Raw genomic sequence first — 144,179 nt, 5'->3', positions numbered from 1 at the left:
CCACTTAACTCCAAATCCATTGTTCTCTAAACTTTAACATCCCATACATTATTTCCACTTTGACTCCAAAGCAATAAAAAAAAATAATTTACAGATAGAAATATTTCCCTACATCAATTCCACTTAACTCCAAAAGAGTTTTTGTAGAGTCATCGTCGTGGTTTGTGAAAAATTACTAGGACGTTTGGTATATACCAAACGTCCTAGTAATTTTTCACAAACCAGTAATTTTGATTTAAGTTATTATAATAAGGTTAGTCAGTTCATCGTCCTCAAAAACGAACACCGTAGGATCAAAAGTGCTATCCTGGTGAAAAGATTGAAAGTCAAGGACGGGATTAAGCTGTTATATTAGAATAAAGTTCTAAATAAAAATTAAATTTCTTACTTAGCTAAGTTAACATAAAATAAATAGTGCAGGTTTTAATGTATAAGATATAAGTTTTTTAACATAATATACCTATATTCTTATATTCAAAGTCAAAGTCAAAGTCAAATATTCTTTATTTCATAAACGAACTGCTCCCTCTGCATCCATGTCATCCGTATGGCTAAATATTTTAAGCTGCTGACTCTACTTCTGCTGATTTCTTGGAGTTAAAGTGGAATGAATTATATTTAAATAAAATATTTATTAAAACTGTTTTGGAGTTAAAGTGGAACGTTTTTTTGGAGTTAAGTGGAATAACCCGTCAGAAGCTTGAAAGTCTGACAACCAGTCTTACCGAAGGGTATCGTGTTATCCCAGGTAACTGGGTTGCGGAGGTCAGATATGCATCGCTGCACGTAAAACACTGGTATGCAGCTGTATCCGGTGAGACTGGAAGCCGACTCCAATATAGCTTGGAAGAAAGGCTAAGCTAATATATTATTATAGTAGCTCCGAGTTTGGTAACGTGCCTGGTAAATGGCTTTAGCCTCGCCTCCCTTTCTTAGGACTAAGATTTTTAATTGCCATATCTAGGTATAACTCATACACCTCTGCTTAAATCTTAATCGGATATAAAGAGCGTAATATTGTGTATCTATGTATACGCGTTTTTTAAGCTGATTCTATAATGTTATATCATTATCATTACTACCTAACAATAAGTATAAAAACATTATTCTCAGGGTTTGACGTAATAAAATTAATATAGTAATTGTGATTTTAATTATTCGTTATTGTCATAGATATTAAAGTTTGTAAAAACGAGATATAGCTTTGATTCGTTGGCCTGGTGATTTCTATTTAGGTAGTCTATTTTTATATAAAAATTGTTAATTCTCAGTACCTTTTCCTATCAACACTCGATTTTTATAGCTTACTATTATTTGCTATGAAAAACTTCAATACCATTTAGGTTATTTTCCATTACGTCAATGAAACATCAGTAGTGCCTCTATGATTGATCACACATGACTGCGTATCTGTTCGTGTATTAATGCTAGGTTGTTTTATTTAATTAATTTCATGGATGTGTCTGCTCTAGTCCTGTTAATAATGTATGAAGTACTACATAAACGTGTCATGTCGTGAGAATGATGGGAGTTATGCGGATATGTTTCAAGCAATGATTTAGTAATTAATGTAATTATATTCGCTTAGTCTTTGTTCCAAACTATGTTGGAGTCGGCTTCCAGTCTCACCGGATGCAGCTGGATACCAGTGTTTTACATGAAGCGACTGGATGTCAGACTTTCAAGCTTCTGACTACTGTTAACGACTGTCAAAGATCTTCGAAAATGACAGCCGGGACCCACAATTTAACGTGCCTTCCGAAACACGGAGGAACTCGATTATTTAAGATGGTCACCCATCCACGGAACAACCTCGGCAAGCGTAGCTTAACCTCAGAGATCGATCCGTGCGGCTGTTGTAAATTAAGCCACGAGCTCCTCCAGTAATTAATGTAATTATTACTGTTTTTATATTCTGATGTCTTTATTGTTTAGTTCCAATCACTCGTCATGAAGGCGCTAATGGTCATGTATGATTTTAGCTGACTCAGCCTTGCCTCACTAGGATGCCATGGCGGCGTCGCTGGCTACGTATCCAAGCATTTACTATTGAAATTTTACGTTGCCACACCGTCACCACGTGAGGTAGGTGACATTTCCACGTACGCTAATTTATTGTAAATTGTTCGGGCCTGTGTTTTACCGGATAACAATTTAGAAATATCAAGTACAATTTATGTAACAAAAATGTTTTCATAACGTTTTTGTATTTTATTATCAGGCCCTCTCAGGTAGAACTCACTTGAAAAGATAAAATAAACTGTTGTTTAAACAGATGTTAACAAAAGTATTACGCTAAACAAAAGATACCTCAGTATTTTTGTAACGTACCATTTCTAGTGGAAAAAGTAAATGATAAAAATGTGCCGAAAAAAACTTAAAATATCACTGAAATAAGCGAAACGTTCCAGACGCGGTAAAGACGTCATTCATTTCTACATTGAGAATATCTCGCAACGTTGCTTTTACAAATAAATTATGTTTACAGATATACACACAATATTAACTCGCGCCGCCGCAAACTCTCACCCTTCCGACAATAAACGACTTAGAGCCCTTCACAGTGGCTCCCTTTTAATTGTGACCATTACACGCTTGGTTTAATTAGCGCACCCGACCACTAATACCCACTAATTAAGAGGGTAACGAGAAATAAAACATTTCTCACTAAGAAAGACAAACAGTTTAAAGCGAGCAAAAGTTTCGCGCGACCACAACCTCCACTTACTACACCCTATATCTGTTCTGTCGCCGAATACGCTAAAATACTCGCCAAAAGGAAATGTAATAAGATAAACAATATTAAACGATACAGATAAGGAAGGAAGGAATAATAAAGGAAATGTCAACACAAGCGGAATTGTGACCCAAAGCTCAATTATATCTGGTAAAATATATTCGAGTATTCCAAAGCGACGACTAGCCAATTTTGTGTATTGGTCACGCTCTTCTTCCTGATAAAATAGGCTAAATCCCAAGAAACTTCAATTCCGTTTAGGTTAATGGCAAAAGGATACCCAACTGACCCCGTCCCCTTGACTTTTACAACTTGCGTGAGCAGTTTTCCATTAATTCTCCGTGACCACCAAAAGAGTTTAGTAGAGTTTATATACTGTAACTTTGCTTTTATTTTTATTTATTGATTCGGCAACGTTTGTCTTTGTGTGTCTTTGGAATACGGATGAAACTGCGAAGCAACGCCACGCTTAATAAATTATGAGGTCTGCAGTAATTCTTTTCCCTACACTACTATAAAACACGACTGATAAAACTACGTAAAAATCTTGCAGAGGATGGTGTTGACACACTTTTCCTTATAAAGCCATTGAGAGGCCAAAATTCTTAAAACATTCAAAATGAATTACAATGGCGGGCGGTTTTTCGTCCTAAATAATTTTCGCGGACAGTGATTAAGTTTTTATTAAAAGGGTAAAGTGGTTATCAAGTTAAAATTTAAGAAGCGTCGAGTGGTTAATTGAATGAAAAATGTTGAAGCTTTGGCTTTTAATTACGTTTTTACTTCCTTCTATGATTAATGTGCATTAGATTTGTCGGGAGAGTTATAATAAAGTAATTGAGGATGACGAATGAGCTACAAGACATTTTTGACTCATTCATAGATAAAGAAACGAGTGGCCGTGAGTTTCTTGCTAGCTCTTTCTCATAAGGCTCTATCCCTTTTCCGAGCTAGTGGTAGATTCAGTAATGAAACATATAAATAAATTATTTGATTTTTACTTTGAATCAATCATATTTCATGTTTTATAATATGAGTCAGAATTATGATTCGATTCGAGGGATTGGATATTTTCCCATTATGCCTGTAAATTTATTTGCTTTAAGCGATTTTTAAAACAAACAGAAATCAAATACTAGTCATTTGCGTGAGGCATGTACATTTATTTATGTAATATTATTATACAATTTATTTTATACGTCAAATAAACGGCTACATTTTCGTACATTCATGATTAATTTCGTGCGGCTTATTTGCTTTGAACACACACGTTACAAAGGCTACAGAGATATAAAAACGCAAATGTCGTATTATTTTTGTTCGTGTACAAATAAAATTATTTAAATGTTATCTGACTTTACAAGTGAAGACTAATTACTATTCGTCGTGATTGAATTGATAATAAATCTTATAAATCGAAATTTTTTGAGAAAAATGTAGCGCCATCTTTGAAAAATTTTGTAGTAACTATTTTTGTAGTATTTTTTAGTGACAAACTCTCTATTTCTCTCTCATTGTGTCGAGAATCACACTACTGCTTACTAAGTATAGATAAAAATAATCTATCAATCGTTTTATTGAAAAAAAGAGATTTAAACCAATAAAAGAAACGGAAATGCTCTCAAAAAACAAAGCAAATCTACCGTTCCGAAAAAAAAAATCTTAAAAGCAGAGGGGGCTTCTCGATAAGGGTTAAAATAAAGACATCCCTTGTTCAACCGAAGTCGATACTATTATTTTAACCTGAGTTTCCTCAAAAGTTTGACCTCAATATTACCATGCGCATCACGTCTTGAAAGGTTACAAAGAGATTTTGTCAATCGCTGGTATCGGGGTTCGACGTCGGCTTGTGTTTTTGATATCATTGATCTGCAGTACAGTATATGGGTCAATATGAACCTTCCTCATGGAATTTGCTTATCCTAGTATGCAAAGTTCAAAGGCGGTGAACGGTTGCGGCAGCTTTTTTTGGGGGCGACTCATATACACACCTTTCTATTTCTCAACAGAGTACGGTAAGTGTTTAGTTGTATTGAATAGATGTAGGTAGTTTTGTAAGTTATTCGTAGTAAAATTAAAATAATAAAGGTTAAAAACGAGAATGGAAAATCTCTTATTCTTCAAAAACATCTCCAGGTTCGACAAATGACAATTAAAATTTAATTTTGCTTCTAGTGAAACCCGCTTACATACTTTATTTTCTGATATTCAGAACAAAATAACATAATCAAATGTTCAGACGCTTTAGAACAAATACGAGACTATATTTTCGTCTAAATGTAGTGTAGCTACCTAAATACTGAATACCTATCCTAACACAGCTAATTGCGCCGCTAGATGGCCAGTTAATAGACTTGCAACAAGTCCATGCCTATTGTTAGCTCATTATCGCTTTAAAACGCCTGCGGAATTTCCTAGTTAACTTTAACTAACGATTTGCTTTTTGTTTTAGTGTTAGTTTATTAACTACTAGTCTATTTCGATTTAAATGTACGATTTAAGGATATTAACGACTAAAAGGTTAAAAACAACAAGTAGGGTTATAAAAAAACATTAGGATGGAGAACTTCCTTTTTGTGAAATTAGTTTAATAGTATCGTATAAGTAGTAATATATACTGATGTTAAAAAATATGTCTTTTAACCAATTTCTAATGCATTAATTGCCTTTAATTATAATATTTTACTTTGAACTACAATCCTAACTGTTGTACGTTGCTGTTACTACGACTATAGTCGTATATCTATCGTGAACCAAAGAAAACTCATTTTTCGGATGCTCACGAAAACCATATTACCTAATCTACTCGTGACACTTATATTTCGCCAGTGAGTACCCGGATTAAGCCGATCCTTTGAGTAGCTTGAACACTAATCACATGGAATGACGTAAGAAATTCACTACTACTTTTTCATGCCTATCCTACACGTTATCTAGGCTTGATTGGGGTTTTTCCTCTCGAAAATAATGAGACTCTTCGAAATTGATTTCAGGCAACTAAATTATTTGAAAGGTTTCTGTAAACTAATTATAAAATTAAGGAAACCTAATAAAATGAAGCGAAATAATATTAGTTCGTATCAGACATTATTAGGTTACCTAAATTAAATAGAAACCAATTAGTAGTGCTAAGATCCATTGTGGTGACAATACCTCAGTAATGATATAATATTATTAGGGGTTTAATCAATCTTGACATAGTTTAATAGTGTTTAGTCATAGTAATTGGGTTACTGAAGTGTGATATAGAGTAATTATACTGTAGACCAAATGAACCCCTTAAATTATACTAGTACAGACTTTCAGCTGACGAACTGAGGGACAGCGACGTAAACTGTGGCTATATAAATAGTTAACGGAAGATATACTGTTTGATGATTTTTTGAATAAAAATCCTTAACTATGGGCGATTGGGTTTCGCACATTTTTTTCTAATTTCCAGCATCGAGAACCTCACTTAAAAAAACTGAAAATTATAATTGTGTGCTTAGTTAAGTATGTAACCATCGAAGTTTGCAGTCAAAATATAATTTAAATGCCATTTTTGTTTAAAAAAAAATGTAAATTTTATATAGTGGTACGCAATATCGGTGAAATGTATGTCGTGTTCGTTACAGTCATAGGCTGAAAAATGTAGTTTAGACTAGTTTATGGCTAGCTGTTAGGTTAGTAGGCTACCGCTAGTTGGTTTGCGGAGGTCAGACCGCGTTTGCTTTGTGCAAATACTGGCTCAATGTACATTAGGTTGCACTCAAAGTCAACTGTAACATAATGCATACATAGTAAAGTAAATCTAATAAAATTTAAATATATTAAAATGTTTTGACAATAAGTATTGTGCTATAGAACGGTTAGATTCTGAGCGAAAACAGTACATGGTTTGATCTTGAATTTTAATAAATTGGTTGCATTTATCATAATATATTGACTTTGTTACCAAAATGAATTTGAATTCATTTGGGTAACAAAGCATTTTCAAAAGCGAGAAAGGAAATCATTGAATTATAAAATGTATGTTTCAAGAAGTAAACAAGCATTATAGACAGTATATGCGTAAAACAAACAAAAGTATAACAGCAAAGAAACCGACGTCATTTCAAGCCAATGTCCATAACAACCTTCCTTTTCAATAAAATGGAAAAACAAGTAACTTAAACATTGTACATTGTACGCATTCCGACCTTGCATTACAACAAAACAAAGCTACAAACTTCTGTTTCGTTCCAAGCCAAAGATACGGTTGTGTCGGAATAAACACAATACAACTGAAGTTAGTTTTAGTTAGGTCAGCTATTCTAAAGTTCACATTTTCTATTCCGCTACCTAGACGGGGACTGCCGCTTTGCAAATTGAAATAGATCGCAATGTGGAACAAAGTATTGGGGCGTCGGTTGATAGAATTATTTTTGTCACTGTGACCTACTTCGAACCAGTTAAAGATATTTTGCAGACAATCGACATTGGACTAAATAAGCTCAGAATTTTCCATTTCTGAAGTCGAGATTTAACTATTTTGAGTGGATCCCGACAATCCTATTGAAAGTTAGAAGATAATTATTGGAATTTAAGAGGCAATCTATTCTTGGAGAGATTTTATTAAACTGAAATTCCGTGGAACTGGTTTACTTCGATGAGTTTTCTTCATGGTTAAACTTCAGAAATGGTAAAAGTAGGGCAAATAATTACATAAATTTCCATTTCATGACAAGGTTATGAACAAGTAGGCTACGAGTGCTTACTATTGTGAAGAAGCTTATCCTTAAATTGTTATTGCTTATCAGACTAAATTATTACTGTCATATTTTAACATACTTTTACATATATTTGAGACCAACTGCGACAGATCTTTAGGTATTGTTCGAGAATAATTTACAGCACTGTCATAGAATTCCATTTTGATATAGTTTATTTATGGAAAATTACTACGCGCCTCCAGCGTCTAGTAAACTAATTTAGTACAAACTTCAAAATGTCAAATACTTCAAGTGTTTGGAATTTGAACAAAGCGAGTTTGATACTTTGTATCGAAACTTTGTGAGCGCGCTACAGGTAGTGAAGACATTAGGTGAGGGTAAGTCTATCAAAAGTATCAAAACTATCTGAAATTCTGATAAATTAGATTAATAATGGAAAATTGTTTCGTATTAAGCATTTTCGCTACACATAGACTAAAGTATGACGGCTAATGATCGGATTTAAGTCTTGGATTTAAATAATGACAAAATAAAGAACATGATTGAGCGTAACAGATGTATCTTATACACCAGGGGGGCTATAGCGTATCTTAATTGACAACGACTTGAAAGTAAATAAATATTATTATTATTGGGCAACTCACACACGGTCATTTGATTCCAAACTAAGCTGAGCTTGTACTATGGTAACCTAATCCATACTAATATTATAAATGCGAAAGTAACTCTGTCTGTCTGTCTGTCTGTCTGTCTGTCTGCTACTCAATCACGCCTAAACTACTGAACCAATTTGCGTGAAATTTGGTATGGAGATACTTTGATATCCGAGAAAGGACATAGGCTACTTTTTACTCCGGGAAAATATCTCATTCCCACGGAAAACAGCGACCATCGGAAGAAACCGCTCCACCGCTTTGCGGTTGCACAGGCGCTTTCACTAGATGGCGCTACGGGTAATATTAAATCGCACTTTCATTACGTTTTATGTCTTAGCTGGGTAAGCCTACGCTTTGGAAATTTTTAACCGAAATTTGATTATTATGCTACTTACGTTATTCTAATCAGTTGAGGTTATACTCTTTCGAATTGATATTAATTTGAAATAGTTTCCACTAAATATTTCGTGTTAGTTATAATAAATTTGTTTGTATATTCTTTTAAGTAGTTTTAATTACATTATTTTCGTATTTAATCTTAATAATAAACCCATTTAGTGGTATTTGGTAGAATTTCGTGTTAGTTTGATTGTATATTCTTTTAAGTAGTTATGAGTATTATATTATAGTATATGGTCATCCATCCACGGAACAACCTCGGCAAGCGTAGCTTAACCTTAGAGATGGATGGACGCGGTTGTTACTTAGCTACGAGGTTCTCTTACCTATACAAATATTATAAAGCTGAGTTTGTTTGAACGCGCTAATCTCAGGAACTACTGGCTCGAATTGAAAAAATATTTTTGTGTTGACCATTTACCGAGGAAGGCTATAAGCTATATAACATCACGCTTTGGCCAATAGGAGCGGATTAGCAACGAAAATTGTTAGAAAAACGGGGAAAACTATGACCCATTTTCTCTCATGTGACGCAAGCGAAGTTGCGCGGGTCAGCTAGTAACTGATAAATATACTTCTAAATACATACTTATATAGATACATTAACATCCAGGCTCAGAACAAATACTCCTGCTCATCACACAAAGATTTGTCACGGGTGGGATTCGAACCCACCACACGCGGCGCTACGGTTGTTGCGGCGAGGTGACCGCTTAAACCACTGCGCCAAACGTGCAGTATGCTGTACATTGTTTTCTCCCTTAGATTATAGTGATTAACACATTACGCCAAAGCAGCAATATACTGAACAGTGGCCATCAATTTGACGTACACTGTACGACGTTTGTGCCCTGATACGCCATCCGGGTATCATCAAAACGGAATTTAGGCGTCTAATTAGTGATAGATACACATACATTGACTATGGTAGCAAATTCCCTCAGTTAACCAAGTAAAGTAGATTTAAAAAAATACTATGTGACGACCAAACGGCCTTACCCAGCTCCGTGGGTTGCAAATTACAGTGTACTACTTTTAATTTAATTAAATAACTAGGTCAACTTATAATATAGAGATAACGAATGCCCAGTCTAAGTCGATAATCACTATATTTTATTACAATTTTAATTAATCCATTGACTGTTGACTGTACTCGCATACAAAGTTGCAATTTGTTTTGTTTGCATAACGATCAATTTATGAATGATTTATAATATGAATTCTTGAATAAAAATTGCTCAAGTAATTATTTGTAATTATTAGTTTGTGTGCGTTTGTGCAATATGAATACGTCAATTCGTGTGTTATAAATCTTATATGTGTGTATTTAGTATACGTTTGTATAAGTAACTCTACAATTTATGAATTTGTACTCAAAGTACGATTTATTGTTAAAACAAAAGTTCTTTATATTATGATGCGATGAAAATTAATGTATATTAAAAATTTTGAGCTACATTAATTAGTCCTTCTTTTAATTCTATTACATAAATTCGAATAAAATTAAAACTTTATTCTTACCATTGGATCTTTTTAAACAGAAAGTATAACGACGAATAAACCCTGTTAAGATAGGGACCAGTTTCTTAGTACATTTAGTGTCCACAGTGACATTTGAGTAAAATACTGTTGTTCAAAGAATAAGTGACTACGCCCACAATGTAAACAGTGATATTGCATACCTAGAATCTAGCTCCCGCTGAGGCCGACCGGCTGTGGTGAAATGTTCCCATTTAACTTATTGTCCTACTAACTCAATTAAAATGGTTTGAATAATTATAATACTAATGCGGGCATAAATTTAATTAAAGCTTGTCATTATATTATTGTACTGGAAGGATTTATTTGTAGAGTAAGAATTGCATGACGTATAAAATTAAAAAGCTGTGTTATCCATTCTTGTACGAAGTCTACAATCAATTAGAATTTGGTGAAATAGAATGTGAAATTTTTACTAGCTTGGATACATTAGATTTCACTTTACTGTCAAAAAAGACGTCGATAAATCTATTTTTTTCTCTATAGTTGCTACTAATCGTAAAAGGAAGATGCAGAAAATGTAGTCAGTAACAAGAGGAAACAGTTTGCGAGTAACACTTTGTATTTTATCATATTTGTTTATATTTAATTGAGTATTAGAAGCTTTCTTGTAACAAATAGGTATTAATCTTCATAGTGGTGATGATTTTTCGGTGGTTTAAGATAGTTGAAATCGATGCGGCGCGTGCGAGCAATGTTGGCATAACTTTTTGTAGACAGCTTCGGCGTTCGCGTTCTGTTTGGACTATTAAAATCTACGTGGTATAGTCCAAACTTAACCCTGAAAACGAGAGGTATGAAAAGTTAATGACATATAATATTGCTTATGCAGCTGACTGTGGTCGGTTATCTTTATTTTGGAAACACACAGAATTATTAATTATAGTTAACTTATGCACATAAAGGCTCTTTCTGCAGTTACCGTTGGTGCTCTGAAAGTTGATTGCGGGAAGAGACTCGTTCCCAGGCCTTGATCCGAGTTATGACCACTCTATTGCAATTCATTAGAAATTAATCTATTGTGATTCATACTTACAGATATCCGTCATTCCATTCGAAATCATCCATTAAACTCCAAGCAAAATACCCTTGGACGTTGCATCCGTCTTCATGTATAGCCAGTAAAACTTGATACAAGTATTCATTGAAGTAAGAAATTCGGTCGTAATCTTCGAGCTCACCGTTGTCTGCCAACCCGTTTTCGGTAATAAAGATTGGTTTCTTCCTACCGTAGTTTTTCGTAAAATACTTGATGATTTCACGAAGACCGGGAGGATGCACCTGAAGGTTAAGGAAATACAATTAAACAATAGCCGACTGAATTAAACTCTTTTTTCTTTTGCCTTTAATTTTTTAACTAAACAAAGAAACAGAGCTTGATATTTAAAATGTACTAAAAAATTAAATGCGGCCCTCTACCACTATCGAATGTCGAAAATCGGCTAGCTATCGAGAAATTTGGTATGAAGTGCTGATCAGCGCCTCTAGAAAGCGTCGTAGGAACTATTTTTGTAGTACATTTAACATATCAAGCTCTTGGTATCCATAGTACCGACTATGGATATCGACTTAGAGAATTACGCTCCTGGTCCAAATAATGGCAGTTTTACCACAGTCGATGTGGAAGACCAACATCCAGGTTTAATCCATATTAGAATTGTAAGCTTTACGTAAGAATCAGCTTAAACTAGCCAAAATATATCGGCAATTAATTACGTACAGTTAACCAAGGTACACCAGATTTCGGCCATGACGGATCTTTCTCCAGTTTCACTCCAGTGTCGTGGTCCAACGATGGTAACTGCCATCCTTCTTCCATCGATGACGCAGACGCCAAGAATGTGGTGTAATGATTCAAACCAACGAAATCAGCACTCCCTCTTAATGCTTCAACCTAAGAACACAAACAGTTTTTTTATTGTTTAAGTGTAATTAATTTTATTTTGTTAGAAGCGTCTTTTTGAAAGGCCGTTTAGGGACGCTGACCCCACCACTATATGGGACGAATAGCCAGGAAGAGAGAAAAAGAGTAAAGAGCATTTAAAAGCAATAATCGTATTCTTTTCAGAGAAAAATAAATTAAAACTGTTAAATTAAGATAAACAGTTTTTTACAAATTATAAAAACTTATTCTAAAAAAAAATACTTTAGTACCTATTGAAAGTGGGAACAATATTGGCAGTTTAAAGACCTGTTTAGACTAAATTTCTAAAAGCCATTACGGTGAACCCCACTTAGTTTAAGCAGTATATAATTGAAACTAATGTATGTTGGGTTGGTTTGATCCTGACCCGTTCTCTTTGGATTAGGCAGCGGTGAATCGGAATAAGATAAGGTTTTCAAATTTGAAATGAACAATATTACATTCGATATACAAATAACACTAGAAAAGCATAATATTTTGAAACCAGATGCATGGTAGTTTTGAGCTAAAGAGTACGGTGATTATTATTCGTATAAAGTTTCGTCCAAAATTTTGGTCTACGGTATAAAAAAAACACTACTTATTTACTTAAAAGCTGTTATTAAGTACTTCTACTCGTTAATATTCTACTGAGTAAAATCAGGTTGAAATATGTATCATAAAATTGTATTGTGCCTAAAAAGACTGACCTCTTCTTTAGTGAAATAGGGTAGCCGTGACCTCGAGAACCCTTGTTTACGACTCATATCATCAATGATACTTCTTACAATAGCAGGATAGTCACCAGTATCCGAAAATATGGGATGTGCAATCACACCGACCTGAAAATAAAATAACCGTTTGATAAGTCTTCCACAACAAAGTCACTAATAATATTCTTTAGTGGCTACTTCGCCGTTTTCTGACACTTTCAAAAGTTAGTTTTATGCTAAAACTCTTGGTAGTTTGTGCACAAATGGCACATTGAGAAAGTCCTCATTTTTCCATACACCGACTTTTCAATTTAATAATTTTATACATGGGTCGTGGATGTATGTTAAAAAGTTTCAAGGATAAAAAAACTGTATTAAGAATTGCTACAGCAAAGATAGCTAAGTGGCATAACATGACACCTCCCACGTAAGTGGTCGACGGTTCAAACCCGAGGCAACACACTAATGACTTTTCGTAGCTAGGTGAGTATTAGAAGTAATTGACGCTTGCTCTAACGTTAAAGGAAAACATCATGATAAATAAATAAATAATAAATAAATATTATTGGACAACTCACACACGGTCATTTGATTCCAAACTAAGCAGAGCTTGTACTATGGTAACCAAATAACTGATAAACATACTTATATACTTCTAAATGCATACTTATATAGATACATTGACATCCAGGCTCAGAACAAATACTCGTGCTCATCACACAAAGATTTGTCCCGGGTGGTATTTGAACCCACCACACGCGGCGCTACGGTTGTTGCGGCGAGGTGACCGCTTAAACCACTGCGCCAAACGTGCAGTCAAATGTATGAATGATGAAACCTTGCATGCCTAAAATTTGTTTTAATTCATTTATAAGGCCATGCAAATTTCCCAAACTGGTCTTAGCCAGCAATGTGGACTTAGGGCTCGATCCCTCTTTCGTTCTGGAGGAGACCCTGCCCAGCAGTGGGATAGTAACGAGTTAAAAAAGTAGATTATCTACATATGTATTTTTATTTACGTACGTGCATTTGACGATAGCGTTCAGCTGCTTCCTGATCTTCCCTTGACTTAGGATCTTTGGGTGCAAACCAGTTATTATCAAGAACAATGCCGACTTTGCCTGCAAATAAAAAAAAATGTTTGAAAGTACAAATAAATTTATAACTTAAACGTTAACTAGAATACCAGTTTACATAAATAAAGGCTAAGGTCAAAGTTGTTACCATATTAAGTTAATTGTCAACTTAGTTCCTTAATAATTTATCATGTCATAAGTGTTTATAATGATAATTACTGTGATATATTATAATGTTAGCTTGGGAAAATATATTGTAACAAAAATAAATACGAACTGAAGGTACTTTTCGCGTGTGAAAAAAAGAATGTTTTACTTGGCGAATTTAGTATGAAGTATAAACATTGAACAAAATATTTTTAGGTTACACAGAACCTTAAAACATTTTTTTTATTCTTAGATTGATAAAAGATCAAAGATTTCTATGATTTTTATTTATTCCATTCGAATTATTCTCTTTTCTATTTTCTTAGCCAAACATTCCTTTCCTAAATACTAGAAGCTTTACTAAAATGCGAAAAGAAAACCCAACCTCTTTGATACTGGCGAAAATGTTTCTCGTAGAGTCGGTAAGCCCGCGCGTGTGCCAACAGCATGTAATGAAAGCAGAGATACACGCCGAAGCCGCTCGACGACAATGCTGGCGCATAGAAATTGCTGTCGTAGCCCTGTATAATGCATTACATTTGTCCTTTAGCAAAAACAAGTTCAAGAATAAATGAATATGGATTTGATAGGTCAGGGTTAGCTTTAAAGATAGCGTTATGAGTTCTTTGTTATTGTTACTTCTTGATCCTATGTACTAGATTCCTATTTCTAGGTATGGGTAAACTGACAGCTACCTCCCTAAATATCTAATCGATGTAAAATCGTTATTACTAGGTACTTTTTACGCGACGTAACACACTATCAATCTGATAAGCCGTAAGGGAAGAACTGGCGGCACATAGATTATAATCATGAGGAAAAATCAAGTTATATTCCGCATAGAATGTGAGAGAACTGTTGAGATTGATAAAATACGTACACACATACAATCGCGCTTCTTTACCATAGGGGTAGGCAAGGACCATAGAACCCTTGCAAACTTTCTTTGCTTCATTCACATCCAAACATCTTGTCATACAGGACTGCCGGTTACGAGTACTACGCACGTAACCTTTTTGCCAGACATCACCGATATGATAATATATCTTTGATAAAATATTTTGTAATCAATTGTAAAGCGGTAATACATTAGATTATTGACTTACTCCAATACAATGTTGATGGATTTCATTCATAGTGATCCAGTTTTTGATCAAATCGCCAAACAGATGGAAAACCACGCGAGCATAGTCTTCGAAATAATCCACCAGTTTTGCGTTGCACCAGCCGCCGAGCTTCATTAACGCTGTAGGTATGTCCCAGTGGTATAAGGTGATGATTGGAATAATGTCAGCCTTTAGAAGTTCTTTGAAAAACCTCCGGTAGTACAAAACACCCTCCTTATTTATATTGGCATCAGTACCGTTTGGAAGAATCCTATTAAGAGAAAAAATGTTAGAAATAAGATTTTTTTAAAGTGATTTTTAGGTACAGTGTAAGCACCAAATCAAAAATCCTCATAAGGAACTGTTCAAAATTAAGTTAGCTAACTGTAATATGCGAAATTTAATTCAATTATTTTTCGAGTATAAGAATAACGGTACTCATAATATGTAAAGAAACATTCCTGTAGCTCGATTCTCTACTACTATCAACTACCGACAACCGGCCTGTCATCGAGAAATTATGTATGAAAATCTGATCAGTGCCTCTGACGGGCGTCGTAGGAAATATTTTAGCAGTACATTCTAAATTTCGATACTCGACAGTACCGACTGTATCACACACACACAGAATCGCACTACAGAATAGAAGCATCTAGTTAGTGTTTATATATTTGAAACAACATACCTTGACCAAGAAATAGAAGTGCGGTAATAACCGAGACCGAGGTTCTTGATCATGTCGATATCTTCCATGTACTTGTGATAAGAGTCAGCTGCCACATCGCCATTAGATCGATCATTCGTAAAGTTCACATTTTCATGGAGGAGGGTATCCCATATGCTTTCTCCTTTACCTTAAACCAAGTATTGATTCAATTATGTACAGATTCTGAAAACTTATTGAGTCTCAAGAACATACGTTCTTTAACGGTTGTAATATTCAAAAGTTTGAGCAGAGGGGGCTTAGCCATGTTGCATTTCTCTCCTGAAGAATGCGAGTGAAGATATATACATATATCAAAATGTATGGAAGTGTTATTTTTGAATTAGAAAAGTCTTGTGGAATTGGCATACTTTGACTTTACCCGAATAGCCATTAAGCAACACGATAAAATAACCTTTCTAAGTGATAAGAATAAATATGGTTTATTGAAAAATAATAAGCATTTACGTGTTGTCCTTTCGAGTGCGAGCTTCAAGAGCACAAATAACATTGATGAGTACGTCATTGTAGTAAAGCGACGCCTTCTTATTAAGGAAACACGTGAGAAAAATACCCATGAAAGGAAGGTGGAACACCATGGACTCAAATTACGGAGGATCTATGTCAAAGGAAAAGGTCTTATATAGAAGCCAACGGTAGGTAACCTACCTTTTTGGCAGGTCCGCCCATCACAAACAATGATCAAATCGCTCCAATTTTTTTATCCAACGCTAGTGCCCCTCCCTAGATTTGCGTTTAGCGTTTCTATATTCTATTGCAACTTGGCTAAACCCCCAGGCGTATGAAGTATATAAGTAACTAGCTGACAAGCGCAACTTCGCTTGCATCACATAAGAGAACTATAATTTTCCCCGTTTTTGTAACATTTTTCACTGGTACTCTGCTCCTATTGGTCGCAGCGTGATGATATATAGCCTATAGCCTTCTTTGGTAAATGGGCTATCTAACACTGAAAAATTTTCAAATCGGATCAGTAGTTCTTGAGATTAGCGCGTTCAAACAAACGATCAAACAAACAAACTCTTCAGCTTTATAATATTAGTATAGATTACACTGTATAACTACTAGCCCCTATATCGGGCACCATATCCGAGTCGCAAATTGAGAACGTTCTTAAAGAATAAGAAATACTCAAAAGCTCTTTCCCGACCTAGGATTCGAATCCAAGACCTAAATTTCAACAGTCGCATACACTAGCGTTCATTTTACCTAACGAGTTATCTCGACTCTATAAGCATGAAACGTGCGTTAAATGTTCCTAAAACGTGATAGATGTCTTGAGACGTGTTTGTAGATAGTTCACCCTTGTGCGTTCCGGTATTACTACGAAGGACAGAGATTTGTGGTTTGTCAAATTTGATAAGGATGTGGTGCGGTATATTTCCCGAGTGACAGTCAAAGCCCATTGAGGCTTTGTTTTGATACCTTCACACGCTTTGTGAACGATTCGGTACAAGATATACGATTTCGGACGAAAGGAGCAGATCGATGTGTCAAAAGTCAAATCTAGAACAGCATTTATATGCATTATAATCTAGAATTACTTGGTCACTAATATAAGTTTTGTATTATTCATGTCAAAAATATTTTTCATATCGCTCCTTGAATACAAAAGGGACACAAATCGAAAACTATAAATTTTACAGGAGAGCCAAAACAAATTTTTGAAACTGTTTTTTTATAATATTTTATATATTTATTAATTAAATATAAGATGTTAATATATCATTAGATGCGTATTTTTTAGCTCTATCTATCAACAATATAAACTTTGTAATAGCTGTTACCTATTAAGAAAAAAAAAGCATATAAGTCCGTTTTGCATTCAAAATTTGAACCAATATCATGAAAAATATGTCAAAAATTAAACACAGTTTTGCAAATAAAAATGGTTTATTGTACATTTTTTGGTAAAAAACCGTATCAAAAAGTTAAATCTTATAAGTAAATAAAACCATAAGTGAATAGACACCAGGAAAACATTGTAGTAAACAATCTAAATTAAAAAATCTTTACTTATTATTTAGTAAGTAATATAATAGAGATCAACTTTGTGCGTAACTTTCATTATTCAGTAAAATTTAACATCAATCAATGGGTAACGTGACGGGTAGACTGAGTGCAGCAGGAGTATTAAAGAAATAAGATAATAGAAAAGTTTTATGAGTTTAATAAACCTTTATATTTATCATTCGTGGATTATTCCAAAGCTTTTGGCAGCATCAGTCATCCCACCATAGAATCATCACTCCATAACTAAGACCTTCTTAAGGATACCATGTAGAATCGAAGCTCCATACATCAAACTCGTCAAAGCAATATACAACAATCTCTCTAAATCCAAAGAAGCGTGGAACAGGAAGATGCGCTATCTCCCAAATTACTTACCAGAACCCTCGAAAAAAATTTCAGGAGCCTGGCGGCAATCAAAAGGCATTGTTGTTAGTGGCAAACAGTTAACCAACCTTTGTTTTGCAGACGACATTGTCCTCTTCTCTTCCTTTGCATTGGAACTCGAATCAATGCTCAAAGATCTGAGCACGGCAAGCCTTCAGATTGGACTAAGTAAGAACCGTACAAAAACCCAGGTTATGACCAACAACACAAAACGTAGGGTCGAGGTAGGCGGGCACGTCATACACTATGTCGACGAGTACACTTACTTGAGCCAGATAACCTCTTTTAACAACCGACGGGACAAAGAGTTGGACAAACGTGTCACAAGTACCTGGAAGAGCTCCTGGTCCCTGAAAGAGCTAATGAAAGGTAACCTTCCACTGTCACTAAACCGAAAGCTCGTCGAAATGTTTATACTACCCGTCCTAACCTACGGTGCCCAAACATTGTTCCTTACGAAAAACCAAAAGTAGAAACCGAAGGTTTGCCAGAGAGCGATGGAGCGTAGTATATCAGATGTAAGAAGAACAGATCACGTCCAAAATTCTATACCGCGCTCCCAAACTCGCATAGCCGATTTAGGGAAGAAGACCGCCAGGTTGAAATGGAACTGAGCCGGCCACGTTAACCACATGCATTCGGAAAGGTGGGCCCGCATATCTACCAACTGGATGCCAGAGGATGGTCATAGCAGACGCGGGAGACTTAAATGGAGATGGCGGGATGACTTAGACGCATTTGAAAAGGACTAGTCGGATCTTGCCGCTAAAAGGGCGATTTGAAAGGGAAGGGTCCCCCCTTGCCTTTCCCTGCATCAAAATGTTAAATTTTATTTCGAAAATTTTAACGAAAACTAAAATTATTATCATGCCAAACGGCCATATTTATGGCCTTCCCATTCTAGCATGCTAAAAATAATTATTTATTCCACAATAATATAATGCAAAAGGGACGTATTTCAAAATATGCTACTGTTATATTACAAAATATAATAACAAATACTAGTGTTTGAATGCAAAACGGTCATTTTCAGAAATATGGCACTTTTGTATTCCAAAATATGGTAACAAATACTATAGTTAGAATGCAAAAAGGACGTTTCCCAAAATATGGCAGTTTTGTATTGTAAAATATAATCACATTTACTTGAAATTTTTGCACCCAACACAGACGTATTTTGGATTGTGGCACTTTTTCACGCAACTGACGAGCATTTGCGTTGAATCTCCGGGCGCAACTCACAAAGTGGCTGTTTTGCACTAACATTATCTGTCAAAGTGAGCTAATGCAAAAAGGGCAGTAAGTCAGTGCAGCCATAATATAAGCAAAAATGATGGGGTTTTTTTTTTACTATAAAATATAGTCGGTTCAGGTGTCATTTTTGCAATAAAACGATTTTCATTTTTTTTTGAGTTGTGGCCCTTTTGCATTGAAGGAGCGATATATCAATGGATGATTATTTAAAAATCTCCATGTTATGCAAATTCTTGGCCTTATAACTTCCAAATCTCTCTTTTGTAAGTAATTTCCAAGACGGATCCTCAATACCTAGGTCGCCGCAACCAGCGCTGTGGTCGGCCTTTGACAGAGATGTCTATCGTGGGGTATCTATCAATAGTGGTGAACCTATATATTGTGAGATATGACCCGTCTATTCCCACTTTGTGGTTTTAAGTCCTACAATTATTGGTTATGTGGTTAGAAAAAAACTTTAAACCATTTTCAAAAATGCACTATTATGTTGTGAAAGTTATTTAATTATTAGATTAGACATGCACTCTAATCTTTTAATTAGTTACACAAAAGTAATTAGGTTTCTGAGATTAGGACTAGACAAGCATGACAATTTTATTTGTCTGACCTAGTAATTGCATTTAACGCAAATCACTTTAAGCTGAAGCCTAATAATAATATCGTAAATATACTCATCTGATTTTACAACGAGTCAATTTAGTTGATTTAAAACAATGCTGAGATTAGTTTTATCTCATCTCGAGATTTACGTAAATAGTTTCTTTTGTAACTGATTACATCTTATACCATATTCTTCACGTAATTTTATTACTGCTGTGAGGTAAATCCAGATTTGTATTTATTTTTGAACTTCTGTATGATTCCGGTATTGCGTGGCTTGTGTTAATTTTATCAATCTTGTAGTTACTTATTCTATGGATTTTATATGACTGAATGACTAAATTATAACCAAAGATGGCCTATTTTTTTACGGCGATAGGTTATCGAAATGGTTTACACTGTTTTGCTATCTCAAAATGGATCATCAGCATCAACAAGAAACTCAGGATGGAGTAACATTCAACTAAGAAGATGAATGTTACGGTTAATCGTGAGAATTTTGAGATTCTAATATCATTTCAAGTTTAAAAAGCTTTTTTGCATTGTGTACTCAAAAGTAATATTGGATTGATAAAAATGGACATGGACCTCAAACTGGACACCTGCAATCCAAAATGGAATCAGACTGCCGGTATAGACAACAATGGAAAGTTATGGTGGAAGTCAGAGCCCAGCAATGAGAGGATCTTGTGATTTAACAAAATGTATCTGATATTTATTTAAAGTCCGTAGTACCGTATACGATCTCAAAAGTGACAGTCGCTCATAAAGGTGAAGTTTATCAGGAAATATATCAATTTTGTTTATTTTTCTACTGTTTGATATGTCAAGACGAGGTCAGAACTAAGCGATAGTTTTATAACTTTAAGTGGGTTCTGTGACCTTTAAAGATTAACGTTTCTTTGGTCCTAAAACCTTTTGTTCTTAAAGAATTGTAACTAGAAGATCAGAACTAGTTACAATTATTTAAGAACATTTTAACGGAAACGGAAGGTGTTTTTATTTCGGTTTCCCTTATTTTACTCTACCCTTAGGCTTATTAATAATTGCGTAATATTTTTGACCATTGTGTAATATCCGTTATTGAGGGACTGGCTGATAACTGCTGGATGGACAACGCGCAGCCGAAACTACTGAGCGTAAAAAAATCAAATTTGGTGAGAAAATTCCTTAAGAAATGAAGAGGAGCACTATAATGACTGACTAGGATTTCTGGAAACTCCTTTGCCAAGGTGGCCAAAAACTGTTTATAGTAAGACTAATTTGGCATTTAATGCGATTATACAGAGAAAATATGTTTCTCTATTATGTAGAATTCGAATATTTTCCTAACTGCAATTATGTCAGAGTAATTGTTAGAGTAAAAGACTTGCAGGATGAGCTCACTTTTTTAACAATCTATAAACTTACCTCCTTCATTCCAGGCTCCTTCGATTTGGAACGCAGCCGTCGACACTCCAAACACAAAGTTGTCAGGGAAACTGTAGTTTTTCCCTACATCACTTTCTCTTAAATATCTCCCACCAACTAGATTCAGCAAACTGAGAGTATCAAATAGAAAAAGATTTAAACTTTTTAGTACAAAAGCACTAAATTTGTAGAGCAACGCCTAATTTTCTTTTTGATTGTCTGCAGTAACGATTGGTTTTTCGTATAAAATTCCTTATTTACTATTTTACTCAGTACTATATAATACCCAAGCAAAAGCACATTTGTGTTTCTATCACCACATTAGATCACTTGTACACTGAACTTCTTACCTTAAATTAGCCAAAACAACTTGACCAATTGCGACTCGACTTGAAAAGAACATGCTGACAAATGATTCCTAGCAAGCTTTAATTTTACTAATATACACACGCACATTTTATAGAGGTAAAACGTTGACGTATAAAAGACAACATTTTCCCTATACTCTGGGAACAAAACTGCGATGATCTAATAGCTACATTGTTTGCCTCTAAAAGAATGAATAGTGACTACATATATTAGAATTCTTCTAGCTACGTAATTTCTCTCAAGTGTAAGGTTATTTATTCATATTGATATTAAAAAGCTAAAGAGTTTATTTGTTTGAACTCGCTAATCTCAGGAACTACTGGCCCTATTTGAAAAATTATTTCAGTGTCCCATGTATCGAGGATATATATATATATGTCATCACGCTACGATCGATAGGAGCAGAGCAGCAGTAAAAATGTTACAAAAACGGGGAAATTTTTGACCCATTCTCTCTTATGTGACGCAAGCGAAGTTGCGCGGGTCAGCTATGTGTAAAAACATATGACAGTTTCCTTTGGATTTATTTCCTGCAGTTTTGTAGAAGTGCTTCTATCGTATGTTTTAGAAATTCATACAAATAAAGTTAAACTATTTAAGGGACAACACTTATGTACTAAGCTTTTGTTAAGAGCCGTTTAGAGCTTAATGATAAATCATATTGAATTGTAGCATTTTTTTAAATTAATATCTAATTTATTATTACTTAGTATAAGCTTATGCTTATAATATTATGAACGCGTTACCAATATGCAGTTACCTGTCACAAGTTAGTTATGCTTGTAAACATTTCTATTAATAATATAAAGTTGATGAGTTTGTTTTTATACTTATATGTATATTTATACTTGATTTTTAACGCGCTAAGCTGAAGAACAGCTCGGAACGATTGTGTTAAATAGTCCATTTATTGAGGAAGACTATAATATAAAATCGCGGTAGAGTCGCGAAGTCGCGGGTGGCCGCTAGTATCATACATTTATGATCATGACTCATGATTATAACTTTATATCAAAATACATTCTCTTGCATTATGAACCTTAGAGGAGCTACTTAATTCGACCAGCATTTCCTTATATCTGTTTTAGTGTTTGAGTGTCAAAGTTTCTTTCATTCTTCTTCACGATTTAACAACAGTTTCGAGTAGTGAGCAGTTAAACTTGTGTCAGAGTAATTCGAACGCTCGTCGATACCGATTTGGCTTAACGACTGATCGCAAACGGAAACGATGTTATCCTTGTCTGTAGGTTTTACCAAACGTTTGACGTAAAAACCCAGTCTAGAATAGTACCTATATTTTAAAAAATGCTTCCTTAAAAGATTATAGCAAAATACCTACCGACCGTTGCATAATTATAAACATTTAAATAACTACTCTTTAGTTGGCTGTAAATAAACAAAGTTAGAAGACCATTACGTATGAATCTTGATTAAGTAATGACAACGCATTTAAGTCAGATTTTAAGTCTAAAACTCTAGAGCTATAGATATAATAGCTTAAGGCTTTGTTTCAAATCAAACTTGTAATAAAATCTCTTTGACTTCAAGAATCACAAATGAGTACACGGTTCATTAGGTTTCTTTTAATAAGCACGTGAGGTACCCAAATATCGAGCTTTTTTGTGTAGAGAAAAGATTTTATTACAAGTTCATACATACTATAATACGAAAAGACTTTTTCCCCGGCCTAATATAATTATTTCAGTAATTTTTTATTTAAATTCACACAACGTAATAATATCTAAAGGTCAGTCCTGGCCGTATGCATCACCGCACCTTCACGGCTTTTGCCGATCGCAGAAACAAGCGCAAAACAACGAGTCTCATTCCAGTTTTGAGGCGATTCCACCACACTTAACACTGTCTCGGGAGCACACTGTCCTTGCAATCCGCGTTACTCGAGCGACTATATACAGCTGCCGCCGGCAATGTGTGTAAACCTTTAAGATATTTGAATCTATTGTATGCTAATCAGTAGACTTTTGTAGTAAACAATGAAACAAGCGCTGTTAAATTTAATCATAAATTTAAATATTATGCACAAAATTAAACCACAAATAAATGTTAAAGATTGTATTCATAAATTAACCTAAATATAATTCTTATACATGGCCTTAGATTATAAACGATTAGACTGAAGTCTATTCAGTGGAGGTTTTATGTAGTTGAAGTCAATACGTCGCGTGCGCACGATGTTTCTGTAGTTCTTCGCTGATAGTTTCGGTGTACGAGGTCTGTTGGGATCTTCGAAATCCACTTGGTAAAGGCCAAATTTTGTCCTGAAAAGAAATAAAAAATATTTTTTTAGTATATTTGTATTTATATTTCGACGTTCGCCAATTGTTTGGCTCGCAAATAGGTATTAGTTTAAAAAACAAAACATAACTATACTATAAGATTTCCAATGCGATTGCTTTGTTCTTTTTCTTAAATTAGTCTTTTTCGTTAGAATGATAATAAAAAGTTTATATTCTGCCTCTAAATCCTATAAGACTATTTTTTATTTTGCGAATGGTCTACCAGCGCTCTTAGGATAATTATAGAGATATTACTGTAGTTAATGTTATTGGAATAATAAAATATTATAAATAGGTCTAGTCATGGTAATATAATCAATACATTATCTATCGTCAACACACGTGAGTGCTGAGCGCTAGAAGCATTTCTGCTGATTGGAAGTAACCTTTATTTAAAAACCAAAAGCATAAAGTTGAACCTTGCCCATCTTCTGTGAATTGATTGAAGTTGCTTATTATAACAACTCTCAATTAGAGACAAAACAAATAAAATAATGAGTCGATAATTTGCATTGTACAATACTGTCTGCGATTTTAATATTAATGTTTTAAGAACGATACTGTATCCAAATATGAATTATTTAACAATCTCTGTCTCGCGTATTTTAACTTGACTTTTATAGCGAAACGATCACGAATAATTTACTGAGTCTGCTATCGATTAACTACAATCAACTTTGGTCAAAAGCGATTCTCTACAGTCGGTACTATGAGTAACGAGGTTTCAAAAGTTGAAATGTACTACAAAAATAGTTCCTTCTGATTAGAAATTCATATTTCTCTTTCGATAGCTAGCTGGTTGTCAACAGCGGTAAAGAATCGGGCCACTGCTGTGTTCCAAAAAATGGAAGTGTCTGCTTATATTCTCCAGGTGTTAAACAAACAATTTTAATAGTATCTCTCGAATTTTGTAAACTATGTAATTTCACAACTTTTATTGACACGGATAACACTAATCTACTTAGGAACCCATTAGTTTTAAATGCTTGTACTGCAAAAATTCTTTAACCTGTTGAGATTTCTGTACCTTGCGGTTTTCTTTCACAATACATATAATAATGTTTACATTATAATCCTAAAACATCAGTTTATAGAGTGATATATACAGTTTATAGATTATTATGATAATATTAAAATTTGATGAATGAATTAAGTAAGTAATAAAAAATATTATGCAATCTGTCGCTAGACGAGTTTATTAATACGTAATACTATATTAAGTTATGTAATATTATTCTATTTTCAGATCAAGTTCAAGTTTATAATAAAAATATTTCTCATGCTTTACAATAAGCTATTGGCTTTTTGAATAAAGGATATAAAATGTTTTTTTTCCTGAATTAATTTATGTTTTTTATATCTAGAAAAGACAGTAAAAATCTATGGTTACTATTTTACTACTGGCATTTGTAAATATGTATTATAGGAATTTTGAATCAAAAACTGGTTATAAATGCTTGTTCGATAATTTTAAAACGTTTTTTTTTTCGTTAAAAAAAATAGACGTCATCAAAATCATTATAATGAAATTAAAACTTATGTATACTATTACGCCCACTCGTATTATAATGATTGTTATCTAAGATGTACATAATTATTACGCAATTATAATCTTACTTTCTCCATCATTTATGTATTGGGTTCATTATCACTTTATTTGTAAAACTGAGTCAAGGCTCTTCTAATAGACGGTCTGAATAGTAGTCTTATAACAAATTATTATCACAATGTACTAAATAAGTACCGGTTTTAACAACCGGCTTAAATTTACAAAGCTGCTTGCATATGTTTGTATAAGACTTGCCATAAAAGGAGATAGTTAGAAATTAAAGTAAACATAGAAGAACACATTCATTCATTTTATATTTATTCTAGCATCGTTATTGATTTAGATTTCAAAGGGCTGATATGTTTCGAATTAAGGATAAGAGCTAAAAGGTTGACAGAATTATTTAAACACTAGCTGACCCGCGCAACTTCGCTTGCGTCACATAAGATAGAATGGGTCAGAATTTTCCATGTTTTTGTAACACTTTTTACTGTTACCTACTCTGCTCCTATAGGTCGTAGCGTGATGATATAAAATATGCTTTTTTTCACCAAAAATATTCTCAAAATTATTTATAATAATATCTCTTAGTATAACGAAGTCGCGCTAAGACATATCCGCCGTTAAAACAGTTGCCATGGCAACGGAATTTTGTTAATTCAATGTCATTATAATATTGATTTTTCGCGACTTCGTTGAATTTTCTGAATTTTCCCGGGAAATGCGTCATTTTCCCGGGGTAAAAAGTAGCCTATGTCCTTTCTCGGGTATCAAAATATCTCCATACCGAATTTCATGCAAATTGGTTCAGTAGTTTAGACGTGATTGAGTAGCAGACAGACAGACAGACAGACAGACAGACAGAGTTACTTTCGCATTTATAATATTAAGTATGGATTCGTTCGAAGTATTTGGTCGAAAATACGAAGAATATATTCTATTCTATGCAGTCTGTACTATCAAGTATCGAAAGTTTAACATTAAAAAATAGTGCAAGAATAATTCTTATTATATATTCTTACAGCGCCTGCTAGAGGCGCTGATCAACATTTCATACAACATTTCTCAATATCTAGCAATTGTCGATAGTCAACAGTGGTCTCTACTCGCGCTACAGGAGACAAAATATCGTGTGTCTTTAATTATATTAGATCAGATAAAAAATAAGTAGGTAACAACGTAAAATCAAGAGCATTACTTGATCTAAATCACTTGTCGGGATTGAGATTATTTACGAGGAATTATTTATGCAGTCTCCTTATCTTTAAAGAGAAAGGAAAAAGCATTTGCAAAATGACATTAATTTACGAAATTTGTTCCAAACGTTAAAAACGTTATTCATAATACGCAAAAAAATAAAATTATTCTTAATTGGCTTTGTCAGTATTATGTTTTAAAGCACGGCTATCGAAAAATGTTGAATAAAAATGTGATCAGCGTCTCTAGCGGGTGCTTTCGTAACTATTTTTGGAAAACATTGTAACTGTCAAACTATCAATACTCGATACAACTGACTGTAGAGAATCGCGCTACATATGTCAGTCTTATTTTCTCCTTGCTTGACACAAAAGTGTTTGAACATTATTCTTATGTTCATTTGCATTAGAATTCAAACCAAACAAAATTGCAAAGTCCATTTACTTACACATATCCGTCAGACCATTCAAAGTCATCCATTAACGTCCAAGCAAAGTATCCTTGGACATTGCAGTTATCCTGATGTATGGCGAGAAGCACTTGGTAGAGATAATCGTTGAAGTAGGAGCAACGTTCGTAGTCTTCAATCTGACCTTTATCTCCCATGCCGTTTTCTGTCACTATTATAGGTATTTTCTTCACTATCCTGTAGTTTGTTTGAATATAGTTGAGGAGTTTTCTGAAGCCGGCCGGGTATACCTGATGACAGAAAATTTTAAGTAATATGGGGATGGTTTGACAGAATAATAGTTTACTAGAAAATTACTAGAAAGATAAATTTACTAGAAAGATTGCCTAGGATATATATATCCTGTGATCACAAATTATCTGTGAACCAAATCGCATCGCGTAAATAGTATAATATAATCTTTCCAAACGTTTTCATAAACGAGAAAATCAGGATACTCATTTCCAATACTTAACTTTGTAATTCACGACTGTTTCATAAAAATATATTCTTAAAGATTATGCGACATGTTTATAGTGACGTCTATGATAATTAAATTACAGATGACAATGTTATAGGATATCCGGTACCTCTAATTATTAAAATTCATCACTTAGATTACTTACGTCATTAAACTAATATTATATTCACAGAATTTGTCATTTTTATATGGAAATGAAGTGATTAATTTGAAATCACGGAATCAAGTATATTTATTTTCAATATTTGCTGGGATAAATAAACGTGTTAGATTAAGTGTAATTAAATCAATTAAAGGCAGTTGTAATTTAGGCGTGTCAGACTATTTTATAATTCAATAATTTATTCGTATTTATTTATTTACATTACAGCGTTTGCAGCGGTACGTGCACTAAGCTCAAAGCTTTTAATACAGAGGCCAGATATGGAATTGTGTTATCACTATTAGTAAACAATATGCGACTTCCACGAACGAATTTGAAGACACTATGCAATACAATGCTGATTTGACATAGCATGTTAATCAGTATGTTCTAAGGGAGGAAACAATGTAACAACAGTGAAAACAACGGCATAGTGGGTTTCGAATAGTTGTCAACTGAGATACCTCTCCCGGTTTAAATTATAAAATGTTCAAAAATCATCATCTTCGCAAAATTATTCCGCATTTATATCTAATTTCGGTTAAATTCCATTTTGGGAATTGCCTCTTCGATATCTTTGCTACAACAGCACATACATTGAATACATTGCCACGAATTAATCTATCAAGTTATTATAAATAATAAATAACATATATTATGCATTTCTCAAAATTATTCTAATATAAATGCCACTTGCCATAGGTTTGGCAAAGGCCTGGAAGTAACAAATGAAAGCCATATACAGTACGCAGCTTTCCTCGTACGGTTAAATTCAATTGATTTTCAGAAATTCCTCGACACCTTTCCATTGAAGGTTCCTTGTATCCGATAATACGACAACAGCTTCAGAGGCTTTGCAATGAAATCGATACAATTTGTATTGGTAGCCGTTTTCCGGAAAGTCATAATGACAGTGAACCGATACCTCATTGAAATTTATTTGTTTTCAGTTTTCTTCTTGAATTGTCGAGAAAAAATAATATAAAATATGGTATTTACACTTTTATCTAGAAAACTTTAGACACCACTGTTTGTTAGTCTGTTCCAATCCTATACTCTATAACATTGGTTTAATGGTAGGTACAGATGTACCACGGATACACATGTTACCCCTTGAAATAAATTTGAAATGTCTGTCTAGACCTTCGTAAGCTGCTAAGTATAGACTCTCTAAATAGTTCACTGACCGTTTCAGTTGTTTAGCACTTTAAAATGTTTACGATTTCGTATATTAACATTCGTTTTATATTGTTTCAGGGTTTGATTGTGCAATAGTTTAATTTTGAATTTAAGAAAATAATACTTCTCATCAAACTCCATTCTGTCAGCCTGCTTGTTCTTTGAATGTTCTAGGTTTGTAATGCACGAAAATGTGGTTTGTATCGATTTATAAGGGAGCAGTTTCTTAACTATGTACCTATATAATTTTATATATATTTTTCACTCAATACCAAAATGCATCCACTAACAAAACAAAGACAAAGCAAAACCTTCATCAAAGCAAAGCATTTTATTTTATCGCTGTATAAAGCTATCAACTGGTATTATAATAACGAAATAGGAAATACGAGAAATATGTATCACAGGAAAGATAAATGTAACGCAATTCCGGTTCTCCATACGTTGCCATCTGGCGCACTGAGCGTACAATGAATCATAGTTCGTGTAATTGGAACATGATAATATTTGTATTACCTAACTACAATGAGATGTGTGAATTAATCTCCGTGTTATTGTAATCATGATAATATTTAATGACAAGATCATGTTTCAATCGAGTTGTAAATCGTGGGTTTGTTTTAACTAATAATATTGTTTTTATTGAAGGCAACTGATTTTATTAGCATTAGTAATGCAACGTGATATGTTTTACTTATCGCAATGACAGATTAGATTGAGCCGCGATCTTCATTCAAGGGAGATATATCTAATTATTACATTATATTGTTTATGCTATATAAACAGCCATACTTACCGTTAACCATTCAGGTCCAGGCAAAGGCCAGGTTAAATTTTGTTCGACCTTAACACCCGCATCATGATCCAAAGACGGCACGAGCCATTCCTTCTCCATATTCGATTGAGACATCAAAAATGTAGTGTAGTGATTTAAACCAAAGAAATCTGAACTTCCACGTAACGAATCAATCTGAAAGCAAAATACGAGAACATATTTTATTCATGTTGTTTTTAACATTACAAATCAAATAATGACATCCCGTACGAATTCCCAGTATATTTTTCGTTACCGAAAAATATTGAGAGCAATTCCGGACGGCCGTAGTGAATAAATAAGAGTATCGTTGACGCGATGTCTAACAAATGTCAATTTATCGATAGTATATGTCTGATTATACCATTCGAAGAATACTGACCTCCTCAGCAGAAAAGTATGGCAGACGTGACCGTGAGAATCCTTGCTGTAGGCTCATATTGTTAACGCGTTCACGAACAAAGCTCGGATAGTCGCCAACATCCGAAAATATGGGGTGTGCATAAATATCCAACTGATGAAGAAAAAAAACAAATTGAAACGAATTTCGTCGATGTTTCCGATTCGAAACTGTAGAGTTCTGCCTGCATAAAGCATTATAAGTTTTGAAAAACCTATTATCTTGAATGAAAACGGACTGTTGCCAAAGAGGATTTCGGGATAAAACATGGGACGGGGCTGAGAGATTCGGTTAATATTATTCTGTAAAGAGCTTTTTGGCGGTGACGTGCTTAAGCCGTGTATTTTGTAATATTTCCATAAATTGTTTAATCTTTTTAAGTTTTCACTTCTTTGCAAATTAAATAGAAACACTTACATGCATTTGTAAATACCACTTGGCAGCGTCTACATCTTCTGGTTTGTCAGGATTTTTAGGTTCACTCCAAAATGCATCTAAGGTTATGCCTACTCTGCCTGTAAATACACAACATTGGAAATCAATCACAATGACTTTACATCGACAGTTAATCGATTAACTTTAAGTAATTGTTTAAAAATAGGAAGTAAACGTTACCTTTCTGATAAGCTCGGAATTCTTTCTCGTACATTCTATAAACTCGTGCGTGTGAAAGCAGGATGTAATGAGTACACAAGTACTCGCCGACTCCGTGCGACAGCAGTGCCGGAACGAAGAACGCATGGCCATAACCCTGCGGCAAAGAATAATAAGTAAACACTCATTCCAATCCATTACCTGTTCCGATTAAAACAAGGACAAGCTGTATTTTCTTGTTCACAAAATATAAGTAGTTATGGATAAGACTAGTAGTCGTAACGGATACTGATTTGATACCTGATAAGTAAATACTCATTACATCTCCAAATTACAATAAATTCTCGTAATTAAGTTCGTCCAAAGTTTAATTCCGTCTAGTGTAGATTTCGACTCAATTTTAAAAAATATGTAAAAATGTTACAGAATGGTTCATTCATTTTACCTAAATTGCCTATGTCTGCCAATATGTCTTTACTTACTATATTCTGTACTTTTTGTGACAAAAAATGCAAACATTGACCCTTATATGGCCATGAGTAGTATAAGGACTTTAAAATATTAGTTGTCTAACGCATTTAAATCAGATAATTAAGTTATTTTTGTCATAACATACAAAATGTTATGACAATCATGGTGACAAATGACTCAAGGCTTCAATCAGGTACTCACATGATGACAGATTATGTGACACCGATTTCAAAATGACTTTGATTTCGATACGCTTATTATGTAAATGTTACGCGTAATATTATTATTCTGTTATATCTGTTGAATACGGAAATCCTCAATAACTGTATAATTACACACGTGCGTTTATACAAATACCTACTAGACATATTTTTGCTATATAGAAGTAAACTTTGTTTGCTACAAATTTACGTTTTTTAAATTATTTCATAAATTGAAGCTCATACAAAATACAAGCAGGTATGTCAAAATATCAAATAATAAACATTCATTATGGATTATCTATGAGTTTTAAATATCTTTTTTATGAGATTTTGGTCCTATGTAGTTATTTCCTACAGTTGAAAAGTCCCGGAATGTCTTTCCAACAACTTAAGTTAGTACATATATTTTACTTACGTTATAACAATGTTGATGTGGTTCGTTGATCGTGGTCCAAGTTTTGATGACATCGCCATAGAGATTGAACGCGACCCGCGCGTAATCCTCAAAATAATCGACGATTTTTGGATTACTCCAACCGCCGAGGTCCATTAATGGTGTTGGCATGTCCCAGTGAAACAGCGTCACTATAGGAGTTATGTTGACCCTCAGAAGTTCTTCGAACAATGTCCGGTAGTACATTACACCCGCGTGGTTGATGTTATTGTCGGTCCCATTCGGCAGAATCCTGAGGAGTTCGTACACATTGTATGGTGAAATATGTAAACAGAATGTCGAAGTGAAAACTTCGGAATAACTGTATAATACCGATGTTGCTATTCGGAATAGGTACTGCAGTAGATTGATTCTATACTTCTTTTGACTACCAAAAACCGGCTAGCTGTCGAGCCTATATCCAGTATATGTGCCTCATATCCAGGGTTCCAAACTTAACTTTCAATGATATTTAAGATATAATAGCAACCGATATAAAAATATAACTGATATATTTATATCGGATATTATTATTTCTTAAATATCATTGAAAGTTAAAATTTAAAAAACCAAAACCAGCCAGATACAAATATTATAATCAAAGGGATTTTATTACAAGTTCATACCTACTATAATGCGAAAAGACTTTTTCCCCGACCTAATATACTTATCACAAACAGTCATTGGGTTATATCGGATATAATAATGATCATGATATATATCGTTCGAGCACTGCTTATATCCGTGATTTTATAACACAGTTTTACATACTAGGTATGCATTTATATCTGATATAATGTAAGTGCTGTTGACAACTAAGTGTTTTGTTTCTACATCCGTATGTACGCTTATAAAAACTTAGGCATGTTTTATTGTCCGCATAACTAATCAGAAAAACCCGTACCTAGATACACAGTTTCTTATACATTTTATAACAATAAAATATGAATGTCTAGCCGGCTAGCTTTATAGCGTACTAATTTATTTCGTTTTTTAAAGACAACTTGTTTTTTAAAGACAACTCCCGCACTAAGAATTGCTCTTGTGTCGCGGGGACTTTTACAAACATACAAACAACGGACACAAAGCACAACCAGACCCGAAACAATTATTTGTGGATCTCACAAATAATTGCTCCGTGTGGGAATCGAACCCACGACCTCCCGTTGCAGTGGTATCGACGTGGCGACCTAAACCACTGCGCCACGGAGGCAGTCAAAATTTTTATGAATAGATGTAATTGTTATGAAAAAATCACCAACACAGTTTTTTCCTTGAGTCTCTTGTAAACTTATCCGATGCCTTCTTAAGTAAGTTAAAATTCAAAACTACTGTCTAATAAAAACTGTGCATGTCTTCTTCCATGGGAGTTATCACATATTTCAGTTGACAACTTTTTGAAAGCAACTTGCCGCACATTGTTTTTACAATGTGTACAGTACACTTAACATTATAGCAGCAATGTTGCATTGCAAAGTGGCTATCAATAGCAATGCATAGTGGCTATCAATTGCATGGCATAGTGGCTATCAATTTGACGTATAGGTACTAATTGTCAACTGAAATGCATTATGAGCCCGCAGTTAAAGTTGGGATCAGCAGAAAATATCGAATCAAATAATTGGTTGGATTGACCTTGCGTTATATCCAGTTTTCAAAGATGGTAATTATATTAACTTCGCAATATTTTTTCCGGAAACAAAACTAATTATTAATTATGTTGATATTACACTCGTTTTGGATGATAATTATCATCAATTACGCGAATCGTGAGTCATCAAGGACGTACATGATTAAACGAAGAGTTTATACAACGTGTAAAGCTTGTTTCATAATATTACTATTAAGGTACTCACTTATTTGTACGAGAAGCACAAAAGTAAGTTCAACACTACCGATCGTGAAGAAAAGTTTGTCCATGCAAACGTCTACAAATATGACTATATTTTCTCAGCGCATACGGTTTAATACTTTCAAGTGTCGACAATTTGACATTTAAGATTAGTTTCAAAATAATAGGTAGTCCTTGCAGAATACACTAAGGGCCTTGGTCGGTGTTCCGTAGAAATTTCTCGATAGCTACTCGGTTTCTGACTATTAATAAATAGTATGAAATTGCTTCTAAGAAAACCTGTGCAGTACACGTATGATTTCTACTATATTAGTTGGATATTGTTAATTATTGTATCCCTGACTTTTTGCTATTTAGTAATTTACAATTCGCTAAGGCGTGTTCAATTACGAAGAAACGCATTAAACAACAGACAAACAAACATTTTATCTTATGATACATGAACAATGTATTACTGATTGCTAGTAATTTGTCGGCGCGATCATATAATTTAAGATTATTTTTTATTATTTCCTTGTATGTCAGTGGCGGTTTGTACACGAGGCATTTACTTAAACCACAACAATTAAGTAATACTCGTAATGTAATTCAAAGCTATGTTAAACAATACAACAATATAAGTTCTAGTTTTATGCAAATTTTATATTGTTCTTAAAGGTTCTATGATTTATGTTTATAAGTGTTTTGTTAACTCCAATCTTCTTCGGTTGAAATAAAAATTTATAATTATAATTAATTAACATTTTGCAAGAATATAAAAATGCTCTATGCAATCCAAATTATGAAACAAACTGCGACAATATTGAAATTGATTATAGGACTTTTTTACGACACTAATTCAACTAAATTGTGAGCTTATGTATATAAATCGCTATTAAAATTAATATGAAATCAATTATTAAGGTAACAATTTTGACTGTACATATTAATAAATAATTTATAGCCTAAAGTTAGATATAATTTATTGCACTACTTAGTAATTACCATAGGCCTTCATTAAGCCTAACCTTTACGATACTAAGCGTCCTTGTTGGGAACAAAATTTTGAAAAACCTACCTCGGCCAAGATATCGACATCCGGTAGTAATTAACTCCAAGGTTTTTGATCATGTCAATGTCTTCCATGTATTTGTGGTAGGAGTCTGCGGCAACATCACCGTTAGACCTGTCTGGAGTGTATTCTGGGTGTTTGTGGAGATACGTATCCCACATGCTTTCGCCTTTGCCTGTGGAAAACAAAAAACTTGTGAGTGGGTCATCTATCGTAGTTATATTTTAGTTAAGATTTTTTTTAATTTGTAAGATTTGTATGCTTGTTATGCAATCACGCCAAAAATAATCAATTTGTTGTTGAAATTTAGTAAACATAATATATGTACAGGCAATTCTTCTAACCCCTAGAAATTGTTTTAGACTGACGAAGTCGCAAACAGAAGCTTGTGATATAATAAAAATCAGTAACAGACAAAATGGGAAACATAACCGAGACGAGTGTTGAAAAGTCACGATGGATTTCGCTTACATTCTAAGATGGCATAGGATTTATGAGTTTCTAAATTAACATAAACGTACCTCATAGCGGCGGATATACTCAAAAGGTACGAGTAGCTATCAATCAAGTGACATTGCATTTGGTTTCAAGAACGAAATTTAAAGGGACGCCTAGCTAATGACAGTTTTATGCAAAATTGTCAAGGTTTCGAAGAGATGTCGACGGGTCGACAACCGACTTTAGAGGTCGCCACCTTGGTACATGGTCAAATTCGTTAACCATTGCAAACGTCTGAGTCACGCGTTTACTTCCCCTACAATTTGGTTATTCAACAATTAGAATTACGAGACTATAATTCAGTCTGGTAGTGGCGTACTGACCGAGGGCACTGTAAATCCAAAGGAGATCCTCTGCTCGGCATTGGGACAAAGAAACAGCCTAGGTAAAAAAAGGCGTACAAGTCCTGTAGACTTTGAGACTATATAATATCGAGCTTGTTTTACCCCGAAGATGCATGCAGAGGTAAATGAACTACAGTCACATTTCCCCATTAACAATGTTAGTCCGATGTTATAGGGGGCGACTCTTACTATATCGGGTACGTTACTAGGTTCCAAACTACTGAGAATATTCTTTCTTTTCGAAAGCCTAGTGCCTACAAACACTTAAAATACTACCAGAACTTTGGTTCTTGTAGTATTTTAAGCCCGATCACGAGAAAGACCTATTAGAGTTTGCTCCAATAGGACTTTTCATTATAGCTTCAATAATATATGTAGTATAATATTATGTAGGTACTATATATGTAGTATAATATTATGTAGGTACTAGGTGCATATGACATACTTATATCGTAATTTATGCTGATGCATATGCAAATATATTGACACATAGAGACGACAGCTATCTCCAAGAAACAATTATCTATATATTAAAACACTACTTCGTGGTTTTCCTTATTTTTCCGAGACATTATAATAAAGATTATTATGTTACCTTTATACGGAAAAGCATAAGATATACCAAAATCTATATAAACACGTAGTAACTTAAAAAATGTATTTATTTTTTCTTAAGTAATCAATCGAAACTCAGCAGTTTTACAAATTGTTTTTTCTGCTTATTATACGCCTATCACCATTAAAGTGTAATGCATTACCCCGCATGAATCAATCATGCACATTCAGGTTCTTCAACCAACCAGGCGCTTTTTTCACCACGGGACGCAAGGTCTGGCCTGGTGCGGCGTTCATAGTTTAGACAATACGCTGACAGTATATTACATTTACTCGTAAAAATATACTTCCAAGAGAAGCACTTAAATTAGTGTGACGTGACTTAGATTTTCGAGCAAGAGGACGAATGGAAAAAATAGAAACAATTCGACTAAAACTACCCATAAATAAGAAAAAAGAAATACTCACCATCTGCATTCCATCCTCCTTCAATTTGAAAAGCTGCTGTAGAAACCCCGAATATGAAATCGTCGGGAAAGGAGTAATTGCTCACCCCATCTTTAAATCCGTCTATGCTCCCAAATGCCAGATGGAGCAAGCTACAATGAATAAAAGGTATTTTAAATTTATATGAGACAATTTATTGTTTATTTCCTATCAAAGTTTGGTGCCCACATAGTAAAATATATTCGTACATGATATAGTTTTAAAAATAATTTTGAAAAATGCAGTCAATTAGTCCTGTCGAATACAATTTGCGATTTAAATATTTTTATTCTTTAATTTTGTAAATTATGGACCTACTTTGACATTTTCAAAGCACCATGTGCATGTGACAGTAGAAAATATATGACGTAAAATAAGTAAAACAAACGCAAAATGAACATTAATTACTGCAGTATTTTTGTTTACTCTTTCATAGATGTGAACTAGCTATAAATAATGTTTCGAAAAAACCGCAACACGAACGAAAATCAACAATTTATCATAAGCCTCAAAAGTTTATTATAATTACAAAGCTTTGGCTTATTCGCTCATTGATATTCAAAGATAAATACAAAATGCTTTCCCAATACTGGTAAACAGAATCAATAATTCGATAGGCAAATAACCGCTTTAATGAAATAGGCAAACCACTGTACCAGTGATTTACGTACAGCAAAACATGGTGAATAACTTAATTTGTAATTTTAGATGAAATAGCAATTAGTTACTTTAAAAATCTAATTATGCACGAAAATCCCAAACTTAAACCGGTTTGCTGAGACAATACCTAATTAATATTAATTGAAACTAAAACCAACAAATCAGACACTTAAGAAAAATATAAAATTCTGCAGTCTTAAAAACCATTCTACGAAATCGTATGAATTAAGCAATATCAAACTTCTTTTAATCTCACTTTAAAATTCACAAACACAAAAACAATCACAGCATAAAAACGCATTATATTATGACTAAACTTAATTATTTGTAATTCCAAGCGATGCGTAAAGAGAAGACGCTGTTTCCGAAAATCGATCTTTTTCTCACCTAAGAGCCACCAAAGGTGCTCCGACGGCGACTCTACTCAAGCTCCGCATTGTATCAACTAAAATATGGTACAAGTGCGTTTACCTATCTGTGCGACAGTCTTAATCACAACTCCAACTTATAACCTTCAGGGGTTTCCCTGCGAGGAACCAGTTACAATGCCATTCGGAATCGTCCTTTAAAAGTATCAAGATCAGTTCGCTTCCTAGATGTTTATTACGCCATACGTATAATGTCATTGAATTTAAAATAATGCATTTATGATTCCAATTTTTATCGACCAGCTTCGGTTCCGTCACGAATTGGAATTAATAATAATTTACTTTATTATTAAATGACATATTTTTATGTTAGCTTGATATTTTTATTGCATTGCGTTGAATAATATGAATACAATTACGTGTTTTATTGCATCCGTTTTGAGCTTCAATATTGGCTATATACAATTAGATATATTCGTAAATCTTTAATTATTTTCAAATTTTTGCTTAATAGGTGCTATTCAAGTTTTGTTACATTCGGTATTTTATTCAAGGACACCGGGATTGTTAATTTGCTACACGATCATGCAATCAGTTTTGGAAAAAAATATAGGCCGTCTTTAGTTTTCTAAATTTTGATAACAACATTTTTGACACTCTCGTATATACAAACATACATAAAATCACGCTTCTTATCATAGGGTTAGGCCGATATCAGGGTTTACTAATCCTCGTATTAATGTTATAATATTTCAAAGAATATCGAAACAAATCCAAATATTGCTCAACAAGTAATTTGAAAGCTCTTTAGTGGTCTTTTGGGGGTTACTATGCAAATAGCTTCGAACTACATGAGTAAGCAGCAAACAAATACTTCTCAAACAGCACAATAATATTAAAGTAAATAGCTTTATTACTCTTCGCGCTGTTCTAAATGCTTTCATGAAGTAAGTTCGCCATTAAAACTAGCAACTAGATAAACTTTACAAATCAGATTCAAGTGCTGCAGATTTAGTAAAGCGCTTCACACACGTTCCGTTTGAACGCTTTAACTTTTTTAATCTAGAGTACGACGACTGGGAATGTAATTGTACATGTTCTACATTGTATAGCGCTGGGGTGCGACTCGGAATACGCTATCGCTTGTGTACTTAGTGTACACCTGAGTTTGTATCAAAATATGTATACAATTATTTATGTGTAACGTAAACTTTATATAGTATATAGTAGTAGATTTACAGGCTACCATTTAATTCCGGATTTTTTGAATGACCAGGGAAAATAAGCGCATTCGCGATGTTGCTAATGATAGTTAATTATGAATTTCTAACTTTAAGGTACACACTTACGGTCTTACTAACTAACGTCCTGTATTCTTTAATTTATTTGACTTAAATTAATAATACTAATGTGATTAATTGTTTATTATAAAAATTATATAGTGTTTTATTTTTTTCACTTATAAAGTTTGAAAATTGATTGAAAGTGAGAAAACATGGTGTAACTTATCTTACCTTCCGCGAATAATAAGACAGAATATTTATTAAAGAACATGTAACAAAAGCAGTTTTTATTAAATATGTTTAAGAAAACTAACTCAGTACTTCGTTTGACCTCTAGGAATAAAACCTACATTTGGATATTCAAATCCGTATGTCTAGTTGGCATACGTTCCGTGAAATAAATTCAACGCGCATAGCTTAATAGAGTTTAAGGCTTATACTAAATTTCGGGACTAGTTATGATTTCTGAATACACCGTCCATCCGTACAAAAGTACGGGTAGAAGTATAGGTTTAGCTCTATGCTTAATGTGAATACGATTTGAAAGAACTTTAATCGTGATCTAAATTTCCTCATTTTGTTTTAAGAGAATTCATTTTGGTACTGGTTTTACTGGTACTAATTTTGGATAGATTTCAAGGCATTATTTTATATGAACTAGAATAATATTGATGATTTCTATATGTTTCATAGAATAGTAATAATACTAAAGACAAAATCATTTTTATATCACTTTCAATATTTTTTTTTTATTTGCTTTGCTCAAAATCTAGATACATGCATGCATAAAACTCATAAATCTAATATTTACTTTAAGCCTAGACCTTCAACTTAATTTCCGGACCTTTCGGTCTAGAACTAACATACAAATATTAAATACAAACTAAACTCAAAGTCAAATAAATTTTCTGTGTCAAGGTTATTCCAAGTAATACATTGGCATTGAAATAATTTAGCATTCCGGAACGTAATTGTCGAAACATTTGGAATAATTTCTATGTTTGTCTATACGTTATTGTCTCAAGTAGTTTAACTACTCCAAAGGTTAATCATAGAGCGAAAAAATGTCTTGGGTGTTATATAATTACTGAGATATTATTTAGATTTTCTATGTCTCTAGTTAGCGATACTCAACTTGGTAGACATAACATAGACATAAATACTAAAGTCCAACTCAATCCGATTTCCTTAATCGAGTTGCTGCTTTAATAAAATTGAATATATTATGTAATAATTGGTACATAAAACGAAACATTTTTTTAAATATTGTTATTTCTTGAAGTAAACGCAAAGTCCTAAGGTTGAAATAATTAGGCGCGGCTCTTCTAAGAAATGCTGCCTTAAACTGTTTTCTTACAGCATATTTTATCAGCCAAACATTTTATTCATAGCCAAGTACTAAAACACAAACTGAGGGCTAGTATTTCTTAAAACTAGGCATAAGCTCTCTCGGGAGGATTACCTAGGCTTTTTCAAGTACAAAGAATTCAAACTGCTGTTTAACTTTTGATCCCAAGTGTGTAGCGTTGAGTTCAAAGATGCTTGAAGTCATGTTTTTTATACAATATGTTTATTTTTATCTCAAACCCTTTTTGTAAAGAAGAGGTTTGATCGCGATTTTTACTCGTCTTACCTGCCTTCTAACAGGCGTGTGAAACAATCGGACAATGACTTTTAAATTTATTCATGTTAAGTTTTATCCTTGAAATCTTCTGAAAGTAAATATGACTGACTATGCAAACAGAATGACTAAAAATAATCATTCCTATGAAAAGAATATACGTTATTAAGATGACAAATAAAATAAGATGATGACTATTCTTTCTCCATCTGATACACGATATCAAAAATGATGAACATTTACGCGCATAACTTTTGAGCGACAACTGCAAAGTAGGTAATTTTAATTAATTTCTTTCCTTATGTGTTTAGACCTGGTTTGGGATATACGAAATAAACTTGTACTAAAAACTGAGCAAAGACCTTAAGTCCACTAAACTATAGAGGTGTGGGTTGGTAAAAAACTTAATTCCAGCAATAACTGTTTCAAACGACTTTTAGGCATGCAAGGTTTTCTCACGATGTTTCTTTCATCGTAAGAATAAGTGAAAAGTGATTGATGTGTTACTAAACTGATTAATTAATATTGTATAAAGAATTCCCACACAAAAATTATAAATAGAATAAATAACTGTAATATTAATACTAATCAATGTGAACCAAATTGATTTAGTTCATGTTAAAAGACTAATTATGTTATCTGATTTATGATCCATTGAGTATAACGAATATAACGATAGAAAACCTATATTATTTCACAAGACAAAAAATCTAACATTGCGCTAGGCGCCTACTATAATTAAATGAAAACGAAACTTCAAACAAAATTTCGCTAGTTTCCTTCCATGATTCCATACATTTTCAAGCTTTGTCTGAATGAAATTTGAACTTTCTAAACCTATTTTATACCGCGAAAGTCCGTAACCTAAAATCTATTCACACAAATAAAAATTGTTGAACATCGAAATTGTAACGAAACTCCGGATTCACGAGACATGGTATAGAGTACAATGTACAAGATATGTCATAGGTCAGCAAGTAGAATATAAATAAGAGATAACTTTTACTTTAAAATGGGATTTCCTGAAGGTACAAACTGTCACCAATATTAAAATGAAATATAAAGTCAACTCAAAAGCCTTCGGGTGCAATGAACTTTAACGCTGGGTCAATCATTAAAATAAATACGCGTGTGAATTAAAAAGGACCTCTGCCAAAAAAAGAATGTTTCGCGGCCAACGTGGTGATTGACCTAAAGTAACCCTGCAAATGATTGTTGTATTATAACTGCGGAGTTGGGTTATACAGGAAACGTGGACAGTCGTGAACTTTATATAATCGGCTAACCTTTAGGGACAGTTTTTTTTTTAAATTAAATGGTCGGAGTCCGATAATACTGATATGAAACCGGTTGTAGAGTCTTACTGTTAGAATCTATAAGTATCAGCTATTCTATCTGCTAAAGCTTCCTTTCTTTCTACGCTAAATCGCTCGCATTCGTCGGTCAAGTCCACCGTCGGTTTCGTATAATATAGAAAAGTCTCCCGTGCACGTCAAAGACAGTGTTCACCCTAAGACTTCGTATATGTAGGTATGTATAGACGTAAGCTCGACCAACGCCAGTGTAAAAAAAAAGGAAGATGAAATATTAGCACATAACGAATTTAAGTAATAATAATGGAGTTATAAGAAATTATTTCGATTGTTAAACATTGGATTATATTGGACAACATAGCTGTATTAAATGATCGTTTCGGTTTTTACCATTTAAGCTGTTGCTTTGAAAAAGGTATACGGTGCATACTTTTGCGCTAGATTCAGTACATCCCCTTTATTTTCATTTCCTTATGTAACACATATTTGAGAGTCAAGTTTTTTATACCCATGGAAAAGAAGGGACGCACGTTTTATCTCGAAAAATGTATGGTTCCCATGGGTTAAGTTACTGTGTAATTTCAGGTGAACAAAGTCGGGATGAAATAATGTGAAAGGTTTTATAGAACAATATTCGTTCTGACTAGGGAGTGATAAAAAAGACTAAGAGCCGACTTACTATACGGAACAATGCAATACGGCATTAAACTTAATACATTTTAATTATAGAATTTAATATCGCGATTGTCGGTTCTACGGAGTATCAAGAGTTCAATATTTAAAATATACCAACAAAAATGTTCTTAAGGCATCTTGTCTTTCTCTAAACGATTGACTATTATCGGTAGTAGCGGAAAATAGCCCCTCAGCTACTTGCAACCAATTTACTTATTCTACTGTAATGCCAAAGGTTTTTGAAATCATTAATCGTTTACCTACAGTCGAATGCGTGAATGTACATGAGTGCATTGAGCGCCACAAATTATTACGAATGTATTCAATAGCACAATAATCGGTTTCAATCCAACGATTTTACATCGTTTATAAGCCAAAAACATGATGTAATTGATGTCAATAGGCTAATTATGATATGTAAACAAACCACATAGTTGATGTTCGTGTTAAATGATAATCTACAAGTTGTGGAGTCATATAAAAGAGTAACTTATTTATTGTCAAGGCATTACGACCATGAGGAGTTTTGCCAGTAGATTTAAAAAGAGGTTTTTGAATTGCCATCAGTACCTCGATTCTCTACCACTATCGACTACCGACAACCGGCTAGCTATCGACATTTGACATTTAGAATGTACTGCCAAAATGTTTTCTATGACACCCGTCAGAGGCGCTGATCGGCTTTTCATACAAAATTTCTCGATGACAGTTCGGTTGTCGGTAGTCGATAGTAGTAGTGAATCGAGCTACTGGGAGGCGATTTCCCACTGAATCAGCGCCTCTAGCGGGTGCCATAGGAACTGTTTTCCAACTAAATTTACGTGCTAAACTCCCGATTCTGGATAGTTCCATCAGTAGTGAATCGCGCTACGGCACATACAGACAATATAAACCAGTTGTCAATACGATTACCTTGAAATATGTAATAATGTTAAACATTTCTGTGACAATAATTTTGAAACTTAAGCGTGGGAGGAAAATTGTTCTACGACTAGAGACCGTTTATAATTAAATTGTTCCAAGTAAATTATCACGTTACAAATGTGACGTAAAACCAAATACGAAAATAAACCAGCATTCGTACCAAAGCCAATAAATTTAAACACCATTAAAAAACGATGCCATCAAAAACATTCTGTAAAAACCTCAAGTCTCGCCGTAAAAAGTTGTAAGATCTATATAATACCAAGTCGATTAATCTATTTAGTCTCTACTTAAAGGACCTTCTGTCTTATTAAGTTATTACGTATGTTATTATCATGCCAATTTAAAAAAAATACCTTTAAAACAAATAGACCGACCTGGCCATCGCATGATTTGATTATTAGTATGTATCACACTACACAGCACGACGAGAAGTTAATGCTCCTGAAACGTTAATGGCAAATTTGTGTTTTCTTGCGATGACCAAGTCGATCTAATTGTTTTAAAGGTATTTTTTTTAAATGGGCATGATAATAACATACGTAATAACTTAATAAGACAGAAGGTCCTTTAAGTAGAGACTAAATAGATTAATCGACTTGGTATTATATAGATCTTACAACTTTTTACGGCGAGACTTGAGGTTTTTACAGAATGTTTTTGATGGCATCTCACTTCTTTTTGTAGAGCGAACATAAGTCCAATTTGTATGAAAAGACGTTTTTTGTCATAATTCAACATATTTTCCTTAAGGGAATGTTGTTCAGTTTCATGGGCTAAACACCCTTACCCACCCTATACCCCCTCCCGTTATGCCTCATATAGTAGGTATATATACCTATTTATTTTATTTTCTACAGTAATAATAATTCATTAACTGCAAATGTAACCTTGTAATCTTATACATTTATATGGGATTACAAAGTTATTGTTGCAGTTGGTGTATTTAGAAAACTGGACCGGAATTAGAAAATATTTGATTTTTCCCATGATTAAGACACTAAACCCTATTTGTATTCTAAATTTTAAGCTTCTAAGTCTGCTAGAAGTACCTTAGACTTTTGATGATCGGTGAGTCAGTGAGTCAGTGAGTCAGTGAATCAGTGAGTGACAAAATTCAAAATTTTAACAAGTTGTCATTCTTAAACTACTGGTTCAAATTGACTGAAATTTTAAATATACCGTCTTTATACAATGACTGATTAGTTGCTGAAAACCCAGGCTTCTTGTTTTATCCACAACGAAATTATAGGGGTGTCAAAAATAGCCCGAATTGCTTCGAGAAAAGGATGTTACGGCCGTGCCGCTTTTTTTTGCTCGACTTGCGGGGGCACTTCCGTGCCCCCAGATATAGGGCTGTTGTTATATTTGTGCAGGAAAATAAGGTTATAAATAACACGACGACGTGAAGGGCGGATGTGCCCGACGTCAGGTCACGCGGAACATAAATAAATCAGGGAAAGGCGTTGAGGTGATCGTTTATATTCAAGTTTTTCTACATGTGAAAGACAATACTTCATTATACCTGTCTTTTATGTGTAATAGGGTAGTTTGAACTACATTTAAAATGACAATACTGTTGGAAATAAAAATGTTATAATAGTTTACAATTGCGAGTGGGAACATGCATACATAAGGCTTGTATTTACACACATTCACGAAGTATCTGTATCGATAGGTATCAAGCGTGTGACATTAAAAACATCTGACTGTTAGGGTTGGCATCATAACTAACATTTTTTTTCCGTTTCGCATTAACAAACTATTCAAAAATAACATAGAGTACCTACTACTGCCGATCCGAAACCTTACGTGAGATATGCACCAACTAAAATCTAGAATTATTAGACTACATTTTGTACTTATCAACGCAATGCTGAGTTCACCCGGACACGCTTTGTGTACATAATTACCAAGACATGTTTGGAACAAATTTTATATTTTTGACTCTTTGCATGCGGAAAAAACCAATGGAGTATATTGGCTAATATTTAGTGCTACTAACTAGACAGCTTCTGTGATCTGATCAATGGTGAAAAAGTATGCTGATCACGAGATCCCGAATTCGATTCGCGGGTAAGAAAAATGCTACTGGTATTATCTAATATGTATTAGAGTGTTTCGCAATAATAACCCAAACGAGTTTAGTTACGAGCCCGATGGCTCACCTTATAATAGTATGGTACTACCATTATTAATGGCGAAAAATCGTTATATTTTACAGCTTCAATTGTACCAGGCTGTGGATGCTGATGACGTATGAATGTTTGTAGTATATAGACCGGTACGTAGGTTACCCGAGATAAATTGTTAATAACAAATTCATCGGAAAATCTCAAGACATGTCTGACATATTGTTTAAAATCTATCTATACTAATATTATAAAGCTGAAGAGTTTGTTTGTTTGTTTGTTTGTTTGTTTGTTTGAACGCGCTAATCTCGGGAACTACTGGTCCGATTTGAAAAATTCTTTCAGTGTTAGATAGCCCATTTATTGAGGAAGGTTATAGGCTATATATCATCACGCTACGACCAATAGGAGCAGAGTATCGGTGAAAAATGTTACAAAAACGGGGAAAATTATGATTCTCTTATGTGACGCAAGCGAAGTTGCGCGGGTCAGCTAGTTATGTATATAGATTGATCAAAATATCCTTTCAAGTCTTTTGCAAAATATTTCCTCCGCTTGAGAAAGGAGGTGTTTCAAAGCTTCCTTAGTAAGTTCAGAACTACTAAACTACACTATATTCAGCGTTTCAGTCTTGTTATTCACTTCAATTATTTATTTGTTTGTTATTTGGACCAAGAGAAAATAAATTCGAGATATTATTGTATTTACAAAGTAATGAAAAACTATGTTTATCGAAATCAATAAAAGCCTGTGCTAATTTAAAGCACTAAAGCCTGGAATTGTGGTGGATATTTTACTTTATTAATGGCAGTGCCAATTTTACTTCCAAATAATCACGAACTATCTAAAATTTATCTTGGACTAACTATACCCTAACTTAATATTAACTTTACAGGATTTCTGGCCGTTCAACAAAGATGAGGCCTAGATAAATATCACGGTTCAAAGCCCGCACAAGGTACGCCGGCCGGCAAAAATCAAAGCTACCAAAGGGTATTTCTACTCGAATAAAAGCCTTTCATGATCAAAATAGTCTCATAAGAGCCTCCGCTGTCAACTACTCCAATCGTCTTGGAAGTCATCCAAAACTATTTATGGCAAGTTTTCGGTGACTCGCTTCCAGACGTCTTGCGGCATTTGAAATAGTTCCGTGCATCTCTTGAGGGTTGAGTGAACCCAACTTTGGAAAAAATTTAAAAGCAAAGTTTAGAACAACGGTATCTCACGTAGCTGCATAGTTTGGAGACCTTCTTGAACTTGCCTTAATTTATTAGCGCTAAATGTAACTTATGCGACTAGACTAACTTCAAACAAAGTTACACGTTTTCGAAGTAATATTATGCGAAGTTTTCGTCCCTGCTTACAAGTTTTATAATAGAAGAGAAAAGCACAAACAAATAAATGAAAATGCAAATAAGTATAGCACCTAAACGTGCTAACAAATATTAAAATAGATATGAAATTGCAAAGTATGATTCAAATTGAAAGGGAAATAAATTTTCACAAATGTTTCCAAGATGAGAACATTTTAAATTCCAATCTTGCACTTTAGTCCGATGGTAGACATGCAGATGGGCCAGGAATTTTCAGCGATTTGCATCCGTTGCAAAACTAAGTTATGGTAATCTGGCTATAAGTTACAGGCTCGTGCTGGTAAGCTTTTCAATTTTATTGGGAGATTGGATATTTTGAGACTTAACTCCTTAGGGAAACGTAATCTCTCAAGCTTTTAGTGCAGCGAATGAATTAATTTGCATAGGATTTGTTGAGTTATACCCGTTGGTTTCGTACTGTCGGTTAAAAGGAATTATTCAACCGGCTACCTCTGGAATATTCTGCAGTATAAATCATCCATACCGCCAAACATTTCATTCTAAATAACTTTCATAATCGACGAGTCACGAAAATCTAGTACATATATTGTCCCCAACTAGAAAACGAATTTCCGATGCGATTACTCCTAAACAAGAACAAATCCCAGTGTGATTTGGAAAAGGTTCAATATAAATAGAGCAATAAAAACGCATAGTTGCAGATTTGTATCGGGACCAACACATCACTCTTCTAGCGGAAATAAACTTGCCAGGACAACACAGCTCTATGTTAGCGAAAACTCAGTCAAGATTTATTGGAGCTCGCTACCAACAATATTGATATTCGAAAGCTATGATAAATATACCATACATTTCATATTGGAATTTTCCAATTATATTTGTTCTGCACTACCTTCTTACTATAGAATTTATGGATATACATAAATATCTACCTAAAACCGTTATTGTTTAAAACATAGAAAAGGAATGTTTGTTAATTGTAAGGTCGAAATGGTTTCATAATCGCACTCGTGTTTCACGATGTCTAAACTATTCGAAAACACCGTATAGCACCAAATTTTTAAATTAATTTTGTCTTAAATAAAAAATTCGAAACTTTATCCAACATCTTTTTTTTGAGTCTTTTATGATTTATTGCACTTGCTTAACTTTCCGCGGAGACGGATACAGCGTTGTTACTTAAAAATTCTTGCATGCGCCGCGAAAATTTATTACCCTTGATTATTAATGATCACGGCGATACCTAACTAAATAATGTTGTGATAAAAAAAATACAATCTTCTAAACTTCCCAACAGAACAGAAAAATACTATTCTATAGAAAAATATAACAGGAACTTTTAACCGCTAAGCTTATATGAAATCAAAGAACATCGTTAGAGTAGATGTCTACGGGATAGCACAAGTTTGCATCTCTTAAATCGTTTAGCAGTTGGGTTTCATTATCAGACACTCCACGAGAGCTCGCTCATCAGGGTTAAAGGCATCTATGATTCGCATGCGTAAACCTTGCTACCGTATCAGAACATTCAGTGGCATCGAGACACCGGGGCGGGAACACGTCCCAGCCCTGGACCGCTCCGACGGTTATACATTACGCGATCTCGATGGAACTCGAACATGACGAAACTGTTTGTGACGAATTCGTAAATTTTGTGCTAGTGAATTTAAACAGAACAGTGATTTAAAAGTAAAGGATCCCGTGTATTTTTTAGGATGAAATTATAAATTCTAATAAGTTCATAGATTTTGAAATTAATCTTAATTTATTTATGTGAACGTATTTTAAAGGTAAAAGGTCACAAACTTATTTTTGTCAAAATAATTAAAATAAGGATTCATTGAACGGTTTCTAAGTTCGTTCATCATGGTGATGACGACGATGATAATGATGCATGTAAATATGTTTTCATTTTTATTTGCAAAAATGTGCCGGTAACGAAAAATAGCTTTGGTTTTTTTACGTAACATTATGGACCATCCATTGTATCTTAGGCCGTTGACTCACTATGATCCCTTCTTATCATTCTCTTCAGTCACTGTACTTTATCGTGCCCTCGCTCTATCTATTGTTATTTTATAGTAACAGACAACTTCTTTGAACTAGCTTTATACAAGAATACATTCCGAGACCTGACGTTAAATCCGACAAAATTCCCTCCCAAAGGAAATATAAGCAAGCCCTGTTTTCAGGGTTTACATATTTTTGCTTCGGAATAAAACCTTATTTCGACACACAGTATGATAGTTTATGTGCGAAAATGATCTCTAACTAAATGGTAAGAAGATTTGATTTCATTTTACGATAAATCTGACATACATTTTTTATTAAATTTGGGTGAAATGGTGAGTTATAAGAAAGTGCTTTACTAAATCTTTCTCACTCAATTTTATATTTCCATTCGGTTTTGGTTTTTAGGGTTTACCTAAGTGTGAAAGATCAGATAACTATGAATCACGGTTGAGGGTTCAGACATCAAAATTTCATTATGCAAATTTAAACAGCGCAGACAAATCGGGTTATCTTTATGATGCTCACAATTCACCGTTTTTGGGTGACTGAGCGCTCAGTGAAATACTGTTACGAGTTTTGACGTGCCGATTATAAACTTTACACAAACAGCTAACTCAGAACTTCGGTGCCCGTATTTGACTGACGCTCTAAATTGTAGAGAAATAATGTTTACTTACTCCCTTACTCCACTTCCCAGCATTTTCTCGGCCCGTTGCCAAAACTTGCTCGAGGTTTGGTTTTATCTTCGTTAGTTTTTGTGTTTATGTAATGTAATTGGTTTCCATGTGGTCAAGTCCCCATTTATAAAACTTTAAATGAATATTATATTTCCAAGATTATTACATGCTAACATTGCAGATTTAGAATCTATTATAAGTAACGGTGGTCGCGTGAAATCTTACGAGAAGTAACTTTACCTTTTTTTATTCAACCGGAACACAATAACGCTTTACCGAAAGGAATAAAACGAAAGCAGTAGAGGACAAATAAAAGGTCTTTTCCTTTTTCACAAAGAGCTAAATCCAGTCAACAATGCGACAATAATACAATGCGCTTGGCGATACTCCTGCTCGTTTAAGCCGTGTAAGTTCTTTTAAAAATAATGTTGAACCAATTGTTCGACCGTGTGTAGGTGCCGGCACGAAAAGGCGTGGCACGACTGGCACGTAAATTTAATATTTCACTCCTAATTCAACACAAATCCGCTCCGGGTGAGATACTCAGCCAGAGAATGAAGGATTATTTTCAACTGTAGTCTAACTGTAGAATTTTAATGGCTTATCTGAGCATTTGAGTGCTCGAAATATTAAATCTGAAATGGCTAAATAATGCTGTGAATTTAAATCCCAGAGTTAAAGAGCATATCATAATTGCATTGTATTATAGTTGACGTGATAAAAGTGTAAAATAACCGAATTGATATATTATTGACGTCCAAAAATCACCTTGTTTCTAGTCAGCTTTTAGTTTGTTTCAGTCAGAAACTTCAGAGCTTGAATATCGGAAAATGCTACAGGGCTTCAAAAAAAGGCTTTAAAGGTCAAATTAATTCATTGTCATAAAAGACGAGTGAATAAATTTGTCTCTCGTTTTATACAAAAACAAAAGTACCGGCTAAATCCTTATAACAATACGATTTGTTTCTAATTATTAGTAGGTTAGCGCAACTATTTCTATCGGGAACGAATACATTAACAGATCTTGACCCGATCTCAACAGCGACTGTTGGAAAAGTTTAGCTGCATGTATATTTGTGTAGAGTCCCAACTTCTAATGGAGTTGTGGAAACGATACAAGTTGCAGTCCACAGTGTGTGTTGGAAATTATTGTTACTGTTTTGTTAGACACAGATTAGATATAGAATTACATTTAGAATCACCGTCTTTATTGGTCTGCATTTGTAATCGTGAATTACTGAAGTGCCGATACTGGAATTATAGTCAAACCACTTATTAGAGAGTTTTGCGAAGGTACTTATACAACACTAGCGGACCCGCGCAACTTCGCTTGCGTCACATAAGAGAGAATGGTTCAAAATTTTCCCGTTTTTGTAACATTTTTTATTGCTACTCTGCTCCTATTGGTCGTAGCGTCATGATATATAGCCTATAGCCTTCCTCGATAAATAGACTATCATAACATTGAAAGAACTTTTCAAATCGGACCAGTAGTTCCTGAGATTAGCGCGTTCAAACAAACAAACAACTCTTTAGCTTTATAATATTAGTATAGATTCAGCATTTAAGATATCAGTGAGCTGTAAATGTATGTAGGTGACGGTGATCTTTTAGATACAGCTATTTTATTTTGGAAATATACACAATATCATTCATTATAATCCAAAAAAATCATGCACGCTAATTAACTACAGCTGCGCGGATCGATCTCTGAGTTTAAACTACGCTTGCCGAGGTTGGTCTGTGGATGGGCGACTATCTTAAACATATTGGGTTCCCCTGTGTAAAATATGTATTTACTCAATATCTTCATAAACGCAGGTGAAGCAAGTCAATACATCAACATTTTGAAGCTCCTATTCTAGGAAAACCTAATGACTTTATTACTATAACACACATAACAATGTGCTTATCCTTGCTTTCGTAGAAATAGCTCCATCAATTATAATGATATGCTATATTGATTGATCGTAAACTATCTCTATGGGCATATATTCCTGGAAATCTTGCATTTCGTTATTATGTATGCGTTAAGCTTATTGGTTAACGTGGTAGTAACCTATGTTGAATAATCGGGTTTATTTGTATAATCAAGTTTAGTTAGTCATTGTTTAGATTTTTTAATCTATCCATGTCGATGTAAACGGATGATATATAAAACGCTTACTTCTGCCCATGACCTTCTCAAAAAATACCCCATGTCTTATGTATTAATTCAGGTTATAAGCTTTGTGTAACAAATTTTATCAAAATCCGCTGAGTAGTTTTTGCGTGAATGAGTAACAAAACCAACATACTCACTTTCGAATTTATTATATTAGGACGTAAAGTTGTAAAACGAATACATATTGAAATCCTTTTTCTATTGATCCGATATTTTGTCCGCGCCAACGTTTAGTTATTAATAAATCAAACATGACTAACGCGTCATATAAACATAAAATAAAAGTTATTTTTTGTACATTCTGCTGTGTATTTTTTTCAAAGTATACAATATTTTTTTGTAAAACGATACTTCAAACAATCTAACATTGTTTGTGACATTGTATAACATACAAAATCCGAATTGATGGATAAATCGAATTACGCTGTGAAAGTTTAACACTAAAATTGTTGAGCGTTTTCGATAAAATGACTCTTTTACCGATTTGTCGCGTTGCTATGAAGCTTTATTTAGGATTAAAATGCCCCATTAAATTTGGTATTGTCAAAAATAGATTCAACAAGGCCATATTTTACTATATAAAGTGAGTTAACCACTCCAATTAATTCTAAATATGTTTGCATTATAAGAGGACTTACCGCAACTCAATAGTTCAATAGAGTACAGATTGGCCTCACGACCTTTTGATCGTTCTATTATTTGTTTTGCAGAGTAAATAGAGCCTTAAAACGATTTATCTCTGACCTCTAATGGTCAAACGTCAAAAATACATTACCGGGCTTTCGGCTAAGTCTTTTTCAGCAATCAATTTTCTGCGCAGTTAAGTTACCCTAGTAATCTGGGTATGTAATATAGATACGGCTAGTGTTTTTGCTTGTACGTGAATACATGTTGTAAGCGTGGTAATGGTTCTTGTGAGCCACAATCTGAGGCATAACTATCGTGTAGGACTAGTGTTTCTTTTACCTACATTTGTTGGAAGTCTTTGGCCTTTTTAAGATTTTCTCATTTAACAAAATTTTACGATCTCTGATGCGGCAACGGGAGTGATCCATCATCATAATTAGCCATAGATTAGCTTCGCCGTGGCCTGAGCTGCGGCCGAACATTAATGACGGATAATCACATTAATGATAATTTTCAACGGCGTTAACACAATTAGTCTCGACACCCATTAAAATAATTTAGTTACCTCCTGTATCAGCGGATATTTATTATAAAGTTCATACTTTTTGCTTATTTTATAGCGAGCAATATGTGAGGTACGAAATGAAACAAAGTTGTTCGTAAAATAACAATATTAGGTGGGAAATTTAAATTATGCATAATATTTCAAACGAGCTGCGCCACATGTGAAAAAGGACGGTGTTTAAAATTTTGTAATGTTACTTTTGTGTATCTTTCATATGATACAGTTTTGTTTTAATTTGCGTTCGCGATGTTTTTTGAAGGTAGGTACCTATATTTTTGTGTATTGTGTAAAAATGTTGAATATTATGATATATTATTTTTGTATCACATGTACGGTCGCTATGTACTCAGTCATTCCTTTTTAGATTGAGCTTTTACTTCCATATTATATTATTAAATATATTATTATTTCCTTTAAGCACAATACCTACTCATGTGATGAAACGTTAGCATAAAAGTAAAAATAATAAATGTTACCCATGTACCTAACGTTAGCATATTCTATAAAAAATACAAAAACATATTCTAAAAGCATAGACTTACTGCTACTAAATATGGACTTAAAACGAAGATAGGTCACGAATAAACTTAAGGAGAGAAAACAGAAGTAGTTTGTTAAATTAGTTTCAACAGAAATACGATAATAAATCTCAGGACTTTGTTATAAACTTTAGTTAATATTAAATTGTATTTTAAGAAAGTTATACAACATTTGTATGACGCATTGTTTTAAATTGTATTTTCTGTAGACAAAATATTAGAAAGAAAGTTATTTGCAACTAGTATGAAGCTAAATGAAGCTACTCTGTAGTTACTTCTATTTTTTTCTTTAAAATTACAAAACATATCCCATTACTTCTTATTAAAAATATAATCTTTATTACGTATTAGACACCTATTCTAGTAGCTTAGCTTACAACAATTCGAGTGCGTCAACGGACTTTTAAACTTGGTTTAATTAGTTGTAGTCAGATCAAGAATTTATTTTATAGCACGTGAGTGTAACGGCAATAAAAAAACCTGCGAAACTGCGCAGGTTCGAAATCCTTTTCAAAGGTAATGATGCTGTTTTAAAATATAAGCGAATACTACTATTTTTAACAAATAAATTGAAATACCAAACATTAATTCAACAAATACTGCTAACTTACACGAACGTTTAATCAAAAAGTTTTTAACAAATTCTAAGTTTTATTTCGTGTATTTTCTTATTCAATAAGATTTAATTAGCTGAAAACGGCCAAAGTAACAAGAAAAAGTCTGAAACAAAAACATTTGTAATAGTAATATATTGTAGAACAATTTGCAAACTTTTGTTTTTCTAGCTTTGTTACGCCGCAACGGCAAAAAACGCGATATCCCTACGTTTGTTGGGACCGAAATATTTATTTGACATAAAAAAGTCTATGCTTCACTGGATTACTTTGGTAAAAGCTAGATGATTAAATTGCTGCCTACTGGCCTGACATTGATTTTATTATTGGAGTGAATTCGGTAATATTACTTTAGGTTTTTGTAACGAGATTTATTGGTATGACCGTGTATCGTGGCTTCAAACCTAAATAAAAGTTCGGGATATAAATATTACGCGTCTAATTTTTTCGACTGGAACTTTTGTTAACCTTTGATAATCATGGCATGTAACTAAGGTAGCGGGAATATAGTTATCCAAAGCTATAGAAAGGCGTCTTCGACGTTATACGTCTAAGACTTTACTAGGAATTATGTGTATACGCCAATAGCTTCACGGAAAAAGTAGTTCAAACAAGAACTTACTTCAACTTTCATATACCGGTCTCATGTTCGCGTCGTTCAAACATTTCTTAGTATTTGACATTTGGATGTCTAAACTAGTTAATTCTCACCGCACGTTAGACGAACTTCTCAATTCTCCGTACTCAAATTTAGGATGCCTTATATACAATAAAGACGGCGAGCCTCTCTTCTGCCCAACTTGTCAAAAGGTTTCCTAGAGCTCTCTCTCTTTTCACTAACATTACATATTTCTTAGTAAATTTCAACTTAAGTTTTAATTTCACGGAAAAAGGCAGAGGTGTATTACATCTACATTCTACTTATATTGACTTAAAAGTAGAACGACGGGAAAAATAAAAGTATAATAATATCATGGTACTATTATTTTAAAATTTTCTTGAATCGGACAATTGATCGGTGGTTGCGATGTGGTTTCAGTTTCAATACACTTTTTTGTTTTCGACTTTGATCAACTTAAGTTTTTGGTAAGCCAAGTGAATTGGAGACATTTTTTTTTGCGTTTGACATGATTTATACCACGAATCGAGGCAATATTTATAAGGGGTGTAGTTAAAAAAATACAAGTTTCAAGGATTCTTTAACTGACAATTTTAATATCAAAACGAATTGAGCTGTATAATAGAAGGATGGCCGTGAAAGCTGGTATTTATCAATGCTTACAGTCTGCAAACGTTTAGGTAAACGCATTAATATGCCGGTCACCCAAGTCGTCTGTATTGCAGCACGTTTTGCGGTCTTTAAACCGATCAAGCGGATTTATGTGGTCGATGCACATGGCTTTCAAATACCACTGACATACGTCGTATATCAAATAATTAGAGATAATTGCGGTTCCTTACTTTTGTTTCTATATTGCCACAATTCTGTTGGACAGATATATTTGACTGAAGTCTTGTGACGTGTCTTTTATTACGCCATTTCTTAACAATGTCTAAAGCAGAATATAATAGTCAAATGTTGTCGTGTATTAACGGATTGTTTAATGATTTATATCTATACTAATATTATAAAGCTGAAGAGTTTGTTTGTTTGTTTGAACGCGCTAATCTCAGGAACTACTGGTCCGATTTGAAAAATTCTTTCAGTGTTAGATAGACCATTTATCGAGGAAGGCTATAGGCTATATATCATCACGATACGACCAATAGGAGCAGAGTAGCAATAAAAAATGTTACAAAAACGGGGAAAATTTTGACCCATTCTCTTATGTGACGCAAGCGAAGTTGCGCGGGTCAGCTAGTTCCTTAATAAGCCCTTATGTAATTAGTAGAACACGTTTTAGGAGTTTAAGGCTATTATACTCTAATTCTAAACTTACTTTATCCCGTTTTCTAACTAATTGATACTGGCAGTCTAAACAAAAAGTAAAATGTTTTAATCTTCCTCATCACATTACGCTAGTAAAGTTTCCATCCCTAATTTTTACTCGATAATTTCCCGGGAGATGAAGAAAAATCGTGGCGAATATTGATTTCGAGGGCTAAGCGTCGGTAACCAAGCCCAAGGGAATCTCAAACATGATAACCATAAAAATGTTCCTTTACAATATTTTATCATTAATTTACCTCTGAGGAGAATTTAAGCGATCGCTTGTGACGAATTGATATTTTTCATGAGTCCTTCACGGCAAGGGCTACCATTTATATTATGGGGCTGCAATTTATTGCCACCATTTATCATTTCATCGAGTTCCGTCGTTCTGACATATCGTAACGGAGAACCTCTATTGTACGCTTCCCTTTTATTTACCCTCCCTCATGTGATCCTAATTAATAACCTGAATCGGATAGATCCTTTCTATTATTATCAACTTATAAGTAGGTATTGGTCTATGAAATGACATTTTGTTTTTGCTGAATGTGATATTTAACAAATTACAATTTGACTTGACATTTGGAGTCTGATAAAATATTTTAAACTTTTGTTTTTAGACGAAAGGGTATAAAGGAGCTTTTAACAATTTAAGTTTCAAGGCATGAAAAGTGTAAAAAGCATAAACTAAAACCCAAATAAATATAAACCACTGTGTAAGTGAAGTGCTCAAAACTAAACTTAAAAAAAATGTTATAATCGAATGTGTGGTAGCGGGTCGCTAAGTGTGTAATGGTAGTGGTCACAGCATGACCACGTGGATGGCGCTATTCGGGCTAGTGTGGCTGCTGCGGGTGCGCGGCTCGCTGTGCGGCTGCGCGGCGTGCAAGCGCGCACGTCACGAGCACGAGGCACAGGGCGCGCCCAGCCCGCGCACGCCCAGTCCCGAAGAACGAGCCCCCTTCGACGTCATCACGCTGGAACACTACACGCGTGACGTCACCGTACAGACTGACTTCGACGATGAAGAGGTCGAGGATCTCGATAAGATCGAGTTGCAGATTTCTGAAGAATGTAAGTATTTTGGTTAGTGTTAAAAACTTCTTTACTATATAAGTCATTTCAAGCATTATATCAAGCTGATTGATTCGATAGTAAACTATCGAATCAAAAATGCTATAAACGAAAGATCCGAGATTTTGGTATGATTTTAATACCGATATCAACCCTCGATATTCACTAAAACCGATCAAATTAAAAACAGTACTAAATACACGTCAGATGAAGGACACAAAACTGACACTGTTGTATCGAAACATCAAAGAAGTGGACCAAATTAGGACTAATAAGAAAATTGTTATTTTTACGTTTTGCTTTTATGTATATTTTTCAAAAGTATGTAATATTTTCCAAATTAGTAGGTAATAGACAAAAGTAAAAATATTAATTATAATTAGCCTTTACAACTTACAGTACAATAAAGAACATTCATCAAATAACATCCGTAGGCATTACTCCTACGTTTATATCTAATACAATTTATTACAAAGCGAATAAATATTTAAAAGGAATAAAGCTGGACTTATTTTAAGTAACATTAAGATAATACGTTTTCAAAGAAAATAATGAACTTTTATTCTCAATGATTTTCCGTTTATTTCTTTGCGACCTCTAGACCGACTTCAATCATGAATGTAGCGCGTACAGGGCTTCTAGAAATAATTGAACTTTTTTGATTACTTTTCAATGAACGCTGAAATGCAACGCCTTCAAATTTTGAATGATTAAAAACGTATTATTAGTAGAAATTAAAATATATATAATTGAAAACTAGACACTAGACAGCTTATTTTGATGAAATCCTAAAATAATGTATTGATTGGAAACCTGACGCGATAATAAAATTTATCGATTTCTGATTTCTCAAACGAGCCTTACGTACTTAATATATTGCTTAAAATACATTTGAAATTAAATCCATCTCAACAGACATACTAGTCAGACAAATCGCTTTTCTTTCTTATTTGAACGTAATAACTTAATTGGATTTTCGTTTTAATTAATCATCAAGTTCTTCAAGACGTTCTCTAAGATCAAAAAGTTAAGAGTATAATATATTGTGCTTTATTTTATAACTTCTTGTGTAGTTTAATATTACAGCTATTTTAAGTAGTTACAGGCTTGCGTAATATAATGCTATGTGTTATTTCGCCACCGTATGTGTATGCCTTTGTATCGTTGGCAGAGATGTATTAATTTACAAATACACGCAGTATTATGTTGAAAATGTAATTTTTATTTGATAGAGAGCGAGCTTATTGATGAATACCTGACACAAATCAACACTTATTTAAAAAGCGCCTTACCGGACTCAGAAAATAAAACCAAAACTAAAAATTACCAGTTTTACACATTACTGTTGAAAGCGGATAAGCAAAACTCTTTATTCTACCTGAATTAAATTAGGATATGAAAGAGACTCTTTCATCTATAAAGTCAAACAAAATCATTTTTTAAAGTAATCTAATACACCATGCATAGCTTATACATTTCATTGAACGTTCTCAACCAGTTCAAATTTACGAAACGTTTCAACGTATAAAGTAGAATTAATACATCATAAAACATGTCAACCGTCACACAATGTAATCACGTCTCAAATACATACAATCCCGGGTCAACATGCAAGTATTATAAGGAGTGTAAGGAATGAAACAGGAAATTGTGTTACCTCCCGCTTACAACGTTATGTATGTACGGTTACCTGCGGCCATTTTCATTTGGCTCGCTTATCCACCTTATATCTGGCGTATTACGACATAAATCTTCCGTTGTGAAACTGAAACCAAATTTTCTCGGGCTGGAATGGAAAATTGAGTTTCGGAGTCATCATTATCGGAAGACTAGGTTTGGTTTAGAATTCAAAAAGGCCTTTAGGTACGTTCATGATTAAAGGCTTAAATTTTCAGTTTTATCACTTTGTTCAAGATCTAGTTAAGTTTTTCAAGTAAGCTTTTTTAATTTAGTTTTTAATTATGAACATTTATTATTCTATTTATTACAAACCGAATTTGACTTTATTTACAATCATATTTGAGAAAAGTTTCAAATCAAACTGAATAGAGTATTATTACATAACATATTATTATATTAATAATCATTTTGTATAGTTTTTATATAAATATTAAACACATAAAACAATATGAAACTATACCAAAACACACATACAAGTACGAAAGTTTGGAGAATTGGTAACAGTGTCAAAACTATTGGCCGTTATTGACATGTGCCGTGTATTGATTCGACAAAGTGACGCGGGGATGTGTGTTCCCTAAACTGGCTCGTGGTTTTCCCAGTATCCTGAAACTGTAGAAATAAATAATATATGTACTAGTTTTCTATTTTATTTAGCATGGGGAAGTAAATCGTTGATAAAATTTTTAAATAGTAGACGTTGTTGACGGTTAAGCATGCTGCGTTAAATTTTGCTCTGTCGAGTGGCAAGACTCGTCAAGTCGTAGTGGAATTCATTTTTTAGAGTGTATTATTTTAGAAATCGATTAGGTACGTATCATTGAAATATTAGAAATAATTTTACCATTAATTATTACACACTAAATGATTATCTTTACTAATATTATAAAGCTAAAGAGTTTGTTTGTTTGTTTGTTTGAACGCGCTTATCTCAGGAATTACTGGTCCGATTTGAAAAATACTTTCAGTGTTAGATAACCCATTTATCGAGGAAGGCTATAGGTTATATATCGTCATGCTAGGACTAAAAGGAGCAGAGTATCAGTAAAAAATGTTACAAAAACGGGGAAAAATTTCACCCATTCTCTCTAATGTGACGCAAGCGAAGTTGCGCGGGTCAGCTATCTAATAATAGAATATCTTGTCAAAATCCATTTTATCACGCGGCTTATTATAACGACGAATAAGACCACTTACAATAAAACTTCGGCGTCGCCGTTTATAAATCACGGTCCAGATTTCTCGAATACGGAATTCTTAGAACAACGAGAGAAATTGTAGGGCTCAACTTTGTTACATAAAGATTTATAAAGAACTTCGAATATTTCGAATCAAATAAAACATTTTTCGTCAACGGTAACGCTCTGTAATTTTATAGGTTTTGTGGATGAGTGGTTTTACGGGATATTATATTTATGATATACGATATACTATGCAGAATATATTTTCGTGTATTGCAAACATTACAATAGAATATCTATTTATTGAGCTTTATTTTTCTTAACCCTCTAAAATCTCGTAAGAAAATACGCGTATTCCTTATATAGCATAAATAGAATCAATAAATAATACATAATGCAATTTGTTCAATCATGTGCTTCTTGACTTTCAATTCTCAAAGTTTGTAATAAGCTAATCAATAAATTTTAAGTAAGACGTTTCTGATCATGTAACTACTACTCGCTAGCAATATTTTAGTATTAACCGTTGAAATATGAACATAAAACACATTAAAATATAAAAGCGATAAAGAGAATGTTAAAAATGCACATACTCATGACAATCTCGCAACCAGCAAGGATTATAACTTCGAACTATACCGAAGAATGCTCCCAGCTTTATGCAAAACCGTACACAACTTTTCACTCTAACCTTTCAGTACAAACATAGGTAATCTTCAACCCTAAAAAGAAAGACAAAATAATGGTGGCACGCGTCATTTCCGTGTCATTACTGACAAAGGAAAGTTCTGTTACGCTTTGTGAATCGAATTACTCAAGGTGTCAAATATTTCGCCAGTTTTTCCTCCAAAAAAGAAATGGTGTGTTCTGAAATAGAGAGTAGTCTGCCTGATAGACGGCTTTTACTTTGATATTTTATCACCGCGATGTTTTGAAGCAGTTAGAACTCGGAAACCTACAAAGATTTGAAAATGTTGTATATTTTTAATTTCGTAACTCTCAAATTGATTTTTTTATAAAACTTTAAAATGTAACTTAAAGAAATAGCTAAATTGGCAATTATATTGTTTAAGTCAAAAATCCAGCATAATTTGTCGAAAAAATTGCGCAATGGATATCTTAAATTCAACACAAAAACAGGATTTTAAACTGCTGTCATTAGTACTATTTCGAAATTAAATATAATGGGAGATTCATTATTTTGGAATAACTAATTGCTAAATAGAATGACGAAGTAATAGTTCAATGGAATTATGTTGAGCTAGGATTTGGAGCTCGTTTTTTTGTACAATTTACTTTTGTACATTTACTTTAATAAAAAAAGCTTCCCCGCATACTCTTGAAGCTTACAACTTACTTTATACTTCTTCATACAAAACTCAAATGGCGTTGTTGTTAGTTGATAACTTGATTTTTATAACGTACACAATTCAATAGCTAACAAGATACTACGTAAAATCCTTATTGAATCTACCACTAGCAGCAAAGTGGTCACGAAGCCGATAATACAGTAACATAATGTTTTGTTCACAGCAAACGTCGGTAACTACGAATGTGGGAGGGAGCAGACGGCCCACAGCCCGGGAAGTGCACGCCGGAGCACAGCAAGCTTCCAGGTACGTTTTATGATATTATCGTGACTAAACATAGAGGTAACTAGCTCCTTGCATTCTTGTTAAGATACTAGCGGTTGTAAATATTGTTACTAACCTAACGATCGCTCAATTTTATTTTAATTGCATCATATTTTAAATCTCTATCTTTAGGTTAAAACTACGTGTCCAATCATGCTGTAGTTTTTAAAATTTATATATCAGGAATATACTAAGTATCAGGCATACTATACTCGAAAGTGAAGGAAAGAAGTCACTTTAATGTTATTATTAATGCTAGTCACTTCTTCTTCTTCTAGTCACTGAGAGGTGACTCTATAACCCTGTAATAAGCCAGGACATATTGATAAAATACTCGTATACAAAACAACCCTTAAGAAAGCAATTTTCCCGACTCGAAAATCGAACCTGAGACCTCCCAGTCCCAATCGCTCCGACTTCAACAGCAGTTATTCCTTGTTTAGCTTTTAAATGCCTTCGATGTTTCTACAGCAACTAATGAATGCTGGCAGCACGGAAATGGTTTTATTGTTGCTTTTTATTGGCTTTGCAGGGGTGTAAGTGGATTGCAGAGTGCCAGTACTTTGACTTTATTGTCATCGTATTGGCCGTATTGATTCTTTTGTTTCGAGCGGGACCTCGATTTGTCGGTCTTTTCCTTTTTATTCTATTTGCTTTATAAGATTAGTAATATAATTGACTGCTTCTGTGGTCCAAGCGGTTGTATTAAACTGCTCGTTATCTACAGTCTTGGAGTTTAGTCACGTGCCTTGTATTTTCAAGTAGGCTTGTCTTCGTGGAATTCAATTTTATTAACGGTCAAAACTGGATATATTTCATTTAAAGTCAGCTTATGCCTTCTGAATCTGAAAAATATTAGTAGGTACAATATTTATTTCACAAAAAAATCCGATTAATGGTCTCGTTAATACAAAGTTATGTAGCTTTTAGTTGATCATATTCCTTTTAATTTTATTAAAGTACACTCCACATATTTTATATAATATAAAATCACAACATCCAAAAACATACCTGTACCGTATTTTGATAAAATTCATGAAGGTTGCAGGGTCTGTTCCCTCGCTCGAAATAACAGGGTCTTGTCAAAAAGGAGCACGGAGAGCAGCTATTATTAATAAATTTCGTATTAATATCCGTACAAGAAACCTTCAGCTATGTTTACCTTACATTTTAAATCTCACTTGGTATTTTATACGCGTTATTTTGAATATTAATTATGATTCCTTGCTTTATATTGAATAAGAAATTTCTGACGCACAATAAATAAATTGAGAACGTATTGGGCTAATCAAGTAGAATCGATAAAGAGTATTTGCTCTTTATTATTTATAGAAAACATCGCACCTTCGCAGTTAAACAGGAAAGTAAAGGGAGCGTCAATTTATAGTGCTTGTAACTATTTCATTTTTTCAAAGCACTTCATTTGTGTGTAGGTTATCCTTTGCTTGATTGGTGGTTGATGTCTCAATGTAATGAATTTATATTAAGCTGTTTTGAAAATGCATTAATTATGTGGTAAACTATAAGTACAATATACTTGGTATGTATAATTATAAGTACAATATACTTATAATTATAAAGTAAAAGCTTATTAACAAAACGAATACTCAGAGATAGCCCAGTCTTCAACAGTAAAATGACTAAAATAGATTGTTCCTCCGTGCATTTCATTTCACATTCAATTCTACGCCCGAGTACACTCTACAGACACAATCACATATTCACAATCAGGCAAAACGAACGTACGATATTGATGTTCAAAATTAGTTAACCCATATCTTCCCAAAGCAATAAATATTCAAAAATACATTGTTTTCTTTACACTTTTATTTAAAGTAGCCTTTCAATAAGACAAAAATAGGCGTCAAATTTTTTAGGGTTGTAGGGTAACTGAAATTCAGTACCGCACCTTAAATGGGGCGCTGGGATAATATGCCACTGGTATATGTATAGAGAAAAAATTACCTGTTGTTATGTTATATCACTTTTATTTATGGAATGTCAAATAAATAGATAAAATTACAAGTAATCATATTAAATAATAAATAAATAAATGAAAAATAAATCAGTAAATCAAAAAATATTGAATTGTGAGGCAATATTGCAGGCAATGTGCGAAAAATTACGCAAACCCTTCATTAGCGGCACCTAAAATTAGGCTTTTGTGGCATTCACGACACCAAATTTGAGTTCCGTTTTGATAATATAATGATCCTTTCCTTCCTCTTGATCATAGTCTTAGCTTTCTTAGGGGCGCAGCAGACATATCGGATCAAATAGGGGTCTTCACCGCTTCGCCTTTCCCCTTGACGTCAAACAGTCGTCCACATTGCCTTACCACATAACTTCTGAACTTTTGATGATGAAACCGTACATCGAACTTCGGTTTCAGCCAACAATTAGCGACGCGCAAGATTATAAATCGCCCCTGCATCCTTGCTTCCACTATCTTCGTCACTCAAATCATCATTTTCAGGTGGCGTGACAAAAATATTAGCTGAAATTGTAATGTTATCGTCTTCTAAAGCTGATAGAATTCACTGATATTCAACCTTTAACTAAAAAAAACAAAAGTAATTCTAAATAAAACTCTAAATTCTATATAAACTATGTTCCAATAAAATTGTTCAAACAAATTATCATGGTGCCTTCTGTTCCCAACGCACCTCAAATGGGGCGTTCAATAGAACATTGTAAAATTCACATAAAAAAATGAAATAACTTTATGTTACTATTATTACCTGATAATATAACCTTATTACTTTCCAAAACATCGCCCCACTAAAATAATGAATAAAAAATATAATAGTTATTACTTACCTTTTCCTGCCACTCGTGTTGCTTGAAATTGACCAAACTCGGAATTTTATAAAAAAAATACTAATGATCACAATCACTGCCAATCACTACTAGATTAACTGCAAATATGTCTAGTATATAATAAAATTATAAAATCTATCGTTAATTGTTAACATCCAGGTTTTATCGTGTAAAATATAAGTGCACCTTAAATGGGGCGGTGGGAAGATATGGGTTAATTGCCATCGTTATCAAATCGTATATTTCGAAACCGCAACTAATTGTTCAAGTGACTTCATCAAAAACACAAATTGAAATGTCAAAATGTTTGTTTGAGCAACTGACTCGTAGTTAGTGTGAATATTAAATTGCTAATTTAGAATTATAATGTGGTAGTATATAATAGTTTAATCAATAATTAAACATTTATATGATGTAGTAGTAGTATATAGTACACTTTTGTTTCTTGGATTTTATGAGACTAATCTATTTTAAATCTCTGAACCAAATATTAAACTGCCGAATTATCCAAATGAAGCTCCCGCAAAATCTTCCATCTGTTAAATTATATTTCCTTTTTGTATTAACAATATCTAAGCATCAATAAAACCAATTGTTTATTCGTACTAACCAAGCTCAAATCTCTGATCTTGATTGTACCGCTTGCCAAGTGCCGAGTGTTAGACCGCATAAGATTTCCCTTGCATAAATATCACATAATTTATTTAGAGAATTGTTACAGTCGTAAACCGGGATTCTCTTTATTGTATGCAGCAGAAAACCACAAGAAATATAGTGTACTCTATTGTAGTTTTATCGCCTTTTTGTTTTATGGTGTCAACAATAAACACCACCGCGAAATGTGGGCTCTTTTGTTTAGTGTGGGTTGTGGTCAACCTTGAATCAATGTAATATCAAGCCGATTGAAGGTTACGAAACTCGGATTTAGTAATCATTTATTATCCGGCGGCGTATGTAATTTACTATTTATTCTAGTTATTTTTCGGTACTCATTACCTTATACGTCTAAGTCTCTCCGTATTCATCCGTCTGTTCGCAATAAACACAAAAAGTACTAAATGGTTTTTCATGAAATTTTCTCTAATATTCAATCTTAGATCATGATGAAAGTTCTGGTGTAAAGTAAATTTAAAGATTTAAAATAAATTCCTTAACAATGTCTCCTAGGTTTCAAATGTTACTTAAAGTCTCACTTAGAGGTACTCAAATGAAATAAACGAACATTTTGTAAAGGAAGATTGGAAACAATGTGAAATTTTCTAATGGACTAGAGACCTGTTACTTGGATCTGCACTGTATTTTATTTCACCGTCCTGTACTTGAATTACTCCTTCCGGCGACAAAGCATGTAGTGTTAATTTGTACAGGAATTTCCTACGTTTCTCTTTTAACTAGGAACCTTTCAACGAAATTTTGTTCGGAATTAATATAATGAAATATAAGTTTGTTATAACTAAGTACTTTTCTTAATGGTCAATTTTACACTTCTAGAGTTTAATGTCATTGCTCAATTGGTAGAATAATAGATAAAAAAGCTTAATTTATGTACAATTGTAAAAAACGTTATTAGGCCATAGTATTGAGATTCTTCAAATCCTGCACTATTGTCTCCAAACCTACAAATTGAATACTTTGGTTAACGTAAGAAAAAGGTTTTAAAAAATAATGTGACCTGCAGTACATTACTCTTACAGTAAACTCGTTCTAGTTTACGTACATCGTACACATAACGAAGCGAGTTCCGTGGTAAGGGAAAAGCAGTTGAGTTGAAACATCGGTCCGTTACCGCACTGATCGAGCCAAATCAATTTTCACACAAGTGAACGGTAACACGTATTGAATAAAGAATTCCTTTGAACTTTTCTATACTATAGTTTATCGAATGCCTTGGCCAATTTTCGTGCTTTTTGAGTCTTCGTTTAACTATGAGGCTAGTTCAGTCCCAAAACTTTAAAACAATATGAGTTTTTGTGTTTTTAGTACTAATTTTTATTGGACTTTAGCACTATTTATACAAATAAATATTCTACTTTCGTGTCGATTGTTTAATTTTTGACCTAAATAGAAGAAGGTCGGTAAATTTTAAATTACTGATAATGATTCAATAACAAACTCGCAACAAGGTAGTTCGTGATCGCCCCTCCTTTATAATTCTCAACTGGCTTCATTTGTTTGGATTTCAAATCAATTGTTGTCTTTTCAAACCTCACCCAACACGGCTCCCTAAATCTCTGGCCGTAGTCAATTTAAAATTGTCCCAAATTATACAAAATAAGCAAAAGATACTAAATTTAATCCCCGCCCAATTACGTCCCCCGTGCGAAAATCATTAGCAATTCTGTAGCCCCCATTTCCTTTTACGAAACTTCAGTAGGAAGGCAGTGTTTTTCATTGTTAAAATATTTTCAGCTCCTACAACAAACGCCGGTTTTCGCAAAAAGCTTCTCTTTTATCACTTTTTTTTCCTGCCGACAAAATATTTTGGCCCAACAGCTTCCAACGTAACCGTTTGTTTTATCGAGCGTTCATCTATTCGACAAACGAATACAATCCTTTTATTTCTTAGTTTTTGAAGCAATTTTCCAGATTATTTATCTATACATTTCCAGGTATTTGGTCACCTTACAAAATTGAGGCGATACTCGAAGTTTTCAGTACTTGCTCGTAAATATTTTTATTTTATCCTACGTATAATCCATTCGTATCGTGAAACTAATTTGATTTTTCGTTAGTATTATTTGAACAGCAGAGTAGAAACATTCAACTGTCAGTTTTATTTCCTAGAGGCGACAAGAATAAAATTCAATAATTTCAACAACACGAAAGTGCACTTATTATCGTAAGTCAAAGTTTGTAGGAAACACTTTTCAGTTAACGGAAGCGGTATTGGATTAGTACAGCGTGTGTTGTGTGTACTTTAGTAAGGAAACTTGGAGGTTCATCTACTTCGTTTGTTTAGTATGCCAGTGTTTATTTTATTCGGTTATTTGGGATAAGGAAACAATAAACAGGAACCCCATAGCGACCGTCGTATCTTATTATTTTTCTTTGTTTGTTATTGTGCAGCAAATTTTAATTACGCAAATGTGTTGCTGTTTAAGTCCTCTTTAATAGAAAAAGTTCACGTTTCAAGTTTCATTACTTATGATGTTTTGTCCATACAATTTTAATTAGCTTCGGCGTGGAAGCTTGAAAAAACTTTTGAAACATTCAAATAGTATCCAAAAGTCTCCTACATAAATATATTGAGACCACTCACTCACAGTCACCTGATGAAAAACAGTTCAAAACATGTACATGTTTGATTTGAAGTAAAATAATAATTATTATTAGAGCAAAAGCAGAAACCAACAGCAGCAAAAGACATACTTTGAAGATGTGTAATTCGTCAGCCAGTACTCAGCACGGCGGACTGCGGCCTTAACCCTCTCATTACGAGAGGAGACCCATGTCCAACAGAAGGACAGTAAAAAGGGTCTGTGATAAAATTAATAAACTTTTGATAGAAAATGCAGACGCGTTGGGCCATTGAATAATGTACAAACTTAATTCGAAGTAGTACGAGTGTAATTTGTTGCTACAAGTTAGTTTCAGTTTGCTCTTACTATTATTGGAGGTCTAGTTTTAATTATGTACGAGTTTTTGTTCGCAAAGATACAAGTAAAATAATAGCCAAATTAAATAGCCTGGATACTTTTTCACTCGAAGCATTTAAATAATAATATTTTAATAAAATAGGCGACATCATTTTTAGTGTTCCGTAGCCAAACGAGAACCTATCTGTCATGGTTGCATTTCATGAACCTGATTTCAGTTACCACTTCAACTACTAAAAAAAAACGAGAATATAATAGAAAATAGAGAAAAGGAATCCCTTACAACTGACATGATTTTGAATAAATTGATCAGTACGAAACTTTTCGTGCTCGAGTTCAACTCGTACTTTGCAGGTTTTTTATCATACTTGCTTGTCTTTCTATCTACTAACAGACGTCACGAAATATATTATCACACTTCCAATGAAGCTTTAACGTCTAATTTATCATAGAATAACTTTAGACATACACTGGTTTAGTATTCGGTAACGCGGTCAATTTAATCCTTGCCAAAGCCCAGTGTTAGTACGCTAAGCCAAATTCCATATTGATATCACTTCTAGTCGATAAATCCAGCAATATCGTTGGTAATGAATTATATGTAGGTATCTGTAATACCATCCGTCTCTCTTGTGATTTATTGAAGAGATGTTATAAGTTTAGTAGAGTGTGTTCACAAAGTGTGTAGTAGTTTTATTTGTCTTGATACTTGACGACCTGTAGGAATTATGTTCGATCTTTTCATAAGACATATATTTGGAACGGGTAGTCATTCTTCTAAGTTATTGTTTTAAGATTCTGCTCATATTTTTCTGTTTTTTTTTTCATAAATTATTTGATACACATAAGTTCATATCAGTAGAGCTCTACTATCTAGATAGTAGAGGCTCCGTAAGAACTACCTATATATTGGCATTATATGTTAAACTCTTGATACTCGACAATACCGACAGTAGAGATTTGAGCTAGAGAAATCTTAGCTATTCTAAACTATTTTTTTACACATTTAAAGAAAATTAACTTTTTAAAAAGATCCTTTAACTAAAAGTACTGTAAACAACTGCCATCAATTGTTTTCCATTCAATTAAACACACCAACTCATGCATAAGCAAAATGTAACGGGGAACTATCGCATAAGCTACAAATATATCCTATTTCGCAGTATCCATCGGATTCCGACAGCGAGTCTGTGTGGGAGACAGCTGAAGTGACATTGGAGCGGGGTGCGAGCGGACTCGGGCTTAGTATAGCCGGCGGAGAGACCGGAGGTGACGTCAGCATAACGCGGCTAGCGGTGGGAGGCGCCGCGCAAAAAGACGGAAGATTGCAAATAGGAGATATTTTGTTACAAGTGAGTGTTTTAGTTGGATAACGATATTGTCAGCTTATTAAATTTTATTATATTAATATGTAGAAATTTGGCACGAGATTTTACAGATTTGAATTATAAAATCACAGGAATTATAAAAAATAATGGACACAAAATGTTGAATAATTGTATTTGAATAGCGCTAATAATAGTATTAAAAATGTAAACAGTATTGGCATCCGAATAGACTGAATAGCTGATAGGACAATCAAGAGAACTGTATTGCACAATTTTTCACTCGTACAAAAGAACCTTATTTATTTAAAGTACATGCAAAATAATTCAATCAAGTGTACATAATTTACTGCCCAGTACCACTCTCACTAAGCAGCATACTTCCTTACTCAAACACAGGGCGAGCGTAATAAATAATACAATTGTCGAGATCAATTGTCCCAAGAAAAACACTCCGTGCCGGTTATTTCCGCAAGAAAATAAGGAACAGAACAGGAAAGACATTACGTAAAAATGATAAAGCGCCAATAAATTATGTCATTTCCGTATCCAATTTTATAAGATGTCCTTACACTTACATTTTGGGTGAGAAAGAAATAAAACGGGATTATTGTGTTAGAAAAAAATACACCCATAAACATTTTTCACATAAAATCATTACCTAAACTTATTTAAACGACATTATTCAATCCCCAAAACTTTTCACGTTTAATGAAATTCTGTGTAAGGTCGAATATTTAATTTGACAGGTGGATTTTTAAAAAAGACTTCCGAGTAAATGAAGGTTTTCCCTTGTTTGTCTTCCGATTCCTTGTAAACTCGTCGTCCTCATAAATAAATGATAAAACTGTCCCGGTGTTCCGAAGTGAATTATGAGATGAAACTAGAAGCAATAAAGGGGCAGATTAACAGCAACAGATTATGGTGAATTGCCGTACTTTATGTTACCGTTCCTAAGCTCCGATATGACTATTAACAGTCGACCTAAACTTCGTAAAGGTTAATTAGCACTTTGAAAGTAAATCCGAACCTCGGTTGATAATTTAATTATGTAAGGATGACGAATAAAATTTTATTAGGGTAAAATTAAAGGGCCGGTGATAAAAAGTAGTCGACGCCTTTACAAGGTTAAGTCGTATCGCTCTAATAGTTTTTGACGTTAATGACCGTCTGAAGTTCAGGCTTTAATTAAATTTTGCTTGAATTTTTATTAAATTAATGAAGCGTTTTTATCAAGTCATTTAATTATTCTGCTCTAATACAAAATAGATAAAAGGTACGGTTAGTTATTGTTTACCTACAGACCTGTGTTCATAAACGTGGTAATATTTCCGCTATAAATAACTTTAATTGTCGTATTGTACATAATTTTGCAACGACATCACTAGCAATTTCCTACCCAGTTAGGTAGATAATAAATTGTGTGGGTGATAAGATCTGGCCCAATACTGTTATTATAGCGTTTAAACTATTGTAGATTAAACTGTGTACTATTACCTTGTCTCATAACAGTAACGATCAACTGTGAACGTGTTATTGTTTATGTGTTCCCCTGTAATGTAACGAGAGAACTTTGCTTTATTTGTTTGTTAAGGGCTCGAGCAAAATCAGTTCCGCATTATTAATAGGTACGCTTTTATAGTGTTAGCGATTGTTTTATTGATATTTGATGCAAACTTTGTTTAATATGTAGATAGCAAGTTAACTATTGCGCTGAAAAATGGTTAAAGAGTTAAAACGCTTCGGGACTAATTGATGTAATGTGTGTGTAATATAACATGCTAACAAATTTATCGATAAATATTTGCAACGAGTTTAATATATGGTTCGCATACTTCATGTTTTAGTAAAATGAGTAATACTTTACTTTACGACGTGGTACGATTTATACCAGTAAAAATTCAATAAAGAAAATCATAAATAAACTACAGCAAAGCTTATACCAGAATTTTATTTTAATATTCGATCGTACAATAGTATTTTATGATACAAACAAATGGTAGTGTTAGAATATGTGAAAACACATTTTCATAACCCGTTACAATAAAATTTTTAATAATGTGTGGGCGAGGTTTCTTTGATATCATAAAAAGCTATGACATATTAAATATTATCTAGCTTTTGCAGCTGTAGTTTGAAATAAATAGATGGTTTATTAAAACAATAATCCTTATATGAGATGATTTATGTTCAATGATAGAATTAGATTAAACGAGCGTAAATGTTCACTGGTACTGCAGTAGCAATCAGTTTTAGCCGTAATGATATAGTTTTATGTGTTAGTATAGAACATAGAATAAATTTGTTTACAAATAATATAATTCAATACAAGACAGTCGTAAGAAAACGCATACACTACGACGTGTGTTCGAAACCCAGAAATCAGAGATATCTATGGCTCTGACTTTCTTGTTTAAACTGAATATATCACACGGATATAACATATCAAACTAGGCTCCAATATTCAATATCTACCTTCTTAGAACAAGCGATATAGCGATAGTCGTGATTATACATTAAAAGGGTTAGAGGTCCCATTGAGTTAAGAATTGCTAGAATTTGATACAATTTTATTCAGTCCTTATATATTTTAAGTTAAAAAATATACTGTTGTGGTACTTACAAGAATTTAATACAAAATCTTTTACTCCTCACAGGTCAACGACATCTCAGTGGAGGGCGCGCCGCATTCAGTAGCAGTAGATGCTCTACAGAAAGCGGGCAACGTCGTTAGATTAGTAAGTTCACCATCCTGCTTGCGTTCGCTTTAAAATCGGGCCCACGCTTAATTGGTCGCTTTATAAACCTACACACTAATGGCTCACCTGTTCTGCCAACTTGCCGTACTTGACTTATTTACTAGAAAATATTCAGAAAACGTACAAAGAATGTACACTTTTTGTATCGCAACAGGTTTGAAAACTTCCCCGATTTCTACGCAGGGAATTGTTTTTGTTGACTGTTTGTGTGTTGAATTTTCTATCTCTATTACGTTTTATAGGCAATAACAAGTTTGCCGTTGCGTAAAACACTTTTTTTATGACGTTGCATATAATAAAAAAGGAAATATTCTACCACAAATTGAGTTTATTAGAAACAAGTTTACCTAATAAAGCGCGTTAGTAGAGCAGTGCTTTTACATCTTTAGAAAAAAATCGGGCACTTGAACTGTGTAGCACGATTCTGTACATTCGCTACTGTCGATTATCGAAAGTTTGTCATTTAGAATGTACTGCCAAAATAGTTCCTACGACACCCGTGAGAGGCGCTGATCAGATTTTCATACAAAATTTCTCGATGACAAGTCGGTTCTCGTTAGTCGATAGCAGTAGAGAATCGAGCTACTGGAGACAGAGTCTTTGCTTCTGCAGCAATTTTACCCACTCATTTCATTAATATAAAACCTTTTCAAACATCGACGGACTATTTAATCATGAACTTAATGTTATTGTTTTGTATCAGCGCGTGCGGCGAGCACGTCGGCCGAGGGTGGTAACACTGTGGCGTGGCGTTCGCGGGCTAGGTCTTGGTATAGCCGGTGGAGCGGACGATGCAGCGGGCGGCGGTGGGATCTTCGTCTCGCACATAGCTGTCGGTGGAGCCGCCCACCACGACGGCAGATTGCGATTAGGAGATAAAATTCTGGCTGTGAGGGATAAAGATGTGAGTGTTTTAGAATCGAGTATTACAGTCAAATGTAAGATTTATTCGATTTCTATCTTGGTTTATTATAGGTTATGAAAAGAAATATTTTTTTACTGGGAACTGTATATCTTTTCCAAAAGTAAGTCTCAGTCATAAAAATTTTCGTTTAAGAAAATGATTTGAGTTTCAATTTCAAATTTTAACATACAGGTAATAATAGTATCATAAAAATGTTTTTATATTCGCGCAACAGGTGTATGAGAGACTGTAATGTATATTTTTAATAGATTTTTATTGGAGTTAACCATTGATCTTATTCCAAATTTTATTATCACTAGGCACAACCTACGTGAAGTACCCACATCACGTGTCAAATTGAACGTAAGCTAAAGGGGAAACATGGATACAACAATTGACAGACCATTAACTATCTCCGTTTATTTTGAATAATAGGACATTTAGAAGTGAAGATAATATGTTATTATTAAAATACAGATATCATTGTATTTAGATGATATTTCATAGTTTACAATATGTATACTATGTAAGTAATCGTCATATCAGTGCCCCCAAATATATAAAAAATGTACCCTTAACTAGATAGCAAGCGGCAGAAGAACAGCTCTTCAAAAAATTCTAATTATTATATTGCTTTTACCAGCGGCAAAGATGTTCTAGTCCTCACAATTCTATCAATAACAATGGAGCAGACAGCTCTTATAATGGACCGGTGCGTGTTCGTTAGTAAATGTTGTCTACCGACAACGGCCTCTTGGGCTGTGTCTCTGCAAATACTCGAAGACAACAAACAATAGCCTTGGGGGATTTCCTAACACACTAGACAACTGTGAAGCGTGTCGTCCCTGAGGACGACCAACGTGTCCACTTATGTTAGATTTTTAGTTAAAAAAGAATCAGACATTAAGAATTAATTTTCTGTGGCGCGGTCTCCTACAAAAAATAGATACAAAGTACAACTAGACCCGGAACAGCCATTTGTGGATTGCACAAATAACTGTTTCGTGTGGGAGTTGATCCCACGACCTCCCGACGCCTGTGGTAGCGACGTGTCGATCTTAACTACGTCACGGAGGCAGTGTTAATAAAAAAAATGTATATAAAACTTGTAATAATAATATTTTATTTTGTACACAGGGTATTGAAACATCACTAGTTGGTGCAACACACGCGCAAGCAGTGACAGCACTAAGGAGTACAGGAGACCAAGTCACATTGATCGTGTTACCCGCTGGCTCAGTTCCGCCCGTCGCCAAAACCGCTCCGCTATATTCCAGTAAGCACACCCTTAAACCATAATTTAGCAATTCTTCTTCTACTTTACTGAGACTCAGAGTACCTTTTATACTGAAATGTATTTATTCCGCGAAAAGTGAGCACTATGGTGGTAAAACGGTATTAATAATTCACGTTTCTATTAGGCACTAATTTTCGCTAAAATATCGTACATTTGGTACGCTTTGCCATGCAGGGGGTCTTTTACTAGATATTATTAAGAATTCAACACTTTTGCTGAGAGGATGCGCTTTGCACAAAAGTACAAAGAACGGACACATGACCCCTTTTAAGAATTTTGTTTATTAAGTGATGCAACTTAATGAACTGTATTTACGGAATAATTTTGGAGAAGTCTGAAATACTGTATGTAAGTTTTGGCAGTAGAAAACCGATAATTAAATTTTCATGTAAACGACAAGCAATTGTGTTTATCCTAAAAGTTACGAGTCTTAGTATCGCTATGAATAAAAACTATTCACAAGTATATGCATTGCCAAGTAATTATGCCGAGAACGAAGAGCAATAAATATTGTATTTGTTCAGCAAAAACACAGGCGACATCGTGTTCAACCCTTCACGAGCTGTTGGAGGAAGAGCCAAGCGATATTCCGAGGTAACTATTTACAACTAATCTACTACTTATTATGACTTCAACGAATAAGAGTTTGGCACAAATTCAGAAATTCAAGACTCTTTTTCGGGTCAGCATTTTTTGGCACCCGACTTCCTTATGTTGTTTGCACTTGATTGTAGTTTTAAATAATAGCCAAGTGCGGTCAACATTTTGGAAGAATGGTAATATATTTTATATTTAACTGTGCTTTACAATTGCATGGTAAATATTTAATATATTTTGTTAAACAGTTCGGAACATTTTTACTGTCACACCATCTGTCCCGTTAGTCGATAGAGATTTCCTATGAATCCTGCAGCAGACATTGAATTGAGTTTCTTGTTCTTTTATGAAAATAGTTGTTCTTTCTTCGCAATAAAACAAAGATTTCCCAACAACGATTCAAACAAAGTAATCCTTTGAAGACATCCATCAAACCGCTTACCTTGAATTTTAATAATAATTTGCTAATTTAATAAATTATTTCGCCGCTGCGGAACAAAGACAATAAGTTTCGGACGTTCAAAACTTCGCCTGCTCCGCCGTAACTGCAAAACCGCTAAACGCGTCTTTGCAACTCGTAATTCCTTAACTTTTGTAACTAAGCCGGCGATTTCCCAGTTCGGGAGTAATATTGGAGTATTCCCTTTATAAAAAAAGTGCAAGTCTTTTGAATTTGGGGAAACGCTTTGTGTTCCGTTATAGAGAGTTATACTGCGGTTTCTATCATAATAAATTCGGATTATTTTAACGTTTTTCCTAAAAATTATATATCACAACAAGTATGGACTTATGGCAAAGAGCATGATAAAATGGACAAATGATGGCACTACGTTTGGGAAGTTGGTTTTTGAAAGGGATATTTGTTAATGATAATAATACTTGTATAGGCGGTCATAAATAAGGCGATGCCTTCACGGAATAGCAAAGTTGCAGCTAAAAACACCGTGGTTTTTTGTACCTCACAACATAATTTTCGAACAGATGCGTCCGGATGGTGCGGTTGGTCCGTTCTGGCTCACGGCTCGGCATGGACATAGTTGGTGGACTGGGCGGGGAGGCAGAAGGGAGCTCGGACGAGGACGCTTGCGGCGTCTTCGTGTCAGGGGTATCAGTGGGCGGCGCGGCCTACGGCATGCTCCACAGAGGAGACAGGATACTGAGCGTTGATGGCAGGGATCTGACACGGGCCACGCATGAACAAGCGGCCGCCGCACTCAAAGTAACTATCTAATTATTGTTTTGTAATAACTACCAAAATTGTTAAGTGTATATGAGACGCAATTTTTTTTTCCTTATTGTATTATTGGTCAGTGTTTTACTTGTTACCTTATATGAAATAAGCACTTGCGCTGCCATGCTCTTTTTTCAATCTCCAAACATAGTCATTTTAGGTAAAAATCAATTGAATGAGCCTGTGAATAGCTGAGCTGGTCATTAAATCCTCGTATTTTGTAAAGAGAAATATTGCAAGCTGAGTTTATGCAGCTAACTATCCCAGGAGTATCTTAGCCTTTACCGACGAGCAAAGCGGTTTGATTTGCCAACTTTTTTATTGCGGTTCTCGTTAACAAACCGAGAATGGAAGGAGAATTTCCTTCCTCATCCATTGTTCAATGTAACTGTACAAAGTAAAAGATACATTTCATTATTTGTGTAAAAGTAAAGTTGTGTAATGTAACGAAATATTTAAGTATGATAAAAGCTTTTGTAAAGTTGGCCAGATTAACTTTTTGGCCAAGACCCAATGGGGAGTCAACCGCTGCAATTTTAATTAAACGAGCTGAAAACATTAGTAAAGTTAACAAATTTGCGATAACAAGGGGAATTTACGTTTAATCTTTTTCCAAATTTTTATAAGAGAGAATTACAATTATTCTTATTAATGTAATCGTTGTAAGCTTTGAGGTAATGTGAATCTATATAAAACTCAGCCATTTGCGTGAAAAAACTATCTAATTGCTTTGTTACTCGGAGTTTAACCTATATTTAGGCTATATAATTCTCTCTGTAAAATAGTTATATACTCATTTGACGAATTAGTTCAACGTTACAAATCCGTCATATTAACGAAGGTATTTAAAATAAATGTATGAGGCTGTTTCAGACCGATAGCATTGTTATTTTATATTTTTTATTATTAAATATAAATTGTTTTAATAAACTCTGACTTTGACCAAAGCAATCTGGTCAACCTGAAGCAGAATAATTGTTTTAAAGAATTATTTTGTTGTGTATTTGTTATATATATAACCTTTGCTATTTTTTTGTACCCAAGCAGTACTCAGGCACGGCAGTGACAATAGCAGCGCAATATCAACCGGAGCAATACGAAAGACTGCGCGCGCGCATCCGAGCGATCAACGCAGCAGCGGCCATGTCACCGCACGCTAGACACGTCCCTGTACATCCCGATCTACATGCTATGTATCCAAGGTAACACTCTTCTTACTTCAATCTTTTATATTTTGTATATATAACTTGTGTGATTACAGTAATTATTGCGAACTTGTATGGACGGTTACCGATTATACGAATTCTCACAGCCACGCTGCGTTATAGAATTTAGAGATTGACCCCCTTATTCATAAACACTCTATAACCCTATTTTAGTTATGAAACTACTATAACATGTTTTCTCTTTTTCATTTTGCTAAGGAGTGGAAGAAACAAAACAATTTATAAGCCTTTCATTGCTTCATGTGTTTTTATGAATAAGATTTTAATTCTACTACTGCGAAAATATCATTCATAACGTTGTCATTGTCACTGAACGATTAAACATCGAACCTTATTAGCTTTAATTTTAATCACTAATTAATTAAACTCTTCAATGAAACCAATTACGTTATTATATTTTACATAATTTGTTACTCATTTCTCAATACTTATTGTACATTTTCTTTTGGAATTCGATACTGAGATCTCTATACCACAAAACATATTAATCCAATTTGCTCTCAACCATGTAATACTACAGAATTCCTTTTCAATAGAGCTTATCAAACCGTAACGAACGATTGAGAAGTATTTCAATGTAGCGATTTTCTCGGTTATCATTAGGCTTACATTGCCTTCATAAATTAGTTATGAAACTCTGAATAATGAAACCCGATCAATTTTCATTAAGCTTCTTTGAGAATTTTCATCGAAAAGTTTTGAACTTTTTACTGAATCTTTTTGTCTTAGGGATATCTAGCGAACTGTGTGACCAGTGAATAATATAAGGAGATTGTGCAAAGAAAAGTTTTAAGCAAACCCTGGCACTACCGCGGTGCTAGGAACAAGCTAAGAAAGTTTTTAATGAGGCACATTCTTTGGAAGATTTATGCCTAGCGCACTTCTTATTACTGGTGTCATAATACATGTTGATATAGGTTTTTAGGACGCTCTTTTTCTTTCAAAGGAAAAGTTGGATTAGAGCCTAAAACTGAATAAAGAGTCTTGAGTCATTATACGTAATGACTAAATAGTTTTTTATTTTATTATTCCTGTTAAAACCACTCTAGCAATGTCTGCTCGTCTGGGCTAACCTCAAATTATTTAACAATACAAAAAATATTCTATACGAAAAAAATTTAAAACTCAATAAATAAGTATCGTTGGTCGTCATTGGGTAACTTATACACGGTTATCTGGCTCCAATATAAGCAGATCTCGTACGTACTATTGTAACCAGGAAGCTGATAAACCTATTTGTATAATATAATTCTAAATATCTACTAGTACTTACATATTGAGATAAATGCATGTAGATTCCAGCCTACTAACAATTTATTCCCGTCTCTGTCATTTATTGTCATCTACAAGTCTATTCGCTTAGTCCATAGCCACATACTGGCGACACTAGGCTAAGATACGTGACTTAGATAGTAATAGGAAACTGACGTTGTTCGCGCAAATTGTAAATTCAAGATTTGAACTAGTTCTGCAGATATTTTGATACAAGATGTTACTACAAACACATTTGATTTACTATCTTGTATGTTGAGAAATTGCTGTTACAATTTTTACGATCGAAAACTGTTTCCACCTATTTTATAAAAATTTCGAAATCAATATATAACAAACGTTACTCTAGTAGATAATCTAATTCTTACTCCGTAACTTAACAAGGAGGTAGCGCGGTGCCTTTAAAAATCTCAATACAATACACCTAATACTATAGATCCTACTACTATCGATACTATAGTTCAAATGTCAAACATTTAGAATTTGAATTCTAGAACAATCTACGATGATAAAATGGGCAGTTCTATCAGACGGTCCAAGCTGTCCCCAAAAGTAAAGTTAAGTGGAGATTTTCCCACACTTTTTTACCGCACTGTCATTGATTGAAATGAGTCTAATTAATTTCCACTTGTTCCTACCCGTAGCGACAGCTAAAAATATAACAGAATTAAAAGTAATTAGTGATCGTCGTAGTTACCCCAATACATTATTTCCCATTTACTCAGGCTCAATTAATCGGTTATTACAAAAAATCCCTGTTATTTTATAACAAAGTATTTTGCGTACGTAATATCTGAAATTTAAGAGGCTATGGGCTAAATTACGTTGTAAGTCCCTTGAAAATGTGTTGTTATACGAATAACCGAGGTTCAGTACTTCGGCCTATTACTAAAAAACATTATGTATTTTCATTTTCCCTTTTCAAGAAATTTATTTGGGTTATGAGAGCTTCTTATTTTTTAGATTAAATAGTTATTTTTTAACTGGATTGTCTCAAAGTTTTTATGATTTTTTTGCTGGCTCCTCGGGCTGTACCGTGGGTGTTTTTTGTTTCGTATTTCCTCATTCAAATGTCAAACGGTTAATATTGTTCGAAAGAGGAACGTGTTTATGTCAAATTATTTATTTGACGTTGAAAAATTGAGGAGATGCTACTTGCATTGTCATTTATAATATTTTCCTTATTTATCAACTTTCCGCACTATATTCACAAAGGTACGTTCTATCCAGCCCTATCCAAATTCCATTTGTCTTATTCCACTTAATAGAAAATAACATATTTGCTAGCAACTAGTTAGCATACTTGCAGAAAATATACAAAAACCACTGTCAAAATTTCATCTGATATTTTTCCAGAGGTGGTGAAAATGGGTATTGTCATCCATAAGTAGTTTTAGTCTGAACCTCTTACCAAAAAGGTTTGAGTACGTATAATTGCATAAATTTCTATCAAACGCACCAAACTAATACTAACACCAGTTTCTAAGTACCTTGTTTTATGTAAATCAGGCCTCGAGGGACAAACTCTGTAATAACGTCTATTCCCAAGCTCTCTCATCATATATAATCGTACCATAAATGCAGAATATTCTACCAAAATATAGTTTAGATTTTCTGACAACTACTTAACGGAAAATGTTATAAACTTGTTACGGGAATATTGTGTATCTCTTTGGATAAATCACTGGGTATGTTAAAGTGAATCTCAAAATCTAGGACATTTTTTTTTATTCTTTTTGATCCGTGGTTTTTACTTTACATAAAATGAATAGTTGTACAGTTAAATGAATAGTTGAGTGTAAATATTTTTATGATTTTATTGCAAATTAAGAATTATGAATATTTTGAATGGGTCAAGTAAAGTTAAACTAAATTTTAATCGGCTTATCTCTTAAACTAAAAAGTCTAGAATGCTTAGAATTCTAAAAAAGATGTTAAAAATTTAGTTTATCTTTTAAAATAACACGAAATTTTTCTTTTAATCCTTTCTTTAAAATTAAAGTGTCTTTGTATTTTTCATCAGGACTAAAAGGCAGACAATTTAGTTTCCAACATTAAAGGACACATTGATTAAAAGATTTTGATGGAGCCATTAGCTTTAGTACTTTAATTAAACGAAACGTCAGGAATACTAAAAATGTGGTTTCTGGTACTTTATTATACGTCAAACTAAAGGTCGCAACTTAGTTTTAGTAAACGGTTTCACTACTGTTTTATATGAGCACTAGAATTCAGACTATGGTCTTCCTCTCTCATTGGTGTACTTATTCTCTGAATACAATTAGATTCATTGGATGTATTATTTTTTTGAGAAAGCGACCTAATATGAGTAATATAATTATAAACTTAGAAAATGTCTTCTTTTTCATTATATCGAGCTTATGCTAATATTTATATTATGCAAGTGTTTCAAAAAGAAGCTAAGACTAAGCATGTAAAAGCATGTTCTCATCTGATACATATTCAAAACACAATCCCCTAGAGAAATTTTAATCTAAAACACTAATTAACGTATGTAATTAGGATCATAAGGGCGTGCGACCGTATTAGAAATCATTATCATGCAAATTAACTACACTGTAATATTCTAAGCCGTGTTTAGGAGATACCAGTGACGTGTATTGAATGATTTCGACGTAATACCTGATTGCAATATTAAGCTGGATCACAGGTCGTGTTCCAGCTTAATATTCCGATATTGTGTGTTGATTAGTGAATCTGTAAACTGCCTTTGAATTGATGTAAACCCGTGATTGGTAGGGTGCAATGTTTGGTTTGATTATGAGAAAGTTATTTAATGAAGTATGAGTTTACGCGTCAGTATTGCTGTTATATAAATATATGATAGCAATCTTAATTAAATAATATAAATAAATATTTTTGGACAACTCACACACGGTCATCTGATTCCAAACTAAGCAGAGCTTGTACTATGGTAACCAGACAACTGATAAACATACGAGGGTTGATCCAAAAGTAATGATAACGGAGGTGATACACGATGATTACAGTGAAAAAAATGATTTCATTTTTTACATAGTCTCATAACAAGTGAATAAAACCAATTGATCTCTTTTTTAATCCCAATTTTCCCATAGAAATACCTTATCTAGCAAAACTCTCCCAAAATGCCCTAAAATCACTAGTCACTTCGCGATTGTCGCCAAATTTTTAACCTAAGAAGTGTTTTTTTTTTAAATTGCAATTGATAAGATTACCTAAGAGATGGATCTAGCAAATAGGATGGGTGATCGAGCAATCCGAAAGCCGTTTCTTGAATGGCAGCCACCGCAACTGCGACCTTGTGAGCCAGACCTGGTCTTGGTGAAACAGCATTCCAGCTCACACTATCCTGTGTTTTTTTTTCATGATAGCTTCCTGTAATCTTCGTATTTCGTATTTTTAATAAAAGCCTATTATAATAGCTCTCTTTTTCAATTATTTTACTGAAGTGATTCTTTCAGTGTTTTGAAAAAAACACGCGGGAATCAAACATCGACCTTGAAACCTTGAATTTCTCCTTTGTTGGTGAAAAGGCTCTTTTCCAAGTCATGGATAGTTGTTTGGTTTTGGGATCAAAATGGTGGGTTTTTGACTAGTCTATTGTCAAATAACAATAAATATAAATTCAATAAATATTGAAGCTACAAAGTATCGGTATACGAGGGATAGTATATAATCTCTTTAAGAGTTATCTAGAGAACAGGAAAATTTGTGTCAAAATAGGATCAAATATTAGTGCTGAGGAGACAATCACTTACGGCGTGCCACAGGGCAGTGTCATCGGCCCAACACTATTTTTAATTTACATAAATGACCTCTGCGCCCTGACTTTGCCAAATGCTAGAATCTTTACCTATGCTGATGACACTGCCATAGTGGTACATGGTAAAAACTGGTCCGAAGTAAAAACAAACGCAGAAACATCATTGCAAATAGTTAAAAAGTGGTTACACAGAAACCTTCTAACATTAAACCTCCAAAAGACAAACTATATTACTTTTTCGATAAACGCAAAAACAAAACCACCTAACACATATTCCATCATAGCCCATACTTGTCTGGACCCCTCAGTCTGTACCTGCTTATCACTGCCTCAAACAAAATCTGTAAAATACCTTGGTGTGATGGTTGACGATGGTCTGAAATGGAATAGTCAAATAGAAAATATCTCTAGTAAAATTAGGAAAACCATCCATGTCATGAAATCTTTGAAACACTGCGCAGATCCAGAGATTCTCAGAATGGTTTATACTGCTCTTTGTCAGTCCATCGCCAGCTATTGCATTTTGGCATGGGGTGGCTCCGCTAAAACCAAGTTCTTGGAAGTGGAACGGGCACAAAGAGCTGTCCTTAAAGTCATGTTAAATAAACCTTTTCGGTATCCCACGCACCTATTATACGCCGAGCACAAAATACTAACAGTGAGACAGCTCTTTGTGCTCAGAGCCACACTTTGGAAGCATCAGCAAATATTACCACCAGACCCTAGCAAACGGGGAAACAAAACAAACTGTCCAAGTGTGCCACATAAAACCGTTTTTGCTAGAAGACATTTGTATGTGTTGAGCTCAATAATCTATCGAAACATAAATAGAATCTCATTTATATGCAAGCTCAATAAACATGATGCAAAAAAGAAATTACAGGAATTACTTTACGTTCTCGACTATGAGCATACCGAGAAATTGTTGCTGCCTGTGGCTTGATCAAACAGGCATAACCCCACCAACTTCTTTCACATGCATTAAATCTACATCTAAAAACTGCACATGCATGCACACACACACTCACACATATAGACTACTTACACTCCCTCTCACACGCATATATACCACTTACACACCTCACACACACACACACATATACACACACCTCTTAAATACATACGCACATTCACAGTTTACCGTCCTTTAATAACCTCTTTGATTTCGTTGATTTCCTATTAAATTACCATGTATCTGTATTGAACATGTATAATCTGCTAAGTAGCTTACCTATGTTTGTAAGAGTAGAATAACGTCCAAGCGACAGTGGAACACTTCTTCCTAAGACACAGGATATCCTAGTTTAGGAGGAAGGGTTTAACAAATTTGCACGCCTCATACAAATTATGTAATCTATTATATTAAGCTAATAATTGTAAGGTTTTTGTTCAATAAAGATTATTTATTTATTTATTTATTTATTTATTTATAACGTGACAAAAAAAGTCCTTGATCCGTTTGGAACTTTCCAAGATTCACCCTCGAAATGTCGACACGTTTTCGCTTTCGTTCGCCTTTTAACATTTTCGGTTCCTCAGGCGCGGAAACGTTTTTCATGAGGAACTTGTTAGAAAAGACCCTTAAAATGCTACCATATGAGATGCCTATAATCTTAGCTACATATTTGATGGTCATTCTTTGATCTGCTAAGACAATATCTCCAACTTTTTTGTCGTTATCTTCAGTAAGGGCGGTGGAAGGCGTTTTTTTGCGATGTTCATCTTCAATTGAAGTTCTTCTAATCTAGAACTCTTTTCTGCAACGTGTAACTATGGGAAAAAGAAAAACAAAGTCCCCCGATGACAGCAACAAGTCGCAATGTACTCCTTTTGTGGATTTTTTTTTCAGTGGAGGGCATTGACTGATTGCTCTAATGACGTTTTTTTACATTTTGATGTTTTCTATGCGACAGCTCCTATTCAAGTGAATGTATTTACCAAATTACTTGGACTATGGATATGATTTTTTTACCCCGAGGTAGTGGATCTATAAGGAAGCCAAAGAAATGGTTTTTGTATATTTGCGACGACTACAAGCAGCCGATTATCATTACTTTTGGATCGACCCTCGTACTTATATACTTTTAAATACATGCTTATATAGATAAATTAACATCCAGGCTCAGAACAAATCGTCCCCGTAGAACGAAAAGTCATTAAGTAACAAAATGTTCAAAATCGACTTATAAATACCAATAAAATCAGTAATTTTTTCTCCATATTTCTGTCTTACTCTCGTATTCATAACGTAATTATTTAGAAAAATGTAAATCGCGAGACTTAATTAAGTACATTATTTGATTTGTGACAGTTGAGTTACAAGTAACTAAGTCACCTGATTACTTTTTCTCTTCTTTGTTGAAAAAGATACTTACGCATTAAAGTTCCTTATCTACTTTTTCCGCATTACTCCCTATAGGCACGTCTTAAAAAATAGTAATGCGAAAACTCATCAAAGTGACTTAGTAATTTTATTGTATGTGATATTTTGTGCGAAAAGTAACTAACTACCATTAATTATTTTTCGAGCTATATTATTTAAGACCAGACGTTTAAAAGAAAAAACGACAACTAACTATAGTGTTCTGGTTAATATTTTCCCTGACTGTAGACGACATAACACATTAGAGTATTATAATTAAAATGTTTTGGCTACTTTTCACTCAGCAAAAACACTACTAGATGAAAGGTTGGTAACTATGTCCCGTGAAACGATGCTACTTAGTGAGATTACGCCCTTTGACCTTAGGACCCTCGCCGCGCCCGCGCATTATTGCAGTCACTCGCAGAGGCGTTTTTTAAGATGGCGCGCCCTGGGCTCCGTTAGCTTTCCGCCCCATCAAGGAAAGAAAAAACTAAACTTTATTTTCATTTTTAACAAATTAGTTTTTACATTGTCCTGATCAATTTTATTTATTAAATCGGCTTTAATCGACCTTCACCTCCTCTGGGCAGGCTGAGTCGTCCAGATCTGTAATGCTCAGTTCCGCGGTCTTTGTGGGCCTGGACACTCGGAAGGTGTCCTCCCCGATAACTTCCCTCAATTTAGAGGCCAGGGCATCCGCTATTCCGGTCCCTGACCCCTGGGAGCTCAACATTCGAGCTCCCGTAGCCGCAACCCCGAAGCGGACTATTTCATTGTCAGCTTGGTTTATTTTGTCCTTTGCGTCCCTAATAATGCCTCTATATGTCGCACCGCTTTTTGCCGCCTTCAGCTGCAGCTGGAGCCCGAAGATTGGGCGCCTTCTTCTTCCTCCTTCTTTTATTACAGAATTGATGAGTATCTAAACGACAATAGCTCTTGGGAATAGTCGCTCGCTTGATTAGGATTCTTTGAAATTAGGGAACTTTGCCATAAATTGTATAAACTCAGTAGCAGTAGGTCTAAATATTGTAAAATATGGGCACTTAATGATGCAAATAGGTGATGTTACATACAATTTGATGTTAATCATAAAACTGTCACTTTTTTTCTTTTATATTGTTCTCAACCAATGTGCTCACTTGTTGCCCATATTCTTATTATCACATGCTAGTAGGTGCTCCCAACATACGGTATGATCAGAGACTAATAAATAACCGTGAGTTTCTTGCTAGCTCTTCTCATAAGGCTCCACCCCCTTTCCGAGCTAGTGGTAGATTCAGTAATTGTAACGACTATCATAAGTGTCAATATTTGACCTAAATGAATAAATGATTTGATTTTGATTTTCTTGCCCTTTTTGTCGGCTTCCGTAGCCTTGGGCGCCTTGCTATTTTTCCCGACGAGCTGCTACTCTTTGGCAGCCGTCGGTTTAGTGAACGGCGTTTGGAAGCCACTGCACTGTAAGACGCGGCTGTTTACCCTGCTTCTCCTTGGTCCGGAGACCTGTGAGCTGCGGTGCGGTGGCGGTGGCGTGGCGAATGCGTTAGCAGGTACAGCTGAGGACGCTGCCCCTGGTTTTTCTGGCGCGGGGGTTGATGCCGTTGCCTGTGACATGTGATCGACCTCCTCTTGCAAGCGATAATTCTGGGCCTGACGCGCCAAATTCTCCTTCGTGGCATACTGCCTGCTCGACTCCGACACTGCCAGTTTGACGTTCCTGGCAGCGTCTTTGAGGGACTTTATAAAGGTCACCCTTGAGGTGACCGGATTTGTCGGCCACCTCCACCACTGCCTAGTGGTGAGTGAGGATGGTGTCCGCCAGCTGGATGGTGAATTTGTCCTTAGGGTCATTGTCTGACACTTGCTAAAACTGGGCGTGCTCCGACCCTCCGCAACTATGCTATGCAGTCAATACGGCTGGGCTTCTTGCCCCCGATTTCCTCGGGTTTGAGCTTCTCGCCTCTCCCACTTACATCATTTGGGTTCGTTTTCAAATTTATATTATCCAAACAGTTCCCGCGAGTGTGGTGGCAAGTATCGTTCCACCGAGGTAGAGGCCCCATAATCCGGTGACCCTTATACTACTGGAGGGCGGGAGGTGCCCCAGTGGCCGCTTGCGTCTGGTTTTTCTGGCGCGGGGGTCCCCGCAAAGCGAATGAACTCTGACCACGCAAGGCCCCTAAACGGGGCGCCACTGCTGGAGTTACTCGGGATTTTCACAGAGGTGGTCTCCTCGCGACCCAGCCGGTTAAGGCAAGGCCCTCAGTCAAGGATGGACGGATTTACGATAACCGACGGTTGACGAGGGCGGCAGCGGCCTGGCTCTTCGTCAGCTCGGGGCAGTGTGAGTGCCTACTGAGCCCGTCCTCCCACTGACGGCTCACCTGTCCCGCACCTGTGTCCTCTGCAAACAGAGGGACACGCGCAGTAATTTTTTGTTACTCGCGATCACTGTTTCCCCAACCTTTCAATTCTACTAAGCCCCCTCACCCCGACAAGATGCAGACCCAAGAGAGGAAACCGGCCCGGGCTATAGCCCTTCTAGCCCTAGTGTAAATACTCCCCTGCAAGGAAAGATTTGTTAAATCTTTGTGTCAAAGGTGTCATACCAAGCGAACTTTATCCTTGGTATGAATCTTTACCTGTTAGTAACGATGTGTTGGATAGGCTATGTGAGCCTGACGTCACTTAGCTCGAGGAAGAAGATGAAAATGATGTGGCTACATCATTAATGCTGCTCTATTGATGATTTTGTAACGTGTTCTTGTTCATTATGTTTTAATTAGGTTTTCTATACTTAAAGACAGTTATTTTTCAATAAATGTTGCCTAAGAATGTTGTTTTACTTTTATACTTTTCAACTGATAGGACACTAGTTTTAAATTAGGCAATAAATTAATAAATAAGCAAAGTCTATTTAGTTGGGTATTTTATTTAGACATAGTTATGTAAAATATGTTTTACTCCTAAAATAACTAACTGATTTTAGTTACTAGTATAATATTTAAATGCTGATGCGAAAACTAACTAACTACATGTGAAAAGTAACTAAGTGACAGATAAATAGGAAAACCTTGGGGTAAAACAAATTATCCTTTACAGTTAATAATTTATATACTATTTTCGTGGTTTAATACATATAACATATACTTAATTAATATATCTTCAAAACAAAACCTTTCATGCATCGATAACTAATCTCCGAAAAAAGTTATATTTTTTTTTGTCATTTAAGACATAAAACACCTCGTATCTCAAAATCACTTAAGTGTTAGTTAGTGATTTTTCGCTCTACGGGGACGAAATACTCGTGCTCATCACACAAATATTTGTCCCGGGTGGAATTCGATTTTAAAATTAAGTTGGAAGTCCTGTTGGGTATTATCACGAATACATTTTATTTTGGATTGCTTGACGTTTCGGCGTGACTCTGGCTGCGGTCGTAAACTGACTGAAAAGCTGGCGTGTTGTGTCAATAACTGATTTTTAGTAACTTGACTATAACATAACCTACTACACTATGATTGCCTCCGCGGCGCAGTGATTTAGGTCGTCACGCTAATACCACTGTGTTGGGAGGTCGTAGGTTTGTTTCCACACGGAGCAATTTAATTATTTATGCGATCCACAAATATTTTTTTCGGGTCTGGTTGTAGTTTGTGTCCGTTATTTGTATGTTTGTAAAAGTCCCCGCGACACAAGAGCTATTCTTAGTGCGGGAGTTGTCTTTTTAAAAAGAAGAAAAAAGAAAAAATTAAGTACTACAACATAATAAAGAGCAGGGAAACAAATAACGAAGATAAACTTATTTCTAAAATGTAAAAGTTATTGATACAGTACATCTAACTAGTTCACTTTGAAGTTTAGACTACGACTATTAAGAAGTTGGTGCTAAAACGATTAGTCTACTTAAAACTTTGTAGTCGCTGAGCCTAAAATACAATGTGGAAGTTGAGCACTAAGATAGTTTGCAGATAAACGCTTTGAAACATTAGTTGATTGTTTGTTGGCACTGGGAAAAGAGAGTATGAGATGACTATTGTTTAGTAAAATTATTATTATGGCGATGAAAGTAAAAACAAAATAATGTAACTTTTAATAAAATGTTGATTAATATGTGTAGTGTATCCTTCGTTGGAGATTCATAATAATAAATAAATAAATCGCCTTATAGTATACACTAGCGCGATAGAGAATCTTTGATACTGTTAACTTTTTTGTGTGTGTCAGTTTCTAAATAGTTTTTAAAAGGAGATTGAAAGCCAGCTTTTTAGGTCATAAATAAGTGTCAGACAAGCTTAAAAAAAGTTTCAGATAACGTATCGGCAAAGTAAAGTGACCGGGAATGTATGAAAGCCAATCCTATCTGATAAGCTAAGACATCAGAAGATAAGATAGATAATTAAGTACATATGTGATGAAATCGAGCCCTTTTTAAAGGACGCGGACGTTTATAGTGTCACTACTCATAGTGTTGTGGTCTCATTGGTCTGGCTGTAGCGAACCAGTTTGCGTCGAGTAAGTTATAGAATAGGGGTGTTTTATTCAATAACTGGATTGAACTAGTTGCGCTAGTGAGCCGACTGTGTTATGAAGGTAATATGACTTGTGGATTTTGAAGTAAAATGAACGTTCATCAATTTTATTCCACGACTAGTAAAGGCAAGCTATATATTGGTTTTAAATAACAATTTTGATTTAGATACCTAATTCCAAAACAAACGAAAAGTTGCTTATATTAATAATGATTTAAATAAATATTAATTTACAATTCAATTTTGTATTTGCATTTGAGTTTTGTAACACAAATAGCTTCACTCTCTAGTTCGTGTATTTACGCTGTTTACAAACAAATTTCGATTCAGATTGCGTCCCATGTTATTATAATTAAACCAATTTTCGCTTAATCCAATGAAACGATGCTATTGCATATCTAATCAAGTACTATTATCACATGTTAATGTTTAAACTTTATTATGTAAATCGGATAAACAAGCTACGAAAATTGTTCGGGCGTTAAATTCTAACCAATTCAAACGGCCGCTACGCACGTAGCGCTAGAGGCCTATGTACTTGAATGAGTTTACACCATTGAAGTACACAGGCTAATTGCATGATGGTGGTCTCCGTTTGTTTTAAAAACAACTCAAGATGATACACGTTTTAAGTTACTTTCATCCCGGATAGAAATATCAGTGGAAACACGGGGGACATTTTCACGTGACAATCAACTGTCGGTAGCTGTATAAAATGTGAAATAAGTATCCTAGCATGACGGCAGCACTAAAAATAAAACATAGCAAATACGTACCGTAGTCTTAAAGTCAGTGGCTTAAACTTAAGCCTAGATTCAAACTATCTTTGCCCTAAAAGACGTGTAGACAGTAGAAATCATGACACGGCACGTTACGTTTGCTTAGGTCATAGTGAATCGGCCTTTAGCCCGAGATTACACTCGTATTACGGGGCTACAAGGCACAGCTGCTAGCTTGAATGTCTGGGCGCGACCCATATTTTAGTCATGTCATAAAAGTGATATCGCCTTTGTCTCACGTTATTACGTATTCTTTTTGTACAATGACCCTTTTTGTAGATTTTGATGTAGGCGTGTTGTTTGGATTGCTTTTGGAAACTTAAAATTTACTTTTAATTCATTGTTTTATCAATTAAACACATACTGCTTGAACTTCCAAAAAATATACATTATGTGAGATATGAAAATGGTAAGAGTAGTGTAGCGCGATTACTGCATCTTGATTCTATAATATTGACAATATTGTGTTACCAAAGTATCAAAATATAACAATGCTTTATTACAGTACAATGAATAAACGTATTAAATCGGAAACGTTGAAAACCATCACAAGATATAACTTAGCTCCTCTCCACAAAATGTTCGTTACAAATACAAAACCGATTGTTAAGTCTCATTCAGTTAATGGAAACAGAAGGATTAGCTGTAAAGCTTTTATTAATAGCATCGTGTAGGCTTTGTTAAAGCATTATTTATTTAAACGTTTCAACACGTGAATTCCTGTTAAATAATACCGAAGTATACAGCGCAACAAAATAAATAAATCAAGTTAACTTTCGCGTGATATGTGTCCCGTTTGCGTATCTTTTTTCCATTAAATAAAAATTATTGTATCGCAATTTATAAGCGTTTATTTTTTGTATATTTTATTTTACGTTTATACTGAGTGTTCAATGAAATTGATTACAGATGAATGATAGGTTTACTTTAAAGGATATAATCGGTAAACATACATAAAAAAACAATCATACCAAAGTTCAGTAAAAAGTATAGAGCCACAGTATTCGCAAAGTGGATGTCAAAATTCGTGTCTATTTTTTATCCAAACCGGTTGGTATTTTTATTATTCGAGAAAATAGATTTGAATAATTCATACTTCCGGGGCCCAACCATCCCCAAAGTTTATGTGTTTGAAATAATTAAATTATCCGTCGGACCCACCGCGTTGTAAAAATCTTGTGCGTTCCAAAAGGCGTAAAATAACACCTGCGAACATTCGAAATTCCCACTTTATTGGAGATAGTAGAAGAGAATAAGAAATAGATTCGAATTCTAAAGTGTCCGCTTTTGTATTTATAGAAACAGTATAAACTGCCGCTGAGACAGTATCGGTTGGAAATAAACACGTATCGGGCTCCCCGCGGGGACAAATGTAGAATACATTTTCTTAAACTTATTTTTAAAATGGAAGTGGTTGTGTTTACTTTTTTATTTTGTAAAAGGCAATGCTGGTTTGTCGGGACTTTGAGAGTATTGTCACAAAACGGTTATTTAGATGGCGGTATTGTAGTCCTCGTGCGTAATTGAATGCTAGAATCGATATAATTTTGTTTCAATTCCAGTATGTTCACATTCAATTATCGTAAATGTAACATACAGTAAATGTTTTCATAATGTTTATTTCTCTATACAGCCTCGCTTTTGTGTCATTACATCAGTAACCGAAGTATGAGAGAGCAAAATATGTAAATAACATTATCATAGCAAATTTAGAGTATTTTCTCCTACTTTTCACGCACGAGAGATGCCCAAAAAAACATTCTCACAAATCTTAAACTTACGTGAACCATAGACAAAGCGATTTGTTGAATACTTTGGACAGCTTAAATAAACACAAAACATCATTGCTGTACAAACTGCGATGAAAAGAAAATAAAAATTTGTTTTTAATCGTTTTTTATTAATCGCTTAAAGAAATCCACCATATGAATTTCTCTGGATAAGTTTTCATTCTAATCTCCTTACGAGATTACTATGAGCGTAGAACACGATAAGTTCATAACTGATCTGCTAAAATCTGTACTACCAATAAACCATTAAACGTTTAAATGAATTTCTGAGAAACGTTTAACCAAATTGCGCTTATTGGACTATAACAATGAAGCCTCGAATTGTAAAGTTATTGCAACAGGCTTGCATTTACAATGAACGGTTAGTATTAGAGTTCATTACATTTCAAATTTTCGCCTTCCACGCTATGGACATTAGAATTGTTGGCCTGACTCCAGTTTTCCTGGAAATTGGTCTTCATTAGCAACTACAATTTAACGCTAAGCATAATTTATGAGACTATTTTGCATTATAGAGTAATTTTGTGGTGGAATATTTTGTTTACAGTTTGTTACGTAAATCGGTAAAAAATGGGCAACTGAATTGAGCAGTAAATTTTAAGTAAAAAAATGCAGAAAGTGACTAAAATATTTGTGTGATAATGTATAATTTTCCTTCTACTTTATTTGGTAAAAAGTGGTAAAAAATAGTCTATGTCATTCACACAGCAGTATGGACATATTTTTTATATACAGCATGTCCTAACTAAGTCATTGGTGGCATTAGATGAAAATGATAAAAACATACAGTATACTTGAATATCTCAATGTGATATTTTTGCTCTAGCGTATAAAAATAACGCGGTTTTCCTACATTTGACATAAACAACATAAAAATATGTTCAATACTAGGAAAAATGTGACATATTGTAGCCACCTCCATACAACATGTACATAAAACTATCTAATATCTTATGGACGCGTCACACGTATTTTCTGTCAACGTAACGGAAATTAGGTTGTGCGAGTGTACTACTAAAATTTGTATACACCCTGTATATTTAATATTTTATGGAGGCCTATCGTAACAATAGAGAAAATATTAGGCATATACGATAGTAGGAAAAATATAGAAATTGAATGGAGGGGAATTTATATGTATTCTATAAAGATACGGACATAAATAAATGTTTATTTCTTGTATATACATTTACGATATGTTATACTCTCATGAGAATTTAAAATCAAAAAGATAATTGGCGATTAGTATATTTTTGTAGCGTAATTACTTAAAAAAAACAGTAGTAGACGTTACCGAGAACTTGATAATTATATATTAAAGTAACTGATAATGCATATGGTCATAATAAATAAATTAAACGAATATAAATTTAATTAATTAATGATTTTCTTACCTGTTGTTTTTTGTCTACCATCAACATTACCCTTGCTCACACACAGCCAAAAACAAAAAATAATTGGGTTGTCGAAATTGGAAATATTCCATACATTTCGGTGTCCTCATATATTTTTCATCATAACAATCTGAAACTAGATACATCGGTTATGTTCAAAAGCGCTTAGTCTTCTCACGGGTCACTCGTCTGGATATCGTGTGGGTGTTTCATATCCTAGAGCAAGACACTATTAGTTATCCGATTCTTATTGTGATTTGTCGTATCGTTGACAAGAATAGTATCACCCGTTCTATTTTGAGAAAGAGGAATTTTTCCACATGATTTGAAGTGGAGCATCCAGTATCATATTACACTTACTAGTACAATAACGATTTTTATTTGTCTTGTTTTGTTCTATAAATAAAATCAGTGCCCTTTTCTAGTGGCCTGATTACTTGAACTATTGATGTTTGATGTCTTATGAAGATAATATATTATATTTATTCAGAAAGGCAAATAACAAAGTTAGGTGTTTATTATAGCTATCTTATGTTAGCAATTAGGCTTTTTTATGCTATATTCTAAGCTATGCTGGCAGTGACATGGTCGCTAGTTATTTCTCATTACATTATTCACCTGGAGCAATTATTAGATCATTAATTTATTGGTATGTCGAAACACGATTTACCGATCACTAACGATCACCGTATTTACCTTCAATTGAAAACAAAGCAAACTTTCCATATTAATTTAAACAACCAATCGAAGCTTCCACGTTCCGTCTCACTGTGTAATGGAAACGTATCCGAAAGAGATTATTGTTTGTGCGGCGATCCATCCATCCGACTGTCGTAGGGCTATAACTCACGCGTCGTTTAGTCAGGCTACAGGGACCATTAATTTAGAGGAATCCCTGTAACGCAATCACAGTTGACATTCGACGTAGTCAACCCTTGTTACGTAAGACGCTGTAAAAATGCGGGCGAAATGTCATAAGAATTTGATATCGACAATGCATTGTTTTATTCTTAACGAGTTATATGTGTGAGTTACAAACAAGAATCTTAAATGTATTTATGAGCAGAGTAAAAGTAAAAATTTCAATCAATTGCGGCTGGAAATATTGGAAAGGACTATGGGCGGAATCGTCCCCACCCATCAACAAAAATGAAATGTAGCTCAATTGATATATCTTGGCAAGACGATATTTTTATACTATGGCGACATTGCCCAAATGCATGGGGTTCTCATAGTATCTTAGGTTTAAACAAATATCTCGTTAACGTATTATTGACGACTAATTCCAAAATACATGCTCATTTATTTATTAATTAGTGCACAGCGGCGGACGCCGCATGCACATAAAGATAGCTCTCCAACCCACGATTTTAGATCTGATCAGATTTTAATCTGCCAGCGCATCTGTTAGACAGCATTATAATTGACGAGTAAAAATAATTATTGAAATATGAAGTCAATAACATGTATTAACCATATAATGGAAATGATATAAGTATATACATATGAGTGCCTCTGTGGCGCGGTCGGTAGTATATGCGACTGCGGTGCGAGAGGTCTCGGGTTCGAATCCTGGGTCGGGCCAAACAGTCTTTTCTGAGATTTTCTGTTAAGAATTTCCTAGAGATTGCCCGGAGTTAGGAAGTTGAGGTCGAAGACCTCCGTGCCTCGGAGAGCACGTTAAGCCGTCGGTCCTGCGCCTGACCTCTCACTGGTCGTGTCGGTTATCCGTCCCACCAAACTATGAGAGTGATGGAATAGAGAGTGTACCTGTGTATTGTGCACACACTTGGACACTATAAACAAAGTCCTGCACAGATGGCCAGTTTCAATGAAACTGACCGCCGTAGCCGTATATCGGCTAGGAGGACATTATTATACATATGAGTTAGTACTGTAATATAACAATAATGTTAAAATAACTTACAAATCTATACTAATATTATAAAGCTGAAGAGTTTGTTTGTTTGTTTGTTTGTTTGTTTGTTTGTTTGTTTGTTTGTTTGTTTGAACGCGCTAATCTCAGGAACTACTGGTCCGATTTGAAAAATTCTTTCAGTGTTAGATAGCCCATTTATCGAGGAAGGTTATAGGCTATATAACATCACGCTACGGTCATAAGGAGCGGAGTAGCAACGAAAAATGTTATAAAAACGGGGAACATTTTTACCAATTCTCTTAGGTGACGCAAGCGAAGTTGCGCGGGTCAGCTAGTGTAAAATAAAAATATACGTTAAATAATAATTACAAATTGTTTTTTTTTTAAATATATATTCCCACTGATTTATCAAAAACAAAGGATTTTAATTAAATAGGGGGCACTTTATGAAGACGTTGGTATCAGTTCCATGTTTGTTGGTAGGTGGGGACGGAGCCCATACATTTTTGCCCATAGTCCTTTACGGTGTATGAATTAATTTTAACCACTTCCATTTCATTCAGCATAACTACATTTAAATAGCGTTTCAGTTATTACGTCTATATCAGATTTTACTGAAGAAAAAGCTTGAATGAAAATGTGGTGCCAAAATAAACTTAGAAAGTTGATATCGGAGAACATCAATTTGTGACACGTCATATTACAAGTTAGGCATGAACTGAAATTCGACGCTAAACTACCTTTAAGTACGAAGATTGACGTTTGATCAAAACTCTTGTCATATTTTCGTGAATTTACTTCGTGTTACTTGTTTAATGGAGTTATTAATGGATTCCATTTCCACATGGAGCAATTATTTGTGCGATCAAATTTATTGTTTCGAGGTCTGGTTGCATTTTGTGTCCGTTGTTTGTATGTTTGTAAAAGTCACCAACACCAGATCAACCTTTGGCTTTAAAATAAGGAATTGAAAAATAAGGCCTGTTTGATCATTTCTGGAGGCGTGTTAGTTAAGTGAATAAGTAAGTTGGATTATTGAGAGTTCGTTGTAAACATTTTGGTATCAGTATCGGTCAGCTTATCAAATAAAATTTAATATTAATATATCTCATAATACATACATTTGCGATAGATGGCCACTTCTTCTGCAAGAGCCTTGAAACTTGCCTTTACGATGTATAAGTCTGTCTAGTAGAGCGTTGGATAATTTATTTACAATTCCTGACTCCAAGCCCGCGACGATTGACCGGATTGTACGTTAAATCGGAAATAGCTCTAGTGCCCTGCTTAACTAGATATCTTTGAAGTGAATCAACTTGTCTGAGTTCCGCGTTGAAAGCGAATCTTTTCATTATTACGATTCTCAGAATGAATGATTTAAATACTGTTTCTTGTGATTTAACTTTGTTCTCTTCTGTTTGCAGGTAGCAGTGGACTGGCTGTGAAACTGACCATTCGATAAGAACTGAATAGTAGCTAGTGAAAAATTTATAACTATGTATGTTAAACAATAAAAAATATCAATTTCATAATAAATGTGACCGTGGCAATCCTCTTTATCAACCCGTTTATTGTTAACACCTTTTTAGGCGGCTCTCATACACTCTTCAATGCTACCTTTAGACCGTAAAAAAACCATTGCTAACTTTCTTCGATATTTATTGCTATTTTCTTTGACATTGAGTAGATAACGAAAATTTTCTGATAAAAATAGTTACTCGGTATCGAGAGTTTTGCTTTTAAAACGTACTGCAAAAATAATTTCCACGCCGACCGCTAGAGGCACTGATCAGAGTTTGACACAAAATTTATCGATAGCTAGCCGATTGCCGATAGTCGACAGTGGCAAACAATCGCGCTAGTCTATATATACGCGATTAATATCATAGTATCTTATTCGTTAAACAACGTTAACCTCATCTTCAAGCATCACTTCTGTCAAATAATACCTAGTATTTATATGTCAAACGGGCCTTACGAAAGCGATACTATAGTATCAATTTCACAAACACACTATAGAACAAGCTTTGTATTAGCAGATTGCAGTTGACATGTGGCTTTCAATATCCTCAATGCATCTATTAGTTAAATTGAGTTTCGATTAAATACAAGTTCTCAGTCCCAAGAGCAGTATTGAGTAACAGTTTCTGTGTGTCCACCTGTGTTAGGTAATTCTATTCGAAAGCCGAATGTATTAATATTCATCCGAGTTAAATACAATTGATATTTGGTATTGAAAGTATACACGAAGATATTTGCTAAAGTGTGCTATATATGTAGGTTTTTTGTATAGTGCGTATTATTTGGTAGTAGTCGCTATATATATTAGATTATTTACAAAATGCAAACTGTTTTGAGGCGAAACAGTAAAGATAAGTTGAAGAAATGTCTAACAGTATCAATATTCCTTAACAATGTTGTCAATGAATGTATGAGAGTCGCCTAAAATCAAGCTTGAATGATGTAAATACTTTTTTTGTATGTTTTTTTTATAATTCCCATGTATTTTAACCACTGTAAATTTCTTAGTGTTAAGATATTCCAAGCGTAGAGTCATTCGGGGTAACTGTTCGCAGTGGGTAAGTGAGCGCAGGGCCTATATCTCTGATCGGGGTGAGGGGGCGCGGGTGACTGTTTTGGTCAATCGTAGCTGCAAGTGACGTGAACTAGACGCGACATGTCAGTGCGCCGCACCACTCTTTGTTTTTTATTTATTCGCAAAAAACTGTTTTAGGCCATTTGATTGTGTCTTTCTTATTGTTTGGAAAACATTCTGACACACAAGATTGTAAAGCAACACCAGGAAAGTCATGTTTTTTTAATTAAATGGTTATTGTTGTTGAAATTTGTAAGCGTGATATAAAGTTATATTCATTACTTTGGACTCAGCGGTTCTTATATTCAATTTTGGGGCCTGCGGGAAAGTGTGCGCGGGTAAGTGGGCGCACGCGCACACTTGCCCGGATTCTTATAGATAATAATAAATTTATATAATTTTAGTACCAAATAAACTCTTATTTACTTATTTGTTTTAGTATAGCGCCATGCTTCGAAATTATATTAGAAAAAAACCTGAAATTGCGACTGTTAAAACAAATCGCTAAAGCAAAAGCTCTAATTGAACAGGGTAAAAGTAAAGCAATTGGTATAAGCGAGTTATGTCTTCGCAAAAGACTTAAATTAAACGTAGTTGCATCTTCAATAGGTCGGTTTAAGCCAGAAACAGTACAAATTATTTCATTTGATTATTTATTTTTTTCTATTTATACCTAGAATGTTCAAGTAGTTTTGTTGGTTTTGTGTTTGGATTTTCTGAGAAGGAGATGTTTGGTTCTGGTTAATTTTCATTAAATTTACTTCAAAGGCTAGATAATCTTGGTGAAATAATTTAATTAATATCAATAATTTCGGTCAAATTAACCAATACGTTCGCTTGCCCCAAGTGCGTCTATTTACCCCATAGCTGTGCGCACACTTACCCACAACACGGGTCAAGTGATCGCATTCCGACTTTCAGTTGTTTTTGTCTGTTTGAATGAAAACTAATATACTTACGGATTTGGTTTGTCTTCCAAATTGTAGTCTAATAAATGTTTATTTTGATATGTTACTTTTATTTTACTGATTACACTGTTCTAATTCACAATGTGGTCCCAAAGGTGAAAGTGCGCACACTTGACCCGAATGACTCTAAGTCGTTACTCGTAATCTTTTTGAACTGTGATATTAAATTAACATTAGTATTATTATCATTGTACGGTAAAAATGAAAACTGAATATAATATGACATTGGAAAATAGTACTTTTCCTTTCATATTTCCCTAGATATAATGTTTATCTTTTTGAAAGGTAGAAGTCATCCTTTTATTTACCAAAAATTGTCGATTCATGTTTTTCCGATGTTAGATCAGATTTCAATCTATTTCCAAAAAAAACAAACCAACAAAATAGCTTACAAGTCAAAACAGACATTTACATTTTCACGAACTGTAATTGCCTTTTTTGAAATCAAATATCACTCCTCACTCCGTTGTCCAATTTTCAACACGTAGTGAAATTCCTACCTGTGCAAAATCATTTCGGCAAAAATAACACCAGAACATTTATTTTACACATATTTTGTTATCTTACAAACTTTCATTGCTACCGACATTTCTAAAACATCCTATTACGAAGAGATAAAATCATAACAGCCCCATGTTCGCGATTGTTTCGGTCTTCTCTTTGCTATTGAGGAAACTATGATGACAATCTTATCATGGTTATATCACCGTCCCAAAAAGTTACCAGCAAACCGCAAGTATGAAGGTACGTTGTTCCCAAAGGACTTCAGAGGTATGAGGAAGTAGCCAAAAATAGCTGCAGATACAGTTTTGGGAAGGTAATGAAATTTTAAGGTAATTTGTTATAAAAATCTGGTAACTACAAAAAGGTAAGTTATGTAACAATTATGTTTAGAATGTGTTCTGTCTACCGGTAGAGTGTGGTAAGTGCATTTTATCATTGATATTTTCTGTTCTTCACTTGTTTGTGTACGAAAGTATTACTTCCAGAATTTACTTTATCAATGTTGGTTGTTAAATCTTGAAGTAATAGTTCAGGACTGCTTTAATTCAATAAGATATCTATAGTAAAATAACAATTGAATTTTTTATTTGTATCAAATGTATTAAGCAATGAACTATGCCTTGATTACCATTCACCAACGTTAATCACAAACAATCAAGTGTAAATATAATCAAGTACACTATTTCAACCGATATAAAATTTTACCGAAAGAAAATAAACCTAGCCAAAAGTGAATTCACCACAAGAAGCGACGGTTTTGTTTAGAGAAAAATGTAAGAAATGACGTAATTAAATTCCGTGCAAACTTTGGCAAATTAGAGCGTCGTTTTGACAAAATTCTTGGGAACGCGACGTTCGCGATGTTTACATTAAAATTTTAAACTGAGTCTTGTTTAAATTGAGTGACACATGTCGGGCCATCTCCTTAAGCTGTTAAGGTTACTAGTTCATAAAAAATGAACTCGGTTGTACCACCACACTATGCATTTTGTTCAACGAAATGCTGCCCTGAATCTTTTTCATGATAGTCGAGCGACCAGTTGTAACTCATTGATAAATTATGGTACAAGGAATTCATTTCAGATTCCTACTATCTTCATTCAATTAATTATAAACTAATTGCTGCACTTAAACCGTAATAAATCGCTGCAGAACTAAAAGAAATACAAACAGAAAATGACTGCATACTATAAATTAATATCAAAAGGATACATAAGAATCAATCACATTTGTGGTTAAAACATAAACGTAGTCCATTAAAAAGGTTTACTAAAATAATGTCATTCACGCTTTTATACCTACTCATACTCACATCAGGATGTGACATTTCGGACACGGGGTGCCGATGCGTTCGACGTAAAGCCAGTTGCGGCTTCCGTTCCATTACAATCAATAACAGCCACAGTATTATCGTTTTATAAAGTAAACAAAAGCGAGTGTTGAAATAATATTTTTTGTTTATTTGCTGACGCTTTTGTTACAGATTTCAAGTAAACAACGTTTTGCTGATGTTATTTTGGCTTGCGATGAGTTGCGAAACGTCTATTAACGTCTCTCTAAGTAAAGTCGTGGATATACTTTTTTATTAAAACACACGCTTTGCGATATTTTGTGTAACGACCAGTCTACTAGTAAACAAAATTGTTTATAACATAAGAATTACTGATTTTACTGAGCACTTCAATTTTTATTTATTTCATCGCCTCCTCATAATGCCCCAGCGGTATAAATTGCAATCGCTGCTGTACAAAACCTACGGTAATGTTGCACGATTCTCGAAAGTAGGTATTCGAGTGTCAATAGTTTGACATTTGAAATGTATAACAAAATAGTATTTACGGCGGCCGCTAGAGGCACTGAATAAATATATATGCATTTTTTTTTCAATATTGAACAGGCGGTCGGCTGTTCATCGTTGTAGAGAATTGCACTACTGAAAAAAATAGTCTCAGTTGTCAACTCCGTAACAGACAGTATCGCTTTAAAGTTCACATGTAGATAAAGTTGACATACAAAAGCGTTGACGTGAGGTCGTGAAAGCCGATATGAGAATCAATAACTGTCGATACCGCAGTAGAAAGCACTTTACATTCACATCGGAAACAAGACCTTTGCATAAAAGGGCATCATTGCTGTTTTATATTTTTATTTTGTTGAGTAGATTGTAGTAGATTATATTTAAGTTACGAATGCTGTCCACACGAACGTTCTCATACGGACTCAAGGCTAGATAAAAAACTATTAAGTATAGTAGTAGCAAATATTATTTTGGAAGTTACGTATTTTTTATATAGTTCATAAAAAATCCTTTGCATAATTTTTACAAAAACGTCCAGAAAAAGTTGTGACATGCTGCAATTCAAATAGAAACTGCCTGGTCCTAGTAATATTTTAACAAAAAACTTTGATTTTATTGAGAGCTTATCATACATATTATTATATTGTGTAGTTTTAATTAAAGGAGCTCGAATAAAATAACTTTAATCCGAATTCAACAGATATTGGTGTTAAAGAGTTCCAATTTATAGCAATGTTCTAAAACACGCTGTAAGTCGCTTGTTATCTTTGCGATAAAGATCATCAAAGGAACAAAACTGTTCTAATCAGATTAAACACGTACAAAGTTTGCTCGAGTTTTCTTCTAGCGCGGAGGCTCTTTATGAAAGCGCATCGTGAACAATAGCCGTTGCACTGACGTTATCGCCGTCACCGCTTCCCTTGCGTTTCTAAATAAAGGACAAAGAGGCGACAGCTGAATAAAGTAAGGGAGAAAAGTTCGCGGTATCTCTTTCTTTGTATTTTTTTGGTGTACAAGTAAATAAATCTAAAGTAAAATAATTTATTGCACAGTTTAAAACGAAATAAAAATTGCTTTGAATTTTAAATTAAGTGTGGTTAAGGAAATTGTGATTTAAATTTTGAATATTCTCATTAAATGAATAGGTACTAAAGCAAATTGTCTCTATAGGGGTACTTATTACAAGTTAAAGAAACGTTGCTTGTTAATTAAAGGAAAGGAAGTATGATTCATCTGGAAACCGCAAACTCTTGTTAAATTATGATACCTCAACGTGCAAAGCACCTTTACTTTTCAGAAGGAAGAAAATTCCATCTCAGACAGAAATATGTCAAGAGTTGGTTAAAAGTGGCAGTTCAAAGTTGCGCTATTTTATTATTAAACTTTTCTTGGGAGCTCCGTGGGCGAACCGAAACCCTCTCGCTTTTAACACAAATTGTTTACATTATTCAGAAATTTAACCCATCAAGTTGAACCTTGTTAAAATACGTGTTATCAACCTTCAGTACGCGTTGTCACCACATAACAGCTGCTTACGAAGCCGCAACGCTTGTATTAGATCGTTCTTTTGCCGAGAGTAGAGAGTTGGTTGCGGGGGAGGACGCTCGGAGTACGGATACTCAAGGATTTGCTGATATTCAAGTCGTTCTTTGCAACTTTTTCTATTTCTTTTGTAAATTAATTTTAACCGATTTGCATTATAATTTTGACATTGCTTAGTTTTTTAATATTGAAATCAAACATTCTTCGTTTACCTTTGAGATTCACAACAAATTTCAACGAAATTCTCTTTGAAGCTATATAACAATGGCTCTTATTTCACACACAATAACGCCTACATTCGCGTACACGAATTTGACAACTGTTTAATTAATGTGTTAGGTATTGTATGAACTCAGAAATTCACATAATTATAACATCATTACTGGGGCTTGCTTGTGATTAGTTTGTTTACCCTTTTTGCTCAACGTTTTGGGCCAACCCGAGCCCGCATCATAATTTATTACCTTCCTACTAAAGTGAGCACATGTATGTTTTCGTTGTACGAATATGTTTTTGTTTCAAAGTTGGTAACTGTTTCTAAGGATAGAGAAATAATAACGCGTGAGTAAACATAGTTTCTTAGACGATAAATAATTAATTATTTTCCTCCTTTCAATCTGTTTTAGTAGAAGTGTACAGATGTTTCTACACATTATATTAGGTTTATCCTGTTCGTATACAATTATGTGTTACATACGAGTGGCTTATACAATCGTACTAACACTTCGTTCCGTAAGATCATATAAATTATTTATCATTGCATAAAAATCTTTCAGTGTCACAATTTTACATTCTTTTGGGAAGAAAATGTAGGCGTACGCGCCACTCTGCGAAGTATACACACATCAGAATCTTCAAAGTGGGTGTGATATAGGTAAGTACCTCCTTGTTAAGTCAAGTCGCCCTGGGAAACGAACATGTAACAAAATACATTTCAGTGCCGGGAACACTTCCAAGTAGAAAATAATTTTACATTTAAATAACCTTTCAAGTGTTTCGCTGGCACCTGATATAGACGTCCTACAATTTTGATGATAAATAAATCTAGTGAACGAAGACATACTATTACGAAAAATGTACATGAAATTGTGTTTCTTTGACGTCGATGTTTTTAAGAAATACGTACATTAAGGATCACTTAGGCCGAGCTCTTTTAGGAACGTCTGCCGCATCTAAAATTAGCAGATAAGAATTTGTAAAGTAACTCCGGAATTAGAGTTAATCGTTTACTTGAGCCCCTTCATAACAAAGCCTCCAAAAGCGGCCTTAAGTAAATCAACTTAGAGACAGACACAAAAGGTTCTAATCTAATTTATTATAGAAATGATTAAGGAGAGCGATGTTTTCGCCTGCTTCGGTGTTAATGTAAAGTAATGAATTTCTTCCTTGTTTTGTCTAATAACAATAAGTAAATATAGTTAGATTACGGGAACATTAATTTTAAATTCAAGGCAATAAAGGGACCGAATAATGGCTGCCTCTGTTCCTATGACGCAGAAAATAATTTTACATAATAACTGTCTTACTATTAAACGGTAACGTAGGCTTTGATTAGTAATACCGTATTTTGTCTCTTTCAATTTTGAATCTGCATATGAGGGAAAATCTGTACTGTATAACTAATCAGAGCTTACAAGAAGTTTGTACGACGGAAGATAAATAAATAAATAAATAAATATTATTGGACAACTCACACACGGTCATTTGATTCCTAACTAAGCAGAGCTTGTACTATGGTAACCAAATAACTGATAAACATACTTATATACTTCTAAATACATACTTATATAGATACATTAACATCCAGGCTCAGATGTCTGTAAATAAAGCTTTTGACTTCAACATTTTATAAGTTTATCGATCTGTAGCGTGATTCTCTATCAATATCCTACCATCCAGCTTTAAAGGTATGTGTTATGAAAATCTGATATGCGCCTCAAGCGGGTGCGTTTAGAACTACTCTTTTGCTTAAACTTTTCAAATGTCAAACTCTCGATACTCATCCTGAGTATAGAGAATTGCGCTACTGGTACATGATATAGCGGTAGTAATATATTGTTGTCAACGTGACACATTTTTATGAGAGAAGTTTTAAGAAATATAAAAGTAAGAAGCATTCGTCATGAATACTACTCGGTAGTTGCGGAAGGCGAACAACGTGACGCGATTACATGCCTCAAATCAAGTGTGCCAGTGAAAGTAAGACGAGATTTCGTAAGACTATTCGGGTGGCTTCATGTCTTTTGAATTTTGCATAGTTATGATAGACGTGAAATAGTATCCACGAGTGTGTGCTATGTTGAAACTTATAGTAATTTACAGAGGCTTATATAGGTACTTTACTACTTCATATTGTATCATAATTTGGCTATTTATAAAAAGCTAAACCTTTATGAAAACATTACATATAACTATTCTAGTAAATCAGTTGAAAAAGTAATTTAAAATTTTACTGTTCACGGGTTTAGCAATATTTTTCTGTTTCTTTCCAAGAGTGAAATCTCGATTGAATGTTGAAAACTTGAAACAATAATGTCGACAAGATTTTCAAGTTTGCGGAACAAAACGTTGTTTTCCGAACAGTCAGCAGATGTCCAGTGCAGATGATCGGCTTTTCGTACGATGAACTTTGTTATGAATTGTATTGAAGGATAAAATCTGGTAACAGTTGTAATGTCTTAAACTAACAAATTTACTCTAATTATTTGAAATATTTCTTCCTTTTTGGTAATATTGTTTATACTCAAAGCATTGCTACGGTTGACTTTGTTCTTTTCCGAATAATAAGTTTACGTTCTCTGCAAGACTTGAGTAATGCAAGTATTGTTTAAATCTAAAATGAATAAGTTTTCGCCCAAAATCAACAAACAAAATGGAAGTCTCCGATTTTTTTCATATTTATTCTTGACACAAGACTATATGATCACCAGAAATAAAAGAATCTAAGGATGATATATGTATCTTTACGCTGCTAATGTAATTAACAATGACTACGAAATATACTTTCCTTACACACTATTCCTAGAAAATCTTTTTTGCTTCTTTTACTAACATCCATCTCAACATGCCACCAACAGCCAGTATTACTCGAAAACCTAGCAGGTTTCCACCATCACCTCGTTCCAATACATCATTTTTGTACCTGTACGTAATAACCAAACCCAGCTGCAAATTATACAGAAGCTTATCAAATATTTATCTCATAATTTCTCTAAGGACCAAGATAATGTTATACAAAACGTTGTTATGTTCCTTCTTCCCTTATGTACCGCACATAATGGGGCTCTCGACTGAAAGAAATCTCGAGAATAATCCCCTCTTTATATTTGCACAGTAGTGGTTGAGCGTAATGTATTTATTAATGGATATCTAAACTAATATGACTTTTTTATTTTGATGACATACCCCAGGTTTCTGAGTGCATTTAGCGGTAGTTTATCAATAGCGTTTTTTTAATGTGAGTTTAACCACCATTGAATACATAAACTGCCGCTAAATGTACCTCAGAAAGCGGGAGCTAGTGTGAGGTTTAGCATCACATACAGTGTAAACTTTTTAATTGCAAATTTACTTTATACCTACTATAAGAGAATACGGGAATTAACGCAAACACGCATTTTACCTTAGAAAACCTGACGTTTCGGCCAGTAAAAAAATTGTTCTCGTGTTCTATTACAAATAGCGCCATGAATAAGGCGCCATGTCGTGGTGATGTACATGTTTTTTTTTTTTTAATTTTCTGATATATCATGTTTGTAATATTCAAAAGTGTTTAGCATCTATTTTCGTTTCTTACATTCCGTTTTTACTTGATTACTTTTAAGGACCGATTTCTTTATACTCAGATAGCTTTATTAAATAAATAAGTTTCAGGTTGACAAGTAATGAGGCGTATGTTTAAGAATCAATGATATAAAAAAAAAACCGTTGAGTAAAGTTTTTCATAACGAATACATGGATATTTTTTTAAGCCTGCCTTTATTCGTAAAATATAATAATCTACCATTTCCCCGCAACTGTTATTTTTACCCGAAAATTGATATTAGAAGTTATAACACTTTAACAGTGTAAAACTGAAAATATCAATCATAAAATACCAGGAATCGATTATACCGAAATGGATGCGATGCGGTCAATCCCGTTAAACGAGAGTTTATACGCCAAAGAGCTTCCCTGGAAACTGATTTTACACGTGCCATATGGACGCAGTATTTATAATTTTATCATTGAACTATATAAATACAGCCTTTGCAAGGTTTTTCTTGACTCGTGTACAATATATCTATACTATACATTACATCACGTGAATATTGTATGATCAACATTGGGCATAAAATATGTATGAATGTGAATAAAGCAAGGGAAGTTTGTACTAAGTGGCGTTGTCGGGCCTCTGCGGCCTCTGCCTTTATTAAGAAGGCGTGATTTATATAATATGTAAGAGTAATAAAACCATTCAAAAGACGGAAGACAAATATGTAATTGTATTGATATCCAGCCACACAGTCTTTTAGGTTAGTTGATTAATGGACAAATGACAAACATAACGAACAAAATTATTTATAAAAAAAAAATAACACGAAAGGATAGTATTGTCAGTTACAAAACTCTCCCGTTGAAGTATACACGTATCCTTCCACTGTATCTTATAAAGCGAACCGTTACTAAATTAGCGCCTCAGCAACTACGTAATCTAATAAAATGGAACGTCACATCTGTTTACGTCCCACTGTCTATAAGGCACTATAAGCCAAACATCACTTAATCTAGGAAAATAGATTCGGTACAAAGAATAAAGGAAATAGGGCGTTAAAGAATTTGGGCTAAGATCATTGGCTGATTTACTAGTTTAGTTTACATTATATCGTTCTAGACAGTAGTATTTTAGTAACTTAAGTTATTTATTTTCGTTTGTGACTAATTTGTACGACACAAAATTGTTCAGATGCAAAACTCATTGACGGTTTTAAAATTTAAGCTCAGTCAGCCTGCAGATTATGGCAGAAAATAACTTAAACTGAAGATAGAATGGACGTCTAATGTGTTTGTCAGATTGTATCCCGTTTGTTGCTGTCGTAAGAACGAGCAGGAGATTTTAAATGTCAAACTCGATACTTGTTGACAACCGACTGTATAATACAGATCTTTTTCTTATTCTGTTTAAATAGTGAACAGATACTAGGTTAGCATAACAAAGAAGCATTTAACACTGATTCTAGGTCAGAGTATACACGTGAAATTCTTAAGCTTTGATGCTACCATGTCAATGTTTACTCCGGTAGACGTTGAACAAAGCATTGTAAGTTTGTCTGATCTAAGTTGTTTGTTGAGACAATAGCCCGAACTTAATACCTTTTTATACAGCTCCCGGAGAGTTGTTTGTACACCGTCTCTGTGTCATGCTCGCCTAGTACATCGAGCTGTGAACTAGTTATATAAAATATGCTTTCAGGCGTTGGCAAAATGAATGGCTGGGTTTACGTGCGATATAAAATATGTATTTGTTGTGCATTGCAGTAGATATGAGACTACTTTAAAATGTTTACGGATACAGAATCAATTCAGAGCTCCTCTAATAGCACTTAAAAAATATTTATCAAAAAAAGATTCTGGAAATCCTAAATAGTGATTAATTTTAATGTTTGGTAATTCAAAATACTTCGTTGCTGTCTGTCGGCGACGGTCCGTGACGTAGATGGTCAAGATGGGTAGCGTACTACTATCAGTAGGGTTGGTTGAAATAATTTATATATTTGTTTCCGAGGCACAAGAGTTACATTTAATGTAGAATTACTAAATAGCGACAGTGATATCAAGAAATAATATGACCGCTTATTTTCTTGAACTGAGCCGTAAGCATTAAATTAAAAATATTAGACCAGCTTTTACAACTGTTCATTTCAAGCGTCAAATTTCGTGTTTTACACTTATTTAACCCTAAGCTAGGCTCAGAATTTAAAGTGATGTCGACAAAAGCTGCAATGCGCAGAGCACACTGTGGTACAGTCACGTGCAATAGTAATGTGTTGGGTTTAAAGATCACGACTGTGCTAACAAACTAGCCTACGGGTATACTCGAGTACAGTAATAGGAATCAATTCCTATGAGCCCTTATACGATTCACAGTTGGGTAAATTGATTTCTGTTTTGACCGTACGATGGGAATGTTTTGATTTGTGTGTTTATATCGTGTTGAATAACCAGTGATTTTTCGAATATTTTTGGTGCGATTTCGGCACTTTTTCTGTCAATGTCAATTTCTAAAATAAAGTTGCTCGAGGGCTTAACAAATATGGTATCGTAAAATTAGAAAGCTTTTAAATATTTAAAAGAGCCAACTGAGTTTCGAGCTATTATAAAAGTCACGTTTCTGTACAAAACGCAGCCAGTTTTCATTAAGTATCAACTAGAATTTGTTCAACAAGACCGGTGTAAACTAGTTTGTAATAATAACACCGCCACCGCGAGTTGCGCGCCTGTTTAGTCAGTCTCATAAAAGCTACCACTTAGAAATTAAATAGTGCACTCACAACACGGTTTACATTCCATTAATTCCAGAAGTACTAAGAAACGTATAAATAAAACTAGGAATGTTCTACCTAGTAAGCCTAACACGTAATTTTTTCTTGGCACACGATAAATTGTAGCCAAAGTGGTCAGGATTTATTTCGCTAAGGTCTATCCGTTAATCCCTTATCTTCGTCGGTCAAGTTAGAAAGCCAAAGAGTAATCCCAGCCGTGTCCTATCATACAAAGATTTATCTCTCCGTCTAATCAAATACAATGTGCGTCCCCGAGACAAAATTATCTTTTGTCACTTATACGAAAAGAAAAAGAAAAGTACTTACGAAGTAAGAAAACGCCGTAAATCACAAACTTTAACTTTCTACACAGATTCAGAGTGTTATTAACATAAAGCGCTATTGAAATGACTTTGTTTCACAAAGAAACTGGCGGTTATTGTGTTATGAATGCAGTGGTAAGTTTCCTTATTTTGTTTTTACCTATGTCCTGCGGGCGAAACGACCTTTCAGGAACTACCGCTGACGTAAAACAGAGTGGCCCCTGGCTAAACCGAGACAAGAATTTATTATGTATGTGCGAAATTCAGGACAGCAACAACGGCGTCACAGAACACGGAACTTTGCCTGTTTTGCTGTACATTACGCGTTTCACAACTATTGTTGCCATAAGTTTGGGTAGAAACCGCAGTGGATTATGAAATAGGTTTACACTACAAATTAGTTTCTAGGGGTAAACTTTCAAAAGTTATATTAGAGCACCTCACGTACGGATTATTAAATGAAGAATGAACATTCTAACAGCAATGAAGAATGATTAATATAATAATATTATATACTTCATAGCCATTCCACCTATCTTAAATGCTATTAATAAAGCCTTGAATTACCTAGTTTAAACGCGCCTCAAACAAGTATATGAGCGGCGAGTTAGACATCTGACCCGACAAAGATATATCTACCTTACTCAGCTTTCATGTCATCTATACGCTCACGGCTCGAGCCATAGCCTTCTACTTGTGGCCTTTGAATTCATGAATGGCTTTGATATTGATCCCACACATCTTCGAGTGCAGTCTGTAAAGTCTTGGGAATATTAAGATCTTATGGCAGTAGTAAGGGGAATCGTTTATCAATATTAATCAAGACGTTGATTGTCTAATCATTTTTAAGAAAATCCTTAATTTAAAATTGGTATTATTTTAATTGATTGCATTCAATGAAATTTATTACCTTAAACAGCTAAAACCTATGTCACACGTAGGGTATGTTGGATAGCTTATGAACTAGATTTTAAATTATTTATTGATGATAGAGTTTTACGTAAAATCTCTGGGCCATAACTTTTAACACCGCAGGTTTCCGGTACAAAACTTTACACCGACCTCTTTAAATAATAAAATTAATCGACCTAGACAGGTCACCGATGAACCTGTATCACTCGGGTCATATATCATCGTAGCCTCTGTGACAGGGGATTCCACCAAAACACTTTAGATTAATCCGCATCCTACCTGTTCCAATTTTACCCTTCCAATCGTTAATTTTGGCAGTCTGTATGACAGATCCATGTTCCTCTGTCGAGAATTTCAGAGGCCGATTTGATTGATTTGATTTATGTCATATCCATGCTGACAACCCGTTCTATCAATATTCGTGAGTTCTCAAATCAGATGTTCCTCGAATAAACCACTTTTCCTTCAATAAGTGAAAGTAAATGCCGTTAGATACAGTTACTATATTTTCTTTTCCTCGAGAAAATCAAGAGGATGTATAAAGTAAAACAAAAAGCCTCTCTGTTTGTTTGATTTATTCGCCACTGATTGAGTTACAGCGATGTCTACCGCCAAGTGTGACTCGAAAAGTATTGTAACTTGTATTTTATTTGTCCATTTATCAAAATGACTGGGCGACAAATTGCGTGACAGTGATATTGTTACTTTAGAGAAGAAAATTTGGAGTAAACAGCTCCTCAGCTTTAACGGCAAACGAAACAGGAAACTTTTCAAATACATTATTATGAAATACGGTGAAAAGTTGATCCTTACCGAGTCGACAGTTCAAATATTTGCATGTTTGTATTCGTTTCACATTCAACATTTTCTGTGAAAATAATCAGCGGCGCTGACGTGTTGAATAAATTTCAAAATATTTTTTGTTAAAACATTTCAGTTATCAGCGATGACCGGATATTTTAAAATACATATTAACTTGTTTCTGTCATTTTTCATTTAGATTGTATTGTATAAAAATGCTGTGCACAATTTACTATAACGAGATATTTTCGTTTGTTACATGATTGGATTCTCTAAGCATACCAAAGACAATAAAATTCTAGTTTAAATTTCAATTTCAAAATTGAGTCACGTTAAATTTAAGAAAGCCCGAGAAACACCACTCAGCTCTATCATGGCGTTCTTCAGTCAGCGAAAAAATGTTTACAATAGTCACGGTCTTGACATAATTGAATGAGTAATGACTTTCCTTAACAATTCTAATAAGGAGACCGTTTTACCTTTTACGATCTTTGCAGATTATACAAGAAGATCTCTGTGTACAAAATTATATTTTACTGCTGAGATGCCTTCTGGGAATATTACTCTGTACTTATTTTATGAAAGAATATATTGTTATATATTCTATAAATACATGCAAACAAATCGTATATTTAGACATTTTAATTATTTTTAAATTTTCAATGGTATCTTATGGATGTAGTAGATATCAGTTTTAATTCAATTATGATTTTAATTTCATGATTCAATACTGAATTATCCAATTTTTGTAAATAAACATTAAGGCTCTTTTGTATACATGTTATATTAAACCTTATTTATAAAAGAGTGTCGAGTCTTAAGACAGAAATAATTAATCAATGTCTGTAGTTATCGATTACTTTTCCTTTCACACCTATTTATAAATGTACGGCTGAGAATTACTCGATCTCAATACACTTTAGCTGATAATCCGATTCAATATTATCACATCACAGTATATCGATTTGACAAGTAACCAGAGGCTTGTAGGCAAATAAAGTTATAATATTCCCAGAAAATTACAATCCTTCCTTTTAGCCTTATTTGCGTACCTTCCTGAGCGAGTAATCTTAAGTACTTAAGTCCAAAGCTCTACGTAGGCAAATAAATTTGAGTCGACTTTATATTTCAAAGAGGAATTTTCTACCGAAAATTTCAACTTTGTTCTACTATATCATCACAGAGAGCCTGTGGGCTCTTCACGTACAAACTATAAAATCAATTTGGCAAAAAGTGCGTCTGCACATAAATTACCTCGCTATATCACACGGAGACCGAGGTGCAATTACCTCAGTAGACACGTACACAAACGAAATTATTGGAGTTCTGTTGATACACTGCTGTTTGTTCCACACTTGTATTACGTATTACTCGCCTCGATACTATACTAAGAAGCCGATCGATTTCACTATATCAACATATTCGAGTGATTGGACACGCTCGAGCTAATATTGCCAGACGTGAAAACAAACAATTTAAGCACCAAGAACGTTCTTGAAAGAACTCTAAACACAAGTTGAGAAAACAAGAAAAAATAAACACTGAAATTGCTTCGTAAAGGCAGCGCAATCACATCAAAGAGTGATTAGTTTTATTTTCTACTTGATTTGATTGTCTGTGAAAATGTGGGAAGGAATAAAAATCATTTTTAATGTGTTCTGTTATGGGTGCGAGTCAGCTCCTATAAGTCGTCGACCCTTTACGTAACGTGAGAAAAATGCTAATTTTATTTGGAGCGCCTAAATTCGGAGTGGTTTCGGCTAGAGTGAACACATTTACAGAACCACGGCTCTCGTTTACACTGAACTAGTAATGAAAAAACTTTCAAATAAGCTGGCCTCCCATGAGGTCGTTTTAAATTGAAGTATTTTAATTTAAATACCTCGTTTGCAGTTTTTAAAAGCGGTCGTTAACGTTCCATTTTGCTGTAAATGTTATTGAGCACGTTTTCATTGGCAAATTTTAGATTGCATTACATGTTATGATTTATTCTATATTTATTATAGCTCACCGTGCTTTTTGATCAAATTATAAATCTTTATCGCAAAAAACGAATTGATCGAAAATATATACTTGAATGGCTACGAAATTCATGTTACTCTCGGGCCGGCTATGGAGCTTTATGTTCAAATTATTTAAGTAAACGTTTTATCTAAGCCTCTTATCAAAAATAAGACTGTCTTCTTCATAAATACGTCAAAAAACTTTTAAACGACAATCCTGTATCTAATCTTAGTAAGTTTTATTTCTTAGAAACAATTTATAGGCAGTCTTTCAGATATTTGACAATCACAACGAAAACTTATAACAAGTATTCTTTATTCAAGTGTTGTTGCCCACTGAATTATAAGAATTTCCTTATATATTTGAACATTCGAGTATTGTGTACCTATTTTCTCCGAGCAATTGGGTAGTGAGTACTTTTCTTTACGACTGTACTTTTTCTTTTGTGTGAGGGATGTTCGCTATAAGTTAATCAAAGGTAGTAGTAGCAAGTGTGTTCTTGTACAGTGGGGTAACACAAATATAGGTAATGACGTCATACAAGTAAATGGAGTCGCAGCCCTTTAGTAAGACACTTGTAACGAGGGTTCCCTTGGATCGCTTTGAGTGTTTCGTCTGATCAAATTTGGAAATAAAGATAGTGAGATAATTTACAAGATACGACAAGTAATTAAATGTATGAAATGGAATTTATGCATTTTTGATAATAATTTAGTTCATACAAGGACACATCTGGCAGTGAAATAAAGTTCAATTCAGTTTCAGGAACTGAAATACTAACAATCAATTCAAATCTTTATATACAATATACACAATTTCATTTAACGAGAAATGATACATTTACAAACAACTAGGCTATGTTAATAAATACAAAATATAAATTAAAAAAGAACAGGAGAATGCGTTTATTCGTCTCGCAATAGGACAACATTGACATAGTCTGATTTACGGCAGAAGTAGCGAAATACCATCGGATATTACAAAGTAATGAAATTCGTTTCTATCCAATATAAATAGGAAATACACGGTTCACATCTGAGAGTAGTCATATTTCCTACTTATTGGCTTTGAGTGTAATAACTAAAATGCGAATCTAATGTCAGATTCAAAACATTTTGGATATTGTTTTACTAACGCAAATGATGAACTAAAAAAAGAAAATCAGTATTCATTACTTCGAGCAATTATCGACAGACGGTTACTTTTCGAGAAATTTTGTATGAAAATCTGATCAGGCGCCCTAGGAACTAATTGTAAAGCACATTTTAAATGTAAATTTTCGATACTTGTTTGTATAACTGTAGATGATCGCGCTATAGAAGATAATTAGATACTACTCTCGACTATTGACAACCGGCTCTACTATGAACAAACACCCCTAACGTTCTTTGCAACAAAAATATATATATATATATAAAGAATGACAATCGCTCCGTGTTCGAAAATCGCGCTATATAACTATTTTTCAAAAAATTACATTAATATATATCATAACCAGTACATCTTTTTATGCAAATATGCTAAAATTATATAAATAAACCATTTAATCCGTTAAACCATTCGTGCGTAACAGGTGTTATGGTTGCATTAAAATAATTAACATGACAAGCGATGTAAGCCACTTATATTAACTGTTTATAGCTATTATAATATGTCACATAAATTTTACTATACCAACTCATTAATCCGTACTTACGATATAAATGTGTAGATCCGATTTGGAATTAAAATATGGCCCCGACATAAATATTACCAACTAAAGCCGTAACGAAACTGCAATATTTTGATGAAGAATTAAATATTGGTAGATATTGTTAGTATTGATAATACACCTTAACAGCAGAATTATTAATAAAAAACAATAATACTTTTTCAGAAAAAATAAAAGTACTTTTCGAAAAGTGATTATTTCTGCAAGTATTATTCTCTGTAACTGTATTGAAGTTTCTATTAGTCTGGATTCACAGAATACTTATTAAAATGTTGCGATTTTATTAAAAGCTTGGATGCTACAATAATTGAAATCTTTAATTTTGTTTGGCAAATACCTTGCTTTTGCTTCATTTTAGTATCAGTAATTTTCGAAATGTTCATCATTTTTTTATTCTTAGAACTAATTCTATGAGTACTTCAATGGCTTAAACTGTTGAAAATAAACAAAGCGATCTTAATACTAAAACTTGAACATCAAAACGATTTCATAATTTTAATATATTTTTAAGTACATTAAAAAGACGGGCTTGCATTCATTTTATATTTCAATGCTTAAAATAACTTTGAAAACATTGTACGGTAAATGCAAACTGAAAGATATCTGTAACGAGAGCGCTGAAAAATGCATTTATTTTTTTATCGCGTCTCTCTACGCAAAATACGAAATTGTGAGTTAGAAAGCGAACAAAAGTATTATTTTTATTCCACTTTTAAAGCATTTTATTTTTCTTGCAGAGTATTTCTGAGGTTTCGCTACGAACTGTTATACTTTCAAATTACAAGATTGCGAGTTGAAAACGGAGTTCGTATCTATGTATGTGACTAACCAATAAAAACTGTCTATCATTCAGGCCTATATAAACATTGGGATTAGTCCTACTAGTATGTAAACTAATTATCTAAAATTATTAAGTACCATCAATGTAAAGTAAGTTATACTCACCATCGTGTATTTAGTCTTTTTTGTAATATTTTTATATATTATAGACGTAATTCAAATGGTTCTATTTGGTTTGTTATCTCAAGAGAAATCTGGGTGACATTTCATAAAGCTGAGTGTTTTGATTTCCATATAAAACCTAATTTGGATAACAGACGTCCAAGATCTTTTCTTGCGAATTAGGTTCATAGTTCATAGTTGACAATATGTTACCTACATTGCCAATATATATTTAACTATAGAGACATTGCACAAATTTTTATTGTCTGTCTACATCAAACCTTAGTCAAATCCGTATCGGATCAATCTTTTGTTCGCAACTAAATTCTGCCAGCGACTTCGTCGACATAAAAATATTACTCTAGGTAAAAATTATCCCATGTGCTAATCCAAGTTATAAACTATCTGTAGATCATATCACATCAAAATCCTTTTAGCAGTTTTTGCGTAATAAGTAAACATACACACATTCATTCTTAAAAAATACGCATTTACAGTATTAAAAAGAAATGATAGAAAAAGAGGACTACGATTTCGTTAATCGTGGCAGTCTTGTCGTTTTCAAGTAATAATATCTGGAAACTCTCTTCATTATTGATCCAACACACTTGAGAAGAGCTGTTATTCAGGTATGTGAAAGTTGTGGGTAAGTTCTAGATGCGACCTGTTGTTTGTTTCATCTCCATTCGCGTAATCTCAGTTTGGCAAACAGATAATTGGTGGAGTCGGAAGCCAAGGCGATAGTTGACTGAGAACTCTGTATTGACATAGAGCTTGTGTTCAATTTAGTTGTAGGTCTTCACTTGTGTTGACATACCTACTTTGATAACTCTATTCTACATATGACCCAATATGTATTACTGACAAAATGTGCTGGTTTTTCAACTATTTTCGATGGGAAACGTTACTGCTTTGGCGAGCACTTTGAGCTTAAAGCAAAACTAAAGACTAGTATTCGAAATATTTTACATATTAGTGTGATTTGGTGAAATTATATCAATAAAAAAATTACATCATATCAAGACTTCTTCCCGTAGGGGTAGGCAGAGACCAAAGGACGCCACTTGGTTCGAATCTTACCAAATTCCTTTGCATCACTCACATCCATACATCTTGTCATACAGGACCGCCGGTTACGAGTACAACACATTTGACCTTTTTTCAAGTGAACTTTATCGCTTTCGACGGCCTTGTTCTTTCTAAATACTTCAAAATTACACTATATTTTATATGTTTTTGATAAAATATCTATTAGTCGCATCACAACGAGTTCAGCACTATGTTAACATATACATATGTATGTACATGACCAAACCGAAATACAAATTGAGGTTTCTATTTGGTAAAGGCTTATGTACATTGTACATATGGCTAATAAATCTTGTATTGCAGGGGAAATCTGAACCAATAATGGGGAAACAAGACCGTACACAGATGTATTTGACCAACAGACCATTGGGCAATTGCACATTGCAATTTTATCGGACCAATATTGGAAGGTGAGAAAGCAATATGGATACAATGTGTTTCACATTATTCCTTGTCGATATATTGTATTGTAATTTGACTATTTAAATTCGTAAAGTTTTAAAATAATTAGAAATACTCTTCTATGGTATATCATTTCTTTTGTGTAAATTGATTATCAAATAAAATTTCGGTACTACCTATGTAAGTAAATAAAAGAAAGTGAATAAACTCAAATGCCAGAAGGAAATGGCCAAAAAGACGTACATGGATTATATCAGTACGTATAACACGTAGGCGGCTATCCTGTATGACAAAATACACGGATGGGTATGACGCACAATGGTTTCTGGAGATCGTAGCTATGGTGTTTTCTGGTCTTTACACCACGAAAAAGGCTTTCTTGTATTAATGCACTGAATTCAATAGTACAAGGAATCCTAATGCAGTGTTGTGATGAATATTGTAGTTCGTAGACATTAAAAACTGTTTAGATTCGTTGCAAAATTCTCTGCAGTCGATACAAATAAAGAGAATATTAATAATATCAAAATTAAAACAAACCGAACCTATGCACCTACGGCCCCGCTAAGGGCGCTAAACAGTTGTTATACAAAAAAGATCGATAGCTAGTCGATATAAATAGGAAATTGTGCATCTGCTTGTAAAAATACCTAGTCAATATATTAGTTTTATCACTTGACAAAAAAAATGTGCCTTTATTTGAAATGTGTAATTGGAGTTATAAAACATTTTAATATTTTAGATAGTAATGTTTGAAACATTTACATCAAATATTTAAATTCTTTTATCTGGGGGCACGGAAGTGCCCCCGCAAGTCGAGCAAAAAAAAAGCGGCACGGCCGTAACATCCTTTTCTCGAAGCAATTCGGGCTATTTTTGACACCCCTATAATTTCGTTGTGGATAAAACAAAAAGCCTGGATTTTCAGCAACTAATCAGTCATTGTATAAACACGGTATATTAAAAAATTCAGTCAATTTGAACCAGTAGTTTAAGAATGACAACTTGTTAAAATTTTGAATTTTGTCACTCACTGATTCACTGACTCACTGACTCACCGATCATCAAAAGTCTAAGGTACTTCTAGCAGACTTAGAAGCTTAAAATTTAGAATACGAATAGGGTTTAGTGTCTTAATCTTGGGAAAAATTTAATATTTTCTAATTTCGGTTCAGTTTTCTAAATACACCAACTGCAACAATAACTTTGTAATCCCATATAAATGTATAAGATTACAAGGTTACATTTGCAGTTAATGAATTATTACTGTAGAAAATAAAATAAATTGGTGTAAATAGATACCTACTATATGAGGCATAACGGGAGAGGGTATAGGGTGGGTAAGGGTGTTTAGCCCATGAAACTGAACAACATTCCCATAGGAAAATATGTTGAATTATGAAAAAAAAACGTTTTTCCATACAAATTGGATACAAATTGGACTTATGTTCGCTCTACAAAAAGAAGTGAGATGCCATTAAAAACATTCTGTAAAAACCTCAAGTCTCGCCGTAAAAAGTTGTGAAATCTATGTAATACCAAGTCGATTAATCTATTTAGTCTCTACTTAAAGGACCTTCTGTCTTAAGTTATTACGTATGTTATTATCATGCCAATTTTTAAAAAAATACGTTTAAAACAAATAGATCGACTTGGTCATCGCAAGAAAACACAAATTCGCCATTAATATTTCAGGAGCATTAACTTCTCGTCGTGCTGTGTAGTGTGATACATACTAATAATCAAATCATGCGATGGCCAGGTCGGTCTATTTGTTTTAGAGGTATTTTTTTTTAATTGGCATGATAATAACATACGTAATAACTTAAGACAGAAGGTCCTTTAAGTAGAGACTAAATAGATTAATCGACTTGGTATTACATAGATTTCACAACTTTTTACGGCGAGACTTGAGGTTTTTACAGAATGTTTTTAATGGCATAAACATTTTCGTGTGAGTTAGAGTGACGTGTTCAGTGAGTTAAGACTTAAGTATCTGCCTCAGGACATTGCTTTGTAATGTAACAGACGCTCAAGTATGATAAAAGTTTAAAGAGAACGTAGGTACTGTGTTTATAGCAGAAAATGTATTCTGAGGTATATTATAGTCGTATAAAAATAAAAACGTGGTTACAGACCACTTAACTGGAAAATTGGTGTTTTGGTCAATACCTGATATTTTTTTATGCCATACAAAATCATCGTAATGTATTTGTTTTACGTTTCACTTTTCACCACAATGGTTTAGTGCGGGTTCGCGACTTAACATGCCCTCAAGAAATGTATAAAACAAATTTTAGACATGCAAGATTTTCTTCACTAATCATTTTACATATAATTAAGAAAAATCATTCGTTTGTTGCCTTTCGAACTGTCGACCACATGCGTGGAAAGTGCCAACTTATACCATTCGGCTTACATTGCTCATAATGTTATACAGTAATAAAATGCTTTTGATATCCACTGCTTAATTCCATGCACATAAAAATACTTCAAACCTGTGAGACGCCGAAAATCCCTTGCTTTTATGAGGGTAGTGAATCCACATGTTGTCCATATGCGAACATTATAGATATTCAATAAAAAGTAGCCATCGGGAGCAGATGCCATGCCCAGTACTCATAAACCGAGACTAAGGAAGTTTTACGACTGAACTCTGTAATTGATTTTGTCCTGTTATTGTTTAGGTATATGATTTTCTCATGAGTTCACGGTCACATCGAAAGTGCTATCCGTGGAAGGGTACTACATTGGTCGATTAACAGATCGTAAGAGCTCTACAATCGAAAACGACTGCTAAAACACACATACAAATGTTGTTAAACAAACCACTCTCCTAAGCGTTGCATAATCGGCAAAAATGCATCTGGCAGAACTCAGTAAACTAGATTGTGACGTTCATACGACTTCTCTGGCAGGGATATGGTTCGATTCCCAAATGCGATAGGTTTCGTAAACCTCAAATAGTTTCACTCCGCGTCCCGTAATTGAGAGCTTATAAAGTCCCCGCAACAAAAACTAAGAAATGAAGCAAGAAGCTTAAATTCTTCATCAAGATTGTTGTTTATGCGTGTATTTCCCTATGTCACCCTAAAGCCTCTAATAAAAATGGACGTGATATACATTTCCTTACAAAAAATAAAACAAAACGAAACCATGTCATACAGCTTGTACGAATGAGCTTTCACTTATTAAAATGATGTCCTCGCTCGTCGTCTGTTGTCAAAATAAAACGACATTTTCTTATTACTGTCACTTCTCCTCAAATAAGAATGCAACGTCATGTTGTCTAGTGGGAGTTGTAAGTAGGTCAGACAGACCCTCTAGACATGTGTTCTTACAAAGCTTATATTCGTTTGTAACTTACTGTTCAAGTAATTATCAGATACTAGTAGTAGAATATTTTTAATATATAATAGGAGACGGGAATTAACGTGAACACGAGTTTTACCGTACGGCACAGGTTGCACTCGCCGTGGTCGCAGGATTGAATAAACATGCAACGCGAGAGAATAAAAGTTATGAGTAGAATATTTTGTTGTGTGTTTTGAAGTGATCAAAGACTGACAGTGCGACAAGGCATGGCGCGCGTATTATGGTATAAGTAATTTCAGGCGCCCGCACTAGCCTTTAAGCTTGTCATCCAAATATATATTAATCTTTATGAGTACTAAATATCGAGGTCTTTGACATAACCTTTTCTATCTGGTATACAAAATAGCTAAGAGTACTATATGAAACAGGATATGAAAGCAACCTAGAACAATCATTTTAGCCGTCGACTAAATTGACGAAAGTTATTCATTCTAAAATAATTAAAGAACTAAATTGGTATTCAGCCGTGGCTACCTAAATGAACCACACAAAAATGTCACCGCATATTCTTCGCCTTTTGTAAGATAGTTCTGCGTTTACGCTTCTAATAATATAAGGTCCAATATTGTCCATGTAATCCAGCGCTGGCAGTACAAGGGTTGGAGATATTAACATATCGCGCATCTTCGAATCAAACCTGTCGGGATTAAGGTCAATAGCTGAACAGTGAACAGTGACAGGACGTTGCCCCGTTCCCACAGCCGATTGTTAATTATCCTATTTCAATCAATTCAGTTCTACAGCTGGTCGCCTCTTTTGTTTGTTTTGTCATTTATTACTTCTGTAACCATGTCGACAGGGAGTTTTGCAAACGGTGTTTAAGGATCGGAATATTTTTTTATTAGTCTAACCATTCGTTTCTCTTTGTGATTAAGCGCCCCAAATAGCTTGTGTAGTGGTACAAGTGGTACTCTTGTTATATAGCATTGTGACGTATTTAAGCGTAAAATATATGCCGTTGCCGGAATAATTAATACTAAATTGTTTGACGTGGTATAACGACTTAAATATTGAGACAATTTGTATCTCTTGAAGAACGTTTACTAAATTTTGTACCGAAATAGTAGGACATAAAAACACCTATGACTATCGCTATTTGCTAAGGTATCTGAACTTGTCACGTGTGACTATAATCTGCGGTCCTCAGTGCTGTTGTAAACTGAATTTCGAGTTGAAAGCGTAGAGCCCTCTACCCACGAGGGAAAGGCGAAATCTACAAGCGCGCCGACCAATTCACTCGTGTGAAACTTAAATTCTCTACCATCCCTTAGGTGCCATACGGCTGCCGTGGTTTTAGAAACTCTACGTGTTGAATTTCTGCCAAATCCTATCTCTGAAAGGTTTCAAACTCTTGCATGTCGCACTTTTGTGAAGTGTTTCAAGTCAAAGTGCGCTCGTCTCTATCATAGTTTCACATATTTGGATAAATGTCTGTGTTGTATTTTGAGCATCAATTATAAAAAATATATTAGTTTTAAGTTTTCGTACTAATTACAATAGTTTAAACTAATTTCAGCGACACAAATGATTATATTTGCGGTTTAGACATACATATATAAATTATAAAAGATGTAATGCTACCAAAATCAGACGACCGATGAAAAATATTCTAAATAAGTAAAAAAGAAATTATTAATAAGACGTTAACCGTTGCCCTTCTATTACGTCGCCTGAAAACTTCTTTCAAAAAGTCTTGAAAACAAACGTTCCACAATTAAGATTTTAAATTAATTAGTGAAGAGGCAACGATAGCAAAAATCTAAAAGCTTAGATTAAGCTCACCGAGCTTTGCTTCGAGCAATTATTTTTATATTCAACTTTTTCTTCCCGACGGAGTAAGCTGCAATCAAATATTTAATTAAAGTGCACATCTGCCGTTGTTGTTCCTTCAAGAGAAGACTTGCGCTAACTCGAGCAAAAAGTTTGCGAGATATTAGTTGTTTATGATTGATTTGAAACGTAGACAATGTTCAACAACATTCTTTATCTTTTTCAATTTATATTAAAGAACTGTATTTGAGGAGCTCGAGCTTAGTTAACGACAGCCGCGCCGATCAATCTCCGAGTTTAAACTACGCTTGCCGAGGTTGTTCTGGGGATGGCACGTAAAATTGTGGGTTCCGGCTGTCATTTTCGAAGATCTTTGACAGTCGTTAACAGTATTCAGAAGCCTGACAACCAGTCTTACCGAAGGGTATCCGGTTATGTTCCAGGTAACTGGGTTGTGCAGGTCAGATAGGCAGTCGCTCCATGTAAAACACTGGTATTCAGCTGCATCCGGTGAGACTGGAAGTCACCTCCAAGGTAGGTCTATATATTGAAAGTAGTATTGAAAATAATAAATTGTGTGGAATTAAAATCAAAGCTGTTTTAAGCGACAGTTTTGCTTTGTAATAATAATATTATTTGTTCTGCGGTTTTACTTATCATAATACAAACATACATACGGAACTTCCATATATACTGCATTACAAACTAACTATTATGCAACACCTGTGTAGTAAGGTACTAAAACTGTTTTAGTTTTTTAAGCCTTTTAGTTGTGCTACATATACTGTAGCCAGAACCACAAGTTGTGAGTTGCTAAAACCTTGCCAAAAGCTTATAAGCAAGGCTTTCATTTTATTCTCAAAATAATGCAATGTATTAGCCTCACCTGCTTTGTACTCGTGCGGTTTTGGCACACGTGGTGACTGTGGTATACCCTCTTTCAAAGAGACCCCTGCCTACATTATTTTCTGCTTTTATTTGATGCATAAATAATTAAAATTTGCTATGTAAAATAGGGTTTTGAAGTTTAATCGAATTAATTCTATGGAAAATTTGTGGTATTTATAAAAGTTTCATTAAGAAGCATGAAAGTGCTTTAAGGACTTATTGCTATTATATAGTCAAAGCATATAAATCGCAGAAAGGTATTATACTACATGTGGGTGTCTAAATATTCTCAGTAATTGCGGATTTTTGTACCATAAAGCAATTTAATGGAACCAACAGACGATATAAGTTTATACAAGGCTTCTCTTCTGAGGTAATTTTATTCGTTAATTATAGCTTTTATAATTCAAATACAAGACTCCAATAGAGTTATGAAAAATAAATACATTTAAAATGTTTTTTCGTAAACATTTAAGCTATGAAATTCCTTAGGGATCCATCATAATTATCTAATAAATTATACGAGGCGCAGAGCCGCTGACAAGATGACATTGACAAGATTTCATAAAACATTCACGTAAATTGATATACGCACGTTATTTATAACTTTGACCAAAAAATCTTTTACAGATATTCGAAGCGTGTAATAGATATCTGAAATATTTTCTGTGTTATGAGTTTACACGGGTTGACCGGACCCTTATCACGTGGAAAGCCAGGTTGACATTACCCATACAATGCAAACATTTACAAAAATATGACCTGCGATATATTTGAGAGGGCCTATTCATTCCTACGACATTGTTACTGGGAAAAATAAGGATTTAGGTACTCACGATGTTACCTGAAGCTTACATAGTTATGATTTCACCCGGCAACGCGTAAACAACACTATTTAGACCGTAATTTTGCGTCATGAATTATCTATCTCTGGGTTATTTCTCCGGCTGAGATAACTTTTTTGGCCTGAGAAAATTGTGGTTTACGTTGAGCGGATTACTGTTGGGTCACTGAATAAAGGCAGTGATGGAGGCTGCTTGTTCAGTGTCTAAATGTATCACGCTGTTTAGTATGTTGTCTAATACCTCTGAGCCTTGTTTCACTGAGATGTAAGTAAATGATGTTTTTCTTTGTGAATACACGTGCTAACTTCTAGTTCTATTAATGAAAACCTAAATTATATTAGTCTTACTTAGTATTTTTAATCCAACGTGCGCAGCGATTCAACTCGTGGACTAGATCTTAGAATTAAACTCAAATAATAATATTTATAACGATATAGTCACGTAATAGGTATATTACTAAATTACAACATTAAAGTAGGTCATGCAGACGGTTTACCTTTTAACAAAAAGGGAATATTAAAGGAATGTTTTCTACGATGAGCTCTAAAGCTCTTTTAAACCTGTCCATCGTTGCACAAAAACGTTAAGCAGGTAGCATTTTCACCGCATCGTTTATTTATAAATCCTGTTGTGTTTGTCTCAGTAATATTAGTTTAATCTTCCTGGCCCGCTCACCAGCATACCACAGAGCTTTGTGAGGTCGACAGCTTGTAACATTCTAAATATTAAACTGCACTCTCGAAATAGCAATTTCTTCGCCAAGTAGGTATCTCAACTTCAACTTAATTTTAATTTTTTAGTTCGCTGGTGTGAACTACCACTTTCTCGCCTTTGTTTAGAAGTTTACTAGAGTATTTTTCATAATTATGTTCTTAATGGAAACGAGAAAATCTTGAATAATTTAATTTGAAGTAACTTAATTAGCTATCTTGAAAGGCGTCTAGGAACTACGTCTAGGAATATAAACAAACTTTGTATAAAGGATAAGTTGTCAGAAATTATATTATTACACGAACATTTATAACGAAATAATCTCCAACAACACTTCTGAAATGTCACAACAAACTTGAGAATCGAACGCGAGTGTCAAAGTTTCGGAGCCGGCGAACTCGGCTCGATGTGAATTTCAAATCCTCTCAATATGTGCGATGTTATCAACCGCACAGTGTCACAAATCCTGAACTTTATCGTGTAAAACTGTGATTCCAGTGATAATTGTCTCAACTCGCCACATTCGAGCTTGGAAAGTTTATCTCCCTCTTCGGCACTCATAACAGTATTAGGCTCACAACCTATAAACGCCACGCGACAAAGGGTGAACTAGATAAGAGGCACTTTGCTCGGATTTCATCGTTATCGGCAGACTTTTAAGGTTCATAAATAGTTAAAGAAGTTCTTCCGTCTCGGTGGAGTAACGTTCCGGAACATTCTTTTTGTGTCCGAAGATGGAAGCTCGTATATTTTCCGCCAACTGAATGTACCGACTGTTTGAATTCTCTCACTTAATGCGGTTGCATATAAACTTCTTGTTTTATTGCACTAAGATGGATGACTAACCATTATTCAGTGCGTTAGTTATATAGAGATAGTTTATCGAGGAAAATAACTTATTACAATGCGATTAATCTTTAGATAAAGTAAAATCTTGACGATAGTATTATTCCTAATAAAACGTTGAAAATGTTGAATTCAATGATAAAATAATTGCATGTGCAGTTCGTTTCCATAGCATAAGTAAATAGGGGCTAACTTGTACAAATGAAATTTTTAATTCGATGCATATTATTAAAAATCTTAGATACCTGAAAAGCTCATTCAATTATACTTACATTTAATTAAAAAGTTCACTTCAATCCAAATCTAAGTCAAACAAATCTAATGAAAAATAAACTCGCTTAATTATATGGCTTTCAACAGTTAGTTTGATTCTTTTATTAATCTCAAGACTTGAATATTGAACCTGATTTTACTTAAATGCATTATGAGTGGCACTAAACCGAGTCAACGCCATTCCATACGATACAGTCTCGACGGATTATTAAGGCAATTATCTTTGAATAAAATAAGCTGAATTTTTCTTAGAACGATATTCCCACTGAGCAATAGGCAGATTAGGATCTCGTTTGTTCACTTGCCTTTCATAATCCTAATTAGCCATTTAACTGAACTCTTATCATTGGACCTGAACAGAAAGTCATTCTTATAAAGCAGCCCGCCATGTTATCTGTCTACTTAAGATTCAGTTTTATTTTTATTGTTGCCTCGAATGCGGTATTCATTTTTATTTACGTACTTCGCTTTCAAATGTTTATTGTGAGCATCTCATTATTTTTAAAGGTTTTTAAAGTCTTTCATAACGTTTCAGCAATTTAAATTTTAAATCGTAACGCGTTGTCTCGACACAGCAGTAAAGCACGATATTTTTTAAATTTTAAATCATTGGCAATACATTACGTCGATCTGAAATTAAATTCAGCTGAGAGTTGATGCCAAAAATACAGTCAATGAATATGCAGTTAAAAGTGAGGAATGCAATACAATTAACTGGACGGCAGTTGTAAATCAAGTGTAAATTTGTTTGCCACCCCGGGCCTAGTTCAACATAAAATCTTTTTTAAATTCACTAAAGGGGGAAGAGGCGTTTACATAGTCACTTCAGTTCTTTAAAGATTCATGCTGTTGTACACATGAGTCCCTTCCACAAAACGTTGATAAGAGTGGGTTTTCTCTAGCGTATAGAAAGGCCTCGTGGCTTTTTCTAGGAGTGAAGTATCATCGAGTAAATCTCATAATTTTCAGAGCTAACAAAACGTGCTACGCGCCTCATATGTGGTATAAGAGGTTATTTCTTTGTCCGCATCAAGTGTGGTCGAATGAGGTGTTGAGCACGTTTCGAATAACGGAGTCGATGACGTCACGTCGCGTTTATAACCCTCTTGCTGCTACCGCAACTGAGATAGCAATGTGCTAAAAGAAATATTATTGGCCTATCAATACTGTGTTTGAAGTGGTTTTCTCTGTAAAGACTGTATTTTATGTACGAGTACACAGATAAAAATTGCATCAGCGAATTTAAGCCGCACCATAAATAAGTATTATATGCTTGTATATTTTTGGATAAATACTAGTTTATTTGCGGTTTTCTCTCTTTCATAAACTATCTACGGTAGTTTTTTAATAAATAATACTAGCTTCTACGTGAAACTTTGAATGAAACGTTTAATGGTCAAGTTTCTGCGCCTACAAGCACTTGAAAGTGAGTGCAGTTAAAGCGAATTCGTGTCGAGAATTGAAAAGTTGTTACCTCTTGTCTCTAGAGCGGTACACAGAACACCGACTAGTGTTTCGATACACTACAAACTTCACCGTACAGACTCGCCTTCACTTTATTTGTACACGACATGACGATTTGTTTGACAACCCCGTCTTAGTTCATTTTGCAATGAGCTCTTTGAGAACAGTCACTATTGTTTTCAAGCTGTGCAGACTTTATTGCTTTTTCGACTTTCATTTCTTAGTATAAGATTGTCGAAATAATATTCGAAAATACAAGTAATGTACAATTCAAAATTTTATTCGCCATAAATCAAGATATTGTCGAAATAAGAATAGATAAATAATTCGAATAACTCTTTAAGTTTTATCATCTTCCAAAGTATAAGAAATTAACAGACTATAAACCAAAGGTAATAAAATAACATCGAACTACTGTATCTCTGTTGCAAACTTAATCCATAATTCATCCATAAATATCTTCGTAAAAACGAACGATTTCAAGATAAATGTAAAGAAAGGAATATAATGAAATATAATTTTATTATTGTCACTGAGAAAGATCAGTAAAAGGCAAAAACATCTCAAAGGAGATACTGAAGAGTTATAAGCAGTTGTAGGAAGAATATAATTTTGGACTCCTTACAAATTTCCTAGAAAACTGCGGTATAAATGAAAAAACCTTATGTGCAAATTGAATAAGTTTGTGGGTACGTAATAAATAAAATAGTTGAATAAATATTTTAAGTTTTGATAATCAACACGTAGACGAAGGCATAGGTTAAAGTAAATAATAATGTATACAAAACTGTCCGTTACACAATAATGATGTATTCAAAATTTAACTATTATATTGAGTTTCGGTTTGAAAAACGGGACTTGCCGTTTAAATCTATGTAGATTTTCGTATGATCAGAATTGCGTATAATTCAATTCATTGCGTCATAATTTGTAGTCATAGCTCTCGCCAATGTAAAGAAAATGGACGCGGAATAAATATTAAGTATAGGTTTAAACTCTTTATTTTCTTCATATTAATCAATAATTTATTTTATTTATTTATTTGTTATGGAGTATTTGAAATCAGAAATATATGTTTTGAATAAAACAGCGACATAGCCGGCCTGCATAACGGATACAAAAGACTAAATAGCAACAAAACACAAAGATTATAGAAATTCCGATTTCGCATTATTCCCGCGACACATCCACACATACCCTTGTCATTCAATGGCCGGCCAACTGTAAAATTAAATTCTCATTTCATTCCGTTCATTCTTTGTTTTCTTATGCTTTGTTTGTCTCCCGCTAGGAGACGCAATATTCCAGCTATGGTATTAATTTCGTCTAGGATATATAAAAACGGGTGCTGTTTACAAAAGTACATTTAAGATGGTAGACAAAGGTAAAGAATAAGAAGCGTTTTAAATCGACGAGAAAATTAAATGCAGGTTTCATTTTAATTAACTCCCGTGTTACTTTAATTAAATAACGACTTACTGACATAAAATAAATTTTAACCAGGTTATTCATACGTAGTACGAGAAAAAATTAACTTATTTAGATACTAATTGAAGACTAAATTATTATGTTATGCTATAAGTCCAAGAACTTATTAACTATATCATAAAAATACAACTTTTAATGTTCACGAATGACTGCAGTTATAACTTAGTTAAGACAACTTTTCCCTTGAGATCACATCTCGGAAGCAATTTCTCAGGAAAAGAGACCGATATTTCTCATTTAAGTAAGTTCAGTGATCTGTAATGATTTTAAACCCTGAAAAGATGCTGAAAGTAGAGAACATTTTTAAATAAAAAAGGCTCATTAATTCAAACATTATGTCTTCGTGATGTAAACTTCCACGTCTTAGAACAGTACTCGAAGGTATGCAAAGACCCAATCCGCGATTGGCCAGCGTGGTGGACTCAAGACCTTATGCCTCTCCCATTACGGAAAAAAACCCTTGCCCAACAGTGGGACGTTAATGGTTTTTTTTATGTGTCTTTATAAGTAGTTTTATGCGTCATTATTTTTTCTGTTCATGATTTTTTAATTGTACATATGTATATGTAGGTTTCTTTTCTAATCTTGTATCTTCTGTAAAAGTTTCACAAAGCTTAGTGTTTTCTCATTGTTCTCTTCTATTTCTTTGGCGTAAAACAAATGCTTTCTAACATTTGTTTTAGTTCCGTGTGATAGTATGTTGGAACAAAAAGGAACAAAAAAGATAGGTGTAACCACAAAGGATTAGGAAATAAAAGTTGTGTACTTTTATGTCCTTTATACATAATTATATTATCTGAAAAATGTCTGAGACTTCAAACAACTACCGGATAAGTTGCAATTAGCTTAGCAAGAAGAATATTGACGAGGTTTCTTACTGTTACTGTCGTTTTATGTTTCACTGTCTCTCATGGTTGCTTAGCAGTCGAAAAAGTACGGCTTTAAAATCTTTTGTGATTTATAATATTTTATTCAACAAAAAAGTATACTGTCATTAAACTTTTGGTTATTTTAGTTACCTGCAGTAAGATAACTTTAATAAAAGTCCGAACATCGTCATTATACATGACACGTAAAAAACACCAACGCCATAAAATAGAAACACATAAAATCGTTCAACTGAAGGATGTCCACGTGCAAATAAAATCTGTCGTAACCCACCCAAATAATATGAACAAATTAATATCGTAGAACTGACGTTACCTCAATAAAAGCATCGGTTATGAAATAATACAGGGTGTAAGATCCTCTTGAAAAACGATACGGGGCCCTGTAAAAGCCGCTAGTAAAAAATATTTATTGGCAATAAATGGCGGTCGCTGTATCGTTACGACGATCTGGTGGGCTTGTGGCAGTAAATTTAATTTGGGCAATGATCGATCGTGGTGATACACTGTGCCTACAGGCTAGGGCGATACTCAAAGTAAATGTCATCGCCGTATCGCTGGACGACACATGACTGTATTGAAACAAACATTTATGTTTACTGTAGCCGATATTTTATTCGGAGAACGTTTTGTTTGGTATTTATGTAAATTAAGCTTGAATATAACTTATCTTCAGTTTAGTATAATTCAAAGTTGTCAGTTTTTGAACATAATTAATTTTATGATACTTTTGAAAGCTTAGGTACTATATAGTGCATTGGGTGCGTCAAAAACTACGCTATTCTTTTACAAAACAAAATTTTATTTATGCTCAACAATTTTCGCAGCGTGGCGTGGCTGCAATTTTAGTTCAGTGACGGACAGTACTTGTTATCCAAGAAAATTTATAGCCAGAAGAAAAACCATCAACTGAATTGAATTGAACACGTTAAAATTAAAATACATTCATTATGAATTTTAAATCTTTTTACGAATTACCAAACGGTTAAATTATATGAAGAACAAATATTTACAAACTAAACGGTTTTACTCCGGCTACTAACTCAAAAAGCCTATATTTTCTGCGAGCATTACAAAGTTTACGATTCCCAAAAGAACGGCGAGGAACCAATCGTCTGCCATTACAGTAAAAGAAACTTCAGAAAAAAAACTAGAAAATTAACAATCACGGATAGAAGTAATACGTTTCCGCCCACACATTCCATTTGTTGTATAAAATAGATTTCCCACGAGAACTCTTAGGAATATATTATTTTTTGTGAAGGGGGTCGTAAGTCAAACAAGTTTGTGAACCACTGGATTGTGGCGTATTTCCCACGGGGAGCTTGATAGCCGCGCAGTAATGTACTACTAGATAGTCGCATGTCGCCTTCATATCCTAGTAAACATTGTACAGTCTCTAGAATGAATCGGGGATCGCGAAGGCGTTTCTCGAACTGAAGAAAATTGCAATGTGTGTTTTGTTTCTTCTTTTGTTGTGTTAACAGATAGAACCACACAGAGATTTCTTTTAATTTTTCGGTAGACTATACCAAGTTTTCAACTTTTATAAGAAGCAATTTGATATCTTCATAACAAATTGACTTGGGTTCTAAAATACTCTTCACTTTTGAGGTTTACAAGCTAAATCGGTTCAATTTGTTACTTCCAGGTATTCCTTCTCAACTTTCCCAGAAGCATATAATTAACTTATAAAATCTTCTGAGAGCTCCCTGAGAATTCTCTTCTACTGTTTCTTTATTGTTGCAACTTATATAATTGTTATAGAGTAGAAAAACTTACTGTACATTTTCGTTTCATTGATAAAGGATTCTGCGAAGTTTGGGAAACTTTTCTTCTTATTTATTGACCATAATGCGTACAAAATAAAAGCAAAATGTTTTCCGTGTAACTATCAAAAACTTTCGCTTTGAATCCCTTCCGCGGGTGCACCTTTCGAAACTAATATAAAGTCAATGCCTACTTTAAAAGTTCTTATTCTCACTTCATGTTTATTGTAGGCACGATAAATTACTACACAGGGACTTCTATGTGACACTTTTATTGTGACCTTAAAGTTGGGAAAAAAGTTTGCCAGCACACTCGAAAAGTGTCATTTATGAATTTACGACGCTATTATTTCTCCCATCCTGCTTAAGTGGGGACGAGTGATATGGAACTTTTGGATAGTTTGCTTTGACATATGCCGCGTTAATGTCTCTGCATTATTCAGAGATGAAAGTTGTGATTGCTTTTCTTAAGTCGTCCTGTCATATTTTTGATTTTATTTTTACGTGATAAAAAGAAAAGTTGTTCATAGTAGTTTCATGAAAAAAAAAATTAACAAAAGAATTAAGTTTAGTCATGTGCCAAAGATTGCTTTGTCGTGACAAAGAAGTCCTATCTTTCAACTAATGGTATTAAGTTTCGTATGTAAACAAAGAAAATAAGAATAAATACAGCTTTTAGTCCAGTTAACAAGCAAACTACCAGGCACTGAGTGCTTCGTAATATATTACTTACTGTATAAAATCGATAAAATATATAGCAAAACATAAACCCTTGTATTTGATGGGAGAATAAAATGACCTCAAATATGCTTTGGTGAAATTCCGATGGAAATATGTACTGCGATGATTATGATATGAATTATGATAGAATTACATGCTGATAGTGGCCATAAATATGGCTTGATACACTATGTCGCTTTATGGGAGTACAATCATGATGAATAGCGTGAATTATGTACTGTCGGTTACAATATTTTAGGTGCATTACTTTACCATAACGCCATATTTATGTTGCAATTTCTAATAAATTACGAGTGTACCCTGAAATACTAATTTCTATAACACCACTAGTCGATTCTCAAGAACTTCGAATAAATAATATACCTAACAACTAATGTATATAGATAAGAGAGAATAACGGAACACTCTTAAATGCCTCTCACGTATTTCCACAAACATCTTTAAACATGTAAGAACAAGAGAAAAGCATTTTGTATAAAGTTTCTCCAAATTACTAGCAGTATATTACCACTGGCAGTAAAATAACGTGTGAATGCGAGGATCCTGGCCACGCTTAAAAAGGTCGAACTTATCGTAACTCTGATGATCTTCAATGTCTAATAAACAGTTCTTGCTGCCTTCCCGATAGTTCTCACTTCTAACCAATGGACGGGAAGTCTTGGACCCTTTTCCAAAGTTAACTGCGCGTGGCTCGACGTCTGCGGAATCGCAAACCTTGCTATAAACTTGTAACAAATTCTATCTTCACCCAAACTCGTGCCCTTGTTGCCGTGTTTTATGTATTTTAACCCCTCGTAAATGAGATGTAAATCCGAGGTAGCATCAACCTGTATAAACTTCTGTTATTACAGGATTAACCCTCCCCAATTAGGTATTACAACCTGCTTTATTAACGCCGCTAATAATTTGAAACTCTTGTAGTACGAGTTTCAATCAGCGATACACGTTTTAAGATTTCAGGTTAGAAAGAACAAAGCGGTACACAATAACAACACAAGATGCTAAAGAATTCGATTCACTCTTGCTAAACTTCTCGTCAGTATTCTTTCACTAGGAAAACTGATTGACGAAATGACAATGAAACTGAATGACGATGAAGACTTTGATTGAACTAGGTATTAGGTATACTCGTATACAATAAAAATCTGTTAATACAAAATGTTTTAAAACAAAATATTGAGCTTTTTGTCGCAAACATACTTTTGTACACATACTCTAAGTAATGATCCGAATCTAAGCATACAAAAGCCAAATTCACGTACGTCTTCAAGTGGATTATATAGCTCTTGATCTATAAAGGTGGAGATATTTTTATTATCGTAATACTTCTCGATCATATGCGTATTTTCCTCAATCGACACAATAGGCTCAAACCGATTTTTTATATTTTTATGTTAACATTGTGTCGTATAAACCAAAAATTCTCAAATGAGCTTAATGGTCCCATTTCTGTACAGCTTTTAAGGGTTTCAGCAAGCTTCTAAAAGATGAATGTAACTTTTAAATTGCTAGCTTTTTTCTTCCTGAGATATCAAAATAGCTATCTTAGATCTAAAATAGCAAGTTGTATAACTTAATCTCATAGCTGTAATATTCGTAGACCGTCTACATCGAAATTGCGCTACAGTGTATTGTACCTCGCACTAATAATACAATTCGTCTACATCGTCTACGAAATACCGCGTAGCAAGTGTAGAATGTTTAATACAGGTTAAATTTCATTCGCACCTGTGTACTGTACATTGATTGAGGAAACCTGTTGTATTTAAATCCCGCAGCATAATTCGACGTATATTATAATAGTATTTTTAATAGTTCTAACATAAGGATCCCTATGAGAATTACCGATCTTGGGAGAATTAAATCATAAATGTAGTCGCTTTTGCGACGCTGAGAAGTATACTTTTTTGTGAGCAAGGTTTGGTAGAATCCCATTTATCCCTCTGTTGTACTTAACTATTTTTAATACAAGAACATTATTACTAAGAATAATCTATACTAATATTATAAACCTGAAGAGTTTGTTTGTTTGTTTGATTGTTTGTTTGAACGCGCTAATCTCAGGAACTACAAGTCCGATTTTAAAAATTCTTTCAGTGTTAGTCCATTTATCGAGAAAGGCTATAGGCTATATATCATCACGCTACAACCAATAGGAGCAAAGTAACAGTAAAAAAAGTAACAAAAACGGGAAAAATTATGACGCATTCTCTCTTGTGTGACGCAAGCGAAGTTGCGCGGGTCGGCTAGTTTAATCATAAAATGTAACATGAATGTGAAGGTAATACTTACAACACATAGAATATTCACTAAAAGAATAATGGAACAGATTATCGTGGCTCTTGAAAAAACATCGGCAAGTTGAGCTCCAAAGAGTTATTCATAGAGTAATCTTTTATTTCCCGAGTGAGCGAGGCGGGTTACCGCGGGAAAGATTTGTAGATTCTTTCAAAGGTATAGTCATCTGCTGTAGAATAAATTGATGACTAATATATATTTTTAAAGGGCGTAGTAACATTTATGTAGCGGTGCATACGTGATGCGATGCATACGTGATGTGGATGCGATAAAAAAACGTATTATATACGTTTTTTTCTTTACACATTTTTTTTAGTAAACTCAAAACAAACTTAATATAGCTTACCAAATACACGTCGTCAAAATCTGAGTCTATTTTCTTCTGAAATATCGATCAGCGTTCGAAAACGACACGCTAAGATTGTAAAGCTTTACAACATTTGACTTGGGAGTTATTCTGTTCAATACACTGCTGCTTTGACGGCACGTATTTATCACTATAACCTAGAGGAGAAAACAATGTACAGCATGGTTTTCAAATAGTTATCAACTGAGATACGTGATAGCCCTCAGATCTGTTGCACTCCAAACTGAATACAGCTGTCTTACACAGCAACTGATAATACATCTTTTATCATCTTCCACCAGACTAGTTAAAGCATTGTCGGACTCAGATAATACAAACCATTGTATTAATTATGTCGTCAGCACCTGTAACTGACTGTATCAGTATTCTAATTAATTCGTGTAATTTATAACACACCGAAATATTCTAGCGGATGATATCGTAATATGATCGCTTGAATATTCATCAATAGTGATATTTAGTTGATAATGTTTGTAGCACCGCTTCCCGATAGAAGATTAATTTTAGGAATAATTATCGTAAATTGATTTATGTAGTCTGACAACTTAGTAGAGAACCTTGCATGTAAGGTTTGCAGCTGACGGAGGCACATAAAATTATGAAATTAGTACCTCGATTCTCTACCACTATCGACTACCGACAACCGGCTAGCTATCGAAATTTTGACATTTAGCATGTACTGCCAAAAAAGTTTCTGCGACGCCCGTCAGAGGCGCTGATCAGATTTTCATACAAAATTTATCGATGACAGGTCGGTTGTCGGGAGACGATAGTAGTAGAGAATCGAGCTACAGAACATCAGCCCGTAGGTATATGCAATTGATGTGGCCTGGCCTGTATGATACAGCTATATTATTTTGAAGTGCTCAGAATACTTAAAGATAATCTCAAGACACGCAAGGCCAACATTCCAAGCTTCTTTACAAATTTTTACACTATAGTAAACTAGTAATCACAAAAAAATTACTTGATTATTTTCAAAATACAAGCTACCCAATAGTATAACATATTATTAAACGCCCCCGAAGTCAGTTTTGTATTAGATAGATGTCTGAATGTAACGAATGTTGGCAAGTTATACGTAGGTTTAACTGAATGTAGGCGGCGCAATAGAAATGTTTCCTTATTAGATATGTTTGATACAAAAAGCCCAGTAAATATTCGTATGAAAATCGTAGACTATCAATCGCGGCTTAAACAGCCCCAAACAAGTAAGAGAGCCCAATAGTTTCTAGAGAGCTCAACCGCTGACCTTCATGTGCGGGAAAACTCCGATAACTATTATTTATGATAAATATTGGCAAAGTTAATGAGACTAAAATAATAACCTACCGCCGTTATACCTATAAAAATAAAACGTAAGCTCGTAAAACTAAATAGCAAACATTTTTATTACATTTAGATTTAAAATTTTATGATAGAAATCTCCCACCGTTTTTTGCTTTAACGAGTGAGCTGCCATCATAACTTTAAAGTGCAAATAGTCAACAATTGTAATACAAAGAAATTCATAATAAAGAGACGTCATCAAGTAAGTGGCTGCGGTTTGTAATTTATTGCATTCATTTTTTACTATAAGCCTAAAGTGCTAAAACTTAGCGCGGGAAAGCTGACGGCATTCAAATAAAGCTACGTCTGACCGGGTGCAACGGTTCGGACTTAATAGCCTCGTTACTTTTATGTTTCTGCTTCATAAACCATGCTCCCTTAGCGTAACTCTGCGAAACGTAGCATATCCACTGTGGCCCGTAGATACTGTGCGCAGATCCGATCCGAATGGATATTGATGTTCCTTCTAAAAACCTTCGTGCATGGATATCTTTGAGTATTGTTTTATTTTTCTGTAGAGAACTATTTTCGGGTGAGTGTTCTTTGTTTTTACGTATTCGTAGTTACTTTCCGACCTAACTTATTGGTATTGAGTGTTGGCTGAAACAAGTCTTCATAGACCTGCCTTGTTGTATAACATGTAAGTTCTTAGCTAGGTATATTGTATATTGTTATGTGTAGTCAGGTGCGGGAATATTTTATTTTTGTTATTTCACCACGTTTAATGTTTAAATGCTTTATTCAACATTTCCAATCTCTAATAACTAGAAATCATTACAGAAATGTTTCTAATAAGTAATAAATAAAATAATATCAAAGGAATGAGGTTTACTCACTCAGAAGTTACACAAGCAGGTAAATATGATTGAATCAATTCACCTCTATACGTCTTGCTCGCGTTCCGAATTAACAGTAAGTTCGAATTTACGTAGCTTGTTTCACCAGGTGTGTTGATTCGGGAATGCCGTCAATGAACATCTACATAGGTGTGTTGGAGGTCTTAAATTAAGGAAATCTTATTACGAAATTCCGACGTGTGTCGCCGGCTAAAAGCCGGGGCGGGGATCCGTGTGGGCCTAATGAACGTGCTCAAAATTTATAACACCTTTAACCTTTTAGTTACTTTGCAAGAAGTAAATTGGACCTCAAACGCGCTTACCGTAATGGGCGATAACTTTTCTATATTTTATACATTTCTCATGTCAAATTTCCGGCGAATAACTTGATACAGCGGTATGAAGCTCCTTTATAACGCGTTTACACACTCGCTCCGAGTCTGATCTCGGAAATTTGCGTTAAATGTGGTTTATTTGTGTTGGAATGCTAAGATGTTTTGAGCTTTTATCTTTACAATATAACTTGCACCCGTTTTTTAATAATCTTTGCCATATACCTATTTAGAAATAAATATGATACTTTATTTCTAAATATGATAATTTATTCGAATCGTAGTTCCACAAATATAATGGGGTTAAATATTTTAGCAAACCGTGGAAAAATAAAACATATTGTTAAACTTATTTTTATTTATTTTAATAAGACTCTCTGTACTGTATCGAACCAGGGACAAAAAACTGGATACTGCTACTATTTGACTCTTCCGAGACAGGCTCAGCCTAGTGGAAGAGTCACTAGAATTATTAATATAAATAGAAAATTGTAACTTTAGTTTAGTATAGTTTTTAAGAATTGGAATGTGACTGGTAAATAAACATTATTTTATTTTTTATTTATTTGGTGATCAATAAGCAGTATATCAGGTAATGAATATTCTAAAGCGAATATCCCCATGTTTTGTAATAAAATATTATACAAAACCTTGACTATGAATATTACATACTTATTTTCTACATAACTATTTAGAACTACCCTACGCTTACCCCTATTTTAAAATGATTTTTGATTTCCATATGATTTATAATGTTTGAAATAGATAAATGGTTTTTAAGCTCTTTGTCATGTTTGGCCTATATTAATTGCTAAATGACTTAAAGCTATAATTTAATAGAAATGCGTTGAAAATGAAAATCTACGACACAATTACATGAAATGTCAGTTCCAAGTTCAATGACCGAGGAAGTCACAAAATCTCATCAAACAGACATTAACTTTCTAACAATAAGAAGAAGTTTTCTTGTACCTACATTAATTTATCACAGAGACAAAAAATGTAAGTGAAATAGAATAGAATTCTTTTTGTTCGTTACTAAGGAAAAATAGTATCTACTCTATTTTATTTTTCCCATGAAGCCGGCAGCATCGAATGAGCATGAACGGGAGTACAAAACTCGAATCTACGATATTCGTAGACCCCTAGTTCCATATAAAACTAAAGTAAAACAAAATTTACGCCTTGCTAAGGAATTTGGCAGTAATAACAGCAAGAATAGCGAAGAAAGTGAGCTCTGGCCTAATAGTTGAGGAACCACTGATGCTTCGGATCCAGGTGGTGTAGTTGGACACTCGGGTGTAGACTTCAGGGAAGGAAGAGACGGCACATTGGTTAGTCTGGAACATGATACCAGTGAGGCCTCCACTGCAGATCAAGGCGGCACCTTCATCACCCTGTAGAAGATTTCAAAAGTTATTATTTACTGTTTTTGACAGTAACTCGATTCTCTACCATTATCGACTGTCGACAACCGGATAGATATCGAGAAAATTTGTATGAAAATCTTATGAGCGCCTCTAACGGGCGTCGTTAGAATTATTTTGGCGGAACATTTGAATTGTCAAGCTTTCGATACTCGACTGTACTGATTATCGAGTATCGCGCTACAGTATCTCATTATCACAAGACAGCCAGGCACGATATGTGTAGTGATGATTGCGTTATTATATTTTAATCATAGAAATGACGTCGCCATTATGTAACGCAGCGTTTTTATAAGTACCATACGTTACGTTGTTTTACAAATACTACGACGCGTTCAAAATCTGTTTTTATTTTCGTTTTTGGCATTAAATTTAATATTAATGTTTTTAACAAATGCGCTTGTCTTTCTTTTGGTTAAAAATAAAATCTTTTCAGATTAGCAGTTTTACCTAGTCCATCAAATGTTGTGGTTTCAATACAATTTATGTGTATCCAGTTGTTCATTGCAGTGTAGAATACCATTTTATTTTAACTTCTAAATAATTAATATGGATATCCATTACTATATCACAAAGCTGTGCTTTCGAGTTAATAAATTAATCATAATTTAATGTATTTTGTACTAATTAATAAATTATAGATTTAATAATTAATTTGATATATTTGTTTGGTTCATTACTTGGTAGATTATCTCGTATTAATAATATTACATGTGGATAATAATATGATCCGCTTAGCGAGTGAATTTTGATTAATGTTATTCCCTTGATCTTAATTGTTGAATTCTGATGTTGAAAGCTGAATAGAGATTTTTGCACCGCGTAATAATTTAGTAAATACTAACAATAAAGGCTAGAAAGTAGACGATCAAATTAAAGTTACGCTTAATCTGTCTTAAAGGGTTTACTTCGTTTTGTTTTTAATTTACTAACGTTTCAACCTTTTTAAACGTATTGGTAAAATGCGAGTAAGTCATCAGCCTAAAGGGAAAACCCATTATTATTACGAACATGAAAACGGAAACCGATAAAAATTTTACAGAAAATTTCACATAAACGCTTTCCATAACCTTGCGTGTTAAGGATGCGAGGAAAAAATCCAGCGAGGCTTATTTGTGATACGCCCACCACATACTCGCGACGTTTTTTCAAGGAAAGTGCTGATCCCCAAATAATTGGGATGAGACAAGGACGAAAGACAAATCCAACGGATTTGCTGTTGACGTCATTTCAGATTTTAATAACGTGTGCAATGTGTTTTATATTTTTTTTATGAGTTTATATTTATTTTTACCATCATTTTAATCTTCTTTAGTACGTATTTGACATTTTGTTTTTCTAATTGGGGAATTTGGGTGAAATATTTAGATAAATTATTTATTAAAACCACGTTGTGGGCTTATCACCATATGTATTCAAAATAAGTCATCGCAGATTTTACTCAACAGCTTAAAAAAGATGCGCTCTCTCTTAAAGTGCAAAATCGGGTAAAGAGCGAGTTGGACTCTCTTACGCAAAATAATTATAAAAAAGAGAAAAAAGTTGTGGTTTTTGTATCCCATGCAAAATAGTTGTCTTTACCGTTTTGACTCATAATATGTAGTATTTCACGGTGAGGCGCCCATAGCTAGTTGCGTTCACCGTTCGGTAAACGATCTGTGGGTTAAGCTAACCTTGGCGCGGTCATTCCATAGATGGGTGACCGCATAGTGGTATTTGAACTGGGCGTCTCCGTGCTTCGGAGGGCACGTTAAAAGTCGGTCCCGGTTGTTGTCTTTTAAGATAACAGTCGTTAAGCCACGTCAAAGGCCTTCGGGCAGCTTGAACAACTTTGACACTAGGTTGGCCACTAACCATTCGATGAGAGAGAGATTTCACGGATAAGTTTTTATTCACGTATATTCCTATAAATACTCTGACTTTTACCATCAGATTTATTTTTAAAAGTGGTAAATAATTATAAAAGTTGGTTAATATGTAGAGAATACTTACAGTGCATCCAGAAGAAACGATGTCGTAAGAAGCGGCGCAGATCATAGTGTCGAATATGTTCGCGAGGTAGGGAATACCGCTGTACAACATTGTGCAGAGATTCTGGTTGTAAATGTACTTGCTGGTGTAGCGAAGGTTAGTGCTTGCCTGAAAGATACAAATACCATTAATCATCATTTTCAAAAAAATCTTTCTCACTATTTGACTAACTCCGTGGTTTGGTTTAGGTCGCCGCGGCCGTGAGTTCGATTCCCACACAGAACAATTATTACATAAATATCACAGAAAATTATTTTGGGTGTGGTTGTACTTGTTCGTCCGTTGTTTCTTAAAGTCCCCTCGACATAAGAGCAACTCTTAGTGCCAGAGTTGTATTTAAAAAAACAACAAAACAGAAACTCTACCTGGGCTTTAGGTACTTATGCAATAATTGATTCAAAAAGCTACTAAATTGGCGTCACAGCAATCATTGTTTCATATTTTAAAATATAGTTCCCAATTTACATGTTTTGGTTTACCATATCATGCATGGCATTGCTATTTAGAAATATCGTTTAAAACACGTGTAAATTAAACCAAACAGTCATCAATATGTTTATCTAAATGACCAGTAATTTAGATTTACATTTAAATATTGCAAAATGTAATGAGCCGAACATGTTTCGATATTAATAAACATTCGTAAATGTTTTATATGAAACCGGAATTTGAATTAGAATAACATTAATCTGGGCTATGAATGTGGTAGTGCGTTAACATAACAGTAGCTCGATACTCTAACACTATCGACTACTGAAACTCGGCTAAATGTCGAGAAATCTTTATATATATATAATTCTCTGTAAGTGTGTATGTCAATAAACATCTCTTAAACGACTGGACCGATTTTGATGAAATTTTTTACGTGTGTTCAAGGGGATCTGAGAATGGTTTAGATTCACAATTTTGTCCGCTGGACAATGTTTTTTTAATTAATTTTTAATTTATTAGACAGGACAACGTCTGTCGGGTCCGCTAGTGTTATATAAAAATCTGATCAGCGCCTCTAACGAGCGTTATAGGAACTATTTTTGCAGAACATTTTAAATGTCAAACTTTCAATACTCGACAGTACCGACAGAAGAGAACCGCGCTGTAGCACTCTAAATGAAACGTAGCTACAGGATTTTAAAAATGCCTGTAGCTAATAAAAAGTTAAAAGAATCAGGAGAAACAACGAAGTTAAACTCAATTGAATTGCGTCTTGCCGCTGGCTTCATACAATGTGAAATATAATCTTCCTTGGATGGAAAGGAAGAAGTGCATTTCCTATAATTTTTAAAAGGAAATTAGAAATGTTCATATCGACTTTGCAGTTGAAAGTGCATTTTCAATTATAGCAAAGTAATAGATGTAGAATTATCTTGTCTTATAATTGTTTAATGGAAACAACAGAATTATTAATGACACTGTTACCCATGTATTATTTTTAGAAGTTACACGTGTGCCTTTTAAGCATAAAATGAAATGACTTATTTGAATAAGTACATATAATATTATCGTATGACTATTCGCACCCTAGTTTAAAGAAATGTCTGGAGAATAGGCCAGTAAATAATTTTAACTGCTTCTTCACAAAATATTATATTATTACTAAATTTTTGATAACTTACCAACGTAGCCGTGGCATCGATGTAACCCCAGCTGGCAATTTGGCAGAGAGAGAAGTCAGGAGCAACGAAATTTTGAACAGGGAGAGCTATCGGTGAAATTGTCGTGTTCGGGAACGGAGAGGTGAGCTAAAAAGAGAAAATAAAGGTCACATTATTATGACAAAAAAAAATTGCAGATTCCAACTACCTACAATAATAAATATAATAATATGATTTATTTATTCGAAGTTGTGGCAATTTAAAATAAATCGCTCAAGCAATCTTATTATTTATTTCTGTAGTAGCATCTTATATCAAGTATGTAGGATATGAATAATTGAGCTTGTTATCGATAAAAAAGCATTTGAAATACACTACACGGTATTAAACATCAATTAATTTTCAGTTGTCTATCCCAATAACAGAGTAATGTTTTTAATTTAAAATCACAAAAAAAGGTAACTTACTGTGATAATAGCAATGTTATTAATGGATGCTGGTGGTGGAATGTACTCAGGATGGACCGTCACATTAGCAATAGTTCTAACGCGGCCTTGATCAGTGTCAGCCGTCAAAGAACTAGCTCCTCCAAAAACTCTGTATTGCGCTACATTGATTGGCACGGGAGAGCTGTAAATAAAAAATATCACTGTAGATATGATATTACACAAGAGGATATATGCATCAGTTTTCCAGAATTTTCTTGCCAGCTTCTTCTCATTGGCGACCTTGCGAACTGGTGGTAAATTCACTCTCAGTATCATTGACTATAAGTGCAGCATTTGACCTAAATTAATAAATGATTTGATTTTGATTTTGAAAAGGTTGTACGTGATTTTGACTCACTAGTTCATATTTGCAACAACTGAGGAGCGCCAAAACATGAGCGCGTTTTCAGTTAGTACTATCCACTATCCAGCGCCAGTACCTAACCTTTAAGGTAAGTAAGTATTTCACTTTAATAGTGAAGAAATTATGCTACAGGGTTAAGCCATTCGGTATGCGGTCCCTTTTTACTATTGCATACAAAATTTATCGATAGCCTGCCTACTATCTGTTTCGTTTATAATATCTGTAAAATTTTGTTACGCGTTCATTTTTTAGTGTTTCATACTAAATATATCGATAGCCTACCTAGTGCCTACTATCTATTTGGTTTATAATACACTACTACCCTATAAAATGTATTATCATGTTTGTTTTACAACACTAGATATTTCTTTACAACGTTAATTTATTTTTATTGTAACAATGACACATTGGCTGCCAATATTTTTTGCTAAGAAAGAATTATGAATAATTCCTTAGCTCTTCCGTGAATTGATTGAGTAATCAATAAGATACTAAAAGACAAGTCACATATGTCAATACTCGTGTTTAATAATACTCTATTTCTAAGGATTTATTTATACATAGCGACTTTTCTCGGGACTATAATAATTGTTAGCTACAAATGAAAAGGACTGGATATCGCGATGATTTACAGTGTTTTTTTTTAGTTTTTTAAAGCTGTGCGCTTCTGTACCCTAGTAG

At 34.1% G+C, this 144,179-nt stretch overlaps 4 protein-coding genes across 7 annotated transcripts in view; 1 reads left to right on the top strand and 3 right to left on the bottom strand.

Moving 5' to 3' along the window:
• Positions 1 to 10,608: 10,608 nt before the first annotated feature.
• On the bottom strand, positions 10,609 to 21,860 carry LOC142973873 (myrosinase 1-like). Its single transcript, XM_076115895.1, has 10 exons — positions 21,706 to 21,860; positions 21,356 to 21,486; positions 15,656 to 15,824; positions 14,971 to 15,241; positions 14,250 to 14,385; positions 13,665 to 13,762; positions 12,639 to 12,770; positions 11,746 to 11,919; positions 11,062 to 11,306; positions 10,609 to 10,806 (listed from the first exon to the last, which is right to left on the bottom strand). The coding sequence occupies exons 1-10, from the start codon at positions 21,756 to 21,758 to the stop codon at positions 10,650 to 10,652; spliced, it is 1,566 nt and encodes a 521-aa protein (XP_075972010.1). The 5' UTR covers positions 21,759 to 21,860; the 3' UTR covers positions 10,609 to 10,649.
• A 1,932-nt stretch (positions 21,861 to 23,792) lies between these two features.
• Positions 23,793 to 37,860, bottom strand: LOC142973872 (myrosinase 1-like). The gene is made up of 10 exons (XM_076115894.1): positions 37,766 to 37,860; positions 36,701 to 36,831; positions 34,842 to 35,010; positions 31,915 to 32,185; positions 30,847 to 30,982; positions 30,649 to 30,746; positions 30,214 to 30,345; positions 29,814 to 29,987; positions 27,216 to 27,466; positions 23,793 to 24,003 (listed from the first exon to the last, which is right to left on the bottom strand). The coding sequence occupies exons 1-10, from the start codon at positions 37,813 to 37,815 to the stop codon at positions 23,844 to 23,846; spliced, it is 1,572 nt and encodes a 523-aa protein (XP_075972009.1). The 5' UTR covers positions 37,816 to 37,860; the 3' UTR covers positions 23,793 to 23,843.
• A 10,712-nt stretch (positions 37,861 to 48,572) lies between these two features.
• On the top strand, positions 48,573 to 98,867 carry LOC142973590 (discs large homolog 1-like protein). 4 transcript variants are annotated; one of them, XM_076115441.1, is made up of 11 exons: positions 48,573 to 48,717; positions 56,781 to 57,234; positions 61,629 to 61,711; positions 69,309 to 69,497; positions 72,128 to 72,208; positions 72,933 to 73,133; positions 74,271 to 74,409; positions 74,955 to 75,024; positions 76,009 to 76,246; positions 77,303 to 77,460; positions 96,689 to 98,867. In XM_076115441.1, exons 2-11 carry the CDS (start codon positions 56,970 to 56,972, stop codon positions 96,690 to 96,692), a joined length of 1,428 nt encoding a protein of 475 aa, XP_075971556.1. In that variant the 5' UTR covers positions 48,573 to 48,717; positions 56,781 to 56,969; the 3' UTR covers positions 96,693 to 98,867. The 4 variants fall into 4 exon arrangements, with proteins under 4 accessions (XP_075971556.1, XP_075971557.1, XP_075971555.1 ...); XM_076115442.1 differs by having other exon boundaries at positions 48,573 to 48,818; positions 77,306 to 77,460; XM_076115440.1 differs by having other exon boundaries at positions 48,573 to 48,818.
• Positions 98,868 to 138,027: 39,160 nt separating this feature from the next.
• The window catches only part of LOC142973589 (chymotrypsin-like protease CTRL-1), a 10,015-nt gene continuing 3,863 nt past the window's right edge, over positions 138,028 to 144,179 (bottom strand). The window contains exons 4-7 of the mRNA XM_076115439.1: positions 143,114 to 143,276; positions 142,668 to 142,793; positions 141,016 to 141,162; positions 138,028 to 138,993 (exon numbers count right to left, since the gene is read on the bottom strand). Of these exons, the coding sequence (XP_075971554.1) occupies positions 138,775 to 138,993; positions 141,016 to 141,162; positions 142,668 to 142,793; positions 143,114 to 143,276 (655 nt within the window). The 3' untranslated portion in view covers positions 138,028 to 138,774. The remainder of the gene's footprint in view (positions 138,994 to 141,015; positions 141,163 to 142,667; positions 142,794 to 143,113; positions 143,277 to 144,179) is intronic.

Source organism: Anticarsia gemmatalis, chromosome 6, assembly GCF_050436995.1.
Source record: "Anticarsia gemmatalis isolate Benzon Research Colony breed Stoneville strain chromosome 6, ilAntGemm2 primary, whole genome shotgun sequence".
NCBI lineage: Eukaryota > Metazoa > Arthropoda > Insecta > Lepidoptera > Erebidae > Anticarsia > Anticarsia gemmatalis.
The sequence above is the reverse complement of the archived record's forward strand: the minus strand, read 5'-3'. Positions and strand labels throughout refer to the sequence as shown.

Bases quoted from the DNA above. Each gene is read 5' to 3' on its own strand.
- LOC142973873 (XM_076115895.1), bottom strand. From the start codon at position 21,758: ATGTTCTTTTCAAGTCGAGTCGCAATTGGTCAAGTTGTTTTGGCTAAT. The intron at 11,920-12,638 runs GTCAGTCTTTTT...TTGTGTTCTTAG, and splicing joins CCTATTTCACTAAAGAAGAG to GTTGAAGCATTAAGAGGGAG. The intron at 10,807-11,061 runs GTAAGTATGAAT...TCTCGTTTTCAG, and splicing joins GAATGGAATGACGGATATCT to GGTTAAGTTTGGACTATACC.
- LOC142973872 (XM_076115894.1), bottom strand. From the start codon at position 37,815: ATGCGGAGCTTGAGTAGAGTCGCCGTCGGAGCACCTTTGGTGGCTCTT. The intron at 35,011-36,700 runs GTGAGTATTTCT...TGTTTTCCACAG, and splicing joins AGGAGGATGGAATGCAGATG to GCAAAGGCGAAAGCATGTGG. The intron at 32,186-34,841 runs GTAGGTTTTTCA...CGAACTCCTCAG, and splicing joins ATGTCGATATCTTGGCCGAG to GATTCTGCCGAATGGGACCG.
- LOC142973590 (XM_076115441.1), top strand. From the start codon at position 56,970: ATGACCACGTGGATGGCGCTATTCGGGCTAGTGTGGCTGCTGCGGGTG. The intron at 61,712-69,308 runs GTACGTTTTATG...CCTATTTCGCAG, and splicing joins GGAGCACAGCAAGCTTCCAG to TATCCATCGGATTCCGACAG. The intron at 76,247-77,302 runs GTAACTATCTAA...TTTGTACCCAAG, and splicing joins AAGCGGCCGCCGCACTCAAA to CAGTACTCAGGCACGGCAGT.